Source organism: Saccostrea echinata, unplaced genomic scaffold (genome assembly GCF_033153115.1).
Source record: "Saccostrea echinata isolate AGI-Se365-2 ecotype Australia unplaced genomic scaffold, CSIRO_AGI_Sech_v1 ptg000045l, whole genome shotgun sequence".
NCBI lineage: Eukaryota > Metazoa > Mollusca > Bivalvia > Ostreida > Ostreidae > Saccostrea > Saccostrea echinata.
This window is the reverse complement of record NW_026889794.1, coordinates 123,491-267,669: the sequence shown is the minus strand read 5'-3', so window position 1 is coordinate 267,669 and position 144,179 is coordinate 123,491. Positions and strand designations below refer to the sequence as shown.

Here is a 144,179-nt window from a genome sequence, read left to right as displayed (position 1 = left end):
ACAATTACTTCGATATCGAGAAATAAATTGTTTATACAAATAACTATGCAACTTTCCTGTAATTCAGCGAATAAAATATTAAATAAAATGCACTAGCGATTTAATCAAAGATATTATGAAATAATCTGAAAGATTCAACATATTTATCCACTCATGACTTAGTTTACAAAATGAATTTGGAATGGCCATTCTATGATTTGTTATGTGTATGACTAGGTCGCTGGATCACACGCCGATTAATCCCCGGTGACCTCCTTTGCCATGCGCTATCGAGGGAGGTGTTACATAATTGTAAACACACAAGGTGAATGTAAAAGGCGTGCACTTAATGGCTGTGAATTGTCTATGCTTCAAAGTTTTGTTTTATTTTCTCATTATATTGTTTGTTTTTATGATAAGAAGAAAAGGTTATCTTTTTTCCCTTTTTTTAGTAGGCTGGTTTATTCGACTTTGAAAAAAAATGAAATAAAAGGAAAAGTTGTCAAAAAATAACTTGGAAATAAAGCACAAAACACTTCAAGAACCTTATTCTAAAGAATATTAGCATCTAATGTAGCCAGATTTATTATTTATAGTAAGTTTATTTTACTTACACGCATGAAGAGCTCTCGTTTACTTGCTGAATGAAAACAGTTACCTGTATATATGGGTCAAGCTTCTGGCGCATTTAAAACACAAGATTCGAACAAAATAACATTTTCTTGAGATCAATAAGATGTTAAAGAACAACTTTTTTAACGGCAGCCATTTCGAAATATTTACCGTTTTTGAGTTATAAAGCAAAAACTTTAAAGGGCTCCAGATCCCTAATTTTAGGGGCCAGCCCCTTTTTAGTAGTGTCAATTGAAAGGCCTTGAAATTGTGCACAACTATTATTCTACATGTCTTATCAAAATATTTTTAGTTTTAAAGATACAAAGGAAAATATGTCTAAATTTTCGCTCTTTTAGGCGTTCTAATTTTTGACCCCTATATAGCGCCATTTTGAACACAGAAATCGAAAAACAAAAACCGATGTGCACAACTTCAATCCTTCTATTATTTAAATTCGGTAGAATTTCTGCTCCAGCTTTTGTAGTCTCGGAGCCTTTGTCTGGAAATGAAGGCAAGTAAATTTTCATTTAAAGGGAAATAACTCAAAAGCGGAAGTGACTTTTTGAACTGCTTGACAGCATTCTGATAGAGTTTTGTAACGTCTATAAACCCTGCAAATTTGAGCAAAATCCGTTGAGAAATGAGCGAGATATGAGGTCTCAAAGTTGGCGTCTAGAAATAGGAAGAAGAAAAACTAGAGCCGAGCTCGTTGCAGAGCAATGAATAGGTCTTGACTCAAGGTCATGCCATATTCTAAAATGATAAATAATCTTGTAAGGGACTATCAACTTGCAATGCTTCGCCAGTAGAAAGACAATAAAATAATGTACACTTTCTATTTTGTGACCTTGAACTTGTCCAGATGACCTTGCGTCAAGCCATGACACACTCTGGTTATGACGCAAACCTATCTGTGTTACCGACTTGACAAGTTCACACATGTTCTTTCAGACTACACATCCAGTAACAGCATCTTGTTCTTAGTGACCTTGAACTTGAGTCAAGGCCCTGACACAGTTTGTATGATACCAACAATACCCTTCTGAGTGTTTCCGACTTGACAAGTTTACACATGTTTTTTTTTTCATTTCGTTTCCATATAGTTGTAATTTTTTATGTTTAACTCGCTGGCTTTAAATGTTATTGTAAATATGCTTTATGTCCAATTTCGATATTGAAAAAACGTCGGCGTCTTTGAGTACGTGTACAAGGTGCATTACGTTACCCTATCACATCATGTTTTATAACGCAGACCATACATGTATATATAGTCAGCGTTATAAAAGGGTTAAAAAACCCATTCTATTCATCGAATATCTCTGCTTAATTATCTTTGCCGATTTCTTACAGAACTAGAGTGTTCCCACCGCCTGCTTTTAGCTTCATTAAAGATATAACTAAGTCTAAAAGTTATCAGCTATTTATTAGCTATGGCATGGCATATAGTTCATGCAAAAAAAAAAAAAAAAAAAAAAAAAAAATCCAGGGATAGTATGACTGCGATAGAATCTAACAATCAAGTAGAAATGCAAATCCTTAACCCCTGAAAGCTAAAATGGATATTAATGAAATTTGAATAAATTTATTATAAATAATTATTTATAATTTATTTAAGTACGTGATTTCAACAATCCTTCAAAAGAGGCATCAGTCTATCATATCCGCAATTGTCAGTCTACACCATCCATTTTGGAATACCGATCCCGTTGTAATTTCATAGTAATTAAATTTCAGTTTTTGTGTTTTCTTTATTTCATACAGTGTCAAAATACATTGTCATGAGCTCATAAACATGTATAAATGTTAATTTTCAAACCCTGTCTCTCTAATTTCAAAAGACATAAGTTAAATTTAACCCTCCGCAGTATATTTCACAAAATAGGTAAAAGGTCAAGTGGACTGTAGCGCTGGTATATTTCAAAATATTTTAAGACAAACAGTGCACATTCTAAATAGCATAGACTTACCTCTTAAATATAAAAAAAAGTATATCGGCATTATTGGTTATTTTGAAAAGTAGGTCAAAGGTTAAGTTCAAGGATATCTAGGTCGGAAGCCATGGAAAAATACAAAAGCCATAGTGTCAAGATATATGTGCAAATTATCAAATCCATACCTCTTACAGTTCTCGAGATATAAGGTGTGACAGACGGACGGACAGCAAGACAGACGCCAGGTAAATTGATCGCTAAGTGCTGCTCTGCTCTGCAGGCGACATAAAAATGTTTGTTTGATTGTCCGTTTCTTGTTTAACGTCCCTTGAGCTGCCAGTATTTGCCAGTGGAGGGCTGCAAATTCAGACCTATACTCGACACTCAAGGCCGTTGAGCAGTGGGGGATTTTTTTTCATGCCGGCACCTACTCCTATACGGTCTCATCCGAAGGACCATACTCCACGTTCTGTAGTGGAATTGTTTGTTTGTGTGTGTGTTAACGTCCCTCTTGAGATTTTTCACTCATATGGAAACGCCACCACTTGCCGGTGAAGGGCTGCAAATTTAGACCTATACTCGACACTCAAGGCCATTAAGCAGTGAGGGGTCTCTTTCGTGCCAGCATCTACTGCTACACGGGATCTCGGTTTATAAGGTCTCATGCAAAGAACCGGTCTCCACGTCCCGCAGAGGGAGTCGAACCCGCGACGTAAAAATTAACTCCTTACTCCGCGACTCTTGAGCGAACGCTCAAACCACTGCGCCATGCGGGCGACGTGGTGGTATTCGAAACCACGACTCAGAATCGTTTGGGGTAGAAACAGGCCCGTAGGAAGCAATTTCAGTTTGGGGGGGGGGGGGGCACAGCCATACATCTTCAGTTGAGCACTATCAACCAAAATTCCTTGACAAGCAAGCCCCCCCCCCCCCCGGTTCCTACGGCCATGAGAAACATATTGATAAAGGTACTATCATTATGAAAATCATGTTCTGACTTAAGCCTGTAGAAAGCAATTTCATTTTTTTCTGGGACGGGGCACAAACAATCAATTTTTTTGATATATAAACAAAAAAATAAATAAATAATAAAAACATAATTGCGGGGGGGGGGGCACGACCGTGTAGCTTTAAGCTATATAGTGACTAAGAAGGAATAACTTGTCATTTGTCAAAGTCTTTTACCTAAACTGTTAACTTTTAATTGTCAATAACAGATTCTTGTTACAAAGTGAAAAGTATACATTTATATGTAGTACGGGTATCCATCTCATATGCATAATCTATTTAATCAATCATTTTATCCTAAAGGGAAAGTGAAATCTCAATCAAAATTTGTCACAAATACTGGACTCTCTGATTAATTATAATATACATGTAAGAACGAATCATCAATTAGGACTGCAGGTTTGATAAATTCACAGCATGCATCTTCAGCCTTAAGGTCAAGATCTAGTAAATGATTTTAGACTGCATTTTTTATGCTAGATCCATTATGACGTCATAATCGAATTAAACTTTTTTTTTCCCGTACTTTACGGCTGTAATAGAATTATGTAGAAAATAAAGTATTTTCCTGGAATTCAGTTTGAAATCATGTGAAAAGTAATCCCGAAACCTATATTCAATTTAATATTATTTTAAAGAAGAGGCTAAGAACATACAAATTACCGTTTTCTGAGAGACTTTAGGCAATCTGGATACATTTAATTTGTCTGATATGGAAAAACCTCCCATATTCATCACTGATTTTCTTAATTTTTCAATGAATATGACAGTTTATAATATGATTTTTCGTTTTGTTTACCTACAAATTATGCCCCGCAACACCTTATTTGACCAAGCTATACTTATAAAGCTTCATTAAAGGAATTAATTTCTCAAATTTGAGAAATCTGTAGGCTCCTTTTATTTACTAGATCTTGACCTTAATTAAAACGTTGTTTCGAAATATTACACTGTATCTATAAAAGCGTAAAATTAGAATTGACCTAAAGAATATTTTATACCACAGGGGAAATGCTTCCGTGGCACCAGAAGTTTACAATTTTGATTGACAGGTGTAACGCCGTGCATGGATTTCATGTAACTATGTACAAATAAGAAATGAAGGAATCTAAAGAAAAGAGTTATTGTGATTGACATTGTAATTGAAACAGAGACAATCAAGAGTAGTTTGGCTGTGCTGGCCTTTCTGACATTTGAAGTAAAGTTTTATGAAGTTGTAAAAGTGTATTATCAATTATTTTCATCATTAGATGTGTGCTAATAAGTTTGTTATATTCAAGTCCATGTATATGTACTCCTTGTACATTTTTTCTTTTGAACCGCGCGTGCAAGTGGAATTAAATTATAAAAAGTTAACATACTTCTTAAATGCATGGCATTTACGTTACACAGTTCTGGACATTAGAAATAATTAAGCTTATAGTGTTGGCGATATTTTATCGTATGCTAAAAAGTATGTATTACATAAAACATGTATTTTAAAAAAAATTCAGCACAATATAGCTTTTCAGATACTTATACATACAAATCAAATTGCATATAATATGAAATATTTTATTGAAAAATTATGACCTCTTCTCTGTAAACAGGTATGTTATGAAAAGGACATTGAAGGCGAAAAGGGCTCGAATAGCCGCCAGTTTTGTTTTTTTTTTTCTTCGGAAAGCTGTACAGTTATCTTGGACGACATATCGCGTGCAAGTACAGTGTACAAAACAGCAGTGAAAATAAAAATAATGAACTCAAAGTTTAATTCTCTTCTCTCAATTACTTTGTGAAATATAATTACCAACCAATATAGAAGTTTTTACCGGAGTGTATACAAAGCGACTTTTCAAGCGGTACATGAAAGCGTTTGATGCGTGACCAGGTACGTGTAATTGCTTTTAAAGCATGCAAACTCAGACTATCAGGTAGCACAGGTTGCTGACCTGTCAATCAAATCAGCAGCTATTGTTTTATTTTTGTTTGATTGTCGGGCGGTATATTATCGATCTTAAGCTAGGTGGATTTTGTGGGCGTTAATGGAAACTTGGGTGTTTAATAAAAGCACATGTACATGTCATATGCTGAAGTTACAAAACTTCACATACCGTGTTCAGAGTTGGTGTAATCATAAAGATAGCCATTTTAAAAAGAAAATAATGTAATAGTGTTTAGCAATGCGTCTTATTGTTTTCAAAATATATCTCTTTTGAATTCTTTGTCTACAAACGTTGTGTGTCAAGTTAGAATTATCTGCAGAATAAACCACACGCAATGAATCTCCGAAATTAAACATATAATAACACATAATTAAGAAATAAATCGTTTATTAAATACATGTATGAAGTTTAAAGATTAGGATTCATGAAATCGGGGACCTTTACACGTCTTTAATAAAATGTTTTGGATTTAAATTAAATCAAATTAAGATAAGATTAAATGATTTAATTGAATGATCCGATACGATTTAAAAAATAATTTTCCGTAAATCATTGTGTTAGCAAAATGAATATAGAACGACAATGTTTTGTGTATGAGCACTAATAGCTGCTTCCTCGGCCATATGCTATCGAGGGAAAGGTTATATAATTGTAAACAAACACAAAACCTGGGGTGTATGTGAAATGCAGTTTAATGCAGTTAAAGACTGATTTATTTTTGCTAATTTTTTTTATAATTTGATATAGTGTATGTTTCAGCATTAAACGACGAAAAGATGTTTTGTTTACGAACGCAGGTCGCTGGTTCACACGCAATGGATCTCTTGTAATTTCGGCCACAATAATTTAATAAGTATATTATCAACATGACCAACATAGATAAGATGAAATAATTTGAAAGATCCGATATGATTAAAAAACACAATTATCCGTACATAGTTTAGTTTGCAAAATAGATTTAGAACGGCAATGCCTGTTTAGTGACTGGATCTAGGTCACGCGTGATCGGGGGATGGCCGGTTACGTAATTATAAACAAAAACAAACCCCGAGACGTATTGAAAATATGTGACTTAATAATTTGGAGTGAAACCACAGAACACGTAAAAAGTGATTTTAAAGTAATTTTAGTATTTATTTTGGATAGGTTTATCATTTATAGCAAGTTTATTTCAGTTATGCGCATAAAGATTTCACCTTCACTTGTCTAATGAAACTAGTTACCTGTATATGGGTCAAGCTTCTAGCTCATTTATTAAAAAAGACTCGAACAAAATAACACATTCATGAGATCAATAATATGTTAAAGAACAACTTTTTAGCGACAGCTATGTCGAAATATTTACCGTTTTTGGATCCTTAATTTAAGGGACCACGCAGCTATGTTAAGGCTTCCCGAAGCTTTAAAATGTGCTCAAAACATAATACGTCATTGCGATATCGGTTCTGGTTTTAATTTATAAGTATTGAACTTTAGTACTTCCAATCTATATAGAGGGTTTCCTCGGCTATATTTTAACATATTTGTTATGATATCACATGACTTTGTTGATCACGTGACGGTCATTTATAATTTTTTGAAGTGTTTCATATAAATCGCTTTGGCGCGGCTGATTAACACAATAATTATTAACATTTTGTTAAATAAATAAACTCATCGTGTCCTTGTGTACCCGAAATGTGCTTGGGAAAAGTCATAGTATTACTTGGGTATAAAATATTTTGTGAGAATTTCAACTTACCTACAAATTTGAGGGTATTTTCCACACAATATCGTAATCTGTATTAAAACAAAGCCAACACACATTTTTCCCAAGCAAGATTCAGTTAGAGAACCACCTCTTCTTACCGATTTCCACAAAAATTCTCAGATTAATCCTCATTAATCACCTGCGCCAGACTCTTTTATACACACAAAATAAATTCCACCTCCAACCATGGGTATAAAACAGAGTACATTTCAAAAGTATAATTTTCAAAAGCATTTTGAACATGCTGAACATCAATCAAGGGTAGGTAAGCGGTGTATTTTTAAAATATTCGACAAAGAAGACTTAAAAAACGTTTAACGACCTGTGAATTTTGCAATATCTATCTAGCATTTTACATGCAGTTTGAAATAAAGTGTAAAGTTCGTGACACTCTCCCCGTCATAACACCTCATGTTGGCAGTGACTTGACGTCATTTTCCATTATGACGTCATATTTTGGTAGTTCAGAGACGTGAAGGCACAGAGTGCACTGTGATATTCTACGGGAAGCCTTATCCTACCTGTGCAGACCCTTTTTGGTGGTGCCAAATGAAAGACCTTAAAATTGTGCACAACTTTTATTCAACATGTCTTAACAATATATTTTTAGTTTAAAAGATACATATGAAAATATGTTTAAATTTTCGCGCTTTTAGGCATTCTAATTTTTGACCCCTATCTAGCGCCATTTTGAACACAGAAATCAAAAAACAAAAATAGATGTGCACAACTTCAATGCTTCTATTATTCAAATTCAGTAGTATTTCTGCTCCAGCTTTTGTAGTCTCAGAGCCTTTGTCTGGAAACGAAACACCTAAAATTTTCATTTAAAGGGAAATAATTCCAAAGCGGAAGGGGACTTTTTAAATGTATGACAGCATTCTGATAGAGTTTTGTAACGTCTATAAATTCTGAAAATTTGAGCAAAATCCGTTGGGAAATGAGCGAGATATGAGGTCTCAAAGTTGGCGTCTAGAAAGGAGAAGAAAACTAGAGCCAAGCTCGTTGCAGAGCAACGAACAGGTCTTCCATTGGAGCAGTGACCTTGAGTCAAGGTCATGCTATATTCTAAGATGATAAATAATCTTGTAAGGGACCTATCAACTTGCAATGTTTCGCCAGTAAAGAGACAATAAAATAGTGTACACTTTCTATTTCGTACTTGTCCAGATGCGTCAAGCCATGACACACTCTGGTTATGACGCAAACCTATCTGTGTTACCGACTTGACAAGTTCACACATGTTCTTTCAGACCACACATCCAGTAAAAGCATCTTGTTCTTAGTGACCTTGAACTTGAGTCAAGGCCCTGACACAGTTTGTATGATACCAACAATACCCTTCTGAGTGTTTCCGACTTGACAAGTTTACACATGGTTTTTTTTTTTCATTTCATTTCCATATAGTTGTAATTTATTACTTTTAACTCGCTGGTTTCAAATTTTATTGTAAATATGTTTTATGTCCAATTTCCTTATTGAAAAACGTCGTCGTCTTTGAGTACGTGTACAATGTGCATTACGTTACCCTATCACATCATGTTTTGTAACGCAGACCATACATGTATATATAGTCAGCGTTATAAAAAGGTAAAAAAAAAACCATTCTATTCATTAAAAATCTCTGCTTAATTATCTTTGCCAATTTCTTACAGAACTAGAGTGTTCCAAGGAACAGATGTGTCGTCTGCTTTTAGCTTCATTAAAGATGTAAAGATGTAACTAAGTCTAAAAGTGATCAGCTATTTATTTGCTACGGCATGGCATATAGTTCATGCAAAAAAAAAAAAAAAAAATAAAAAAAAAAAAAAAATAAAAAAAAAAAAAAAAATACAGGTGTAGTAAGACTGCGATAGAATCTAACAATCAAATAGAAATACAAATTCTTAACTCCTCAAAGCTAAAATGGATATTTATGAAATTTGAATAAATTTATTAAAAATAATTATTTATAAATTAATTAAGTACGTGATTTCAGCAATCTTTCAAAAGAGACTTCAGTCTATCATATCTGCAATTGTCAGTCTACACCATCCATTTTGGAATACCGATCCCGTTGTATTTTCATAGTACTTAAATTTCAGTTTTTGTGGTTTATTTCATACAGTGTCAAAATACATTATCATGAGCTCATAAACATGTATAAATATTAATTATCAAATCCCTGCCTCTCTAATTTCAAAAGACATAAGTTAAATTTAACCCTCCGCAGTATATTTTGCAAAATAGGTCAAAGGTCAAGGTCAAGTGGACTGTAACGCTTGTATTATTCAAAATGTTTTATGACAAACAGTGCACATTCTAAATAGCATAGACTTACCTCTTAAATATCAAAAAAGAAGTTGTATATCGGCATTATTGGTTATTTTGAAAAGTAGGTCAAAGGTCAAGGATACCAAGGTCGGAAGCCATGGTAAAATACAGAAGCCATAGTGTCAAGCTATATGTGCAAATTATCAAATCCATACCTCTTACAGTTCTAGAGATATAAGGTGTGACAGACGGACAGCAAGACAGACAGACAGTCGCCAGGCAAATTGATCGCTAAGTGCTGCTCTGCTCTGCAGGCGACACAAAAATGATTGTTTGATTGTCTGTTTGTTGTTTAACGTCCATTGAGCTGCCAGCATTTGCCAGTGGAGGGCTGCATATTTAGGCCTGTACTTGGCAGTTACGGCCATTGAGCAGTGAGGGATCTTTTTTCATGGCAGAACCTACTGCTACACGGGACCTCGTTCATACGGTCTAATCCGAAGCACCATACTCCACGTTCTGTAGTGGAATTGTTTGTTTGTGTGTTGTTTAACGTCCCTCTCGAGATCTTTCACTCATATGGAAACGCCATCACTTGCCAGTGGAGGGCTGCAAATTCAGACCTATACTCGACACTCAAGGCCATTGACCATTGGGGGATTTTTTCCATGCCGGTACCTACTGCTACACGGGTCCTCGGTTTATACGGCCTCATCCGAAGGACCAGTCTCCATGTCCCGAAGTGGATTTGTTTGTTTGTTTGTGTGTTGTTTCACGTCTCTCTCTTGATTTTTCACTCATATGGAAACGCCACCATTTGCCGGTGGAGGGCTGCAAATTCGACACTCAAGGCCATTGAACAGTGAGGAATCTTTTTCGTGCCAGCATCTACTGCTACAGGGGATCTCGGTTTATACCATGCAAAGGACCGGTTTCCACTTCCTGCAGAGGGAGTCGAATCCGCGACGTAAAGATTAACTCCTTACTCCGCGACTCTAGAGCAGATGCTCAAACCACTGCGCCACGCGGGCGACGTGGTAGTATTCGAAACTGCGACTCCGAATCGTAGGGGTAGAAAGTTTTTAGATAAAGGTACTATCATTATGAAAATCATGTTCTGACTCAAACCTGTAGAAAGCAGTTTCATTTTTTTCTGGGATGGGGCACAAACAATCCAATTTTTTGATATATAAGAAAAAAAAAATAAAAACATAATTGCGGGGGGGGGGGGGCACGACCGTATAGCTTTATGCTATATAGTGACAAAGAAGGAATAACTTGTCATTTGTCAAAGTCTTTTACCTAAACTCTTCACTTTTAATTGTCAATAACAGATTCTTGTTACAAAGTGAAAAGTATACATTTATATGTAGTACGGGTATCCATCTCATATGCATAATCTATTTAATCAATCATTTTATTCTAAAAGGGAAAGTTAATCTCAATCAAAACTTGTCACAAATACTGGACTCTCTGATTAATTATAATATACATGTAAGAACGGATCATCAATTAGGACTGCGGGTTTGATAAATTCACAGCATGCATCTTCAGCCTTAATCAAAACGTTGTTTCGAAATATTACACTGTATCTATAAAGCAGTGGCACCAGAAGTTTACAATTTTGATTGACAGGTGTAGCAGCATGCATGGATTTCATGTAACTTTATTGTGATTGACATTGTAATTAAAACAGAGACAATTAAGAGTATTTTGGCTGTGCTGGCCTTTCGGACATTTGAAATAAAGTTTTCGAATAACTCATCATTGAAATGAAGTTGTAAAAGTGTATTATCAATTATTTTCATTTTTATCATTAGATGTGTGCTAGTATGTTTGTTATATGCAAGTCCATGTATATGTACTCCTTGTACATGTTTTCTTTTGAACCGCGCGTGCAGGTGGAATTAAATTATAAAAAGTTAACATAGTTCTTAAATGCATGACATTTACGTGACACTGTTCTGGACATCAGAAATAATTAAGCTTAATATAGTGTTGCCGATATTTTATCGTATGCTAAAAAATATGTATAACATAAAACATGTATTTTAAAAAATCAGCACAATATAGCTTTTCAGATACTTATACATGCAAATCAAATTACATATAATATGAAATATTTTATTGAAAAATTACGATCTCTTCTCTGTAAACAGGTAGACACTGAAGGCGAAAATGGGCTCGAATAGCCGCCAGTTTTTCTTCTTCGGAAAGCTGTACAGTTATCTTGGACGACATATCGCGTACAAGTACAGTGTACAAAATAGCAATGAAAATAAAAATAATGAACTCAAAGTTTAATTCTCTTCTCTCAATTATTTTTTGAAATATAATTACGAACCAATATATAAGTTTTTTTTTTTTTACCAGAGTGTATACAAAGCGACTTTTCAAGCGGTACATGAAAGCTTTGACGCGTGACCAGGTACATGTAATTGCTTTCAAAGCATGCAAACTCAGACTATCAGGTAGCATAGGTTGCTGACCTGTCGATAAAATCAGCAGCTATTGTTTTATTTTTGTATGATTGACGGGCGGTATATTATCGATCTTAAAGGTAGATTTTGTGGGCGTTAATGGAAAATTGGGTGTTTAATAAAAGCGAAATTAAACACACAATAACACATAATTGAGAAATAAATCGTTTATTAAATACATGTACATGTATGCAGTTTTAAAAGTAGGATTCATGAAATCGGGGACCTTTATACGCCCTTAATAAAATGTTTTGGATTTAAATTAAAACAAATTAAGGTTAAATGATTTAATTGAATGATCCGATATGATTTAAAAAAATAATTTTCCGTGAATCATTGTGTTAGCAAAATGAATATACACATGTAGAACGACAATGTTTTGTGTTTGAGCACTAATAGCTGCTTCCTCGGCTATGTGCTATCGAGGGAAAGGTTACATAATTGTAAACAAACACAAAACCCGGGATGTATGTGAAATGCGGTTAAATGCAGTTAAAGAGTGATTTATTTTTTGCTAACTTTTTTAATATTTAATATAGTGTATGTTTCAACATTAAATGACGAAAAGATGTTTTGTTTACGAACGCAGGTCGCTGGTTCACACGCAATGGATCTCTTGTGATTTCCGCCACAATAATTTAATAAGTATATCACCAAATTGACCAACATAGATAAGATGAGACAATTTGAAAGATCCGATAAGATTAAAAAACACAATTATCCGTGCATCGTTGAGTTTGCAAAATAGATTTAGAACGGCAATGCCTGTTTAGTGTATGTATGGCCACTGATCACTGGATCTAGATCTAGGCCGGTTACGTAATTATAAACAAAAACAAATCCCGAGACGTATTGAAAATGTGTGACTCAATAATTTGGAATTGTGTGATTCAATAATTTGGAATGAAACCACAGAACACGTAAAAAGTGATTTTAAAGTAATATTAGTATTTATTTTGGATAGGTTTATCATTTATAGCAAGTTTATTTCAGTTATGCGCATAAAGATTTCACCTTCACTTGTCTAATGAAACTAGTTACCTGTATATGGGTCAAGCTTCTAGCTCATTTATTAAACAAGACTCGAACAAATTTACAAGTTCATGAGATCAATACTATATTAAAAAACAACTTTTAAGCAACAGCTATATCGAAATATTTAACGTTTTTGAGTTATAAAACGAAAACTTTCAAGGACTCTAGATCCCTAATTTAAGGGACCAGCCCCTTTTTGGTGGTGCCAAATGAAAGACCTTAAAATTGTGCACAACTTTTATTCAACATGTCAAATCAAAATATTTTTAGTTTAAAAGATACATAGGAAAATATGTGTAAATTTTCGCGCTTTTAGGCGTTCTAATTTTTTACCCCTATCTAGCGCCATTTGAACGCAGAAATCAAAAAACAAAAATAGATGTGCACAACTTCAATGCTTCTATTATTCAAATTCAGTAGTATTTCTGCTCCATCATTTTTAGTCTCTGAGCCTTTGTCTGGAAACGAAACACCCTAAATTTTTATTTAAAGGGAAATAATTCCAAAGCGGAAGGGGACTTTTTAAATGTATGACAACATTCTGATAGAGTTTTGTAACGTCTATAAATTCTGAAAATTTGAGCAAAATCCGTTGAGAAATGAGCTAGATATGAGGTCTCAAAGTTGGCGTCTAGAAAGGAGAAGAAAACTAGAGCAGAGCTCGTTGCAAAGCAACGAGTAGGTCTTCCGTTGGAGCTGCGAACAGGAAGAAGTGACCTTGAGTCAACGTCATGCCACATTCTAAGGTTATAAGCAATCTTGTAAGGGGTATCAACTTGCAATGTCTCACCAGTAGAAAGACAGTTAAGGAATGTTGTTTCTCCATGACCTTGAACTCGTTCAAATGACCTTGCATCAAACCATGACACACTCTGGTTATAAGCAAACCCCATCTATGTGTTTCCGACTCGACAAGTTAACACATGTTCTTTCAGACCATTCATCCAGTCAAAACATTCTTTCCTTAGTGACCCTAAATTACATCAACATGGCCCTAGGAACCGAGGGAGGGGGGGGGGGCGTGCCCCCCAATAATTTTGCCGATATATAGATTACTATAGTAGACATAGATACTATAGCTTGTGCCACCTCAATAAAAACGTCTGATAACCTTCTTTTTTTTTTTTTTGCTTGTTAAGGAATTTTTGGTAGTTGGTGACCTTTTTTTTTGCTTGTCAGGAAATTTATGGTAGTAGTGCCCCCTCAACTGTCAACTGAAAATGTATGGCTGTGCCCCCCCCCCCAAAAAAAAACCCCCTGAATTTGCTTCCTATGGGTCTGATCAAGGCAATGATACACTCTGTATGATATCAGCGATACCCTTTTGTGTGTTTCGGAATTGACAAGTTCACAGTTTGCATTTATTGCATGATAGTGAGGGAGACATGAAGATTTCTTCGCCCATAAAAAATCATATTCCCCGAGGGCAACATGAAGATTTCTTCGCCCATGAAAAATCATTCTCCCCGAAGGCAACGCCCGAGAGAAATGTGATTTTTCATTTGCGAAGAAATCTTTATGTCTCCCTCACTATTATGCAATAAATTGTTTATAATACCGAATTAACCAAAATGCAGGAATTACAAAGGAGATCCAATGAATAAAGCAAACATGCATTTGATGAGAACGATATGAAAGAGATGTAAGTTACAGGTACACCAATAGCCTCGTTTCATTAAAAAAAAATTCCTACGTGACAAGTTTGTGTGATCACACTAGTAACATTCAAACACCATTATATTTTTACACATTTAAATCGACACAATCAATCAACGATAATATGTTGACGGTGCGACCGTTTGGCGAGTGCATTGTTCACTTAATTTTAAGATCCGCCTCTTCAAACAGCACGAGACATTTGGAACGTCTAGACTGTGACGTCTCATGACGTATGTTAGCTGTATTTCCATAAACGAATTTTGAAAAGTGCAAACATTTTAACAAAGAACGTTTAATCTACTATCTGTATGCAATTCCATTAATTAAGGTGATTTTTTGGGGTGAATTTTTAGTTGTTGTTACCGCGAGAACGAAGTTAGCAGCGTCGCTATAAACAATCTAACTCCTCACTCGTTTAATTGTGACGTCATAATTGTGAAACACGACGTTTTGTTGCAGGGCAAACATGATGGACACGTGACTTTCTCAGCCAATCAAATTCTATTTTACTAGTGATTTTTCACTTGTAAGCTAGTTTTCACAGAGGTATAATAAACGTTTTTTTAGACCATACATCGAAATAAATTATCATAATTTCTATAGTCGTAATTTATTAGGTTCAACTCACTGCTTTAAAGGATCATTGTAAATGTTTTATGCCCGATTTGGATACTGAACAACGTGTGATTTTTGAAACACTGATGCCCCCATATGGCATTTTATGGCAAAAGTTAAAAGTTTCTCAAATGCAAGTCAAACTCCATGGTCAAGATCAAAAGATAAAAAAAAATGTTATTACCCAAATAAAGGTCTTGAACAAAGAATATACTGTGAAATATATACTAGCATGAAAGCCACAGCAGCAACAGTTTAAAAGTTATGGCCAAGGTTAATTTCTTTAAAAGGTCAAACTCCAAGGTCAAGGGATCATAATTGTTTGTTCTTGAGGGAAGGTCTTAATTGTTACAAGGAATACACATGTGGTATTAAAAAAGCCTTAGCACCAACTGTTCAAAAGTTAAAACCAAGGTTAAAGTTTTTCAAAAGTAGGACATACTCAAAGGTCAAGGTAAAATGGTCAAAATTAAAGGTATACAATGACATGCCTTGTCACAAGAAAATTACCTATGTTATATAAAAGCCCTAGTACTAGTCATTCAAAAGTTATTGTCAAGGCTAAAGTTGTTTAAAAGATGGTCAAACTCCAAGGTCAAGGTCAAATGGTCAAACATATTTATACCCAAGGAGGAGATTTATCACAAGGGATACAGATGTGAAGTATAAAAGCCATAGCACCAACTGTTCAAAAGTTTTGGCCAAGGTTATAGTTTGGTAAAATTTTGCGAAAGAGGATCAAACTCCAAGTTCAAGGTCAAGAGGTCAAATATCTTGGTACCTGAAGGAAACCCTTGTTACTAGGAATACACATAAGAAATATGAAAGCAGTAGTTCCAACCAATCAAATTTTATGGGCATAGTTAAAGTTTTTGGGGACAAAGAGGCTAACACAGTCTAACAGACAAATAGACAGGTGGACAGGACAAAAACTGTATGCCCCCCGGATCTTCGATTACAGTAGCATAATAAAATGTCGGCGTCTTTGGGTTTTCGCATTGGCCTTAAATCTGAAAATCCAAAGGATTAGAAGGTGCATTACGATACGCTTTCACATCATGTTCTATAACCCAGAGCATATAGCTATGCATCATTATCTATGTTGTTTTAAAAAGGAAATATAAAAAAAAATATTTGTTTTATATTTTTCGATGTAGAGATATACAGAAAATGTTTTCCAATTTTAAGTCCTATCGCAATACACATTTAAAAAAAAAAGTGTGTGTTGGAGGGGGGGGGGGGGTCATTACATTTTTGCTGGGATTCGCCTATGTATGACCGTAGAGAAACAAAGAGTGGGGAGGGTGCAAGCAGCAACTAAATCAAAATTTACATATTAAAACTACAACAAAAGACTATTTTTTCATATGGTACACATGATGAGTAAGTGCAATAAATATAACTTGTGGAAAAAATGTCCAACAAACCCCTGGGTTGAATATCGGGGGGGGGGGGTGTCTGTCCACAAGTACCTGTTGTCAAGCACGTAGAAAACAATTTCAGTTTTTTGGGGAAGGAGGGGGGGGGGACAAATAGAAATTTCCACAGGTACTTGTACTCGATTTTTTCCTATGGTACACATGATGAATAAGTATAATAAATATAGTTTGTGGAAAAAAATGTCCAACAAACATTGGGGTTGAATTTGGGGGGGGTGGGTCCTGTCCACAAGTACCTGTGGAAATTTCTTGATACATAAACAGAATTTAAAAGCATGTATTAGACATCTTTTGAAGGGGAGAGGGCACGGCCGTAATTAAAAGTTATATAGAGACTAGGAAGGAATGAACTGTCATTAAATTTTGGTTAAGAACTATTACCTAAACTCTTCACTTTCACATTTTCAATTACAGATTCTTGTTTTTAAAAAGCTATACATGTACATTTATATGTATCTATTAGATGCATAAATTATGTTATTAATCATTCTATCTTAAAGGAAAAGTAAAAATCTCAATCAAACTTGTTCCGCATATTATGCTCTCTGATTCATTACTCAACAGATGCTTCATATACATGTAAGAAGGGAAGACTGCAGACTGCAGGTGTGATAAATTCACAGCATGCAGCTCCAGCCTTAATTCCAACTTTGTTCCAAAATATTATTATTCAACGTGAAAAATTAGAATTAGCCGATAGAATATTTTGAATCACTTCGGAAATGCTGCCGTAACACCAGACTGAGTTCACAATATCGAGTGATTTTGATTGACAGGTGTAGCGCCATTGTGCATGGATTTCGTGTAAGTATACATGTACTGCAGATTGTGGTTGAAAATAATAACTAAACAGATCTAAAGAAAAGATATTGTATACTGTACATATATTTGTTAAGAACCAGTTCATTCATGAAACGAATTTAGTCGTATTATGTGGGCCCATGTTAGATTTGACAGTTTGATTTACTAGTAGAAATTCAATGGACCACAGTCATTTAGGGTATTCAGAATCACCCCGCACATCGCGACTCTCGGTAATTCACCTTACCGCTGTACCTCGCACGACACATGCACAGGTGTGACAACCAAACAGTCATTATTAGTAAGGTCTATACTTATTGCATACAACAAATAAAGAGGTAAACATAATGCGTTAACTAAAAGAATTAATTATTTTAATTCATTAACTTCCTATCCTTTTCGAAGAAAATGCCCTTGTAGAAACGTATTTCTCATCGATGTCGTGGCGTTGTTGGTGGATGAAACATGGCATATAAGGTATCGATAGAACGGCAATTTTATAAGCTTTTGTGAGTAATATTTGTTTTTTATAACACCTCAAAAATATACTAGTTATGGCCGCATTTGTAGCCCCCTACAGTTTCGAACCACATGTGTACATGCCCCTAGCCAAATAAATTGCACACGCTACATGTATACTTGTTATATGTCAGATTATTATTTTTTTTATAACATTGATTTTCTTAAATGCAAGGGGTATGAAAGTAATGATTTGACAAAGCAAGAGCTATAATAAGACTATCCCGGGTCCCGGTATACACTTGATCAGTGTTGATCAATGTTCATATGTACGAGTACACGTATGCAAATAATTCGATAGCTTTTGAAGATTTCAACATACATTTTTGTAACACGCATATTTGTAATAACCACTTTATATACAAAACAAAATTTCATTCTCTTATATGGTAATATGGACGTCGTAATAGATCTGACTGAATGCTTGACAAGCCTGTTTCAAAAACGTTTCCTAAGTTATCTTAAGATATGCCTAAGTTATAACTTTAGAAGTTCCTAAGATTTATCACAGCTGTATCGCGAAACAATCTTATCTAAAAAAAATTTATAAGTCTTTTCTTAAGTTGTGCCTTTAAGGACTAATAAAATAACATTCCCGCTCTATATACAACTCTCAGTATGGTATATATTTTTAGATTCAAAAAGGAAGGGTGCGAGGATTGGGGATTGCCCCCACTTTTAAAGGATTTGGACACAAGTATGCTTAACTTTGCGAAGTGTGTTGCTAGATCTAAGCATTCACAGACACACCCTTTCAAGCCATCTTCCCTTCCGAGCACACGATATTTGTATTTTAATTTTTAAACATTGTTCTAGGTGTTATACATTTACTTTATTTTGTTCTTATAAGGTATCTACATGTAAATAAAATTTTAAAATGAATGCTTCGTAGCGAACACATGCGAGTTTATATTTTTCAAACAATCTTTGCCAATTACTACACTGCATGTACACGTTAGTCGTTTGTGCGGTGTAGAGCAACTATCAGAGTACACAATGTATAATTGTATTTCAACATCGAGGTGCATGCTGCTCTCTGTGGCCACGTGTATGTAAACGAGGACTGGACTACAACACTTAAAGACACAAAGCGGCATTTATGGATGAACTGTTTGCTATATTACAAAGACTTGAATTATAGTACATGTATATTTGAAGGAATTTTTATTTATGTTAATGTTTATTTAATTCTATAAATAATAAATGGACATTCACAAGAGTGATGGTAAAAATAATATGTGCGTAGCATGCGTAGTAATTACAATTATTTACCGAAGCCCCCATTCAATTACAATTGCAGATGAATTAAAATACAACAACACGGGATAGAGCAATACTTTTTTTAAATGTATTGTTGCGTGAACAGACAAAAACAGCGATTAAAATTCAAAATGATTTTTATGCACCAGTGTTTGGAATTAAGATTATAAAAGATCGGTAAAGTAATCTTACTGATTCGATATAATTAAAAACATAACTTTCCATTAATTAATAGCTCTTTGTACAAAATTGACATTATACGCGATCACAAATACTAGCTTTGTTTATGGCCACAGGTGGCTAGTACACTGGTGACCTCGATCAACAGCATGGGATTCGCGCGTTGGGTTACATAACTAAACATCGAGCTGAACATGGAGACCGTAATATGCATACAGCTAATGATCGTGAATTATTCAATGCATACAGTTTAAAATCACTTACAAAGTTTGTTGTAATAATAAACGTAGAAAGATAGATTTAATATTCTCCGCTTTTGAACACTATTAACCTAATTTAAAAAAGAAGAAAAGAAAGACTAGTTGTAATAAATAATTTAATAGTGAACCATAAACCACGTTTTAAACCTTATTAAAAAGAAAATTAACATTTAATACCGCAGGGTATATTATTGATAGCAAGTCTGTTTAAGTTATACACATGAAGAGGTCTGATTTCCTTGCCGAATGAAAAACGTTACCTGTTTACCTGGCCTGCTTTCTAATACGTATTACGCAATACCCATGGTATACTCGAACAAAACAACATTTTCATTAGATCAAAAAGGTGTAAAAGAACAATTTTGTTCCCAAGATCCAGATCGAAATATTTACCGTTTTTGAGTTATAAAGCAAAAACTTTTAAGGGCCCAAGATCCCTAATCATAGGGGCCAGCCCCTTTTAAATAGTATAATATGAAAGCCCTTGCAATTATGCACAACTTTTGTTCTACATGTCTTAACAAAATATTTCTAGTTTTCAAGATATAAAGGAAAATATGTCAAATTTTTTGCTGTTTTCCGCGTTCTAACTTTTGACCCCTCTCTAGCGCCAATTTTAATGCAAAAATCAAAAAACAAAAACCGATGTGCACAACTTCAATGCTACCTCTTTTCAATTTCAAAGGGTTTTGTGCTCCAATTATAACCATTTCTGAGCCTTTGTCTGGAAATCGGAGGCATGCAAAATTCAATCAAAGGGGAATAACTCGTGAACAGAAGGTAATTTCCGATTTTGTATTACGGTATTCTGACAGTGTTTTGTAAAGTCTAAAAGCTCTGAAAATTTGAACAAAATCTGTGTAAAAATGAGGAAGATATGAAGCGTCAAAGTTGGCGTCTAGGAAAAAAAAAAAAGAATAATAAGAATAATCTCAATCATCACAATCAGTAGAAGGTCTTCCGTTGGAAACGGAAGACCTTAAAAAAGAATAATAATCTTAACCATCAGAATCAGTAGAAGGTCTTCCGTTGTGACGGAAGACCTTAAAAAAAGAATAATAATCTTAACCATCAGAAGCAGTAGAAGGTCTTCCGTTGTGACGGAAGACCTTAATAATCTTAATCACTAGAATCAGTAGAAGGTTCCGTTGGAAACTGAAGACCTTAATGATTTGAATACTTTGTGGGATTTGTTATGCAAGTGTGTGCATTGTTTGCTTACAACTATCACTGACTTATAAATACAGATTGAGAATTTGTCATTTGGAATATGTGAGAACAAATAGTTATTGCATCACTTCTAATTATGCTTTGATAAAATGACCAAGAAATTAGAATGTTTTACTTATTTTTAATAAAGTAGGCAATCATTAAAATCTACTCATTGTAACAACTTTGACTTGTTTAATTTTTGCACTTGCTCTCTTTAAAAAATTTTTATAATGGGTTCCGATCGGTAACGTATCATTTTACAGCATTTTTGTACTGTGCTATAATTGAAAAATGATGTATAGCCATGGGAATTTCCTAAATGTTATCATGTTCAGCAATTGTAAACAACGGAATCTTAACAGACATGTATATCTTAAATATTTGTGCAATTTATTAGCATAATCTCTTTGATGTTTCATGTCCAGGTTCATTGTGTGCTAATAATTAGACCTATAGGGTTGAGGGTTTAAGAAAGCTAACGTTAACGTAAACTTGTTATCACGGGCCAATTCATCAGACAGGTCAAAGTTCACATTAATCATGTTAATGTAAGATAAAAACAGATCTAACCATATTGGATAACCAAAAAAAAGGTAAAATTCTCCCCTATTCATCTATTGTGATTGTCTATTCCAACTGGTTATGTTATCGATACGGGAATAGCTGAGTGTAACAGGGTTCGACATTCACGCTCATCACCTCGTCATTTCCATCCCGGAATGGTTTTGGACGACCCAAATTTTAGTCGGGCTCGCCCAAATGACGACCTGGTGACGAGTTTGGAATATTCAATAATTATGTTAACATTTTTAAAAATAAACTTGATAGTGAGCATTGTGAAAAAAATGTTTCTTATATCTCCTTATTAATAACTGTTTCTTGTCTTCGTTGTTGTATAAAATACGGCTTTTGAAATTCCAAAAATTTCCGGTTTACATTTTATAATACGAGCACTTCCGTTAAAAAAAAACCATGTGGGCATTTTTGTCCGGAGTGAAAAAACCTGCTTCAAAAAAAACCAAACTATGAGAAAATCGGAAAGAACGATCTTTCAAAGTGTCTTGGAGTGAAGGCCGGCCGTGGCTGAAATATGAAGATGGCAGAATGTTCTGCACTTTCTGCAAGGAAGCTGGTGTTATCTCCGACTTTTGTCGGGGGTTCACCAGCTTTCGAATTGACTCGGTAAAAAAAAAAACAAGAAAACTCCGATAGTCACAAACACTCGGCAGTCATCGCCACCAACAAAACAAAACAGGTGTGTTTTATTATTTATTGTCATAGATAAGAATTAATATTTTTCTTAAAACAGTACGATCATAATGAAAGATAGAAAAATAAGAACCTATATTGGATATATATATATAAGACATTTCAAAAGGACTTGTACTAGGAAATACCTACATATCTGATAAGTATTGTAGAAATTCTACTAATCCCATATCGAAAATGAATACAAAAATAATACAAGAAAAAAATACTAAAATAATACAAAAAAGTATATTTTTAATGACCAAATTTGGAACCCTCTAAATCTTGGTTCCAATTTAGGTAAAAAATAATAGACTTTCTAAAAGCCAAACACAGAAAAATATATTTTTAATATACTTTATTTTTTCGAAATAATACATAAATGATACACATGACCTGTAAAAACGTATTGTTTTTGTAATTTTGTATTATTTCTCTATTTTCCTCTCCAAAGTATAAAAATAATACAGTCCATAGAAAAGTATAGAAAAAATACAGAATGTATTAATTTTGTATTAGCATATATTATTTTTGTATTTTTTCACCTTTAAGAATTAAAATACAAAAAAAATATATAAAATATATTAATTCTGTATCACAAATATTATTTTTGTATTTTTTCATCTGGAACAATTAAAAGTACAAAAAAGATATAAAATATGAAAATAATACAGTACACAAAAAAGTATGAAAAAAATATAGAATGTATTAATTTTGTATTAATATGTATTGCTTTTGTATTTTTCTCAGCATGAAGGATTGTATTTCAAAAATATCGAAAAAGTACAAGAATGATAGACAAAAAATACATTTAAATGCTTAAAATAATACAAAACAGTTTTAAAAACTACAAAAATGATCATGGGCAAAAAATTGTTATTTGAAGAAAAGGGGTTAGAGATCGAGGTTCTTAACAGCATCTATTGATTGTTATTCAAAAATCTTCTATTTATTTGAAATATTTGTTAAATAACAATTTGAGTAACTCAGTCAGATTACCTTAAATGTACAAATAGCTAATTAAAAAGTAATAAATGTGGCCAGGCTACTGATTCAACTACCAATTGTAGTCTTTCTTTTTACATATTATCTGCTCTTCAATAGTCTTGATCTTTTTCACAAGTTTAACTAATCCTGTTTTCTTTGTACTTTTACCAAATGTTTCAATCTTCTCTCTGCTTTTGTATGGAAAAAGGTAGAGGAGTGTTTACTTTGTTGCAGAAGTCCATCTTCAAATCACACAACCTGTCATCTCATCTGACTTCATCACTGTGAAATATAGAACAGCATGATATAATAATAAAATTAATAATAAAATTTAATGAACCATTACCTCAACAAAACACACATTTTCACATCCAAAGTAATTCTCTATAGATTTTGTTTAGCTCACACACCTACAATACTTTCTTGAGAGGGATCTTCTTCCTCCATGACAAATCAGATTTTCTTCAATGTTCTGCTGACTAAAATTAACAATAATTATAAAATGAAATTCCAAAAGATCCAGCAGAGTTCACCAAATTCCATACAATTGTACCATTGAAATTACTTTTCTTTAATCTGGGGTTTCTTAGGGGACAACCATTTGATTTGACAATCTGGATAAGAAAAAGGGGGGGGCTGATTTATGAAATTATTTTTTTACAAAATATTTGTAATAATAAACAATCTGTCCTTGTAAATGTTGAAAGAGTAAACAAAATGTGTGCCCCAATGTTATTTAAATAAACTGCCCCCCCCCCCCGGAAAAAAAATTTGAGTTTATACAAATTACAGAATTGTTTTTGAAGGGAAAATAAATAATTCGTCTCTGGTTAACTTGAAAAAATTGGAATGAATTAGAACTAGGAAGCCGAAAGCTTGAAAATTACCCCTATCTTCCACCAGAGACATTTATATGTCTCTGCTTCCACCCCTCCCTCCCCAATCAGAATTTATCACAAAAACCCTTGTTCCCCACATGGCCAATAACCGTACTATTTTATCTTTCTACAATACTACAAAATGGGTAAAAAAGGGCATTCTTTGATCCTCTATCTTTGTACTAAGTTATTATTTAAAAAACTGAAACTTTAATGTGCTAAAATATACATAATCTTACCGCAACTGTCGTTGTTTACACCAGAAAAGTCCTGATACGATGCCTAAAAAATGTCAGTCTCCTTATGTATTCGCTTTCCTTTGTTCATATATATGATCCTGTTTACCATGATTATGCTGAACTTCTGTTTTTCGATCCATTTTACTCGCGAGCAAATGCAAGTTTATTCAAAATCACCTCCAGCTTTCTCAACACGTCCCGGGAAGAATTTTCAAAATGGCGTTGGTGAAATATTGCTGACCAATCAGAGAACAGTACGGAAGAGTTTTAAAATCTGACCAATCATATTGTGTCATATATACGAAAATTACCGATGTTGAGATCGGAACAGTTAGAGAAAACATATTTACATGGTTTTAAATAGCTTGAATCAAGTGAACAAGCCTAAAATTATGTTAGAAAAAAACGATTTTTAATTTAATCATCAGAATCATTCTTTTAATCCTTACGGAATATACCGATTACGAAAGATCGTTATTTCCGGTCATCATTTCCGCTGAGAGCAGCCATTTTTATATTCAAGTTGACCTGTGAAGTAGACCATAAAGTTCAAATATAATGATCAAAACGAGCGGGAGATACATCAGATATAGCCTTTTTGACGGACAACTTAACTCATACGTAAGGTACCAGAGATTGAAATAATGTTTAACAACTATCCTTTACACCAATTTCACAAAATTTTCTATATTATTTCATGAAATTCTTTCGTAATAATTTCTTATTGAATTTTTTTTAAAAAGCGGATAATTAAAAAGTTCTATTCCATGTAATTGTAATACGTACTGAATTAAATATAACGTATACTAAATTGAGTTGTATAGTCAAGAAAACATCGTATGTACTGTAATTAGTGGAACTCTCCATGTTGTTGTTTTTTTGTTGGGATGTGTTTTCACCGGTAAATCATATTATTTCTTTGAGTAGTATAACATGTACTCGTCTATTGTTAGCCTGCAGGTGGCCACCTGTGCTGTTGGCGATAGTTGTAAACACGTGGTTGTAAACACGCTGTAAAATTTTCAACACAAAAGAAAGTCTGAAACTCTGAAACTTCAAAATTTATCGCGTGTTTACAAGTATCATGTACAGCACAGGTGTCCCCTTAGACGTATCTATCCCTTTCCAAATGAAATTTCACACCCTGTAAAGACATGTTTTAAAAATGAAATTGTTTAGTTAACAAATTTAAACTACTGAAGTTTTCTGTTCTAAATAGCAATTAAATTTAATGTGAATAGTATAAAAGCAACCTTTTATAGCAGTGGTCTTAATTAATAAAATCTGAGAAAAAAAATATTAATTCCAACAGACTTATTGCAAGGACATTCTGTAAATTTTACTAAGTTCAAAGAAATATAAATTTCAGTAAAAGAAAACACTAAGTCCAAAATAAATATAAAAGAAACTAGAGCGAGCTCGTTGCAAAGCAACGAATAGGTCTTCCGTTGGAGCTGCGGAAGGAAGAAGTGACCTTGAGTCAAGGTCATGCCACATTCTAAAGTTATACATGTAAGCAATCTTGTAAGGGGAAGCAACTTACAATATTTCGCTAGGAAAAACTGTAAAGGAATGTACGTGACCTTGAACATTCCAAATGCCTTGCGTCAAACCATGACACACTCTCGTCATAAAACCCAATCTGTGTGTTACCGACTTGAAAAGTTCACAGTGACACGTCATGTTCTTTTAGTCCATACATACAGTCAAAACATCTTATCCTTAGTGACCTTGAACTTGAGTCAAGGCCATGTCACACTCTGCATGATACCAGCAATGTTTCACTAGTACAAATACGGTAGCGAAATTACAGTTTCTCTGTCAGTGACCTTGACTCGACCAAATGACCTTGCATCAAGGCCATAACACACACTGGTTAAAAGCAATCCCAGTCTGTGAGTTTCTGAATGGATAAGTTCAGCCATTTTTTTTCAGATCATACAGCGAGTCGGAGTAATTTGTTAGGTTAAACATAATGATTAAAAAATTCATTGAGAATGTTTTATGCCCAGTTTGGATAAGTAGTAAAACGTGGAGATCGGTCCTTTGGATGAGACCGTATAAGGTCTCGTGTCGGGGTAAGTGCTAGCGTGAAAAGGATCTCTCATGCTATAAATTTTGAATTTACCGGGTGGCAGTAAATACTGACAACCGGTAAGTTCAAAATTTACAACATGACAGATCCATGGCACTTGATTCTACCTCTGATTTCAAAAGATTTGCACTGTTCCTGATTTGTATTGTTTGAATGGTCTTTTAAGCTTGAATGCTGCACAGGTGCTTGTGGACAGGACCCCCCCCCCCCCCCCAATATACACCCCGGGGTCCAAGAATATTTTTATTCGTCTTTTTCCATAAATTAATCTTCTAGTACACATTTACAATGTACTCCATATGAAAAATCCATAAAAATAACGTAGAATTAACGTTTTATTAAAAAATCATACCCGCGGTATTATGAAATAGAGAAGGTAAGTCACTTCCATTTGTTAACACTGGACCCCTCTTGGATATCAGGCCTAAAATATCATATACATGTACCTACCACATGTCACCAAAATATGTTATTATATCTTGTTTCATCGTCGCAAGCCACGGGTTTTGTGTCCATTCTATTTCCACAAACCCGTGGCTGCCTCCTTCAAATTTCTCTCGTTCTCATGAATATTAATAACATACATTCAACCAATGGAATAACATCTGACGCTTCAAGTCAGAACCAATGAAAATGATCAGTCTATCTTGTATTTGGATGTAACCATAACCACGAGCTGTACATCAACTTCGGTTCGAATTTCCTTTCTTAACGAGTAACGCTATTCAGCGTTCTCACACAACGTCTACATTCGAAATCCTGTATTTTAATGTAAAACCTTGTAAGTATTTTAGAATATACGTTACTCACATCTGTTCTTCAGGATCTATCGTATTTTTTTTCAATAAATCTGCCACGCTTTGCAAACATGATTTCATTATGGGCACCGCCATTTAAGCGTACCAAAAATTGCTACAGAGTGATTTCATTGGTCAGGGTAAATCTGGCGTCACTTAATAAATATTCAATGATTCAGTCGCGAGAACGAGAGAATTTGGTAGGAGGCAGCCACGGGTTTGTGGAAATAGAATGGACACAAAACCCGTGGCTTGCGACGATGATCTTGTTTCGGTAGATATTTTTTGTCTTTAATCGTGCTATTTAAACGGAAGACCTTAAATAATGTCTGTAGCTGTCACTATTTCGGTGTTTTTCAGAAACTTGATCGTAGAATTAGTCAAAGTCCACAACTGGACAATAAACTGATAAATCGGCTACAGTATATTATCTGTTCACAGAAACGACATATTGAAACTTGAAAAAAATAATCCAGAAGCAATTCATTTCATTGAAATTCTATCATGAATATTTTGTTTTAATCGATGGACTCGATAAATCAATAAACTGGCCGAAGGAAAAACGTTGCACGTGCCGTAACATTCTGTACGTTTTTTTTTTATTTTACATTCTACTTGCATAATATATGCACATGTACATGTACATATATATTAAACAGAAACATAAATACCAAGCCCGTCGGCATTTAAAAAAAAGTAACAAAACATAATTTGATTTGATCTATTTTATTTCATTTAAACTCTATTAATTTGTTTTAAAAGTATGATTGATCTTTCTCCTTTTAATATACACTCAGGGTAAAAAAAAGTATATATTGACTCGCGTAACTTTCATGGTTGTAGTTACATTTGAAAATGAAGAAATAATGAAATAATGAAACGTTGAAGGGACTGGTGTGTTGTATGGCTAGACAACGCCTTGCACATGCAGAGAAATTTACCACAGGTACTCTAGGACAGGTGTGAAACCCCTAGGGCATGCCGTTTCCTGCTCTTGCTCTGCTAATCCCTATACACAGGAAATGATCGCGACTAATACTTAATACACAAAGAAACAGAATATATTCAAGTAAACTTGGCATTGATTTTTTTTCTTGAGTATTATTGAGAATAATAAGTTTTAGTGATATACCCCCCCCCCCCCCCCCGTTTTAATTGTTTTGTGAAGTTCATCACCATGCACATTCCATCTTCTGTAATTGGAGAAATGTTTACATTAAAAACCACTGTTTACAAAAGAAGTAAATATCGAGGGAAAAAATTGTTATATTTTATTGATATCTTTTATAACGTTCACGCGCCTACTCAATGCAAACGCTCACCATCGAATATTACAGCTTTCCGGTCATTCAACAATTTCAGGGAAATGCTTGCACATTAATACAGTAAAGTGAAATTATTTAAATGAATTATATTGTTCTAAATTTGGTAAAAAAAAAAAAACATGAACAGTATATAGATATATTTTCTTCCTCATAGGAATGCTGAAAACTGTTAATCGGAACTCGCACTGACTATTGTTTAGCACGTGTATGTAACATTGCAGTTCGCATATAATTTGAAAAGAGAAGTTATTAGAACTTATATTTCCGACATTAAAGTTTGTCACGTTAAACTCTCAAATGACTCAGCTTATAAATAGTTTTCTTGATACTATTATAAAAAAGATGTCGCTTTAGTATTGATATATAACTTAACAAAATTAATAATAATAAATAAAATTTAAAAAAAACGATTAAATATATTCTGCTTTACATTTTTTTTTTGTTCATTCATTATTTTCATCTTTTTCGAAATACAAGAAAATACTTTCATAAATATACATACACTGCGGGATTTTAATTTGTTTTTTTTTTAAAGAGGGAATTTCGCAAAATTCCTGTTCGGGGAGATAACTCCCGTTTGTTTACGATACTAGTTGATCGATGATTTAACCGCGGCGGGGACAGGTAGGTGATGAATTTCCCGCGGAGGGAACGCGGTTTACCAGTCTCACCTGGCCAAATCCAGCGTTGTGTTTATACCGCGACGGGGCGCGGGGAATACGGGATCCGCGTTGCATGTACTGTACATGTATAGTCAATCAGATTAGAAATACAGCGACTATCAGAATTTCGGGTCGTAAAAAAGATCTGATTTTGATTAGATTTCAGGTGTAGGCGAATGTGTGTGTACTGAGGGGTTAGTTAATTCATTCAAGATTTATGATCTTGTTCGTTTGGACGAAGGCTTCATAAAAATATACACACTGCTTGTACAGGTACACATCAATGAATGTTCAGATTAATTCAAAAATCGGCGGACATTAATTTATTTTAGTTATCTAAAGGCAATGTTATTTCCAGAGACATTTATATTTTCTGTTTTTTTGTCTCGGATTTTTCTTTTTTGTGATTTACCGGTTTACAAAGGCCTGTGATTTAACAGCTGTTCATAAACGCTGTCAATTAATATATGATCAGAGAAAACGAGACATCTCCCGGTAATTCATTTCTTATGGAACATCTTAGTATTTACCTGTGTAATTACGATGTTACAAACCGTGACGATGACTGGCCAGAAGGACTACCCGTTATGAAAACAACTCATGATCAACTCAGCGGACCTATAATTGACTTTAATATATGCTGTAAATCAATAAAATCATTTCAGTTTAACTGATATTTTATTGCAAAGATAATGGGAAAAAAGACTTGGGATTTAGAATTTTTCTGAATTTCAAACGCTCGATATGCATATATTTGGGGCGCTCTTGCATTATGCACTTATAAAACGTGCATGTTCTGTACTTGCATGCGTGTACATTGTATGTATCCGTAAAACCTTAAGAGAGCTGATAAATGTGTTCTGATTTTCAGAAAAAATAATGGGAACCTATAAATAATTACATGTTTTTCATTTTGTTCGCATACAATAACAAGTTTAGTAGAAAAAAATAATTTGTTCAAGGTTAGGTGTCTAATAAATTTGTAATATTCAAATACAGTTACACATGTATGTCTCATTCTACATATTTTGGAGGCGCGTGTGAATGTGGGATTTTGTATTTCCATACGCTCGATATGCATATATTTGGGGCGCTTTGTATATATACAGTTGTACATTTTAAGGGCGTCGACAAAAGAACGTATATTAGATTACATACATGTACATTTAAGTTTCAAAAGTTCCATTACTAGTAGGAATTAATTAAGGTTACATATTTTGAATTTTATTATGAATAAAACAGACAATTAACTCGATATCGAGAAATAAATTGTTTATAAAAATAACTATGCAACTTTCCTGTAATTCAGCGAATAAAATATTAAATAAAATACATTAGCGATTTTATCAAAGATATTATGAAATAATCTGAAAAATTCAACATATTTATCCACTCATGACTTAGTTTACAAAATGAATTTGGAATGGCCATTCTATGATTTGTTTTTTGTATGACTAGGTCGCTGGATCACACACGCCGATCGATCCCCGGTGACCTCCTTTGCTACGCGCTATCGAGGGAGGTGTTACATAATTGCAAACACACAAGGTGAATGTAAAAGGCGCACACTTAATGGCTGTAAATAGTCTATGCTTCAAAGTTATGTTTTATTTTCTCAGTATATTGTTTGTTTTTATCTGATAAGAATAAAAGGTTATCTTTTTTCCCCTTTTTTTAGTAGACTGGTTTATTCGACTTTGAAAAAAATGAAATAAAACGAAAAGTTGTCAAAAAATAACTTGGAAATAAAGCACAAAACACTTCAAGAACCTTATTCTAAAGAATATTAGCATCTGATGTAGCCAGATTTATTATTTATAGTAAGTTTATTTTAGTTACACGCATGAAGAGCTCTCGTTTACTTGCTGAATGAAAACAGTTACCTGTAAATGGGTCAAGCTTCTGGCGCATTTAAAACACAAGACTCGAAAAAAATAACATTTTCATGAAATCAATAAGATGTTAAAGAACAACTTTTTTAACGACAGCCATTTCGAAATATTTACCGTTTTTGAGTTATAAAGCAAAAACTTTAAAGGGCTCCAGATCCCTAATTTGAGGGGCCAGCCCCATTTTAGTGGTGTCAAATGAAAGGCCTTGAAATTGTGCACAACTTTTATTCTACATGTCTTATCAAAATATTTTTAGTTTTAAAGATACAAAGGAAAATATGTCTAAATTTTCGCTCTTTTAGGCGTTCTAAATTTTGACCCCTAATTAGCGCCATTTTGAATACAGAAATCGAAAAACAAAAACCGATGTGCACAACTTCAATCCTTCTATTATCTAAATTCGGTAGAATTTCTGCTCCAGCTTTTGTAGTCTCGGAGCCTTTGTCTGGAAATGAAGCCTAATAAATTTTCATTTAAGGGGCAATAACTCAAAAGCGGAAGTGACTTTTTGAACTGTTTGACAGCATTCTGATAGAGTTTTGTAACGTCTATAAACTCTGCAAATTTGAGCAAAATCCGTTGAGAAATGAGCGAGATATGAGGTCTCAAAGTTGGCGTCTAGGAAAAAGAAGAAAAAAAAAGAATAATAATCTTAACCATCAGAATCAGTAAAAGGTCTTCCGTTGGAAACGGAAGACCTTAAATACATACTGACTGTATAGTATTTTTTGAAAAATTATTAAGTCCAAATTTAATACAAAAATAAGACAGACTAACTGTATGTAATTTTCTGTAAAATTACTAAGTTCAATTTTAATACAAAAATAATACAGATTAACTGTATGTAATTTTCTGTAAAATTGCTAAGTTCAATTTTAATACAGAAAAAATACACTTGAAAAAAACTAAGTCCACAAAAATACAAAAATGATATACTGAAAATAATCTAAGTCCCAAAAAATACAAAAATAATACCCTGTAAAAAATCAAAGTCAGATTTTAATACAAAAATATTCTACCTATTTTTTGGTGATACAAAAAAAATATATTTTTTCTGTATTAATTTTAAACAATACGAAAATGATTGTATTAAAAATATATTAAAAATATACTTTTATGTATTATTTTTTGATATGGGATGCCATCGCAGCCATAGAAAGAAATAGGACTAAAGAGGCAGTGGAAAAAGTTAAATTCCTGTCGATATTATGTGATGGATCAACTAATCAAGGCATAATTGATAATGAGATAGTATATCTGCGAATGGTCATAAAGGGAAAGGTAGAGGTTAAGTTTATTGGATGTAAGTGGGTGACAAAAGCTGATGCCAAGGGAGTTTTTCTTGCTATGAAGCGGGCTGTGGAAGGTACATTACTCAGTACTTCTATTATATTTACAGTATTAATCAAATTGCAATAGTCCAAAGACAATCAAAATTTTTAATTTTATACTAATCTTTTTTAAACAGGAGTTAGGCTTGATTGGTCACTAACACATAAGAAAATGGTGGGTCTTGGTTCTGATGGTGCCGCAGTTATGACAGGCAAAAAGACAGGTGTTGCTGCCTTGTTGAAAGAACACCATCCTTCAATCATTTCCATTCATTGTCTTGCCCACAGGTATAACTTATCTTTAATTTATACAATCTGAATCATTGCAAGATGGACATAACACAAAATCTAACAGGAAATTATGAAATAATTAATTAATTTTGGTCAATCATGATCAATGAAATGTAATTACTGCTGAGCTTTTACAGATGTATTTATTTATGTTGTTAAGATTAGAGCTGGCCTACAAAGATGCTTTGAAGGGGATCAAAGTAGCAGAAAAGGTTGTCTCTGGACTTTTACTAGGGTTGTACTACTTTTACCATAACAGTCCATTGAATCGGGCTAATTTGAAAGAGTCATATAAAACCCTTGGAATAGACATGAAGATGCCAACAAGAGTTGGCGGCACCAGATGGGTTGGCCATGTTTTACTGGCATTGAAAAACATGTTCCATGGATATGCTTCCATCAAACAACATCTTTATCAGGTGCTTACTTAATAGAATGCCTTTCTGTTTATTGCTAGAATTAAGTTTAGACAAACTTTGAATCTACCTTAATCTAAGCGTTTTTTGATAAAAACAAATAATTATTCATTTTTCAGCTTGCATTTGGGTCAGGTGTGCAAGCTATTGCCAAATGTAAAGCCCTTGGTCTCTATAAGATTCTTGTAGATGACAATAACATCACATTTGCAGCCTTTCTTCTTGACAATCTGTCTCTTCTTCACATCATGTCACAAGTATTTCAGCGGGAAGAAAGTTGCGTGGCTGATATACACAGGGCTCTCAACTCCTGTCTTTGCTCACTCAACAGATTTTCTGACATGTAAGTTTAAATTTCACTTTTTATTGCATAAAATATAGAACCATTTGATATGACTATTGTGGCTGGGTTTAAATTAATGAATACTCTTGAATTAGTGATGGAGCCTATCTGACAAAGCTAAAGTCAAGGTGATATGGGACCAGTGGTTTCAAGTGAAAACCTGGAATCATTTTCAAAAGCTAGGACTACACTGCTAGAAAATTTAAAAATAAGATTGGCACAAAGATTTGAAGATGCAAATATTGGAGTTGTTAAAGCTTCAATAATTGTTGACTTTAAATGTTGGCCAGAAAAGGACAGTAAAAATAAATGGGAAGGAACACGAGTTAAACATTTATAGTTGTGTTACTTTCAGTAATCCCTTTTTATTTTCAAATTTTTTTTTGGTGTTGTTGATAATTTATATATGTGAGATTGAGTGTAGATGAACATGATATTTGTCCTTTACGTTCAAATTAAAATTATCACCGATTTTGAACTTGAATAACCTCACGTTTTTATTGTTAAATTGGCTTTTAAACTGAGTCTGATATTTAAACGCAGAGTCTGTAAATAGATTGGTTATTGTTTTAAAAATCCAATATCTACAAAACGCGATTGATTTAAATTGTGTAATTTACAGGAAAGTCCTATCTTTATTAAAAGTAATAAAACAAATAGAAAGATCTTTTTAATTTTAGTTAGTCTGAACTTATCAAAAATAGGTCATATATGACTTTAAATTATATGCTGACTTATTAGGTTGTTATTTAAATCTAACATTTTGGGTATCTTTAGTTTTACTAATGTTGCTTAATAATTATTGAAGTTGTTTAATATATTTTTTAATTGCACTGTACCATTGATTTAAATTTAATAATCTAATAATTTAATCTAATAATTTAATTCTATGGAAAGGAATAGCAATACTATGGAATTTATACACATTTTTATAAGTAATTGTGCTGAAATCATCAAGTTGTGATTTACTTTACAACTTACTACAACTATTCATTTTTTAAATTTATTTTTACAAACAATGTTGCACTACTTATAGATTTTGGTGATGAACACGTCAGGACAGCAGTTGTTCATTTTCCCAGGACTTGGAGACAGCAGGGTTTGATGCAGATGTTGTATTTCACGAGTGGGTCTTTTTGAAATCAGACATATGGAAGGTAAAGAAATCAATTCAAAGAAAGACTCCAAATCTAAATGTATCTAAAAATGTTTATACATTCATTGAATTATTTATCTTATTGACATAGCTTCCCAGATGTACATGTGTTGTCTTGGCCTGAAGTACAGAGGCAATTCAATAGATATGAGAACATCTTTGGACTCATTGACCTTCTTCTGACTTTGCCATCCTCAAGTTCGGAGTGTGAAAGAGGTTTTAGTCAGATGAAAAAGATCAAAAAAGAAACCAGAACCAGACTTACTGAAGCATCGTTCAATGACCTTATGACAGTCCACCTTCATTCAGATGCTATTGACAAGTATGATATAATATAAAAATGTACATGTATTTTCACTTGATATGGGGATTTTAGCATATTATGTATTACTATACTCACAAGCACACTATTTGACAAACATGTTATAATAATATTAGTTACAATACATTGATCATTCTCACTGACAATTTAAAAGATGAATTAAAATAACTTTTAGGTTTGATCCAATCCCTGCAATTAACAAGTGGACTACTATGGCAATGACAAAGAGGAGACCCCAGTTTAATGACAAAAAAGGGTAATTGGTTGCATAAAATTCAGTTTAGTCACCTGTGCAATGGAAAAAGAAAAACTTCCCAGAACTTTTCAATCTACTGCAATTCAGACTTCATTGTATGATTTAAAATCAAAATGATGAATAGTACAATCAGATGTAAACTCATTACAACACTTTTTAGAAACAACAGACCCAAGCTTAAGGACAAGAAAGAGAAAGAGAAAAGAGAAGATGCGAGACAATTGAAATTATGGATATTTCCGATAATGCAGAAAATCAGAGTGAAAGTGTTGAGAGAGAGGGGACTCGGATTTTGATTGAAACTGCGGAGATAAATGTGACTCAGAGTGAAACTGTTGCAGAAGACTCTAGGGATGAGGAAGAGACTGATGAGGAAATGAATGAGAATGGGGAAATAAATGTGGATGAGGATGAGGACAGTGAGATAGATTCTGAAAATGATCTCAGTGAAGAGAGAGTCAACGAGATTCTGTTTAACTTTGAAAAAGAAATAGAGAGAGAAATGCAATAAAATAATTTCATATTTTGTTTCATTTGATATTTTATTCGGGCGACCTTAAATTCATTCGGGCAACTTGAGATCAGTACCAAGGTTGCCCGAATGGCGAGTCCAAATTCTGACGAGTGTCGAACCCTGGTGTAAATGCAAATATCACACTTGTTTTAATGTCGAAACAAAATCAGGTTATAGAACACGTGTGCTTTATGGAATGATTCATGGGTTCAGGCCCTTACCATGCACATATATAAATTCCGTAATTTAGTTTCAGTTTTTTTATTTAATGATTTCGTTTTCTTTATTTAGTAATTTCGTTTTCTTTATTTAATAGTTTCGTTTTTCTTTATTTGATAATTTCGTTTGTCTTTTATTTAATAATTTCGTTTTCTTTATTTAATAATTTCATTTTCTTTATTTAATAATTTCGTTTTTCTTTATTTAATAATTTCGTTTTCTTTATTTGATAATTTCGTTTTCTTTATTTAATAATTCCGTTTTTTATTTATTTTTGGTTTGCACTATTGGGCTTCCGTACATTTAGATATCCAACAGTAACACAATACAATGGCCTAATCAAACACCCCTTTTATTCATTGACTAGTGAGCATTAAACTGCATGGTGCTAATGTCACTTCAAACCTTTCAATTAATTGTTCTGAACAGTCATGAAATCAGATGAAGAATATTTTTAAATCCTAAGAAATTTAGAGAGGTTCAGATAGTGCTTTGAATACTTTTGAACTGAAAGCAGTAGAAAACTACAGAAATTTGATAAAAGGTTGGGAAATTATCATTACATATAAGATGATGATTTGTTGAGGAAAAGTGTTGAAATCTAATGGAGTTCCATTCGGACAATACTTCTAGTACATGTAATGCTAAAACAGATCAAAAGATTGTCGGTGTTATGCAGAATCTGCTTTAAAAATATTCTATATCATGATCTGCAATAACAATGGTGAGAAAAAATTGAAGGGCTGTCAATTTATTAAATCATTTTGGGAAGTACGATGGAGAAGTATGAGAACAGATATGAACCTCGAAAAATCTGAGAGGATTTGCTGATAATAATATTCAGCAACAGGAAGTGATGTGGTTTAAGGTTCAATGTGAAAATGTATTTATATGCGTGTCAAAAAGTGACTTAAGGACATACGCAACGTACCTTACCTACTGATACTTTTTTGAGATATTCTCAATTTAAGATTATAGTGCTATCAGATGTTCGTAGACAAAAAATCAGCATGCATTACCAGGGGTTTTGAAAAGATATCAATTGATGAAAATTCTTGTATAATTCAAAGAAAAATATACAAAAATTACTAAACATATATTCTAGATGTTTTGTTTATCCAAACTTGTTTTAGAAGAAGTGTACAATAACATATATAGACAGTAAAATTTAGCACACAGTTCCTTTAAGTATTGGAACTCTTCAACTCCAAGGAAAAAGACAATAAAGTTCAAACTAAGTTGCATATGTCCTTAATGCTTTCAAAATTTAAGACCGGAAAAATTCTGTTAAAATACCATTGGATAAGTATTGGATATTTTATGGACGTCAAGAGTCTAATAGTGTGCAAAAATCGGAGGAAATGTAATTTTTGTGAGCATTGGAAGCACATTTTCAACGATTCTAAAAAAAATTGTGAAAAATTCCGTGTGCTTTGGACATAAATTTTAATATTGTGACAAATTCAGATCGATTATTTTTATGTGCATTGGAGATACATTTTAAAGTTTTTTATCTCTTTTGTTCATTGCTTAATTATGTTTGTATGCACAGTTGGATATTAAAATATCCAACCGATAGGCAGTTGGATATTTGAATATCCAACTGATGGCCAGTTGGATCTTTAAATATCCAACTAGTGATGGTTGAATCGGTAAAATATACCTAGATTAATAACAATGGGTGACGTCATTGAAGTTTTTTAAATGTCCATATCAATTTTTTTTTTTAGCAAAATACAAATACTTCATTTACTATTAATTTCAGTGACAATACATAGTTTCAAATTTCCGGCTACATGCATGTTCAAATTTAATCATACATGCAACTTAAACAAAGTTTCCCAGAAGTATTCTTCAATATTTTTTCTCTGAAAACTTTCTTCTACAAATTATCATATAGAGGTATGTCGTTATGTGCATTTCTAAAATATTAGTGTTAGATTCCGTGATAAATGATGTGATGAATCTCTACAGCAATAAAATTATCATCTTTTTTTGCGTATGACTTTGTGTCAATTTTTTACCCCGATGAACCTGAAGTTTAAGTGTTACTGACATGCATGCACGCGGGTATGTTAAGGCTACACCCAGAGATATACTACTTGCCTCTACAATATGACGTCATAGAAAGCTGTATGACGTGAAGTTTAGAAATAATGATTTCTTAATATCTATACTTAAAGTTTAATTTCAGGTCCAAGAAATGAATGGAATCATTCAAAAACATAATATAAACAAAAAAATGTCGTTTTGGGTGGTATAAACAGCTAAGTATTTATCACGGGGGTTAAATACCAAACCATGACGTCATATCTATTGATCAAATATTTGCCGAGTGAAAATTAAACGTGACGAGAATTCATGTAAACAAATATGTAAAATGGGAGTTTTCAAGCATATACCATGAATGTTATGTGTGATTCATAAGGAAATAAAGATTAAGAATCAGGTACGCTGATATATTCTAATCATGTTTTCTTATAATGAACACAGGCAGTGTTTTAAAACACCGATCAGCCTTTCCTCTGTCGTTCTATACCAACAAAGTTGCAGAAGTTCAACACTACGCCGCATACTTTGAGACATAATTTTTGTTTGTATCGAAAGCTTGTATTCTATAGTACTTGGAAAGTGCTGCTAGAATCATGTGATTAACATGAATTGATGACAATTCCTTGATCGTTTGTACAAAATGTAATAATTTTGGTAAGGTTTCATGCGAAACTTTGGAAAAAAAATTTCTGTGTCGGAAGAGTAGGATTCTAGCAGCACTTTTCATGACCCAGTGATGTTTTTATATAATTATTTTCAAAAAGAATTGAATTATCCCCAGGGTAGTGTTGAACTTTTTACGTTTTCATTAAGGCATTTTTCTATTTATAGACGTCACGTGATGACGTCGTAGTGGAGTGCTTCTTTTAGCCTAAAACTCAATGACGTCTATACAATGGATAATTATAGTAAATGTTTTATCTATGGCTTTTCCGATTTATCAATGTTACATTTTACGAAAAAAGTCTAAATTCGCCGAAATATGGGTACTGCCTTAACATACCTGCACACTTACCAAGATAAACACCGATACTTTTTTTCAAATACATGATATATCAATATGTATAGACATGCAAGGAGAGAAATAGGACAAATTTCCCTTTCATAAGACGCTTTTCCTCCCTATTTTGCTCCATGAATAATTGATGTTTGAATGAAATTGTGTCAAGAGCCAAACCTGCAGCTTAAAAATGCATCCAATTAAAGTTACATGCTGAATTTTTCTTCTCTACCTGTCAATTTAAAAATAATGCAGCATTTTACTGGCTGTGGCAAATTACGAAATTCTTTATCATGTTTCCTACCAAGCTTACACGGTATTTATACCCGTACATGTGACTCACTGACAGTATTTGAAGTCATACCCTTTCCATAAAATCTTCTGGGTGATTCAATCATGCTTCATTTGTAATCACCATGCTTCAGATTTCAGATTCCATTAATTGTGTGTGAATTGTGTCAACGTAAGTGGTGTTTGAAGATTGTTTTGCATCTCATAGCAACATACATTATGGTATTTGACAATCATTATTTAGATAATGCGCCTATGTACTATAGTCCCTGAAACGTTCTACGTTCCCATTTTCCGTTCGCTCAGCGTTCGTTCAGCGTGCGTTCACCGTTCGTTCATCGTGTTCACCGTTCGCTCTCCGTTCATAGTTTTGGTTCACTGTTCACTGTGCGCTCGTGTTCACCGTTTACAAAGCGTTCACCGTTCGCTCTCCGTTCGTTCACCTTGCCTTCAGCGTTCACTCATCGTTCAATCTTCATTGTCATTCGGAACTCCAAAGTGAAAGGACTTATCTTTTTGAAGGGAAAAAGAACGTGAAAGTAAGGGTTTACTGTTTTAAAGTATCATTATTTCCTGGGGAAAAAATGATCTCCAACATTTATTATTATTTTCTAACTTAACTGTTGATTATTTATTAAATTAATCCCCCACTTTTTCCCACACATAACTTTTCACTATTGAAAATGTGAAAATATACATTGTAAAGCTGTTCCCCAACTTTTTTTTTTGGCATCATAGTGAAATAAAGTAATGTAAAGATGTATGAGAACAATTTGGAAAAAAAATTAGTACTGAAACAAATTTGCCTCCCCCCCCCCCCCCCCCCCCACATACACACACGAAATAAGATATTCGAGTTTGGGAATTAGGAAAAGTCCCCCCAATCCCTTTTTTGGGGCTTGTCAGTTCAGGTAAGTTTTTCGTCCCCTCCCCTTCACACTATCAAAAACGATGCTACGACACTGGTATAATAATTGGTCAGAAACGTACCATAACTGACATTTTTCATTAAGTCAGTGTTAGTCATAGAATTTGAGAGACATACTTGTATAAGTTTTTATAGATCTATATCACCAAAATTGTGACGCCGGTTAGAAATAACAATCTTGAGCTTAATATATTGTTTCATGGTTTTCATGGTCCTACATAGCTATGGCATTAACTCTGAGTCTTTAAAAATTATGTAAATATCTAAACTAAATTTATCTTTTAAAAAAAATTACGTATTTAATGGTACAATAATATGATTGTGATTGAAGGCTGACAAGGTAATTTCCATATAGGTACAACCTTTTTAAGTATATATGTATAAAAAGTAAACAACAAACCAGGTGGTTCTAGGGGTGCGACCTCCATATTTAGATTAAAAATAGATTATTTACTGCCATTGCAGTCACATGCACTGGGGTCTTTAATTATTTTAAAACTGAAATATTTAACCAATTAACACGAAATATCTATGTTACAATCATTTAAGCTATAAGAATAATTTAATTGATCAATATACATAAACATTTTTATAATCCCACAATTAGGCATACTTAAAACAAAAAAAAAAAAAACAAAACAAAACAAAAAAAAAAAAAAAAAAAAAAAAAAAAAAAAAAAAAAAGATAAGCTTCTTAAAAAATTAAAAACTGTCAATGTCATTGACAGTTTTTAATTTTTTAAGAAGCTTATCTTTTTTTTTGTTTTAAGTATGCCTAATTGTTGGATTGTAAAAATGTTTATATAGCACAATAGTAAATTGATCAGGCTGATCTGAATACTAAAAAGAAAAAAGAAAGAATGTCAAAATTATGTTGACTTTTTTCCTGGACGTTGTAAATTTCTAATACAAACACTGACAAATTGGTCACACTGAAATTGCGTCTTCACTTCCCGCCATTTTTTTTTCACTTGGTACTCCAAGTAAACTGAGGAGTATACTCGCGTAACACGGGTTGGCCGCTCGAGTCGAAGATGTCCTATTTTATTTACAGCTCTTGTAACTTGTGTAATTCGTGTCGCTTAATCGAATACACCCTAGATCTTTGCCTCGGACGTGACGAGACTTTTACAGCAGCACAGTGTCAAATGATTTTGATTGACTGGACAAGCACGTGGACTTCGTGTGAACTTAAAGCAGGGGAAAAAAACGATTATGACCGCCAAACAAATTGATTTGTTAATAAAGATTTTTTTTTCACTGCCTGATATATTTTAAAATAAAATAAAACTTAGGAATTTTTGCTTGATACAGGTACATGCAATTGGGGAGGGGGTTAAGACGGAATCTCTCTCTATCTCTCTCTCTGTATAATTTGTCTGTTTATATATAAGTATGGCAGCATATTACTAAAATATCAATTACTGATTTTCAAATCTATAACAAATAATATGAATGCCTTTTTGTATCCTCTTGTCCACATGTCATGACTGGGAGGGGGTGTCTAAAGTAGAAGTCTGCTAAACAATCGTTCGTTCGTTCATCGTTCGTTCACCGTTCGCTCTGCGTTCGCACATCGTTCAAGCGGGAAAGTAGAACGTTTCAGGGATTGTATTTAATCTATAGTAAATACAATAACATTATGTAACTTTGCTTTTAACATTCAGTATTGAAGTACTCTGAAAAAAAAAATTATTTCACAATAATTGATGACTTTAAAACCAAACAAAAAAGTAAATGAAAGAGAAAGAAATATCCCCCAAAATAGATATTCAAGTAAATGTTTGTGCTTAATAAATACAAAAGTGCTTTGGCAATAGGACAAATGCAAATTCGAGTGCACTTGCACGCAATGTTTGTTTTATATGCCTTGAGTCATACAACATTCATGCAGTTCATTTAAAACTGAATGGCATAGAGTCATAATGTGTGAATTTAACAATTAAAGATTTATTAAACAAAATATTATTCAATTTTACACAATTAAAATTCACTCTGACACATTTGTGTTAAATAAATAATGCTGCTTTTTTTTAATCACCCTGTTTTATATTCGGCCAAGACAAGGGCAAAACAAGCGAAAATAAAACGGGGCGAAAATTTTCTCTGTATGCAGTAATAAAATGAACATATCAGAATTGCTTCTGCAAATGAGCATCTCTTAAAATCGGAATTTTAAATGCTTGCTCTAAAGGCTTTGCCAGAAAATTTCTAGAATAACCTAGCAAAAGACACGTAATAAAAAATATGCATTTTAATTTCTTTTTTTGAAGTTTTTTGAAGAATTCTCTATTTAGATACCTTTCACTAGTATTTATATGATATTGCCATGCATGTCCAGATTGTTTTGTACTTTGTTAGTTAGATTCAATTTTACAAGTTTTCTTATTAACAATGAAAAAAATAAGAATCATTTCATTTCTTGCATTTACAAACAATATTGTACGGAATGAATATGATAAGTACGTTTCCACATAATTTTCCTTGTGAAACCCTAGGCACACATTGCATAAATTGTTAAAGAAAATTATATGAGAATAATGTTCATTTTCAGTTAATTTTATGTAAAAAAAAATGATAAAGTAGAAAAAAAATTATGCATCATCACCAAAGATGTTTAGAAATGCTAATCAAAAAATCATCAAAGAAGGGTATTTGAGGAAAAATGTTAATTTAATTTAAACATATCTAATATTGTAGAGAGCAATTAATAATGGGCAAAGATTCTTTGGATAAAGAAACGCTAAAGAATGACAGTGAATGTCCTAAGATGGGCGGGGCTATGGACTGTCCAGTACAAACTCTCAACAGTGAAAACCAAACTGATGAATTTATACCCATTGACGGGGGTTGGGGTTGGGTTGTATGCTTCACATCACTCCTGGCCAACGGAACAGTTTCCGGCATCATTAACACTTTTGGAATAATATACGTATATCTAATCAAGGAGTATGCTAGGGATGATCCATCCATTTCCTTCAAAATATGTATGTATAGCAAATGAAGATCAGTCGCTCATAAGAAATTTATATTAAAATACCATTTCCTTGTAGATTTGACTATATTCTCTGGAAGGGAATGGAGATACAAATGAAAGGGAACAATTAGATAGGTGTACATGTAATTGTATTCCTAAATAGTTTTTTTTTTTTTTTTTTTTTTTTTTTTTTAAATTTTTTTTTATCCCAGTAATCAGATTGTATCGAATTGAATTGAATTGAACATATTTTATTGACAAAGTCAAAAGGATCGGACACAAGTTCAGAAAATTAGATAGTCTTCTTCTAATACAACATTTTGTAAAAATTGCCAAAATAAAAAAACATATATACATATGGTCTACTACATAAACGTCGTAGTTTTAGAAAGAAAAAAAAAGTTTTAAGTGTACAAGTATATAACTTGAATTGGTAAGAAGAAAAATTTTAAAAAAAAGGTAAGCTTATTTTGAAAAACGACCACATTCATTTAAGAAAGTTTGAATGGTTTTGAAAAGTTCATAATTTTGTTCAATAGTAAGAGAATCATCGCCCCATAACATTAAATGTACATCTATAACATATAAATAATTAAATGATAAAAGCTTATTCATTAAGGAATTCCTTGCTTTTACATAATATTTACAAGCAAAAAAACAAATGATATGCATCTTCTAGTAGTCCACAAGAACAATTAGGACTGGTTATTAGGTTACTGCGATATAAGTCAGAATTTAAAATACAATTATGTCTTAATCTTGTATGAATTATGTTCAAAAACCTTTTTCCATATGAAAAATATTTCTGAGGTTTTGCAATACTGTTGTGCAGATAGTTTTTAAAAATTTTGATAGAAGTTGCCTCCCTTGTTTTAAGACTAAGGGAATTCCACTTTCTAACTGTATCAGGAATAAATGATTTATTATATAGTTCTAATCTGTATTTTGGCAAAGAATGATTTAAGGAATTCCTGGTAGTGTATCCTGAAATATTGCCTGTTGTATCAGGTACTACATTTTGTAAATAATTAGGTACTAAATTATTGTGCATTTTATACATTGTTATTAGTTTTGCTCTGTTTCTTCTGGTTCCCAACCTGTTTCCAAATATAATGAATTTCTTGAAGCAATAATTGTAGGCCCAGTAACTATTCTTGCAGCAAATAATTGTACTTTTTCAAGATTCTCAATGTCTGTTTTCGTGCATCCAGACCAAACTTCAACAGCATATTCAAGTTGTGGTCTAATCAAAGATATATACATCTGGGATAGAATATCTCTTGACACAGTAAATTTTAGTTTTTTAAGAAGCCCCAGTTTTTTGTATGCTTTCCTTATAATGATATCAATATGATCAGAACATCCTAAGTTAGACGACAGAAGTATCCCAAGATGTTTGTGTTCTGTAACATATTCCAATTGGCAATTGTCAAAATATAATTTAGGAAACTGCTGCATATTTTTTGAATTAAAAAATACAGCTTTGGTTTTCTGTGGGTTAAATTTCAATAACCATTTCTTTGACCATTCATCTAGTATTCTAAGATCATGGTTAAGATTTTGTTCAATATGATTAATATTATCTGAGCATTGTTGTAAGGAATTATCATCAGCATATAATCTACAAACAGATATCATATTTTCAGCCACATCATTTACATACAATAAAAATAACAAAGGACCAAGTACTGAGCCCTGAGGAACTCCAGCTTTTACATGTCCTACAGAGGAAAAGTGATTTCTATACATGACTTGTTGTGTTCTATTGCTTAAATAACTATCAAACCAATCTAGCATATCACCATTGATTCCATACATTTTTAGTTTGTAAATTAAGCCTTTATGCCAGACTCTATCAAATGCCTTGGATAAATCACAAAACACCATACAACAGAATTTACCTTTATCAATACTTTTTACTATAGAGTGGTATGTTTCTAAACGTTGATATACTGTGGAATGACCTGGTAAAAAACCTGCTTGATATTTATAAAATATATTATGTGAATACAAGAAATTGTATACATGTTTAAAGATGATTCTTTCAAAAATTTTGCTTATACAACTCAGCAAAGAAACTGGTCTGTAATTTGTAGTGATGGAAGGGTCATCTTTCTTAAATAGTGGAAGAACATGTGCTAGGTTCCAGCAGTCTGGAAAAGTTTTTAGTGTTAGGGATTTGTTGAATAGTATACACAAAGGTTTTGAGATAGTGTCTTTGCAAGATTTTAACATTTTATGGCTGATGCAATCAGGACCAACTGCTTTACTAACAGGAATAATAGAAATTATATCAATAATTTCCTGTTCTTGTATTTTTATATCCGGAAAATTATCCTTACATCTAGACACTATATTTGGGAGCTCCTGGTTACTGTTATCTACGACTGTAATTGGTGTGAAATATTTGTTCAATAGTTCAATTTTATCTATGTCTGAAAATGCAAAACTTTCAGTGCCATTGTTGGCTGTAAACTGAATAGGTGGAATTTCATTTGTTGGTTTAATGTGAAAAGTGTCTTTCAGTAACTTCCAGTATAGTTTTTGATTGTTTAGACTAGCATCCTTGAGATGAGAATCTATATTGTCATAATAGTTTTTGATAGCATATTTTTTCATGTTATTAAACTTATTCCTTGCCTTCCGAAAAATTTCCAAATCGGATTCTCTTTTTGTTTTTTGTGCTATTTTTCTTAGCCTATTGCGAATAAGCAAAGTTTTCTTTAGAAGAGAATCCATCCATGGTTTATCATTTGGCCTTATGGTTACAGTTTTTTCGGGTACGCATTGGTGAATAATAGAAATAAACTTTTCCGTGAAGTTTGCTGTTGCAGTATTAATGTTTTCTGTAGCATCAGTAAGGCTATTCCAGTCGCATTGTAGGATTAAATCATTAAGGAGTTTTAAATCTGCTTGCTTATATTTCTAAATTTTACGTTTATATGCCGCATTAACATTGGTATTCTAGTGAATATATATATAAGGTGCTTTATGATCACTAACTGTATTACTAACTTTTAATGTTCCAGAATCATGCACATGTATATTGTCACTAATAATGATAGGATCTATAAGGGTTTCTGTATTGCAAGTAATTCTTGTAGGTTCATGTATGATATTTGTTAATCTACAGCTGTTCATTATTGTATGAATCTCATGTGAGTTGTTAACTTTTAAGAAATCAGTGTTAAGGTCACCAAGTACTACAATATTGCTGTAGATATCACAGGCTTTTTCAAAGGACCAAGATAGTTCTTGCCAAAAGACACTATTAGTGTGTGGTGGACGATAAATACAGCATATAAGTAGATTCCCCTTTACTTGTGGTATTTCTATCCAAATGAGTTCAGTATTAATGGGTTCTAAATCTTCTCTTCGACTAGCCTTAATTAAATTTGAAACATAAATCATTTATTTACACCTCCACCATAAGAATTGCGATCTTTTCTAAAAATATTCTTAAAACCTTCTATGAAAAAACTTTCATTTGTAACATGTGTGTCTAAATGAGTCTCACTAAAACATAGTATATCAAAATCTTGAACTAAATACATTAGGGAATCAATCTTATTTCTGATGCTTCTAATATTAAGGTGCAGGATATCAAGAGAGTTTGAAGCAGGTGGGCCTGGGTTTGTTTCAATATCACCAGATAGCAATAGAATGACAAACATGAATAATTGTGCAAAAAAATTAATTTTGAGAGACCAAGATGCCATATTTTTATATTGTTTTTTGAAGATACTGGATATGAATAGCAAAATATCTAAAAGTGTAGTAGATTTTGAAACTTTGAAAGCAGACCTTGACGGTATATTATGACATTTAATGTAAAAAAAACCAATCGCGGCACGGTGTTGTTCGAGGGAATTACCCATTATCAAAACTGTGGCTAAGCAATGTCCAAAGTTTGATTTGCAACTGGGCCGCCTTGAAATGGGATATATTGACACTGTAATTATTTGGCAATATATGAGATGTGTCAATTCAAAATAAATAGAAAATAATAAAACACAAAACAGTAAACATAAAATTTGAAAAAAGAAGTGCATTAACTCGCACATTTCCCACGTAGAAACTGGGAGATGCATTATGAGAATAACATGAAAAGCGGGTAATAGAGTACCGCTGTACATAACTGAATTGTAGTATTTACATGCATGTGTTGGGATGTAAATAATAAGGGGAAAGAACGATATAACATCCAACTATATACACATGCAGACCAATTTGAAGACAGCGTGACAAACATAATAGTATAAGAATAAATTTGAACATACTGTACATATGTTTGGGACATCCTTTATGTTGATCTGTCAATCACATGTTTATAAATGAAAGCGAAAGTAGGTAAACACTGATTCGACGAGGTTCCAAGCGTCTGAGAGACGCGAACACGTGGAAATGTTTATTAGTCAGCCCGCGTGCTGACTAGTTACGGTGGGATGAAACTGCAAGTGCGCTTGCGTAATTTGGAATTCTGGGAAAAATATTTACACGACTTTTTTAAAGAAACCTGTAGTATCTGGTCCAATCAAAAGGCCTGCTTCTTCACGCACGCTCTCTGAATTAAGAACACAACCTCGAGCTATTTATAGACAACATTGTTCTTCGTTTGTTCTCGAAAAATTAAAGACATGGATTGTTCTAAGTGGGAAATTTGTACTGTTTTATACGATACTTTGAAAATATTTCAGTGGTTCTTATAGAAGAAGTTAAGTTTATATGTAGAGCACTTGATATATATACCCTCAATCGCCGTCCTCTGGATGCCTGAAGCAAGACTCCCTCGATCAATATCTTGCATAAGACATGTAAGGGTCGGAATTCGCACAATAATCCACTTGCCACAAAGGTCCCAGAACAGTGCAAAATGAATCTCTTTTCAATTAAATGATGAAAGTTATGAAAACATTAGAAGACCACTGTAAGACAGTAAAATCTTATGATTTACATGATAAGTTGCTGTCCTGTAAAAAAAGGACTGCAATACGTGAACCATAAGTCTGTGTTTCTACCAGAAATTTAAAAGAAATTCTGGGTTAATTAAATACGTTTTACAAAAAAGAAGTCTTACATCTTGAAACATATGTACATTTTAAAATAATTATGATTTAACTTTATGGCCTTACTACTAAAACTGTAATAACATTTTCTAAAATGGTCTGTCTTCTTTGAGTGATAGTAGTTTAATAGCACAAAATTAATGTTAAATTCTATCCCTGGTAGGTCTATAATTTTTTTTTATTATTAAAAATCGGGCTATTTTCGGTAACCTTTAACTGTTGGGATTTGTTTGATTTGTACGGAAGATTCTATCACACATCCAGCGACATATCGACCCGTAGACGCGGGAAATTTTCGGACCCCCCCCCCTTCCTCTCCACTTTGAAAAACTTTGCTACAAGCCTGAAACACCTGACGCTTGCGCCATGCACCCGGTACCATAAAACTTAGATGAGCTCACTTTTGATCTTAGTCTCACTTTTATAAAAGGAATAAGATCAAAAGTCACTTTTGATCTCAGTCTCACTTTTATAAAAGGAATGAGATCAAAAGTGAGCTCATCTGTTTATGGCCCCGGAGCCCGGTTTAATCTCGTTTACATATTTTCTGCGTGGGCCTCAGGGTCCACGCAATGATAGACATGCGAGTGCAGCTTGTGCACGTGAACCGCGCCCACAGGTGAGAAACTGACCACAGTGGAACTGCGATAGTTGAGAGTCTACCTTCGTTTTGTGCATCATAATCAATATCATTTATAGAATTTAACAGTAGAAATGAAAATGCATACATTCATCAACGTTCAATGATTGGTGGCTTTCTTCATTTATTATGTACAGCATTATGTTACAAATAAGAAAACGATTAAAAACGATTAAAATAATGTTGGTTTGCCCTCTCCATTCTCAGGATGAAAAATTTGGGTCTGGTTAGGTAGGTTGGAAATTTTTTTCCTAGAAAAATTTTAACATCAATGCTGAATTTTCAAAATTTATTTTCTGAAATGCATAAAAAAATTGTTTCCTGGAGGTTAAAGAATGTTTTGAGTCGAGCAATTTTTGGCCATTTGGTCAGGAGAGGGCAACCAAACACTTTTTTAAAGATGGCATTAGGCGAATTTAACTTAGATTACAATGACTTTTAAGAAACACAACATGATAGATAAAACAAATCGTATACCATCACAAAACAAGAAAGAAACCTTCTGTATTCCAGTGGCTGACTCTCAGCTTTTTTTAAAAAGCTAACCTTGTAAACACAGTGTTTTACGATATTGGCGTCGAAGCAAGGAACTGTTCGTCTACGTTGTCATCTTGGAAACACTCTAGGTCCTCTGTTGTGTTTATCAATATTTTCTTCCCATGGTGACCACGGAGTTTCGCATATATTCGACCGTCATACGTCCAGCAGCTGTCAAGTTTTTTTTTATTTTTTACTACTTGGCGAGTTTTTCCATATAGTTCCGCCCGTCTGGACGTCAAAGCTTCGTTGATGTAGATGGGTCCAGTTTGTTTTGTTGGGTTTTGGTTGTAGGATTTTAAATTTCGTTTCTTTGCATAAACTCTGGCTTTATCTCTATAACTAATAAATTTTACTATAATGTCTCTGGTTTTCCGGCTTGGGTCGTATTTGCCCACTCTGTGTGACCTTGAGATATCTTTGGTCGAGATTTTCATTTAGAACCAGAATGTTGATGACATTCAGAACTAGCTTATCAGTAGATTCGTTTTGTTCTTCAGGTATGCCAGTGATTTTTAGGCAATTTCGCCTTGAATATTGTTCCACTTCGTCGATTTTCGACGTGAGTTCATTTATTTCTTTTCTGAGTGAGCCTATCTTCGAGACAAAAACTCCAGCAAGAGCGTTTTTAAAGTTATTTTTATTGAGTATGAGAGTGATTGCCTGTTTGAAGGCGTTTTCATCCGAGGAAACGGAGTCTAACTATTGTCAGATTGTATCCTTATCCCATTCTCAAAGAGAACAAGATGAATAACCCTCAATTTAGTTATATTCCAAATACAATGTAAATGAAGATTGAAATAATTGTATCTAAAATAAAAAAAAATGACTGACAATGTTTTGTGTTGGTAATATCCTAACTTAAATAATGTATATTTAATTTGTAAACAATTCATTTAGTTATCAAAAGCCAGCTAATAAGTTAAAGAAAATGATGAAGATATCGAATAGCGATCGATTTGAAATAATAACCTACAAACAATGCACATCTGTTAACAGAGCATAAAACACGGACCCTTGGAAATTCCAGAGGTGGGATCAGGTATCTAGGAGAAGTAAGCATAAATTCATAAATGTATAAGTGTGGAAGAAAATTTTTTAGATACCATTTTGGTTATAAAACTTACTCATTGTAAAATTGAAAATAGACCAATTTTTCTGTTTTTCTGTTATATACCACCTGAGGGTAGTGTTTTTTTTATCGTAAAGAAGATATAGATTTATTTTAATGTATGTATGATCTAATTAGTAAATACACATCACTTGGATGTATATTTTTGTCAGGCGATTTAAATGCTAGGTGTGGGCTAAAGGAAGACTTTATTGTAATTGATAATCTTTCTGAACATGTATCTGATGCAATACAACATTTGGTATCATATACTTCAGATACATGTAATATTAATAGGAAAAGTCAGGACAGTTATATAAACCAGCACGGTAGAAAGTTTTTGAATTTATGTAAATCCACAGGTTTCCGAATTGTAAATGGTAGGCATTCCGGAGATTCTAAGGGAAGTGTAACTTTCTACGGTGCCAATTGAGTCAGTTTAATTGACTACCTTATATGTCGACAGGAAACTATGCAGTATATCTTAGAATTTTCTTCTGCAATATTTAATACTTTATCTGATCATTTGCCTCTAGATCTATTTTTCAAAATCAATTGCACTAATCTTCATGAAAGTACATAATTCTTCTAACGACATGTCAACAAATCACTTTAGAGTAGAGTGGAAAAATATAAGATGGAACGAGAACGAAAAAGACAGTATAAATCATGATCCAAGTAATAATGCAGAAACATTAATTAACATAGTAAATTGTCACTTAAAAGACCAACAAGAAGTAGACAACTGTGTTAAAATCTGTGTAATGTTATAAATGAAATTGTTTTACCAAAATGTCAAACAAAACGGGGGCAATATACAAGTGAAAATTCACAAAATAAGCATAATTTAGAAGAGATGATAAACCTTGGTTTAGTGATGTATGTAAAAAGAAATATTTGGACTATAAAAACGCTTTGCATATTTTTAATGTAAATAAATCAACGGAAAACAAACAAACTATTGCAGGTAAAATTTATAAAACACTCGAAAGAAAACTTAAAAGAGCTTATAAATGTTAAGAAGGTAATATGATACAATCGTTAAGAAAAACCAATCCACGAAAATTCTACAAGCATTTTTCAAAAAGGAAAATCAAATGTCCTGCAACTAAAATAGGGTTGGAAAATTTTTATAACCATTTTAGGAATCTAACTCAGAATACAAGCTCGAAGGAAGATCAATATAACCTAGATAGTGATAATTTTATTGAATCTGTATTCGATGAATTGGATTATGAAATTTCTGTCGAGGAAATTAGACATTGTATACAAGATTTAAAAAGAAATAAGAGTTGTAGTGAAGATTTCATACTAAATGAACTATTTATAGACTATAGTGAGACACTCATACCGGTTTTACATAAAACGTTTAATGCTATATTTAGGTCTAGGTTTTCCCACAATCTTGGTCAAAGGCTATAATTGTACCGGTATATAAAAAGGGGGACGTTAATGACACAATCAATTATAGGGGCATTTCCTTGGTTAGTTGTATGGGTAACCTTTTCACTTCTATTCTAAATCAACGACTACTGAAGTGGGATAAAGATATATCTGTCATAACAGATGCCCAGTGTGGCTTTAGATATGGTTATGGGACTGTTGATGCAATTTTTGTATTACAATCATTGGTAAATAAGTTTCTACGTAAGAAGGGTAGGAGATTATACTGCTGTTTCATAGACTATAAAAAAGCATTTGATTTTGTTAATAGGAGCAAATTATGGGCTAAGTTATGTAAGCTTGGAATATAGGGTAAATTGTTGAAGATAATTAAATCTCTTTACGAAAATATCAAATCGTGCGTAAAATATGATGGCGTCCTTTCCGAATATTTTGGAAGTCAAGTTGGACTCTTTAAAGGTGAAATGTTCCCCCCAATATTATACTCTTTTTATGTAAACGATTTTGAAATGCACTGGTTGAGCGAGAACTGTCCATCGATTGAAATTAATCTAATTAATATATTCCTTATTATGCATGCTGATGACACAGTTATATTAGCAGAAACACCCGAAGCTTTACAAGAAATACTTAACTCTTTGCACAATTATTGTAAGAAATGGAATCTAACTGTAAATACAGATAAAACTAAAATAATGGCTTTTAGAAATGGAGGAAAAATAAAAGAAAATGAGAAGTGGTTCTACGACAAAAATGAATTAGAAATAGTAAATGAGCTTAATTATCTTGGATTATTATTAAATTATAACGGTAAATTTACAAAAGCACAACAGAAGCTGGCAGAACAGGGGAGAAAAGCTCTTTTTAGTGTTCAAAGTAAACTAAATGATTATTACTTTAATATTCAAACAAAATGCTCCGTTTTCGTCAATAGTATACTTTCGTATGCTTCCGAAGTATAGGGTTTTAACAAAGGAATTGATATATAAAAAGTTCATGTACTGTTCTGTAAAAAAAACTTTAGGGTTTAAAAAGAATGCTAGTAATAAGTTTCTTTATCTTGAACTAGGTAGATTTCCCTGTCATATTTTAAGAAAAATAAAAACTATGAAATATTGGTTAAAGCTGAGAAAAACAGAAAATTGTATTCTTAAGACGTGTTATGAAGAAATGGTACAGGAAAATGATGAATGGATTGTAAACATTAAAACAGAACTGGATAAATTAGGATTAAACTTCATGATGCACACATATTATGATGAAAAATTTGCATTCAAACTTATTAAACAAAGAATGATAGATATTTACATCCAAGAATTAAGAGCAGAAATTAACATTATGCCCAAAACTAATTTATACAAATATCTTACAGATACGCATTGCCTTCAATATTACCTTTACAAGCCTTTAAGTGTTAAAAATCGAGAAATAATTTCAAAACTTAGGATGTCTGATCACAATTTATATATTGAAAGGGGTAGATACACGGATACTAATAGAAATGATAGAAAATGCATATTATGTAATCTGGATGAAATAGAAGATGAATTTCATTTTATTTTACAGTGCCCAACATATGAAAATATAAGGAAGAAATATATTAAAAGATTTTATTATCAAAATAGTAGTGTATATAAAGTAATACAACTATTAAGCGCTCGAAATGTAAAGGAATTAAGGGGTCTTGAAAATTTTTTAAAGAGAAGCAAATCATATACGGGAAAGTAAATTAGAACTATTACATTAATTTTTTAAGAGTGGTTTACTATGTCAGAACAATATATATATATATGTATACATTTAATCTCAACGTCATTTTAAATTGTGTGAATATATTGTAATATATATATTATATATTCTCTTCTTTAGCCATGTCAATTATGTATATACTATATGTATTTACATGTATGTAATTATGTTTATCTGATGTATCTGTTGATACAAGGAATACAAGAACTGAAATGAACTGAAGCATCCTATGTCGAACGTTCACACCGCCGTGAACCCTATGCAGGTAGACGGACTGTACCGTGATTAAATTTAGTATAAAACCAAAAGCATGACAATGAGAATGAATGAAATATTTCAGTCAAAACACGACCAAATGATTGGATACATTTGCTCACAAGTTAGTTCATTAAACGACCATACAGTTTACGAAATGCAGATTTTAAACAAGGTTATTGAAATCCCTGTAACATCAACCTATCTGTCAGGAGCTTGCCTCGGTATTTAAATTGATTCTACTCAGAGCATGCTCTTCGGTAACGAACAGGTTGGGTGACATAAACACCATATGCAGGTGATACCGGAATGTTATAACATAAATAAGGTAAGTTGACAATGGAAAAGCTGCAATCATCTTGTTTGTCAGACAGTTTAGTTGTTAGTTGGCCCTCATCGTCTATAGTCAGTAACCATCCAAATATGAAACAAATGTCATGTGGCAGACTCTGTGGTGTCTTTTATTTCAAGTTCACTGGGGTATATGGAGTCGACATATTATTGGAAGTAACAATTGTAAATTGATAAACGTCTTCGATATACCTAAATGTCTTGCTGAAAGGCACTGCAAAGTGTTTTCTTCTTCTAATATAGAAGTTTTTCAATAAATTCTGCTTTATAGGAATATAAAAACAGGACGTTTCCTTCATAGCAGGCTTGGGGCGAATTACTTTGCAAAGTAATGCATTACATTACCATTACTTCAAGAATTTGGGCATTAAATTACCATTACCATTACTCTAATTTCTTAAAGTAATGCATTACATTACCATTACTTTAGTAAAGTAATGCATTACCATTACCATTACTTTGGGGGGGGGGGGGGGTAAAGATAGAAATACAAAACTTTGCAACTATATAATTTTCATAAGCATGCAACCAACCCCTTCAAAGCTAAACATGACAAAGGATAATTCAAATTTGATTTCAAGATACTTGTATTTATTAGACTGTAAAAAGCTTACATATCTTTTTATTATTCATGGGAAGTTCAAACTTTCAAATTGTCAGTAAGATAAAACATTTATTTGTACAATATGCACTTCTTTTGTAACTATTGATGTCATAAAGCAATTTAACTTTTGATGCGTTTTAATCCCTGTCCAAAACTATGATAAAAGCATAGATAATTTAAATCTAGTACCTTATGAAAAAAATAAATGCATTGACAAACTTGTAAAAGGGTTGGACAGTATGTACATTTTGCTCTGCTAGGCGTATAAGAATGCTTGCATGTCTTCTATTCCTTTTGGTACAATGGAGTTGTCATGGTCAACTCAAGATAGACCAGCTCAATTAATGTTTTATAAACAGTCAGGAGAAAGGGACTGGTAATTTGGAGCACTTCTCAAAACAATGCATTGTTTTAATTGTTACATAAGCCCAGAGGCATAGTGCGTTTTGATGACATTCTAGCTATTCAAAAGGTGTCAATTACCAGTTTACAGTGTACATCATACTGGAATTATTTTTTTAAAAAGATTTTTTTTAAAAACTTTTTAAATAATTCTTTAAAATCAAATTTTATCTAAAATAAGTGTGAGAATTTACATGTAAGATAATTGTACTTTTAACAGAATATAAAGTGTATTTAAATAGATACAGAGAGTTTATTTAAATAGGATAACTTTTTTCATTCATTTCTATCATTTATAAAAAATAAATAACCTAAACAATAATTTCCATATCCATTTTGATTTTTTAAAAAAGGTACATACAAAATAATGCTTTGCAATGCTATGTAATGCCAGTATTACTCTGGATTTGATAAAGTAATGCATTACGTTACTATTACATGTAATTCAATTTTTTTGGCATTACACATTACTAGCATTACTTCGAGTTCAAGTAATGCATTGCAATGCATTACCATTACAATTAGCATTACCCCAAGCCTGCAGTTCATAGCAATATAAAGACAGGTCGGCATAGATGCTGTCAATGAGAAACTCCATCATCCTTTTAATAACAACTACAAAGTACTTGGGTGTAGAATCAGAGTGATATTAACTGAGTAATTTTGTTGATTACCCATCACATATGATCTGAAAATTTCCGAGTTCCATTTTTATTGAAGAAGCAGTTGTCTATGATATCAAAAAGCGTAGTTTTTAATTTATCCCGAGGAATGGTTGCATAAAATGTAGAAAAGTCTTATGTTTTGGTGATGTTTACTTAAAAAAAAAATGATTTTAAATTTCTTAGAGTTCTTTGGAGTTTTTGAGAATTCACATTTGATTAACTCCACTTCTAGAATATGTTGAGCTCAGTTTCTTCTTTACAGCAGTTAATTAATATTTTGTGAGGAGTAAAGATAGGGGCTTGCATGGTTGAACACTGACTGGATTCTACAATGTAACTTTTTTTTGGAATGACTTTTATGAAGTTTAGGGATCCAGTACAGCTAAAATAGATTGAACTCACCTTCAACGACTTGAATGTTAAAAGTATTGAAGACTGAAATTTTATTTTGAAGAATTTTATCTTTAGAAAAGTGAACTACTAGTGTAATTAGGAATTTCAGATGTAGAATGAAAACTAATTTCTTCTAAAATAAGGTTTTAATAATGAGCCTCACAAGCACAGAAGATATTGTTTCAAGCCTTATCTGTTGGAACCATAGCATTTTGTTCATACATGTATAATCTTTTTAATTCTTTTGTCGTCTCCGATTTAGTGTAAACAGAAGGATAGATGACCTTTTGACCTTTATATAACTTTTTGATTTTTTAATTCTGACAAAGTATTCAGATCTCCCTCTTCATATTTCTCCCAACGTCTGGTATAATCTTCGACAGAATTGATAACAGAAATAAAACATATTCAATATTTAAAAAGAATGCATATGGACATTTTTTTTCACACGGTTTGAACAGTTCTGGGCATGGCCTAAAGATGTACTGTAAATACAGGTCACAAAGAAAACATATTTATAGATTTTTGTTTTACTAAATACAATTTTCGTTTTAGAGGCTTTCGTCGATTCTTAATTGTCACAATCACAAACAGCTGTAATTCTTATCAAATAGTAGAAGTAAAAGGAGTGATTATGTTTAATTTTCTATAGTTTCACACAAGGAAACAACAGCATAAGGGGCATTTTGAACAACTTTGTATAAGCAATGCAAACCATTGACTACTTTCACAGAAAAAAGAAATTCAATACCTGAATTCATACCGCGCGTTTTTATGTGAATGTCACGTAGAGTCTGTATAATTTTCAGTTTTTTGTTTATATGCTCTCTTTTAAATTGTACATTTTCATTGAATTCCTTTCGTTTCTGAAGAACTTAACAGGGATTTTATAACACTTTTTTTTTCATTTAATGTATTTATAAACGTATTAGAAGATTAGGAGACCATGTTTTAAGTAAAAGAAGCGCTTTAATCCGTTCAGTGTGTGAGAGAAAAACAATCATAAAGTGTTTTTTTTTACATTATGTGCAGTTTTTGATCTTACAAACCTACCTCGATTATAAATGTTTGTAAATCAGACAAAACAATGAAACAGATTTCTACAAAAAGTCATATTAATTATAGCTGTAATTATCCCAGTATTACAATCATCTCCAAAACATTTTCTATAATTAAAGACATTTAAGAACATGAATATATATACATGACATTATCTATCTGTTTCTCTCTTATTTTCAGCATGGATTGGATCAGTTTGTACAGGTTCTACATTCTTTATGTGCCTTTTTAGCAGTGTATGCAGTGATCGAATTGGTATCAGACCAACGGCATTTTTTGGCGCTCTTTTTGGCGCAATAGGACTCTTTTCTAGCGCTTTTATCAAAGAATTGGGATTACTATATTTAACATACGGCCTTTTAATCGGAAGCGGCGGAGGATTTATAACCGTTACATCCTTGATCATTCTGGGACATTACTTTAAAAAGCATTTGGGACTCGCAAATGGAATTGTAGGTTTTGGTAGTTCAGGTTGCTCAATGATTATATCCATTGTTCTGCCTATTTCTCTGGAGACTTTGGGCATCAAGTACACCTTCCTTATCTTGGGCGGGTTGTACTGCATGCTTTTATTATATAGTCTTACCTGGATACCTACGTTTCCAGTACATTCATCACTGCCAATATCATCGCATGAAGAAGAGTCGCAAATTGAAAAGGGGCTTTGCTCTTCAGTAAAAAAGTACCTAAATTTGGAGATTTTCAAAAACCGTGCATATCGTATTTGGTTTTTCGGATTTAATGTTGCGTTATTTGGTTACTTTGTGCCATTATTCCATTTAGTAAGTATACAATGTGAGTATAACATAAACATTTTGGGGAAAAATAAAAGAGCCTGGTCGATACTGTCATCAAGACGGTCAGATTAAAAGATTTATGTTCTGTTTAATTAATAACTAAGTCTTCTCATTTTTATACAACAGTGTATCAAATGTGTATACTGAAGAAATACTGTTATCTCTCAATGAAAAAGAAAGTCATATGCCACGAGCCAGATTAATGAGTTAATCACAGTATTCAATCACTGATTAATGATAATTGTTTAGTAATGAAATTTTTGAGTAGGAAATTGTACTTGTATTTGACAATATGATATAAACAACATATTTACAATTAGTTAAAAATTATCATGTATAATTAAAAATCACTTATCTTGATACAAACAATGCAAATCGAGAAACACGTGTATTATATTTACATTTGATAAGTAGTGATGCTGTATAAAAACGCTAAAACAGCTAGTATTAAATGTTTCAAAAGGTCTCGATTCAACAGCATCTTTTTACGTTTGCAAACGATGTTTTTTATATCTCAACAGCTATAAATTTATGATTAATAACGACGCATATTTCAAATATAAGTATGAAAAATTTTAACTTTTACGTATTTTGGTGTTGATGCTGTCTTTTATATTTAGGTTAAACATACTCAGGATAATTTCCCTGACAAAAATGCATTTATTCTGATAACCTGTATTCAAGTGGCCTCTGGAATTGGAAGACTGATATTTGGGAAGATAGCGGACTTGAAATGCGTGAACCGAATCTATATGCAGCAAAGCGCTTTTGTGTTGATGGGAATAGTTACTGCATGCATTCCTTTCTCAGGATCTTTCGAAGGACTAATTGTTATTTGTCTCATTTTGGGAGTCTGTGATGGGATCACGGTATTTTTGATTGGAACTATTGCGTTTGATATTGTTGGTCCCAAAGATGCATCACAAGGTATTGGTTTTCTCCTTTGTGGTTTTTCTGTCCCACTTACTGTTGGGCCTCCTATTGCAGGTAAGAAATTTAACCTGCTTCCGGTTGATTCGAAAACTGGATATATTATCAGCATAACTATTTGAAAGATATCTTCAATGCAAATTTCCTTGAATATTCATTTTTTTTAATTTTAGTTCAAATTTGCATAAAATGAGCTCATAGGTTTATTGCATAAAATTGTATTACATTACAATGTAAATGTTATTATAAAAATGTTTCGAAAATTATTTCCATATAATAATTTTATGGAGTTTTAAAACGAGTTCTTTGCAATTTAAACATTTTTCTGTGAGTTTGTTTCAGAAATAAAGTTACATTTTTTTTGATGATCAGAATCCCTTAGACATTCAAAGTTTTGGTAAAAACATACCAGTATTTAATATGTTCCTTTGAATTAATATGAATAAAATGAAGGATATATTTATATAATAATAATAATCATTGTGAAGAAATTCCTAAACACCTCTAATTGTCTTATCTATGCAAGAATCTAGTCCTTTAAACATTCACAGTGGATGAAATGGTCATTTGTATTTCTAAGATATGATACTTTATGTAGTTGTAGAGAAACTGTAGAAGTTTGAAAAAAAAAACGGGGGTGATGAGATAAAGGTAATATTGAAAATGAATAATGAATGAATATTCATTTCAGGTTTGCTTTATGACACTTTACATACATACGAAATAGCTTTTGTAGCTGCTGGTGCTCCACCCATCCTGGGTGCATTAATAATGTGCTTCATTCCAAGACTTAAACAGGTAGATTATTGTGCCTTTTTTCTGACTCCTCATGAATTCAAAATACTTTTTTGAAAATGTGTGTAAGGGAGTCAATGTAATAACCTTACAATACATTATTTAATCCTCAGAAAAGAAATGAAGAAATGGAAACAAATGGTGCCACCATTGTTATGACACAGGTTTATCGAACAGGTAGATAAGATAACATATCTATATACTTCATATAATTATTTTAAAATTCATATGAATTATAATTTTAAGACCATGCCTCTAATATATGCAATTTTGAATGTGTTGCATACGATTGTATTGGAGACACATATCTTTAGTATTCATTTTTATTACCATTTTACAAAGTACGTTAATGGTAAATTTCAGAAATATAGATATATTTGATTTTCTATCATTTTAATTTATTCATATCGATCATAGTTTTAGGAATCTTATATCAATTAAAAAAAAATTTTTAAAAAAATAATAATAAATTGAAATTTTTAGATTCAACTGGTGAAGAGGAGAAAAGTCTTTTAGACTTGCAGAAAAATGACAAAGACGTAAAAGAGAAAAGCCCAGCAAGTCCTTACAGGATTAAAGATGATGCATCAGCAACAGAATTTAAATCACTTTTAGAGCAGGAAATTTTAACCTGATAATAAGTTTGATATTTTTTGAAATTAATAATATAAATAATTAATAAAACTTATTAATAGCTTTGTTGTAAAAGTGTTAATAGTCATGTTGTATTGAATTTAATACTTGACAAAATAACAAGGAAAATGAAAAGTAATAAAGAAGAAATGAGTTTATCATTTATAAAGATTTTCTATCGCAATATATTTTTTTTAAATATGTATGCTTTTTAAGCAAAATATTTAATACTATGACTCCTTTTTTTTTAATGAGCTTCTTTCCTGCATGAACGGTTTTTGTAGAACATGTTGACGATGACGCATTCTTCTTTCAAATTTAAGATTTTTTATCTTCATGCAGTTCCTGTCAGTCTTTTCAAAATAAAAAAAAATACAAGTTTTTAAACCTGAGAGAAATTGAAAAAAAAACCCTGCTTTTTAACAATAAAGACAGAAATGATTTAAGGTATTCAATTTATCCTACAACTTTGAAATCTAAAAAAAGAAATAAAAAGGGTCTGAAGGAAAAGTGGTCTATTTGTCTCCATAAACATAAAGTTTTTTCCAAGCTGAATTATGAAGATGAAGGACAGCAACGATCGAAGCTCAAAAGTCTAAAGAAACAATACAAATTATGAGCAGAGCAAACACGGACCTCTTAAAAATTCAGATGGGGAATCACGTACGATGAAGAAGTAAGCATCCGCTGTCGACCGGACACACCCGCCGTGTGCTTCTTGTCATGATTGGGTAAGCGGGAAATTGGAAATTCGTAGACAATTCTGAGTGAAAACTATGGCCTGATACTTTGTATGAAAAATGTCAGTCGACATTCGACTTAACAAAAGATTGTATTTGCTGAAAGGTCATGTAGCGACCATAGAATTTGATGAGTGTTGATTTTAAACAGATTGCTACTTTCTTTGAACCAATAACTTATTTGTCAATAGCTTGCATCTTTTACAAATTGTCCATACGTATAATGTGTTCAAACGTAAATGATCAACTGGGACACATTCATATGCAGGTGATAATGCTATCTTGCTATATAAATATGGGGAGTTTACGATATAAAAGTAGGTAATCATGTTAATATAAAGTTAAGTTATTAGTTTGCTATTGATGTTTTTCTCTAGAAAAATATCCAAATTTGAAACAGGTGTGTCAGACTCTGTTCGTCTTTTGTTCAGTTCAAAGGGATATATCGAATCAACAAAGGAATGAAAATCAATAATATTCGTCGATAAAACGTCGTCGATATATCTTATTGTTAATCATCTGTTAAACTGTTGAAATATGATTATAATATTTTTATTCTACATATTATATTATGGGTGTTAATGTTTGGAGAGACAATAACTATAATATAAAAAATGTTGTTAAATTCCTGGTTATTTGATAAAATGCTTATTGACTTTTGAATTCGGTCTACTCGTGTCTATACGGAACATGATCTGGAGTAGGTTAACATACACATATCCTTTCTTCTTTCTTTTTCATGGACTTCTTCCGAGGAAAACAAAATTTTTCAAAAGGCGAAGGCAGAAACTTTACTTTATTGACAATCACTTGCAAGACTATCAGGCGACAACCTGGGGTAGTTGCTCGATTATTTATCATCTCTCCACTATGAGAACAGTTCGCAGTCTTGCATTCGAAGATTAATCGTTGATCGATTGAATTGTAACGTTAACTAAGTTGACATTAAAAATTAATGAATGATTTTTGTCGATCGGTTGTCTTTTTCGGAAGATCAAACACTGGTTTTAATATGACCGAGGCATAATACTTGCATGTATGCTATATTAAATTTTTTCTATCAAGATAAAAGCTTAATATTGGAGGAATATCAATGGTGTTTAATTTCTTTAACAAATCCTTATTGAATCAAAATATATTTTTCTCCAACTGATACGTAGCCCGAACCCTCTCAAGCTTTCTAGCACGTTGTGCACGTCTAGAATAATTTTCCTCTTTGTGGGGAAGACATGTAACTTTATCCAATCTTGGAAAACGACAGAATTGAAAGTACAAATATTTCAATGTAAATGCTATTGCTGCATTAAACTTGGAAATTGTTAAAATTTTCACCATAACTACTAGGAGAGGTTATCTAATACCTGCTGTTAAAACATAAAAAGGAGTACACTCATCAGAAGAGAAAAATCAAAGTAAAAATCCGTTGTATATATGAAATTAAAAAAAAATTCTGAGAAACGTCTCTTTAAATTATGCAATGTATCTCTCCATTTTCCGTAATCTATTGCTCTTTGTATTCCCACTCAGGTACGAATTTTGACATGTTGCAAAAGCATCAAGTTTTAGCAATCCTAAACCTGGGTAACAATAAATACACTGCAAAGGTCCTTCTGTAAAAAGAAACAACCTAGAAATAAATTAATAATGAATTAGACAAAACAGGTTATATCTAACACGGAATTTACTGCAGTGCCTTTTCTCGATATATTTGCTATCTCTGTGTTTGGCGGGAAATGAACATCTAGACTCTGAAGTCTGGTAAATTCTTTTTATAACTTTAAATATTTATAAAAATTAAACATCAAATGTCATGTCAGATGAACAAAAATAATACATTTCTTACTAAATCGGCAAAACATGTAGTAAATAAATTCGAGAAAGATAATAATACTACCTTTTCTTAGATATGACCATGAATACCTATTTGTAGTATCTATTCAATACAGAGATGGAATATGTAGATAACGAACAGTATTCAATCTCGAAAGTCCAATGAAACGATACAAATTTGAAGTAGAGCAAACAAGGACCTCAAAATTTAGAGGTGGGACCAGGTGCAATGGAGGAGTGAGCATTCCCTGCCGACCGGTCACACCCGCCGTGTGCTCCTTGTCATGATCGGGAAAAAAGGTAAAATCCGTAGACAGTTCAGTGTACATGATTGTGCATAAATAATGGCCTAACAATTAGTTAGAACATATTCAGAAGAAAATTTTCTAAAAGCGCTAAAGAAAATAAACAACACATCAAGACAGAATTCAGAGTTGTGTTTAAATAATGCCTACTCCTGGTTAAGATGCCTACTCCTCCTAAGCATTTGGAGGCTTCTGGAATTTCCAATGGTCCGTGTTTTATGACCAGTTCACAAATTTGTCTTAAGTTTATTTATATGACCCTTGAGATCGATAAATATAATTTTAAAATATTTATTATTTTAAAAATTATTTGTTTTCCCATTTGTATGATTTAATCTGTTGTCTGTGTAAAATGAATGAATTTTGCTTCTCGAATTTTACGACTTTATAAGCGGAAAAGACATGTATCGTAATGATGAATAAGTTATAATAGTTGCAACGGGAAAATAAAGCTTAGAAAAAAAAAATAAAATGAACAACAAAAGAATAAAGACAGCGTCCCCTAGATCCGTTATTAAAAATATTTCATAAATGTTAATTGCAAAATGTAAACATTATATTGGTTCGTACTTGCTTTTTCGAATGTAAATATCTATGAAATATTTATTTACCAACAGGGATAAAAATTCCTTTGGAATTTGATAGTAATTGTTTTACAGAAATAATTTAACTAACCCGAAAAATATTTTTTCTAACATCATATTGTGAGAAACACGTGATATTAAGATTTTTTATTTTCGCTTTTAAAACTAATTTCCCTGAATATATATACATATGTCGGCCGTATGGATAGATTTACTATCAATTATTTGATATGAGACTTGATCATAAGTGATAAAATAAAAGTTTTAATCAAAGCATGGACCACATAAAGGTTATGTGTTGTCGTAAGTCTTTATCACAGGGTTTTAGGATTTTATTGAAATAAAAAAAAAAACAACATATATTTGTGGTTCTGGGTTTTACTCTGTCAATCTAGATGACAGTTGTGACGTATTAGAAGACTGCGAGTTGCAGAACTTTAGAGGAGAGCTCACGGAAAAAAGGAATTTCAATGGTACTGGGGTATACAGGTGAGAAACGTATATTAGAAAACGAAATTAAATTTGAATTTAAACTCTCAACACCTGTCAAAGACCTTTTCTTAAATATCAAAGAACATAGCTATGCATTTAGTAAACCATGACAGGTGATAAATACATTTAAAATATAAATTAAGTACAACTTCCTTGTTTAATTTTCAAGGAAGAAATATGCAGTATTTAATCCTATCTGTCCTTCATTATATGTTAACCCTTTAAGAGAATGAAAATATATATCAAAAAATTTACAAGACTATTTCCGTACCATTTCAGAATTATTAATATTTATTTGTCTGGACATAGTTAAATGCATTTGTATTTAAATTTCATTTCTAGAGCATTCCTGAATTTGATAATAAGGATAACGTAGTTACGACCCTGACCAATTTTATCTTCATCTGCAGTGTTGAGCATTATGCAGCCAATTTTCCTCAGTTTGATCACTATGGCTTTCCTCCAAATTATCCAGCTATCTTATGGAACTCGATGAAGAGAAAAATGTAGCTAAAGTATAATTCGTAACAAATGTCATTATGTTAATAATATTTAAATGGTAATTAATCTACCATTGGATTTAAATATAAGGTTCCATATTTCGTTATCTTCTATGCAATGTAAGTGTATTCCAAAGTTTATTTTTACAGGCCCCAGGAGATATGGATGCACTTATGCCGAAAGGAGCTCAATTTTTATCCACTTTGAGTCTTATGAAAATCCTTACAATGGTAATAACGAACCATCTGGGTCATTACGAGAAGGAATACACAGATGTAATGGACTCTAAGACACTCGAGTTACTACAAAGGTTGGTTTAATATCGCTCAAAGTTATCTGGCCTTTGTGTTACACTCTCATCACAACTAACATTTTTGGAACAAGTATTCATATTTAATAGAGGCACCTTAATTGAAGTCTTTGAAGAATATATTGCTCAGGTTTTGTAATTAAATAATAAATAAAATTCATATATTTCCAAAATTTTTGTTTTAGATTTCAGAAGGAGCTTAAAGATGTAGAAAAAAGTATTCTAGTAGAAATGAGAAAATCGAAGAATAGAATTTACAGAACCCGACATGCATTCCCGAATTTTCTTATAGATATCTACTTCCCCAAAACATATTGAATTCTATCAGCATATAATCAAATATATCGAACACGTTTTAAAGCAATTGTTTTGTACAGAAGTCAACGAATTTGACATTCTTACTTAAAATTATATAATGTAATCTGTAAGCAATGAAAGATTCAAATAAACACATAATGGTTTGTATAACAGTGTTTCATACCATTTGTTGAAAATATGTCAGGTACATTTTTGAAAGTGAGATATTCATCCTTGCCTGTTCCTTTCAAATTTAAAAAAAATATTATCGTAGATATCGTAGCATTTGAGCTTCGATCACGGCCAATATTATCAGTTACTTCCCGTAAAAAAAAAAGTCGCGTGGTCCTATTTTAGCAAATATGTCCTATTTTAAAAAATCACGAGACCGATGATTTCTATATTAATTGTTAAGATAATTATGTCTGTCTTTCAAAAACTATTTTTAACATCGCGGTGAGGAGGTAACAACCCACGTAACGAGAAATGCTGGTAAAAAAAAGAAGAAACCCTCAATACCTTGTCCAGGTGAAGTTGTTACTGATCAGACAGTTTGCTTTCATCCTCGCTGTTCATTATACGCAAACAACGTCGTGTTAGCAATTTTTTCTTCTATGTTTTCATTGTAATTTTTTCGCCATATCTAAAAAAAATTCTTCCACGAGTGAAAACAAGATTTCAGTCGCCTATGTACTAATCATATTGTACTTTGAATAGAAATCTACTAATTTAAAAATGTTAATTTACACAAGCATGATTTATTTTACTGAATCATAATGAGATAAAAAAAAATGCATGTGTTTGTACTACAGATAATCGTAATCAAGTTAATATTTTTTTCATCGATACGGCTTCTTTATCGCCCTGTTATATATGCAGTAACCATCAAAAGACCTAAAGTTAATTTGATGGTTGCCACGAGCGTCAAAGAAGGTGTACTAGTTATACACAAGGACTAGTAGCTAAATGTCAATCAATTTCAAGTACCCAATGATGGACATTATTTCTCTTGATTGATGGGGGTATACAGACCAGACCAAATTTGAGGGCGTGTTTATCATATCGGACTTTAAGCGGAAGCTATTTGATCAGTGAAATTCCCGGAAGTTAAATGTTGGGGTATATCCAACATTATAAAGTAAAGTTGAAATGTGACGTTGCTTTAGACATTTAACGTTAACGTTAGGCGATGGCACAAAAAACTTAAAATCCCATATTTTGTTTATTTGAGCAGATATCAATTTGAAATTTGCTATGTATAATGATGAAAAATGTACTAAAGAGTAGTGAAAATTTTAGAAATCAATGTTGATTATTTTTCACTCTAGACAACTCATCCACGATTTCACCCGACAATCCTCGTATACGTGGGCTAGTTTATACTAATGTATATAATTCATGGATGGGTGCAAAATTCATTTTTAGAATTGCCTTGGTGTAGCAAATATTTACCAGGTTTTGGCTGAATTGTAACATTTGAAAATAAAGATATATAATTCCAAATGTTTATTCTTTTTTTACATGGACAAGAATGGAAGTTTCGTCTTGTAAAGGTAAGTTGTGATTTCCTCTGAAAGGGGGGAATAGATTGAAACAGTGATAATTCTGTGCGAGAAAATTGTGTATGAAATATATAAGGATGGAGAATGATTATGAGAGTTAGGAAACGGGGAGGAGGAAGGAAAGCCGTATAGGTTATGCTTAGTTACAAAAAATTGGTTGACATTAAAATATTGTTAGTTGTTTGTAGAGCTACATTTAGATTCATTGATAAGTTATTATTTGAATTTGCTGATGTAATTGCCAATTTAATTTCAATAGGTTTTTTTTTTGGCATGTTTATGCTTCCTGGAATGCCCTTTGAAATTATTTATTTGACATCATACTTATGGTACATATAAAATATCTGGAATGATGCTCTAACTTAAGTCCCCAACAATGTACTTACAAATGTGAAGAACACAATCATCTTTGGTTGAAAATCGTGTGCTTTTGTTTTTTAAATTTTATTTTGAAATCGATTGAGAGTCCTGTTATGCACGATTTGTATTTGTTTTAGAAATTCTAATCAGTTATTTTTAGTATGATGACATAGCTTGTGAGATTAGAAGTGTGTAGTGTTCTCCTCGTCTGTAGAAGGTGGAAGTTCTATGCTGCATACGGGAACGATTTCGTGCTCTGGGGCAACTGCAAAATACAAGTATTAATGTTTTGAGCATTAATTTATTAAATTAAAAGCGCACTTGAACAAACTTTTTAAAAAAAAATGTCATGCGTTACTCTGTTAGTTTGTCGTCTATCTTTCTGTCCTGTCCCGTGTCCTGTAATTCTAATTCTAACTTCTCAAATTTTCATTACTTTTAAATGGTCTTCAACATATTTTATTTCTCTCAGGGATGGACTTTGCATATCTAAATAAAGCAAATAAATTAACAACGTTTGTGTAAAGTCAACATTTTGCAAATTCTAAGGTCGATACAATGGCCCTGTTAAACAAATATATACAATCTATCGTTAAGTCGAATGTTGACTTATGCTTTTCATACAAATTGTTAGACCATCATTTTCTCACTGAATTGTCTGCATATTTTTCCGTTTGCGCGATCATGACAAGTAACACCCTCGGGTGAGACCAGTCGACAGAGGATGCTTACTCTTCCATGGCACCCGATCCCACCTCTGATGTTTTTAGAGGTCCATGTTGGCTCTGCTCGCAATTGTTTGTTGTTCCAATGAACTTTTGAGATTGATTACTGTTCGTTATCTTTATATTTCATTCATGTACTAATCATTTATAATGACAGAGATTGAATAAAAACCCAAACTTGACAACAGCAAAATGTTTACGAAAAAAGCAACAAGTGACATATCTTTGACAATTGTAAAAAAAATATATTATCCCCACACTACCACTTCGGGGGATGGGGGTTGAAAAATCCTGCTAACTGTAGAATCGCTTGCTTTCCGACAACAACCTTGTTGAATATCACAGAGTTCCCATAACTACATGTAGCATGAGGACACATACATAATTTTACACAATTGAAAGAAAATTGTATTTCCTCCAAAATTATGAAAAAATATCTTTATCAAAATTATAAACAGAGAAAATTAATTTTAATTACCACTAGGGAATATAAATTATTAATACCATTGTTCCTTCAGACCTCTCTTTTATATCAAGTAGGGCCGCTAGATTCTGAAATGTGTTTCAATTTAAAATGCGTTAATTTTATATGCTAAAATTTCATTACTCATGAATTCTACATCTCTATCATTCGATATTTTCCCTGTCCATTATTATAACATGGAAATGTGTTAAAACCTTTTCTAATAGATTTAGCAGAAACCTGTGAATAAAAGAAGTGTGTTTAGAATAGCAAGCTCATTTTTTAAAGCCAAAAAAAAAAAACTATGTAAGGAATCAAAGCATATTTTAAGATGAATGATAATGCTTGTAGAAGAAGAAAATAAGTTCGCTGTCGAATAGATAAGAATCTTAATTATATAATTTGCATCGAACAATATCCGTCTATCATCTGTACTAAAATGAAATAAAGGTTTGTCTCACTTTAAAATTATTTTTTAGAGATTAAAAGGGTAATCATACTCTTCCATATTTTCTTGCTTTAAAGTTCATCTCCCTTCTGGAAGAAAGGAACATGATTTGAACAAACATGGTTGTAAACTTGATATGGAACCTTCATTTTTTTCTGGCCCAGTTTTTTTTTTACCTTCAGTTGATAAAAAAATTGAATACCCTCTACAAGTTATGCTATATACAAAATTATTTGTTTAATCCACATTTATCTGGAGAAACAGTAGAAAATGACAGCAGACGGACAGACGGTTGAACAGATGGAGGACAGAAAGCATTTCTATTAGAATACCTTTACTTGTTTCTGTATACAAAAAATGATGTTTTGACACTTTCCCTCATAATTCCAATTTTATCTTTGAAATCAATGAGATATATTAATGTACTTACCTAATGTACTTTGACTGGCATGATCAACATCTAAAATTGAAATAGAACTAAACGTGTATGTCTCTGTTGTAGCGGGGCTGCTCTGAAATAGTTTACATGGTAATAAACAGATATTATACCACACACAATACGGAAATTGTTCAGAATATTTTTAGTTAGAAAGATAATTTTCAACTCTGAAGTAAATGTAATCAGATGCAAGTCTGAAACAAATTAGATTTTTTAAAGAAAAAAGTTTAAAATCTTAAAATTGCGTTGACTCTTTTAAGGGGATGAAGGACACATGGTCACATGACTTTGTGAAACTACGTCATAGTCTCCATTTATATAAGTGCAAAACGTGTAAAGCATCAGTTCTTGTATAAATTTTTGACAATTTTTTTTCTTTAATTACCATATTTATATTAAAAAAATAAAAAGTTTAACATTCTTGTAAACATTAACAAATTATGAAAAAAGATTGATCCACTCCTCTGTTTCTTTAAACTGCGCGTCCAAGAAGTCGGTGACGTCATACACGATCTGCTAGTACAGCAAGATCATACTCGGTGAATACAAGGGCAGCATTATTATGTAAAAACAGGTCATAATCAGTATATGATGAAGTATTTTGAGAAACGGGGAACACAAAAATTATTTTTGCATGGCTGATGACGGAAATCTTATGTAGGTATATCTTATTTCGTGTGACGTCATAGTTGGTTTTTCCCGCACTCGAGAAATGTAAACATGACAAGTTTTTGTCCTGCTTATGTCGTCTTTAACGATGTCCTGTGCAATATTGAGGTCAGCTTCACCATTCGAAATTTTTACAGTTAATCAGTAATTTGAAGGACTTGCATTTCAACGTAAATTTAAAAATATTGAATGATAGGATTTTTTGTAAATTACGTTTTTTGTTGTTTAAGTTGCCTTAAAAAGTTCGTAATTTTCCCTATTCAGACGAAGTGTGATAGATGAAACTTGCCTTTTCGAATTTTAAACCCAATTCATACTCTGAAATATTTTAAAAGATACATGTTCACTTACATATTTTTTATATATGCTTTAAAATTCCAATTATGGACAGAGTAATGAGCCCGGAATCATGGAGAATTAAAACTCTACTTAGATACTGTAGGTCGTAATATTTGTCAATCAATATCTCTAAAATAAGGTAAGAAACCTAATGATATAACTGCTTTAAGATATGTGGGACATACTTAATAAGAAATATACAAAATATAAAAAAAATTGAATGACAAGTATTTTTTCACCTAAAGGTCCTTCTTCCCCTTAAGATAGACTTGTTGATATAAGTTTTTCTGAAATTTGAAATCTCTTTCTTTTGTCATCTTTTGTTTTTTTCTTTTGACATCTTTAAACAAAACTGGAGTCTCACCACTCTTGGAATAAGGCACATTATAATCGCACCTACAATAGGTGGAACACCGGCTACCACAAACGCTATTTCATAGGTGTGAAGATGATCGTACAGCAAACCTGCAGATGAAATAGCACTGTAGAAATGATGAATGTTCAAATTAGCAATTCCGAAACGGACTGCAATCTAAAATATGAAATTTGACTTCTGTAACCCAATGTCAGTAGTATGGTTCATAATCCCTCTTTCCACTATGTAAAATTTTGCTTCAACGCTTATGATTTTCCAAACGAAACATATAAATAAAATGCAAAAGGAATAATATACATTTATGTTATTAAGAGTTATCTATCTTACCAGAGTATAAATGAACCTTTAATAGTCTTTGTTATATATCCCTTCTCAAACTATCCCTTTTGTGCAAAGGGGGAGTTTCGATAAGGCCGTTTTTCGGCCCCTCACGAAATTTCATGAAATTTTGATATTTTGTAGAAAAATTTCTTATCTTCCAAACAATATGAAAATAATTTATGTTGCGCATTTTCCGGTCACGTGATAATTGAGAATTTAAGTATACCCCCTTTCGTATATTTTTGGAGTAAACATTTTTATAGGGGGCAAGTGGATTTTTTTAACCGTCAAAATCGTAAATGAAATAGGATAAATATGAATAAAGACATAAATTAACCAATTTCAAAATTTTTTTTAACGGAAAATGGTATTGATTTTATGCGAATGTTTTTTTAAGGTGCGATATTTTTCTGGTGTGTTAAATGTTACTTTTCTTTAAAAGAGAATGAATTTAACTTATAAAACGTAAACATATACAGAAAGTTTTAACATCATAATTAATCTACAGTTCATACATAAACTTTATAATCAATATTTAACATTTTCACATACGAAAAATGCAAATGAAAAAGATATGTAGACAGGAGATAGGTAAACGTAAAAACGTCATACACATGCAGATATATGCAATACATCTTCATCAATGAGGTTATACAACTACATATGTACATGTTTTATAAAAATATACCTTAATATCATCAAATTGAAATTAAAAAAAATGATTTGAAATAAAAAGAAAAAATCGGAACGATTAAAAAATAAATGCACCTTTACATATATACATAAATAAAAGGTTTATTTAAAACCATCATATTGCTACGTAAGCTGGTACATGTACATTGTAGGTGTAAGGTAAGAAAAATAAAAAAATATTTTATCTGCATGGCGTCCGCCACATAATTATTCGGCTAGAAAAATATATCTGGCGGCTGCAAAATACTTTTCCTGCGGCCACCACATAAATAACTGGCGGCGGCCAGAAACTTATCTGGCGGTCGCCACATAAATAACTAGAAGCCACCAAATAATTCTTGCGGTGTATACATGTAATCTAATAAAGCATAAATTTTAAGTTATGAAGTGAAGACTTTATGAATTGAATTTTTGTATAAAGTGTAGATTTGATATTTGCTAATAAGGCATGAATCTCCCAGATTTGACTACAAACAGAAGTTGTAGATGTCATTAAAGCAAAAACACTACAGTTTTATCTGGCGGCCGCCAGATATTTCAATGGCAGGCGCTAGAAACTTGACTTTTCTTTTACCTAGCACCTACCGGCTTCAGTAAATTGCAATGTATTTGATAATATGGATAATATTAATTACAGTTAAAAATATTTTATCATGATAAGTAATTATGTGAATAGCCAAATGATGGAAAAATCTATAATACATTGAGTGTTTCCTTTTCATTATGAAACTTAGAAGTATATTTGTTCACATAGATCTGCATTATTTTTTCAGCATAACTGAGAGAATCCCAGCCAGGACTAATATCCTCTCACTTCCCAACTCTCCATAGATACTTAAGTTGCTTCACCAGCTCTAGTCATTTCTCATTTAGAGAGTTTTAGAATTCATTATGTATGATTTGCTAGACCAGAGCGCAGTTCGAAATACATGTGTAAACGCCAAAGATATGTGTTTAATCCTTAATCATATGCAGACATATGTACCTAGACATCCAGACTTAATTAAAACAATCCATGTTCTCTATATCAACCACACGGAAATATAAGGGGGCTTCTCTAGCATGTTGGAGCGTGGATTTCTATTTACAAGAGAGTCAAAAATATAACTATGCATGATAAATAACTTTAAGGAATGGACTTGCTCTAAACCTTATTTTTTGTACAGTCAGTTGGAAAATGTAAGAAAGATCCAGCATCTGAACGATGATCCTAGATGCATCATCAGTGCAAGTTTGTTCATGATAGGGCTTATAGTTACATAAGAATGAGACCCGCTTCAAAATTTTTAACCTGCTCACTCATTAAGGAAATGTAGGTCAGATCCAGCATCTGAAGCAAGTCTGGTAGTGTGCATCCGTAGATGCATCATGAAGCAAATCTGGTCAACAAGTGCTTACAGCTGCTCTTCTCTAAAAACTTAAATCTGCTTTTAAAACATTTACCTGGACATTCTTTGGCTAAAAATGCAGCATCTGAAACCTGACTGGTGACAAGGAAACACGCTAGATCATGTGACTCTGATTAATGAAGGGCATATATATACTTGAAAAAAAAATCTGCTTCAAAAACTTTTACCAGGAACACCGATGCCGACAGTATTACAAAAGCTCCCCAAACCTTCGTGGAGGTGAGCTAAAGATGTGACGTTAACGTTATACGTTGGCGACATAAAAATATCGAAAGGAAGATAGGATATGATAATATATTCTACTGTAAATATAATCGAGAATCTTCTTTGATTTAAAAAAAAAAGCTACTTTTGGCTTAGTATTTTAACACAGAGTCAGATGAAGAAACCAGGGTTTCTAATTTTAGATATGCAAATTTTATGCAATTTTCAATTTTTGGATATGAAGTGCACACGCGACACTCATCATATTTCAAGAAATTAGTGTGCAGAGTATATCTAATTACTGAACAAATTTAGGTGAGTGTCCCTAATGCACTTCATATTCTAAACATCGATTTATAAATGCCACCCTCTTATATTTTCCCATAAGCCTAATGTTAACGGATCTGAGGGTACATCTTAGTATGTATCAGCTACGGCGTGATTTCATCTCATATTAACTTTTGAAATATAAATAACAAAAGTTAACATATTTATCTTGAATTCTAAACTAGTTTTGAAAAAATAAAAGGAAATTTATTTTTATGAAAAAAAGTGGGCCGCTGAGCGGCCTTATCGAAACTCCCCCTTATAAATCTTAACATTATTAACGTTCAGAAAGAATCTGTAATATTACTGAGCAACGTTTTAACGCTTAAAACGTCGTATGGCCCATCAATACGTAAATATTTCAGTGTGTAATACAGCATCTGACACACAAAAGTTCTACATGTATATGCGTGTTGTTTTGAAACAGACACAAAACTTTCTCACCAGCAATTGGAGGCCCAACAGCGAATGGAATAGAAAATCCACCAAGCAAAAACCCAATTGCTTGCGATGCGTCTATGGGACCAACAATATCAAACGCAATAGGACCTACCAAACACACAATGATGCCATCACATATACCAAGAATGAGACAAATAACTATTAGTCCTTCAAATTTCTCCGAAAACGGAATACAAGCTGTTATTACTCCTGTCAATACAAAAGCGCATTGCTGCATGTAGATTCGGTTCACACATTTCAAGTCCGCTATTTTTCCGAATACGATTCTTCCCAAACCGGATGTAACTTGTAGACAAGTGATCAGAATAAATGCATTACTACCAGGAAAGGTGTCTTGTGTATGTTTGACCTAAAAAAAAAAAAGATCAGGACAGCAAATGACCAGAGTTTTCAAATTTGTAATGTTTTGTAAAATAATAAAATACATGTATATCCCGGCATATATAGAAAATATCAATCTAAAGAACACGTACTCTCTATTCTCTACATGATAAGAAACGATTTTTTTACCATGATGATTATTTGCTGTGTGTAAACATAAGCTTAAATAACAGAAATGTATTTTTTTTTAAAGAATTTGTAGCCTTCCTCTTACCAAACCTTTTCTGTGCCTCTTGAGTTTTTAATCGACATTTTTATAAAGAACAAGTTTCACATAGTGCCTTATTCGGCGTTGTGAAAACCCAAAACTGTCCAATTTTAGTTAATAGTATTTTAAATTTTATTCGAACACTTGGTGATCTATTAAAAATGACATAATTTTGTGAAAGTCAATTTCAGTTTCTTGAAAATTATATAAAAATTCTTTTTTTTAAATGTACTCAAATACTCGAGTATTCTTTTAACATGATGAACATTGTCCTTCCACAGTTTTCCCCAATCAATACAATTTCTGGTAATAAATGCATAACGTCTCTTCTTCGTGCATATATTTAAAATAGGACTTAGGGTGATAAAAAAGCTATTTTCTCTATAGGTTTGGCTATTTTATTTATAAAATGAACCTAGATCTTTAAAAACCTTTGAATTGACAGTAAGATGTGCAGTGAAAAGTGTTTGTTTTAATGAAAAAAGTTCGACAGACAGGAGAAAACAAATCCCATAAACTCTCTAGACGCCATCGATTTGATGAAGAGAAATTAAATACCTATAAAAATATATATCGATTTTTTTTTTTAATTTTTTTATTTTTATTTTTTTTTTTTTTTTGGTAACAGGGGGTACAATTACATTTTAAAATAAATCCGATAGAACTATTTCAAGATAAAAATAGTGATGTAGATTGTGTAGTTATTTAGTCTTAAGTTCTATTATAAAAGCTTGAACGACATAACAACTAGCCTGCTTTAAGGACCGCAAAAAGACAGAACATGGGTTTGGCAATCGGTTAGACATATCTTTATTTTAGATTCTTTTTTGCTTTAATATAACAGGTGTCTACAAAAACAAGACCCGATTAACATAGATATAATATGAAATATATGTGCTTACTAAATGTACGAATGGCACAAAGTAACCGAAGAAAGCAACGATAAATCCTAAAAACCAAACAAGATATGTACGATTTCCGAAAACTTTCCAGTTCAGGTAGTATTTAGCCGAACAGCTGCATTTGTTGACAACGTCCGTTTCTTTCGACAAATCTAATTTGGGGTTGTCCGTTTTTCTCTGGAAGAATGGCTTCCATGTCAAAGTACACAATAGAAGCATGCAATATAATCCACCTAGGATAATAAATGTATACTTGATGCTCAGAGATTCTAACACAATTGGAAGAACAATTGATAAGGATACAGTGTAAATCGAACTTCCTAATGAAACGACTCCATTCACAATGCCCATATGTTTTTTGAAGTAGTGTCCAAGAATAACCAGAGAGGTAAAATATGCAAATCCTCCACCGACTCCAAGTACGAGGCCAAATGTTAGATACAGAAGTTCTAGTTGTTGAATGAAAGCACTAGAAAAGAGACCAACAACGCCTAAAGCTGCTCCAAAAAATGCCGTCAGTCTAATACCAAAGCGCTCACTGCACATGCTTGCAAAAATGCTCATCAAAAATGTTACGCTTGTACATGTAGAACCAATCCATGCTGAAAAGTAAATCAACATTTATATGAGATATTAAATAAGCAACAGTCATAAAGATAGAATAAGAGCAAATGGAGAAAAACACAGATATTGACATATTGTCGATTTCTTATTTACATTTAAAACCTTTCCAACAGAGATTCCAGTTTCCTTTTGTCATAAATTCTAAAATGTAAAATATGTAAGCATTTCAAGACATACATGATATAGTCCTCATTATATATTCTATCTTTGTTAGAAACACACTGTAGCAGTATATTAATCATTCATTTGATTGCATACACGAACGTATAATTTCTTTATTTTAGCATAGTTTACCAAAATGTGTCTGCGAATAACAAATATTGTAATTGTTAATGCATTGCATGAAAATAGCAACAAAATAAACTGACAGAACCTCAGAAGTTGTAGTCAAAAAAGTGTTATCTGAGTTGCAAATATAATCTAGATCCTTAATTGGAATAGACTACAAGCACATGCGTTTGCCGATAATTTCTACATTATCATGCTTTTATCAAATTGAATTTGAACATTTTCATATGTATTTCTCAAAATATTACAACCAGTTTACATATAACAAATAATTATATATTTTTGGACACTTTCCTATGATATTAATATAAAATTATTAGATAGTCAACACCATTTAAAGGGGCCTGGTCACAGTTGCAAGGTTTCCTTTTTTAAATGTCTATTCAAAAATAAAACTAGTTCAAATGAATTGAATTTACACTGAACAAGGCACGAGCTCTATTATTGTTAATGTTTACGATTCACTGGGTTTGTTAAACTCTGCACACATCACTGATCATGAACATAAATTGCAAGTAAGGGTGAGTTGTTTTTGCTTTCTCGCATTTCTACTCTTAGTTTTCTAGATTATACTTTTAATATTTTCATTAATAGACAACAAAATCATGAAAGTGTTAGTGTACGTGTCAATCAAACGAGTCCCGAAATTCGTAGTTTTAATAATTTCCAGATAGAAGAAGCTTCTTAACACGCTTCTATATCAACATATAAGCAATAATATTATGCAGAAAATTTGAGAAAATATTAACTTCAAATCTGTGTCCCAGTCCCTTTAAGGACAGATGATACAACCAAACTCTAATCAAAAATCTTGAAAATAACTTGACATGTTTATATAAATAAAATCAACAAGTTTAATAGCATAGTTTATTTATTTATTTTTAATTTTGTAATTCAAAGTTTCACAAAAATTGGATTTGAAGTGAAAAAATGTAAACATTAAAAAGGTTGGGTGCAGAAAGGTAGAATTTTAAACATCATAGACAGCCTAAAATTTCTTAATATTTTAGAAATTTATTATTTGCAGCATTTACAACCAAAATAGGTCCAAAAATATATACTCATCCCGACATCCATTTTTTTGTATCATCTATCCTTAAGTAAAATTTAGTACCTACAAGTTTTAAATGAAATAGAGGGATCGTCCAGCGCATATTCCTTGAGTAGGTATACATAGAGTATTCCAAAAGTGTTCAGAATGCTAAAATTTGTTCCATTTGCCATAAGCGACGTGAAACATACAACCCAGCCCCAGCCCCCTTCCGGCGGGACAAACTCCTCCTCACGGCGTTCTGTATTAGGAGTCTGAACTTCTTCTGCGTTTGCACTGTCTTTGGTCATCTTTAAGTGTTTTTTCTACAAGTAATTAAGGTTTTGAAATTCTTGATAAAATATCAACATATTTGTAGATGGATGTATTTTCACTAAAATTTCAATTTCATTCAGATGATAAATATCTGTAAAATGTTACATATAAATTTAATTTCAAGTCAAAATTTCATTCAGATGATAAATATCTGTAAAATGTTACATATAAATTTAATTTCAAGTCAAAATGTATAAACTTATTGTGAAAAATTAACAAGAATAATCATTCTTCCGTGGCAAGGAAAACTGCGTCCACAAATTTACAAAGGATACTTTTTAACCCTATGATTATACATTAAAAGCGAATATATTCTGCAAATGAAGTGTTCTATACAACATTTGCATGTTATTTTCACATTCATATTACTAGCTGTCTAGAGAAAAATGTACAAGATACGACAAAATATTGGGCATTAATACACACATTGTTTTCTATGATATATGGTTCTACATCGTTATACAATTAACATAATTTTTGTGATCAGTTTTAAATTCATTATGAATCATGCAGAATTCAGGATATGATCACTCCAAAATGAGTAGGAATTGCATGATAAATGTGACCGAAAAAAAACGCTAATGAGATAAAATAAAATTGATTACGCAAGGATTACGCAAGTATTTATTATACCAATATCTGCAAAAAGGTCGCTTAATACACTTTTTTTAAGGAATCAGGATACGAATTTTCTTTATATATTAAAGAATCGCATTAGAAAAGTGAAAGAACAAAATACAACTTCTTTCCTGTCGTGTTCAGTGGAACGGAAGTGACAAAGGAATATGAAAGATTACAAGAAAATATATTTTTTTTATTTCAGCTGACAAAGCTTGAAACAACTATAGTCTGTGTTTGTAAAGCTCATGATTACAGCTGCATTTTAGAAGAACTCGGTTTTAATTCCTTATCTGATCATCCAACCAATATTTTCAGTTCTCTTTCTATAGATGAAATTGTTCAAAATTACTTTTCAGTTTTAAATACTATGAAAGTGAGATTGATTTAACGTACCTATACTGGATTCTAAAACTTCATTAAAATCTTTAGAAAGATAAATTACACTAGATGTTCAGCCAAGTATGATCCTAAGTCGTCAACCAAAATATTAATTGCTGTGAAGGAGAAACTTCAGACATATTCAAGATTATTCAAGAAGTAGTGTAAATCAAATGTGGATTCTAAAAAAACTCTTAAGAACGTTTGGAAAATTTAAAATCTCAAAATTTTTGAAACATTAACAGCATGAAAACGTTTTCTACACTTTATGCGACCATTCCTCCTCACGACAAATTCAAGAACAGGCTATTTGACATCATAGACAATGCTTCCTCAATGAAAATGAAACTCTTAAATTTCCATATCTTGCGATTGGTCATCTACAAATTGACTTTGTTAAGAATCATTCTAAAATACATACAGTATTCTGAAGTTGATATTAAAAATTAAAGATGCTGGAGTTTCTCATTAACAATATCTATGTAGTCTTTGGAGACCAAGTCTTCCAACAATCCATTGGAATTTCGATGGGCACTAATGGTGCTTCTTTATTCAAAATCTTTTATATGAGAAGAAAAAGACTGTTTGGTCTTCAACTCGACGGTTAGATATATTGACGACGTGTTATCAATTAATAATAGTTACAGACCCTGAAACGTGCTACTACCCCACACGCACGCTGCACGAACGGTACACGCTCGCTACACGGTTTGCACGAAACGCTGCACGGTTTACACGAAACGCTACACGGTTTGCACGAAACGCTACACGGTTTACACGAAACGCTTTGCACGAAAGGCTGCACGGTTTACACGAAAGCCTGCACGAAACGCTTTGTACACGTTTCTCACACGCTTTGTACACGATTCTCGCACGTTTTGGCCTCGATCTGGATTTTCTATTCGGAATCTCTCGGACTTTATCTAAATTAAGTAGATTACGGATTAATCAAAGATTAGTTTAGAATTGCAATCATTCAGATTAAGTTAGGATTAGAACTCGCTACACCAGTACTATATTAACAGATAAAAATACACAATGTTAAGTTGTATTTAATTAATATTATAGTTGTCATTGAGTATGTGACGCGCCCGGTGAAATGCCTATCATCGTCTATGTATAAAACTTTTTCACTAGACTCTAATTTACGCACTGAAAAAAAAATTATATTTGTAATTCATAATCTTTACAGCATTCAATGTTTTTACAATTATAGTTTGATATTAACAAATCGTTTTTTTACTGACAAATAAACCCAGTTATTGATTTGAAGAAAAACAAATTAAATTGTGTATGATTTCTGTAACCGAATTGATTTTCTTTCCTTTTCTTTTTTTTTTATTATTGATTAATTTATTCATTTTTTGATTTAGTAAATAAATAATTTAATTTGATTGAATTAGGTTCTGTTTATAATTTGCAAGAAAATATGTACACTAAATCAAATAAGAACATTGTGCAGGATTGGGGGGGGGGGGGGGTTAGATTACCGAGATCTTACTTCTGTTCATGGCTAAATATAACTGGCACTTGTTTCAGTAAGTATACTATTGGGAAAAAAATATTACAGAAACAGATGCCTGTTCTAAGAAAAAAAAAGGATTTCCATATCTCCAGCGGGACCAAATACATGTAATTCATTAACTGCACTTTAATTAGAATGGTAAATACATCGCTACGTTACAGAATCAAACTTTGACTTATCATTAAAATTTAATATGGTAGAGAAGCCGGGGAATAGGTATTGTAATGCTTTAGTTCTCCATTTTGAGGCATTGTGTTTATCAAATAAAAACAATATACACACCACCTTGTAAAATCCTTGATTTCAAATCCCGTCCAGACAAAAAAAATGTAATCAATAGTCGCGGCTCTTAACAATACATTCAATATACATGAATACATGTCCAGTGTCCTAAAAACTAAAAAATATGCTCTAGAACTGCGTGATTAATAAAACAACTAATATATAATTACTCCGGATTTTTTTCTTTATATGTTATTATTCACGAATACACTGGTAAATTAATTCACTGTTTACGGAGAATCGGATAAATTTAAGGAATAAATTCCACGGGTATTTATTTTTACCCATTAAATACTAATACAACTTTTAAATTTCACGAATTCAAAATCAATCGTTATTGTCGGGTGTCATCTTAGCCATGATTAACAAAAGATAATACATGTACATGTAGCAGAACAAGTTTTCAGTTCCCGGCACGCGGAGCGCGTGATCGCTGTTGTAAATGACCTTGATCACAGTCGTAAGAAGAGTGTCGGAAGTGTAAAGAAGATTACAATACATTTTTAAGGGGTGCATCAATCACACCCCGAAAAAACAATATTTTCTTTAAAAAGAAAATTATCTATAAAAACACGTTAATAACAAAAACTCAAAGTTTGTGTTTACATTTGAACACCGCACCCCCCTCCCCCGGAAATATTTAACCTTGTATTTGCCGATGCATGTGAATTATGATTCATTTATAAGGCAATTTTTAATCAACCAATTTTATGCATAAAAAGACTATAAATGACTCAGCGTTTAAACATTATTTGTATCACAATCTTGTAATATAAGAAAATTATACTTCGTTTATAAAGAAAAAAAAAATGTGCTCCCCGGCCTAGAATTCCCATACTTCACATTTATAACAACGCACTAAACTTAGTATTTTATATTTTACGCCTGCCTTATCTGTTTATTATTTTGCATTAATCACCCGTATGGTTTTGTAATATCTATATACCACAACTGTGAAATGGTGAAGAGATTCAAATAAATGAATGAAAAGGACAAGACCGGACTACTGATGATTTTTTTTAAAACAATGTTCAGTATTGCTCTCTTTAAAAAATGTATTGAATCAAATACCTTAAAATTGATGTGCGTATAATTAATTACTTTGAACATATTTTCTTCCCTTTTTTATTTAAGTAAAAAAAAGAAAGAAAATCAAACAAATATATAATACATTACCGAGTAATTTTATTTTGCTGTTTCCGTAGTTTTTCTCTCTTAAAATACCACCGGTATGATATATTCGAATAATATTAGTTACAAACAACACAGAATGACATGTTGGTCCATCAATAGCCATATTTAAAATAAAATGAGTTCCGAATGAATCCTACACGTTTCTCACACGATTCTTGCACGAAAGTCGCACGTTTCTCACACGCTTCTCGCACGCTCGCTACACGGATTGCACGAAACGCTTTGGAGCTTACACGAAACGCTGCACGGTTTACACGAAACGCTACACGGTTTGCACGAAACGCTGCACGGTTTACACGAAACGCTACACGGTTTGCACGAAACGAAAAGCGCACGAAAGTCACACGCTTTTTTGGGGTAGTAGCACGTTTCAGGGTCTGTAGTTCCATTCGTATCTCCACTCGATATACCCCAGTGAACTCGAAACAAAAGACACATATGTTTCAGATTTGATATTTTGCTGACTATGGATGATAATAGCCACCTAATAACTAAACTGTATACAAATGAGACGACTTCAACTTTTTCCTCGTAAACATCCCTTATTAATGCAGTACACTGAAATATTCCGCTGTCACCTGTTTATGTCTTCCAAATGATTCGATACCCAAGAACATGTGGTGAGTATCATCAATTCCTAAACCGAGGCAAGCTACTGACAAATATGTTGATGTTAAAAGGATTTCAACAATCACGTATAAAGTCAGCTTTTCGCAAATTCTACGGTCATTATAATGACTTTGTAGATACAAATTATCATTGGGTCGTATTTTTTTCTAACATGTTTTATATTATTTGTAGGGTCATTGCTTTTGTATTGAATTTGACTGCGGAGTACTCTGAATACTTGCTCAATATATAGCGCTCACGGCGGGTGTGACTAGTCAACAGAGGATGGTTACTCCTCCTAGGCACCTGATTCCACCTCTGTTGTTTCCAGGCGTCCGAGGTCTTGACCTATGTTACTGTAAACCTGCATGTATGTTTTTTTTTAATTCGAATCTCATGACCATCAGGTGACACATAAATTTAAGGAGAAATTTTGTCAAAGAAGAGGAAAATGTATCATTATCTTGAAATTCTGCACCTGTACATCAAAGTGATTCTGTCCTGATCCAGGTCAACCTATTTCCTTATAGATTATTATAAATGTTTAAACAACGTTTTAAGATTTCTTTCGTACAGCTGAATGATCTAACTAATTTATGTTTTTGTTTCCTTCCTACTGTTTATTTCCATAAAACATTTATTTTACATATTTGATTTTTAGATACTTTGAAATTAAAATGCATAAGACAAGCATCAATATACAAACAAGGAAAAATGAAACTTCATGTGTTGCAAAATGATAAATAATATGTTCAAAACTGTCTTCTTTGTATTTATTCAATGGATGTTGTAAAGGACATTTAGGTTTAATTATTTTACGACATAAAGGAAGCAATACACGACAGTGTGTTACAGAATAAAAATTTATCTGGTGAAAGAGTTTTTGAAATTAAAAAGACGGTTAAGATATAAGGATAAAATAATGAAAATATATTTTTAAATTTTTTGAATCGTCTTTAGTATAATTCAAGTCACTGCGTTCAAATTATGTTAAAACTTGAGCATATCTGTTCCTTTACATTCTCACGTAAAAATTGGAATTCGGTTAATTCAAAGTCTGGGTACCACCTTGAAGTTAAATGGACGAATTGTTCCTTTGTAGGAGTCTGACTTATTTTAATGAAATTTTAAAATAAGGAATAACGGAATTATGACACTGAGTCCTCAATCTAGATCTTTTACCCTTGGGAAATTGTGAAGGCCCTTTTTAGATTACCACAGTCATGTAACATACAACTGGTTTTAATTTTTTCTTCATATCTCCCGTTGTTTTTTTAGTTAGACCTACTAACAGTTAAATACCAAACTCAATATTCCATATTTGAATTTCAAATTTTAAAAATTCAATATCCAGGGTAACCAATTAGAAGGCTCATTCAATATTCTAGATTGGAAATTCGAATTTCTGAGGATCATGTAACATATACTTTAAAATGACTCAAAGAAAGTCAAATACGCTTCTTACTTAAACCGTCGCTATTTTGTAAATACAACCTATTGTTGGGTCGTCTTTTGTCTGACATGGTTGATACCATTTGTTCGGTCATTGCGTTTATATTAAATTTGACTACGGAGTACCTGACCAATACATAGGGCTCACTGAGAGTTTGTTAAAAATCATGACGATTTAGAGCAAGTGCGCATTTCTTTTAACCCTTCACAAATATATGTAACTAAAGAAATGTACTTCTTAATAATCTCAAACACATGCACATAAACGATAAATTAACAATAGATAAAACTAAATATATGATAAAGACATTAATGCATTGTATATCAAAACTATTATTATTTTAAATATAAAATTTATTTCAGTGTAAAATTTTGAGGCTGTTCAGAAATCAACTTTTATTTGAAAAAGTTCAATTTGATTTCCATGAAAACAAGCCGTGCACAGTCAAATCACACCACAACAGGTTCTATTCATAAAAAAAAATGCGATTACTCTGGATCTTGTTAGAGTAAATCTTATTTACTTTAAAAATCCTTAATACTTGTTTTGAAGAACATTCTGCCACTTAATTCAGAATAATGTTTTGAAAGCTTTCAGTTTTGTCATCATCAAAAACTGTTGACAAAAGTATAAAGATGATACACTATGTTTAGTTAGACATGAAATTTATTTCAAGAGTGGGGCACGATTTTTTAAAATATTTTTATTATTTTTGAGAGTGCAAATCACGAGTAAATATGTAAAAAAAAAAAAAAAAAAAAAAAAAAAAAAAAAAAAAAAAAAAAAAAACCTGTCTCACAGAGAAATAAATGCCATATTCAACTACGAAACATTGAATTTTGTTAAAACATTTTTTATTAATTGCCCTTTTGATTCTGTCTTTTCTTAAGGCTGGGATGTCATAGCTGTGTGGTTGTAAGACATCATAGCTAAGCGATTGTGAAATTGAAAATCGTACGTAAGGACTCTACTAACAATTTGAAAAAAAAAAAAAAAAAAACTTTGGCAGTTTTAGCCTGTGCCAGGATGGTTTACTTACTCTCGCTATCCTAAAACAGGCTATGGAATACTTCATATATCATTTTTCTCGAAGGGAAGGAAAATCAAGAGGTTTGCCGCCGCACCTTTGATATTTTTCACAGTGTGAAAAAATACTCATTGTGTTATTTTTTCACAGGAAAAAAATTCTCATTTTGAGAAATATCACTTTTATTCAATAATTAATAACAGAATTTCATTCTTGAAAATGTAAAAAAAAAATGAATAAGCTATGAGTATATTAATGAAAACAAATTAAAATCTTGCAACTTTCCACAATGTTCATTGATGCATTTTTGAATATTTTTCAATTTACACTTTACATAATTGAATTTTTTCTAGACCTAAAAAATGTTGTTTTTTTTTCGTTAGTTTCATTTTTAGTTAGATCGATGAAATATACAATCTTTTCTTTTACTTTATTATATACAAGAGACAGTATTAAAAGGTAATGTTTATTTTGTGAAGGATGTCTTTTTCGAAGTATACATATATAAAGAAACATTTAAAACCTTTACATTTGTTGATCACTTGAGATATAGACTAAAACAAAAGAAGTAAAAATAAAACGAGAAAAAATACATTTATTCCTTGAAAATAAAAACTTTTCAAAGTGCATAAGAAATTGTCTGTGGCACCGGAATAATACACCTATATAATTGAATTGATGTAATAAAATTGTATAGACCTTATATAGCAAAGATAGTATAGTGTAATACACATACCTGCTGTCCCAAAAGTCAGTCTAAGGCCAAATAATCGTGATGAAGTATCATTCATGAACCATCCAGTTCCAAGTATGCAAATGTGTAAGTGATCTTTTCAGTGTTTAAATTTCGTATTTACTTTACCTGGACTCAGGCTAAATCACTCAAACCTGCTCAGTTTCTAGACCACAGACCGTCATTTGTTTTCTTACAATTTAAAACTCATGTCTTCGGTAGAACTGTTGCTTTACTGCTATTTTTCAGTGGATAAGAATCGAACGTTTTTAAATGAGAAGAGTATTGTAAAGAATATAATTCTTTACTCTTTAGAAATGCATAATTAATTTTAAGTTAAAAAAACATCAATTAAGATAAAATTGCTTTTCATTGAATTTTTCGCATAATATACGATGTTCATTAGACTACATAACTACATGTAATAGGACAGCTGTTCTCTTGAATACGATTGTTAACATCTATCAGAGGAGGGATCCTTCTTCGACATTTCCATTGCATTATATAACTACTGTTACAAGTCTGATTTTCAATAATGAAATGGAGGAAACACTACAAGCACATTTCATTATAAAGCTCTTTGAATCAAATTCATGTAAAAAAAAAAATTCACCAATCTTTTCTTTTATTTTAATTGATGTACATAATTCAAACATGTACCCTAAATGATTCGACATGGTTGGTCCCCAAGTTCCTTAAAATTTTGTCAAATTTCACTACACATTAATTTTTATAACTTTATTTAATGAAAAGGTATTTGATAATTTATTAATCATCAAAATATTTTTTAAGCAATTTCCATGCATAATTTTCAACTAAAATTCAAACTTAAAAAGATAATCTTAAGGGAATACGCCGGGCTTTATTACTTTGAACGGTCTGTACTGAAGGTTAAATGTAAATCTTATACGATACAAATTTTGATACACCAGATGCGGATTTCGACAAATTATGTCTCTTCAGTGATGCTCAAGCCGGAGGGTTGGAAATCCGAAATATTTAAATAAAAAATACTTGGAAGAGCTGAAAAAAGGGGTGCCAAAGACTGGAGCCAAATACGTCGAAGGATCAGAGCTAAGCATGAGGGAGATAATCCTCAATTTTGAAATAAATTTCTTAATTTTTCAACAGGAATTAAATTTAAATTCGTATTTTCAAGCTAGTGCCGAAGTACTTACCTACTGGGCTGTATCATATCAGCGAATGTAATCCTGGTATTGGTTGATTAAATAAAAGGTGAGAAATAAACTGTTTTGCTACTTTAGTAAATGAACAATTACATATACTTTTCTGTTTTATGGGAAATTATGAAGTTGTGAAAACATGTCCATTCAGTTTCATAAAAGGATGTTTACTGATGATTTTCTCTGGCTTTCTAAAATTCCTTACCAATAAATAAGTCGAAACTTAGCATTCGAAATAAATTTGAGATTCATTATTTATCAAAATAAAACTTGCTTGACTTGATATTATGGATAATAATTCATGTATACTAAGTAATATTATCAATTTACATTTGCTCATATTAATTTTGAATGCTTTTTTATCAATTAATTTGGCAGTTTTCGACTATGGCACATTATTTTGTAATATTTTAATGATTTTTGTTCGATCTTTATTAGTATTTTCCCTGAAGATACGAACAGTGGTCGATTTCAGAAAACTTACAAACAATTCTGTTTGAAAAGGGCATAAAGACAGACTCCCTGAATTCCAGTGGTGGGATCACGTGCCTATAATGCGTAAGTATCCCCTGTCGAATGTTTACATCCGCCTTTAGCCTTAAATATTGATTAGGCAGACGGAATAATCCATATTCAAATTAAGTGTAAATACAAATTCCTAATAATTGTTTTAAAATGCGTCAGTCAAAATTCGACCCATTGTTAGATTGTATTTGCTAACAAGGTCATTATAACGGTCGAAGAATTTACGAAATCTGACTTTAAAAGAGGTTGTTGACATTCTTGTAACATCAACTTATTTTCAGTAGCTTGCATCGGTTTAAAAGTATATGATGTACTCTTCAGTACCGACTTATTTGGGAGACATAAACACTATATGCACACGGTAGTGGAATGCTACTACCAAAAAATGGAAAGTTGATGATCGAAAGTCATCTCGATTGTCATACTGCTTGGTTGTTAGCTGGCCATAATCGTCTATAGTCAGTAAAATATTCAAATCTGAAATAGATGTGACAGACTTTGTAGTGTCTTTTATTTCAGGTTCGCTAGCCTATCCCCAGTTGACTTATGACGTGAAGTGACTATTCTTAATTGATATATCTGAATGTCGAGATGAAGACCAAGCAAGTATTTCCTTTTTCTCATGTAGAAGTTTTTGAATAAATTTAGTTTCATTAGGAATATAAAAACGGGTCAGCTAATGATGGAGTACAAAAAGTGACCATAAGAATTCCAACACATCTACAATAACCTTTTGAAGTAGAAAACTTTTCATCGAGGATAACATTTTAGACAAATAAACATGTACTGGATGATTCAAAATATCAAATACGAAGAAAAACTCTCTCTATAATGTATGCGAGTCTTTTAAAATGGACATAATCACAACAATCAATGAATTTTTTTATGATAGATAAAAAATGTGATAATCAATAATTGAACTTTCTTTTATGTTGATGTTCTGTTATACGATGAAAACACTCACTGTCCTTTTATTTGACTCAGAGTCATTCTAGCATTGACATCCATTACACCCAATAATTGTCTATTGTCAAGTCAGTTCAGCGGGATGGACTGTTTTATTCTTTTTTTTTCTTTATTGAATTCAGCTATGAATGGTTTTTCGATTCCTTCCGATCCTACATTAAAAAAAATCACAGCAATGAATATATTGACATGGTGTTCCAAAAGGTTATCTGGGGCAAAAGTTTAAGAAAGATTTCTTAATTGAAATGTCAAATCTACGTCTGTTTTTGTGAATTGAGTGCTGCTAAAAATTTTTATACTATTTTAGAACCCAGACTAAATTCATGTAAACTTGTTTTACAAAAGCTAATTATAATGTGTTCAAAGGTTTAACTAGAACTATTAATAATTTTTAGCTCAAAATGCTTAAATTATTTAAAAGCTCCAAAATGAGGTACACCTCTGCCACACATCAGCATTGATATTTCAGCTCAATGCTTTCTCAGAAGAAAACATTATTGGTGGTAGGTTTCCGTGTTAGACTTAAATACTTAAAGCAAAAAATAAACATTCCTTCATGAGCATCTGGTTATGAAATGGTGTCCAAGAATGATTAAAGATGTAATTTATATGCATCAACCAATTTTTTTTTTGCTCGTTATCTTCTGGAAGACAAGAGACACGAGAGCATTGGTATTAAAAAAAACAATTTTAAAGAAGTGTATCTTATAGGGGGTTTCGTAGAGCATTAATGTAGAACCTAGTCGTTTTACGCAATAGTTTAATTTTTGCTTGGTCTAAACGAATCTGTGACAGTCTTAGCTAACGACAATACACAATCATGATAATGGGGATAGCAGGCAACTACTTAAAAGTAATGCAAACAAATCTTCATTTGCCATCAAAATAGTACACAATCTTGACGATGTGTCATCTGAATCATAGATCTGTTTAAAGATTGTATTTTCTGTTTGTTTATATATATTATGACGTGTATTCATTTTCATAATCATTTGTACATAGTACATATGTATTTTTAATGTTTGGTGAATAAAAATGATATTTCTCTGACAAAATAAATTTTATAATGTACATTTTGTTTTATAAATATTTACACAATAAATATGAAAGTAGCCCCAAAGCAGTCTCAAATGTATAATAATTAAAACCTGTCCAAGTGCAAAAAGATCAATAGTAGTAATACGTATTACCTGCAAGGGAAAGTATATATTTCATTCACTTTTCATAATGATTTGTGCATTTTCTTCATTATATTAAAGATTGAAAAAACCTGTGACAAAGATTACTGGAAAATATTCATAGCATCAGGATGTTAGAATGACCCAAAATCCTATGACAAAATATTGAGTGTTGTTGATATGTGAGCAGAATATTTTATGTCATTGGAAAAAAGAAGTTATTGTATTATAATGCTGCTGAATTCACTTATTTGTATCAGTAAAGGATGATATTTGAAAAAAAAAAATGTTTTTGTTATTTTTCGTATTGTCTCCCATGCATCGCTGAAGATGGTTAAGTAGGAATGTATAATTTTCGTTCCAAGTTATTCAGGCTTCAGGCTGCATAATATTTAATAAAAGAGAATGGGGAAAATGTCATTTATTTTTTATTCTTGGTTATAAGCGAGTGATAACTGAAAATTCTAAAAAGTTTAAAAACCCTATGATAAAGACTTAAGATAACGCATAATCTCTTGGTCCATGCTTTGATTAAAACTTTCACTTCTTCACTTATTTATGATCATGTCTCATATCAAATAATTTTCAAACCCCACTGCGGGGACGTGGAGACCGGTCCTTCGAATGAGACCGTATAAACCGAGGTCCCGTGTCGCAGTAGGTGCTGGCACGAAAAAGATCCCTCATTGCTCAATGGCCCTGAGTGCCGAGTATAGGTCAAAATTTGTAGCCCTCCACCGGCAAGTGAGTGAAAAATGAGTGAAAAATTCTCGAGAGGGACGTTAAACAACAAAAAAATCAATCAATCAATCATATCAAATAATTGATTGCGAATCGATCCATACGGCCGTCATAAATATATATATATATATATATATATATATATATATATATATATATATATATATATATATATATATATATATATATATATATATATATATATAGCACAAACAAATTCACTTTTACATGGATACCCACTTCCGCCCCAACCCGGGGTTGAACTCACGACCTACGGAATCTGTCTCCTAGCAGTACAGGAACAGCGTGCTAGACCGCTCGGCCATCTGGGCAAGTCAAAAAACTTTCTTTCGATGCCAATGGAATTCTTGCGGCGTGTAGTCCATTCTTGCTACTGATAAGGTTTTAACTGTGTTTTGTTGAAAAGAAAAAGGGGAGGTCAGGTATTGAAACAGATGACATCACGGATGCAGCTTATTTGTGAAATATCTTGAGCACACAAGTCAATATATCCTTTCAAATACCTATGCAAAATTTATCAAGTAAGTATAGGATTAAAATATGACAAACCTATTCTTTTGAAAAGGGACTGATATTTCCTTTACTTAAGCTCATCAGTTTTGTAGTAGGCAAGATAAGCTGTGAAGAAACAAAAGAAAACTATTTTACATTTTCACACAAAATGACGAGCAGTTCTGTCACTTGGATGTTTTAAGGATATTGATTTATATTTTTATATATTTAAAAAAAATCCTATAACTTCCTGCAAGCCATTAACTGCTATAAATCGAAATTTTGTGGTACATGCTGTCAGACTGGAAAATTAATCTTTTCAGTTATAACACTACTTTGAAATTTTCAAAAATGTTTCATTATGGAACGAACTTTCTTAACACCCTGGCCTTATATATATATATATATATATATATATATATATATATATATATATATATATATATATATATATATATATATATATATATATATATATATATATATATATATAGGGAAATTAGGTGTAAAAGCGAAAATAAGAATTCTTAATAACATGTGTTTTTGACAATATGTTGTTAGAAAAAAATATTTCTCTGTTAAATTAAATTATTTCTGTAAAACAAATATCAAATTTCAAAGGAAATTTAATCCATGATGGTAAATAAATATTTCATAGATATTTATATTCGAAAAATAAAGTACGATCTAACGTAACATTTTACATTTTGCAATTTACATTTACATGAAATATTTTTAGGGATCTAGGGAACGCTATCTTTATTCTTTCGTTGTTCATTTTATATTTGTTTTAAGCTTTTCTTCCAATTGCAATTATTATAACTTATTCATCATTACGATACATGTCTTTTCCGCTTATAAAGTCAAAAATATATGAAAAACTGGGGAAAAAAATCCTTTCATTTTACACTGACAACAGATTAATTCATGCAAATTGGAAAACAAATAATTTTTAGATTGATAAATATTTTGAAATAATCATAATCGATCTCAAAGGTCATATAAATAATAGAAATCTGTGAACTGGGAATAAAACACGGACCCCTGGAAACACCAGAGGTGGGATCAGGTGCCTAGAAGGAGTAAGCATCCCCTGTCGATTTAACCACAATTTTTTACGGAAATTAAGACGTCTTTATTTAAACCGAAATGATTCAATGCACAGACTTTTGCAACAGCAATCAGAATAAATTATTTTTCTAAATCAAAAACATTACATGTAACTCCAATTAAGCTGTCACTCCATTATTTAAACACAACTCAGAATTCTGTCTTGGTGTATTGTCTATATTTTCATTAGAGCTTTTAGAACCGTTTCTTCTGAATATGATGTCATCATTTGGTGATTCTAAAAGCTTTTTTCCTTCTTCATGCAATTCGTCTTCTATGGGATCGGTCACTCCTACATTAAGTTCCAATTCTAGATAAAAATTATTAAGTACAATTTATAAAATCTGGAGTATTTTTTTTACCGTCACTACCATCATTCAAATTACTTGAAGTACTACAGAGATTTTTTGTGGATAGGTTTATCAACTAAATATTAACTGGATCCTTGAAATTACGTACGCACTTGTGTATACAATCACTTCAAATAGACTTTGTAAGAAAATACGAAGGTTGTTAGAAAAGTTCACGGACACATTGATTTCGGAAAATTTATTGTGTACTTTGAAGAATGGCTTATGTCTAATTAAATTCTAATCTTTTGTTTCTTAGTATGTACAAAGTCATGTCCATTTACTAAAACTTTGAAAATATACAATGATACTAATGCTGTCATAGGATTCACAGAGTAATCACTTGACGTTTTTGTGACGTTAGGTAACGCGACTACCTAATTCCAAAGCTGTCAATCTTTATCACAGTTTAAAATATCTTTCATTTCTATAGATTTTTTCATATCTTTTTCGTACTTAAAAATTAAAAACAATATGAAGACATGTCACTTCTTTCTAAAATGTCTTTTGTGGCGTACCGGATATTGGTGAGATCATAAAATTAATGTCTACGCAGTTAAGCGATCAGGTATGGAAAATATGCGAAACCCATAGGCGCAACGTCCGTGCAGTTGTGGAGTTTTAGGGTATCACAGGAGTTGATAATCAAATTGTCAATTCTTTTATTCTTACGAAGATTCTACCTTTTGAATACTGTGGTACTATGTACGTGTAGGCAATCCAGGGCAGCATCTAAATGAATTTTAGTCTCTTTTGGGACATTTTCCTGTCGGCACACATAATTTTTCAAAACTCGGTGCTCCAAGACGTTCAATAACGTTGCCATTCTTGACAATTTTTTACGCATTGATCGTCTATAATTGGCGACGAAACAGTCATATTCCCTCTGACTCAAATCAAAATTTCGCCAATTCATGTTTCATGAATATTGTTGCGACAGATGAATTATCATAAATCCTTAATTATGCACTGCAACAGTGCAATTTTTAATTTCCAAATAATGCTTATGTAATGTAAATGTGCAAAAAAGTGGCATGCTCCGTGAAGCATGTTTTATCTTTAAAATACAGCTGTTTATTTTTAAAGATCAGAAAACACCAAATATCTGCATATTTATTAGAAAATACGTATAGTTTTTATCTGCTGAGTTTTAATGGTTTCATGCAAATAGCGCACTCACAATAGAACTTGTCCGCGAACTTTTCTAACAACCCTCGTATAGCATTTTATATCATGGACTGATGCGATAATTATATGATGAAAATGCAACGTCATATATCATTATAAATTCATAAGGAGAACAGAACGAATTATTTTTGCTTCACATAATGGGCAAACTGATTCTTGATGTACATTAAACACACCTGATTTATCTGTATTGGCCTGATACACATCTACCATAGAAATAGATGTGTGGGCTTCTTTTGCTTCCGGACTTTTCTGCAAGACATATTTGAAATGTATTTAATTTGAAGAACTACCTTGCATTATGTATTAGTTCAGAATCAATTGTTATGTACATCTGAAAATATATTGCATCTATATATTAAAGCATCTGAATATCAACTTCTACGTAAAAATGTTCCTGTATTCAAATCTACATACTCATTTGTCTTGTACAAAACTATTGCATAAATGTGCTATACATTCGAATGTTGAAAAAGCAAAATTATAGACTTTTAAATTTATTTATTGTCGATTGTATAGTAAAACCTTGCCTTTTTGGGGATGAAACACATAACAATCGCACCAATTATAGGTGGGGCACCAGCAGCGACAAATGCTATTTCATATGTGTGCAGATGATCGTAAAGCAAGCCTGCAAGAATGACGTATATACTATAATACTATTATATTTGTTTTGTTAGTTTATTTTTTTATGAATTATATTATTTTATATCATTAAAGTACACCATCCACTAATTATATTTGTACATGTATGTGTTTATAAGTTTAAAGTTAGATAAATTTTATTAGATTAATACACAGACTGATTCTAAATAACAAAACATTTTATTCTTTCGACAATTGAAAACGTAAACATCAATGAAAGAGGATGATAATTTATTTGTAAACACAATATAATATTTTGCGTGGGTTAGCTTGACAGTCATTGTGGGTCAATACAGTTTAAAATTGAATATATACATGATGTAATTCAATCTGACAGAACATGCAGATCCAAAGTTGAAATAGAACATGGAAATAATTGTTACAAATTATGATTATATTTCTTAGGCCTTCAAAGTTAGTGATAAAATGAAGAAGAATAATAAACGTAAAATTAATGTAATAGCTTAAACTTATCTATCAAAGTTTCTCATTTTGTCAAATACATGAATTTGCTATGAATTTAGTATCATTCAAAAACTAAGAACTTTAATAACAAATGTATTTCACATACCTATAAACTTTATTTTTCTCACCTGCAATAGGAGGACCAACGGTAAATGGAATAGAAAATCCACCTAACATGAAGCCAATAGCTTGTGATGCATTCTTTGGACCAACAAGGTCAAAGGCAATAGGACCTAATAAGCATACACTGATTCCGTCACAAAGGCCCATAATGAGACAAATGGCCACTAACCCTTCAAAACTGGCACTGAATGGGATGCATGCTGTTACGAAGCCCGTCACTACGAACGCACATTGCTGCATGTAAATTCGATTTATAAATTTCAAGTCAGCTACCTTTCCAAACACTATTCTTCCGACACCCGAAGTAGCTTGCATGCAAGTGATCAGAATATATGCATTGGATTTGGGAAAGACGTCTTGAGTATGTTTAACCTAAAATAAAGAAATAGGTTATCACAAGTAAAACAGTCATTGTTCTTGGAAAATAGTATAAACAATTAATTCTGACTATATGTTTAAAGAAAATAGATAATACGTCATCGATACTTAATTATTGTTAACAAAGGCAACTTAATGCATTTCTGAGGTAACAGATGAATGTGTGTAGCAGTTTATACCAAATATTTTTTCTGCAAAACAATTCATCATGTGAGTTTAGAAATGAAAAAGTGAAGATAACGAACAGTGATCGATCTCAAGAAGCCTACAAACAATATAAATCTGTTAACAGGACATAAAATAAAATGATGTTTAAGGTTTGTCACTCGTGAAATTTGTTATATCAAGGATTTTTTGAGAAGTATATTTTGGATAAGTACTCATATAGTATGACTCAAAATCGCAGAGAAAATGGGGTGTCAGTGTGCATCTAACTGAGCTACGGTACAATTAAGTTGACCTTTCTGCACTTAAATTGTAACTCTTTGGTTAATCACTTTAATCGTTATCATATTTTATCAGATGTAGCCATGACAATAAACATAATCTTATTTTATGTAAAATAGTTTGAATAATATTTATCACTGAACAAATCATGCAAATTAATGCGCATAAATTATTGTGTGACCTTTTTGCACTAAAAAAGTCTCAAATTTGGGGTATTAAAAATCTAAATGGGTAATAGAATATTTTCTTGTATCAAACTTTTTACGACGTAAGTGCTGAATGGTCAAAAGTGTCGAGAAGTTTAAAATAATGAAAGGAAAAGTTGGGGTCAATGATGTAAATTTTGAAATATTGGTCAAAGTATGCGATTTTCTGGCAAAAAACTGTATAAATTTTATCTCGATTTCCTTAATATATCTTCATTTCTTGGCAAAGTTTGTTGAGCGAAGGTGTAAATTTTGTTATAAAAATATAAATTGAGACCTATATTTAATATTCCAGGCATTTCATAACGGAAAATATTCTCTGAGTAAAAGTATGTGAGGCTAAAGTTCCAAGATATTAAATTTAATAAATGTGTAGATTTGCAGAATTTTCTGCTAAATATCCTTCCACCACAAGAAATAGTCCCTTATAAATCTTGCTTCTTTATGAATTTTTTAGCAGTTTTTTAATTGAATGTTGAACATTTTACATTGTTTAATTCAAATATGTTATAAAGATTGAATTGTAATAAATAGTTTTTAAGTAAGAGGTTCTGACTGAAATTTTCTAAAAGGCTGACGAGTGACATACCTTAAGGAACTTAACCTTACAACGCGTTTTACGTGTTTCTTACTACATATATGGCGATATACAAATTCCGGACGTAAACCACGAGGAAACCAAGCGGAATCGAGCAGGAATTTGAGGCGAAAGATGCAAATGAGTTACACCCAGAAAAAAAAATAATGACGATCAGAAATATTACGCTTGGAAAATAAAATTATGCCTAAAGCAGAATTACAGCTAGAAAGTCTTAATTATTATATAATACTATGTGACCTACAAACCTATATAGTCAAGAAAAACAGTGAAAAAACTGAATACATTGATTTACAATGTAGTCTTTGAACTGTATACATGTACAAACATACTGCAAGTAATTAACATCTACATAGCCGTAGGAACCGGGGGGCACGGAGGGCCGTGCTCCCCAGTAATTTTGCCGATATATAGATAACTATAGTAAACATAGATACTATAGGCTTGTGCCCTCTCAATAAAAACGTTTGATGACCTTTTTTTTGGTTTTGCTTGTCAGAAAATTATGGTAGTGACCCCTCAACTGTCAACTGAAAATGTATGGCTGTGCACCCCCCCCCCCCCCCCCCTCCAACTGAATTTGCTTCCTACGGGCCTGATCTAAAAATACAAAGAAGTATATTTTTATAAAAGCTGTTTCATTTCTTCGCATAAAAGGGACGCTGTAAAACAACCATGAGTGTAAAATATATTTTCTAAAGAATCTGACAAGACTTTTTAAAATGCTTTTATCACTTCGATTATGATATTGAATCAAACAAATAACTTAATGCAGTCCATATATTCAGTGCTTAGTTGAAGTGCTATAATGACATATTTCAGAATATGTTCAAGAAAACTCAGAATATCTAAAGAGAAAGAACAATTATTGTAATTCAAAGTAACCCGTAGACATACTAGTTACTTTTCATCAACCTTCCAGCACATACTATATCATCCAGGGCATAAGTGTAAAAGACGTAACATTAAAATATCTGTATATCCCATTCACTCAAACTAAACTCCCTCTTTCCTGACTAAATTCAAAATTAACCTCCCAACTGAAAAGACCATTGATAACTAAATTTACCAACCAGGGCCTTTTTCTCCTGTTTAAAGTTCCAGGCGTAGGAAAATTTGAACTTGCCAAATGATGTGCGAAAAGTAGAAGTGACACCTGGAGGAGACCTCTTCTACTCGGGTCTAACTTACAAAATTATATCTCTGCCTCGAATACGTCCAAAATTTGCTTCTTCCTGCCAGATTTCACTCATATTCTAGGCCAAAGTTGCATTAAAGATTCGTACAGGTAAACATGCATGCAAGATAGAAATACATAAAAAGTTGTATATTTATTTTTGCAGGGATGTAGTTTCGAATTTTAATAAAAAAGTGTGGGAGAGAGAGGGAAAGCCCCATCGAAAAATAATTGACGAGAAAGAAGATTCACAAATCTCGATTTCTTAAATCGGAGGAGGAATGTTTACTCTGATTTTCTTCTGAAAGCATATCTCGGTAGAGAAGAGTGAGAAGACTTGACTATACTTCAATAAATATAGGAGGGATGCAGCCGGTTTAAGAACGTTTATTTCCATAAATAAGTAAGAATCGAATGCTTTTTTTTTTTTAAAAAAAATAGGCGACAGGGCCTTCCAGTCACATTCGTACAAGAGGCATGTCTCAATTCAAAAGCCATGTTTTTTAAAAACAAAATTATGTTTCAGTTAGGATCTGCCTTAAGATCTAAAGGTTAATATACGTACTATAAGCATTGATTTCATTTACATAGTACGCACTGTACAAAATCTATATATACTTACTAAATGTACAAAGGGTACAAAGTATCCAAATAAAGCTATGCCAAATCCCAAAAACCAGGTTAGATATGCATGGTTTTTAAAAATGTTCAGATTCAAGTACTTCTTTGCCCAATTGCAACATTCAACCCCTTGTAGCCTTTTGTTCGAAGATACATCTACGCGTGAAATGTCAGTGTCTCTTTGGAACAATGGCTTCCAAGTCAGACTGCATGGAAGAAGTATACAATACAACCCTCCAAGGAAAAGAAAAGTATATTTGATTCCAAACGATTTCAGAACAATTGGAAGAACAATAGATAAAACAATTGTGTAGACTGAGCTTCCAAAAGTCACGATTCCATTCACAATGCCCATATGCTTTTGGAAGTAGTGTCCAAGAATGACCAAAGAGGTAGAATAAATGAATCCTCCACCAATTCCGAGTAAGAGACCATATGTAAGGTAAAGAAGCTCCAGTTGGATGACAAAGGCACTAGAGAAGAGACCAATCGCCCCTAAAGCAGCTCCGAAAAAAGCTGTTGGTCTGATGCCTATTTGATCACTGCATATACCGGCAAAAATGCTCATCAAAAATGTTATACCTATGCAGACTGATCCTACCCATGCTGAAAAAAAGTCAATAGAAAAAGAAAATTAAAAGAATTCTTCAAAAAAATTATATCCATTATCAATGTTAGCAAACATTGGGAACAAAAAAGATAAAAATAGTGTTGCAAAAATACATTTTATTCTTGGACGACAAAAACCTTATTAAACTATTTTGTTCATAAATTTGAATAAGTGAAAACTTAAATGAAACAAGTTTGCTACTTACATGTTTTGAAAGCAACTGAATGATCTCCCTTGGCATATTCCTTGATTAGATACACGTATATTATGCCAAAAGTGTTGAGCATGCTGAAAATTGTACCATTTGTCAAGAGGGACGTAACACATACAACCCAACCCCAGCCCCCGTCAGGGGGGATAAATTCCTTCTCAAGGGACCTTTCGTTGGGTAGCAATACTCCATCTGTTTCGTTATCAAACTGTTGTATGGATTCTGTTTCAGTCTTTGGTGGTTCCTTTTTCTCTTCACTACTGGACATCTTGAATTACCTTCTGGTATAAATATATATATTTTTTAATTCATTAATAAATCGTTACAAATTATTTCCTAACAATTGTCTAATACAGGTTCGAAATTTCATTCTTTAATTTCGTTCTTTCTGATCTTTAAAACTTTTGAGATCCTTGAGATCCAAGCTGAAAAAGAGACATTATTTAATCCGCACATATCTGAAGAAGACTGAATTAATTTGGAAGGAGAAAAACATAGCTTTATGGTAAACAAAATCACTATTCCAAGCATATACAACGAATTTCAAAGCTGCATAGGGTTTCCACTATAAATTTGATTGATTTACATGCATGAAATTAAAAGTAAAACTGGACAATCTACAATCAAATTACTGGAATTTCTTGTCTGTCTTATTAAAAAATCTCTTCTTAAATAAATAAGAAAAAAATGATTTCATTTACCCAAAAATTTACATTTTGTGCATTATAAAATTCCTAAGCGATAGCAAAATTATATGAATCAAATTTAACCTTCATAATGTAAAATATTGACTTATTAGAACGAACTCTTTGACCTTAAGTATTCTTAAGTCTTTGTCTTACTTTGCTTATGCAGTTGATGAGTATTAATGACTAAGGCACTCCGTAGAATGTACAATAAACTGTCTCCGATCTTTCGTTGTGGTATACTCACGCACATGTCGTCAATACAATCATTGAGAAAATCCTATGTAGACTTTTAAATTACTTAATGTGTATATAATTATTATCTAACTGTCCTTAATGATATACACGTGAGAACAACTATGAGTTTATGAAATATATCAGCATAATACAAACTTGTTTCATTGAACTTTCCACTTCCAAATCCCTGAGTGTGCATTTCAATGATTTATCCTTAGAATCTCGGTACATTTACCTTGTGTTCCGCATTCCGAATCTTTTAGACTGTATAAATCATTGTTAATGCACTACCACACACACCACGGAATACGTTTGTTGTTAATTTAAATGTCCTGAATAAACTAAACTATTTTATTTCAATGTGCAATCGTCTGCACTGCAGTGTAAAAGATAGCATTGGTAACCAACGCTAAGGACAACCTGTAATTGAGCAATATGGTTCATATTTATTGGCTTTTACCTTTACTTGTCAAATGTACTTTTTTTTTTAATTCTATCTTGCTGTTTTCGAATTTAAAAAGAGGAAATTAAAACATGAAATCCTATACCAGTCGCAGAAGGAATCAAAGTTGAATGGTTTTACTTAAATATTGCAATGGAAGACTAAAAAGGGTTTAATTTCATGGCCTGTAACTTTCCCGTCATTACTAGTAGTGTTTAAAAAACAAAGAAAACGAATTGCAAAGTTGGGCCGAATGTACAATATTTTCATTACATAATCCTTTAAGTGCCAAAGAAAGGTCGATATTTGCATGTTTCCATTTCAGTAAAAAAAATCAATACAATATTATTACGTAATCTTATATTTTTCCTAAAATGTATACATCAAGGTAAGTAAGATATGAGTTCGCAATGGTTATCATAGGATTCGATTTTATAATTATTATGTAATCTGCAATCAGAATAAGCCTGTACGAAACGTATCCCAAAACGATTTAAATGAATATAAATTAAACAGAGAAGAAAGTTTTACAAGAAAAATTTACCAGATCTCTCAAAGTTGCTAGCACACTGGAATATTTTACTCCCTAAAACTTAAAGAAAGGTATATAAGAAAGTTAAAAACGATTTAAACAATTTTTAAAGAAAACAAAAAGTGTATACCTTAATAGAATGAGGAATATCTTCCGACAGCTCAACTGTAGATCCGGTCAGAAAAGCAAATAAGAGTTCTTTTTTTTTTCTTTTTTTCCTAAGACATTCGCAGCTAATCACAAAAATCTAATTCACAGTAAAGTTAAGGTTTCAAGAATTTTCGCACCTAAAATTGTATGGATAAGTAATTTGCATTTTATATTTATACGAAATTATCAAATATATATTTTTTATATTTATCGAAACGAACATCTCAATGGAAACTTGGTGGTGGATCTATCTTGGTCACAAGATATGGTAAGATTTCACGTGATTTAGTATCTATACTTCAGTGATATAAACTGTAGACAGATCTCAATATTGCAGTGGTTATAACCTACATGGATAGTTTCTGAAATAAACCCAAACATATTGAAAATGCTATTGACATTTATTGTTTCCCTCTTATTTACTATAGATTCAATTCCTTTATGTTAATCACATTACAGAAAGTGTATATCCAGACAGAACATCTTCAATTGATACTTGAGGTAAATTTGTTTTAATTCGACAGGCCAACAGCATTTTTGAATACATGTACATAAATTGTAACCTCCAGAATAAATACATGTAAAAGGTATCAAACTCCACAAATATACGAATATTTCACAGATACACTGTACATTTTATTCATTTCATGACCCAGTGAGCTTGTTTAAGTCATATTGCAAGTTTTGGAGCTCAAATCGTGCTCTACACGAGTTTGAGAACATATTTATTTTTAACTTGGCTGTAGTAGATGATTTTTTTATATTAATTTTTTTTTCATTTTAAAATAAATAAAATTTGATTTGAGATTACATTAGATTTTATTTCCCACAAAAAATCTTCATTATTTTGGTTTAATTATTAAGTGTGTACAGAAAGGATAAAGATAACATTTTACTGGCAAAAAGTAATTTGTGTAGTACTGCATTACAGACCTTGACACAATAGGATCAACTTCTTTATCTTTAAATGATGTAATGTCCAATTTCAGTGGAGTTTTTATTATCTATTTCTAAATATTAATCTGAATCTCACAGGATAAACTTAAGGTACTAGTTTATAGTTCGAAGTCCCTTCTTTTGATGTTATTTTTTTATTTGATAACCTAAAATTTAACTTAAGGCACTTTTCAGAAGATAGGATATAAAGTTAACATATACCGATGAAACAAAAAGTGCAGTCTAGAAGTTTTCATTAAAAAAAAAAGCATAAAGTGGCACAGGCCTTAATTGAAAAAAATAAGAATTTTCAATGGAATATTTCTTTATCAAATACATACATTGTAAACCAAAATTGTTGACAGTACTGAATGTCGTTCCATTGCAGATAATAAAGAATGACGGCAAACACACTGGGGTGCAAAATTTTCAAACGATGTGAAGTTAAGTTATTCATTTTGATTGGCATCGTGTTGGTTGATTTATTAATCTTGGATTGCATTAAATTTCAGTTCTGGCAGGTTCATTGTATTTCTAAAATATTTTTTTAACCATTTCTTACCTTATCCTGTATAATTAACACGTTTATTATATATATATATATATATATATATATATATATATATATATATATATATATATATATATATATATATATATATATATATATATATATATATATATAATCAATAGTGTACTCGTATTTTCAAAGCTATCATTTTGCATATGCTTAAGAAAAGATCTGGAGCTCTAATCAGAAGTTATAGAATCGACACATAACTTAACAAAATAGTTATATATTTCAGAAATTATTCCTTTTTCCTGTCCTCGTAGAATAAAGATTAAGCATAAGTAATATATAGCAACAAAAAAATGGATAAAACACATATCCAAAAGGTAAAGATAAAATAATATGAAAGTTAGAACATTCATGATGCATGCTTGAATTTGTTTAACCTCTTCTCGGACATTTCAGATATTAAAAATACCACTGTATTTTAATTTAAAAAAAAAGGAATGTAATGCAAATATACAATACATGTTAAAGTCAATACATTTGAGCTCATATGTATGCATTAGATAACCGATAAAAAGAAAAAAATAGGACAAATATTATGGAAAGTAAATATACATGTACCAGCAACGCATCTGTTCAGTCAGTATCTTCAAGGTGCGTGTATATGCACTGACTGAATACTATATTTAAATGATTCATTCAAAACTCTGCAGAATGATTGATATATACAACGATAATGATTAAGTCAATAAAAAAATGTTAAAATCTTTGAAATATTTACTTAGCTTTCAGTTGGTATACATTTTTAGAACATAATAAACCTTACAATCGTTTGAGGAATCGATTAATAACAAAATATTTGGTTTAATACCCCCTTTTATTGATCTATTACAATGTCGTTATAATTTTGTTTTAAAATATTTCAAACTTAAATGTATTACTACTTAAGGATTTTGACTGTTACAGCCGTTCACAGTAGCCTCATGGTAGGGCATGCGCTTCGTGATCTTTAGGCCCGAATTCGATATAAAAGACACCATAGAGTCAACCACATCCAAGAAAGATTTTTCAGTTCGACCCCTGTTCCTAAACTTCACTTTTTTTTTTCATTTTAACCACCGAGTAACTATGTAGCTCTACTGGTGGAGAGTCTGTCCTTAAGGATACTTGTCGTTCGATTTATATTCTACTGTGGATATTGCAAATATTTTTGAGAGATTGATTACTGTTCGTAATCTTCACCTATTTCATTTTTTATTTGGAATTTTCTGACTAAAAACATTAATGGCAAAAGTATATCTAAATTTTATACCAGGTACATGTAATAAAATGTATTACTTCTGCTTTTTAATCGTCATCTTCCCCTTTTTATGTAGTGAAATTATGTTTTCACCTGAATATGGTGTTCCTGTCATCCAACTGATTCAACAGGCAAGTTTGACAGTACATATGTCGCCCCTGCAAACATTGTCACAAGCAACATTTTGTGCAGAATCGCAAGAGCCTTTTTTCAGTATAAAGAATCTTAATCCAAGACAGGCTACTGAGAAAAAATTAGATTTTATAGGTCTCTCTACAATCTCGTTTATAGATAACATTTCAAAAATGTTATTGTGAAATAGTCATTATAATGATCTGATTTTGTAAACACATTTTCATGTATATACTTTAAAAAGTATCCAAATTAATCTATTTCTTTTGAAGTTATTGGCCCCAACTCTGCTCGCTGAATATGCAAAGTTTCGATAAAATCGCCCCTCTTGGTATTTTTAAGGAGATCGTCTAAAAATATGTCAAATTTTACGAAATTTCCTATTTCAAGGATTACAACAAATCATTATATATACTATGGATTCATACAAAAAAATACCCCCCCCCCAAAAAAAAAAAAAAAAAAAAAAACAACAAACAAACAAACTACGAGATATGAAATTTTCTATGCTAAAATTTCAGAAGCATATTTTTTATGCTTTGTCTTCTATATCCATTTTTCTCCTCTTACAGAGCTAAATATTATAACAATGTCACAAACACACAATGACAATATCCACATAAATTGGTTACCTTAGTTATTTTGTAATTCCCTGTAAAAGAACAAATTTCCACATTATTTTAGAGAATTTTTTAAAAGCTGCACATAAGATAAACAGACAAAAATAACATTCACAGTACATGTACTTGAATTGAAAACTTTTCGCTAAAAACAAACAAACAAACAAAACAAAACGAAACAAAAAAGTTATTGTATTACTTTTTGGTAAAACTTAACTGATAATTGTTACTCTTAAACACTAGAATCCTGATGCTCTCAGTACTTCTCAATGGTTTTTATTTGTAGAATATTTAATAACACCTTTGTGTTCAAATAAAAATATAAAGGTTTACTAAGATGTTATTAAGCTTAAAAAGAAATCGAAGTATTAAAACGATAAGAAATGTAGACTTCATTTTTAAAGACATTGAATAACCTCCCTTTGAATATTCTCTGATAAAGCATGCAAAACATTAAATTGAAGATGCTAAATGGTGTGCCCTAAGTCAATATTGATGCGTAACAACGTGCCCTAACTTCTTGGAAGTCTCAATTTCATTCTTCTTGGCACCATGTTAGTGGTAATATCAAATCTTGGTATGTTTCTTTTTATTTCAATTTTACTATTTTCCTTTTATAAAATATTTTTAACATCATATCTTCCTCTGTAGAATTAACATGAACGGGCGGCATGCGCGCAAGACCCCCCCCCCCTTCCCCTCCCCTGGGCCCCAATAATTTTTAATTTGACATATATATATATATATATATATATATATATATATATATATATATATATATATATATATATAAAACATAGCTACTTAATGAATGTGCCCCGACAATAATAACATCTTATGGCCTTGCTTTTTAAGGAATTTTTGCTTGATAGTGCTCCCCAAACTGATAATGGTTAAAAAAATTTAAGCTTTTTGATAAAATATATGAATTTACATAATAAAGACTAAGCAAAAACATAATGTACTAGTAGTATTAACAAGACGTATACATAAATAAGCCCATATCCGACCATCAATTGTTTACCGAGTTCTCGGATATTTAGGAAAGGACATATGACTATCTTTTTTTATTTATTTTAACAGGAGATATTCTGCTGACATAATATGATATCATAAATCAATAAACTAAATTATATCTTACTTTGCAAGTGATAACCGACAAAGAAAAATTCAGAACAAACATTATGAAATGTAAACATACATGTACCTGCAAAACAACCCCTGTTAATTAAATACCTTTTCAGCTGTGTGTGCATCAACTAATTAAATCTTACACATATAAAAAAAATGACTCAAGATTCTTGGAAAAATTACGCTTCATGCAATAAATTATGTAAAAACATGACATTTTAAACATTCAGAAATGTAAATAAAGTTGTTTTTAAATTCTAAAAACATAAATACGAGGGGTTATCGAAGACTGACGCCATAACATTAAAGGCCCATCAATGAATTTATTTACACTTTTAGTTAGCAATATCTCTTCTATCCATAAAATAAACTATAAATTATAAGTTCAATTTTTTAATCAATTTTACTGCTTTTTCATGCAAAGGTTTGATTATGCGGCGCAACCTCATAATACGACGAATTTTCTACCCCAGTCTAATGGAGTGAAAAATTTGTTGATATATGAGCATTTGTAATGCAAAATTCAAGTTGATTCACTTTCGTGGTGTGACAAAATTGTTCCGGAAAAATTCCATTTTTTTACCTCATTCTGTAAGATCTATGAATTCTTATTGTAAATCTTACATAGAATGCCCAATGATGGAAGATGGGAGGTTATGTCTTTTCCTCAGTTTATTTTTTAAAGTTTCAGCCTGGAAAATCTGGCATAGACCAAGCTATAGAAAACGTTAAAACAGGCCACAGAGAAATAAAACGTGTCCAGATCACAGGCACTTGGTTTGTGTACAGGACATCCCCTTTTTCTTTCCACAAGCTACCTACCTCTATTTCAGACACCCCAACTTCAAATAATCGCATTTTATTTAAATAATCATTAACCTTCTTTAGCAATACATGTACATAGTTCGCTTCGAAATACTTTTCTTTTCTAATGAATCGTTCCAGACGTCCTTCGTCGAGGCTCTTTATTGGAAACCACAAAGAACAAGGTACGGTTTCAATACAAATCTTGCCCTGTGTTTTTCTTAAAAATGAAAGTGATTGTAAAAAATTAAAACGCATGCTTTTTGAATTATTGAAATTCCATGCAGAAAGATCATACAAATCTTTTTTCTCACATGACCTTCCAAATGCTAATTGTGACGTCATAAACTTGTGCATTTTCCCGTATTTTCTTAAAAAGTTGCAGAAGACATCAATTTTCAATGGAATTTTCTTTCAGATAATATTGTCCACAGGCATCGCCCACAAAGATTTTGAGATATGTGATTTTTCGAAGAATTTTACACAACATATCTAAAAATTAACGTGGGCGACGGCTGTGGACACTATTTTCTTAAAGAAAATAACCCTTGAAATGGGTCATTTTGAGGCTTTTTCTGTTTAAAATAGAGAAATGCATCAAATGAACGAAGTCATATATCCAGAATGGTACTCCATCATGCTATATTCTTTCCTGATTTATTACAGTCATATACTCAACTAATATTTAAGCCAGTTTCAAAACTTTTTGAAAACACTAAATTTTTAGGGCACAGTAAAGCTAAAACCATACCTTCTTCTTCCTCAAAAATTATCTAAACACATTTTAAGACTTTACAGAGGATACATCAACTTCCGGTTAGGTTTAAAGTGTAGGATAAAACCAGAGACTTCCGAGCTTTTCCTTTCCTACGTTGAAAATGAAATAGATAAGCTCAGTATTTACATCTTTATTTGATTTAATTTTCTCAAAATAAAAAAAAAACAATTTATTGGTGAATAGAGGCTCCTTGGAAAATTGTGTAAACGTTTTCAACATCTCAATATAACTAATTTGTATGTAAGAAAACCGATTCCCTTTAAGCTGCATTTTTTTTTACATTTCATAGCTCCCTCTCTAAGGAGGAAATTCTTCAAAATCATATGTCTGTTTTGAATATTTTTAATATTCCAAACAACCAAAATGAATTTGAATTACCATATTTATATTGGATTCCAAAACTTCATAAAAATCCTTACAAACAAAGATACATAGCGGGTTCCAGTAAATGTTCTACCAAACCTCTTTCTTTACTTCTCACTAAAATATTAACAGCAGTGAAGGAGAAACTTCAGGAGTACTGTGCAACAATATATTTGAGAAGTTTTGTAAATCAGATGTGGATGCTTAAAAATTCTATGGAATTTTTGGAAAATTTGAAATCAAAATTTTACCAAAATCAATAACGAAAACTTGCGACTTTTCAACTCTGTATACAACCATTCCCTACTATAAATTAAAGTCAATGCTTTTTGACATCATTGACAGCTGCTTTTTCAATAAAAATGAAAGTCGTAAATTTAATTACATGTACCTTGTATATCGACTGACGTATTATTATTAACAATAGTTATTTACATTCATATGTCAACATGATTTATCCCAGTGAGCTTGAAACAGAAGATACCACAGAGTCTGACACATCTGTTTCATATTTGGATATTTTACTAGAAAAAGGACGTTAATGGTAATCTAACAATAAAGCTTTATGATAAACGTGATGACTTTAACTTTTCAATTGTCAGCTTCCCTTACTTATGCAGCAATATACCCTTATCTCCTGCATATGGGGTGTGTATCTCTCAGATGATTCGATACGCAAGAGCATGCTCTACGTATGAACAATTTTTAAAACGAGGTAAGTTATTGACAAACAAGTTGATGAAACAAAACTATCAACAGTCTCGTTTAAATTCATCATTTCGTATTTCTATGGTCGATACAATGACCTTATCAGCAAATACAATTTTACATTAAGTCATATGCTGACTGACATTTTTCATACTAATTGTAAGGTCATTATTTACAAACAGAATTGTCGACGGATTTTTCCGTTATTTCCCGATCATGACAAGTAGTACTCGGCGGGGGTGACCGGTCGGCAGGGGATGCTCACTCCTCCATGGCACCTGATCCCACCTCTGATGATTTTAGAGGTCCGTGTTTGTTCTGCTCCCGATTTGTATTGTTTTAATGGACTATGAGCTTGAATACTGTTCGTTATCTCCATATTTCATTCTAAATGTAATACATTTTCTGTCTCTTAACTCGTCAACTCTTTTCTCTAAAGAACTTGAAATGATTTAGCCTGTCGAACTACAAAGAGAATGCATATCAATGTTTTTTTTCTGGAGCGTTTCAAACCACCGAACTTCATTTTCATAACACTAACTCTACTTTCTCCAAGCATTTGTGCATGCAAGCTAGATACATGTACATACAAAGTACATGGTTACTGTCGTGAAATATAAGCGGTATTTGGTCGAAGGTAAGAAAAATCGACAGAGGGCGAGGCTTGCCGAGCCCTCTATCACGTTTTCGAACCGAGCCCAGATATTGCTTATATCATGTATTTTGTTTATTCTGCAACATAATTTTACATTTTTCCTCCAAAATGAGCTATTTTCAACAATTAAGTTTAGGCACATCTCTGTAGCTGAAACTATGACGCTATCGTGCATACATTGCAATATATATGCCGTCTCATTGCTTCTAAAGACGTCGGAATGCACGGGGCTTTATTAGGGCATTGACTAAATATAGCTTTGGTTTATTTGGTTACCTTCATTCGGTCAGTACAAGCGGTGGTTGCAGGATTAATATAAATAATAGGCTGAAATACAATTTTATCTGTTTTATCAGTCATTTATTGAACGAACGTGCAATACACTTGTTTGTGCATTTATATTTTTAAACTGTCAACAACTCTAAAATCTTGAAACATAATAACATTTTCATGCCCTGAATGAAAACACAGTTTTACACATATTATAACTATGTTAAATCAGACCTGCTGTAAGATAAAATACACAATAAACACCATATATGTAAATTGAATTTTGGCTCTCGTTGCCTAGTGTAAAATTACTTTAAAATTACTTTTTCATAAAACATCACTGAAAAAACATTACGATTTAATACTGGAATCCTAATGTTTTCATCCTTGGGTCTTTATGTGTGAAATACTAGGCTAAACATCTTTATGGTTAAACAGTATGTAAAAGTTACCTCCTTTGGCATCTTGGATGACTTATGTATACATGTATATTCTGACCAATCTACTCAATAAGCCTCTCTCACATTAACAATTCTATAACATTTGAACATCCATGTACTAAGATCACTAGCACTCTCTAACCTGAAAACCATACATCTCTTATCAGCTGCTTGACTCTTTTTCTAAAAGTGATTCACTATCTTGTTCCGATGTGTCATCATCATTTTCATTAGATGTTTTAGAGCCTTTTCTCCTGAATTTAATATCGTTGTTTTGTGAATCTAAAAGTTTTTCCTCTACGTCGGTGGGATCTGGAAGTTCCACAATACGTACTACTTCTAGCTCGGAGGTAGTTCCGGAGTGCCCTTTTACACCATTTACTTGATTCAATTGATTTAATTGACCTTAAACAAAACCAAAATCATTTTAATATTGGTATATCAATACCAATATGTAAAAAAAACTGCTTTTGTCGTTTCTGTTTGTTATAGCTTTTTCTTTGGGGGAGGGGAGGGGTCTTGTTTGTTTGTTAATTTGATTTTTTTGTTTCTTTTTGTTTGCTTCTTTGTTTGTTTCTTTTTGTCTTTTTCAAGTTTCTGAGAGAATAGAATAACTAACATTGAACATGGGAGTACCTGATAATTTGCATAGTTACGCAGGAAAGGGTAACCTACGCGATAAATTTCATACTTAACACATCCATGAAGAAATATGTATCTCTTATATATACATATTTTACCTCACAGTTACTGTAAGCGAATCTCTGGTTTTAAATTATCTCTTTTCCTAGTCGATATAATACACGTAACCATAGCTTTTAAGATCAGGACAACGAAATAAGGACAGGAAAGAATTTTCAGAGATCAAACAAGATGCAATGCAGATTTGAAAATATAATAAAATAATTGAATAGAATTGAATTGCCCTCTATTGACAAAACACTGGCCAATGTAAATATGTATTTACATAAATTTACTTGTTACAATACATTAAAACAAAAAATAATTTACATCATCAAGGAATTGTTTCTTTTAGAAAGTTTATTAAACTAAAAGTCTGACAAAGCCATACTGATTTTGATTAAGTCTAAAAACTGTCCTCAAAATATTGTCCATAAGTAGTATACAGAAAGTCTATCGATTGAAAGTTACTCAAACTACATTGTATTGCATCACATAAAAGTCAACTAACTGAAAAAAAGGACATATAGTAATCTATGGTTGCTGCAGGACCCTAATAATAGAGAAGTTGAGATCTAGTAGAATTCCCAAAATTTCTCATGTATTACGTCATCAGTTTTAGTGATGACAAGTTTTCTACACTTTCTTTTCTACAACTTGTAGAGTATATACATTTGTATATCATACCTGATCTACTTGTACTTGCATGGTAGACATCTAACATGGAGATCGAAGCAAATGTGTGTGTTTCTGTTGCTGCAGGGTAGCTCTGTAACAAAGTTTATTTGAACATTTAATTCCCATGTGCAGTTGCAATTTCATGTTAATTCATTCATACATTTACAAAAATAATGCAAGATTACCATCATATCATTAATAAACCAATTACTCAGAGGACCTTAATCTTTTTAAAAAGTATCAAAAACTTCCGATGATTCAGAAGTGCTGCAATCTTCCTCCCTATGATAAGCTTGGAAGGATATTTGGTACAGCTCTTTACATGAGTTCAACTTACAGATTTACTGAGTCCTAATAAAAACCTCCTACCTGTTGGACTCTAGGAATGAGACACATCATAATCGCACCTACGATAGGTGGAACACCAGCAGCTACAAATGCTATTTCATACGAGTGTAGATGATCGTAGAGAAATCCTACAATGATGAAGTTTAGCAAAAATGATCTCATTACGATACTGCGTGGGAAAATTTCCTTTTGAGTAGGATTTATTTTTTCATTCCAGGCCAACGCGCAATAATCATGTTCTTTCTTTAAATCTGGAAAGTAACATACTTGTATACTAATACATTAAATGTATATTAAAAGACTTTCGTTACATTTTTCCTTTTTTCTAAATTATTATTTTCAAAAATATATTAAAAATCATTTTTTTTTATTTTAGATGATCAAAAGTTCTAAAGAATAGAAAAGCAGCACCTGGAGTTAAAACTTTTGTTTTCATACATTTACTGAATTATTTATCCTAATGATTTCTAAACTTGTAAGAAGTAAATGTATTATCTTCAAAAATCATATCAAAACTGTATAATAGGTAGCATTTAAAAAGATATTTTTCAAAAATTGTGCTTTTATCTACACCTATGCCAATATCTATAAATAAAGTTGTGGGCCTTGGATTAGGCTACCTCATCTTCGCTAGCCAAGGGTTTTCGGTGGTGAGTGGAGTGGACCGAAAACCCTAGCGAAGATGAGGCTACCTGTATACCTATTTTCATTGAATTAAAACCAAAACTGTAGAAGAAATAGTCTTTGGAAAGAATTCCAAATTATTCTAATTTTAGTAACAATGGTAATTTGTAAATTAAAAATCGATATACAGAATCTTTCCCATTTTGCGGTATGTATTCAATTTTTTTTTTTTTTTTTTTTTTTTTTTTTTTTTTTTTTGTGAGTGGTTTACAAGCTCTACACAAAAATTTCTATTTGAGACATGGCAATACCATTCGCCGAAATATTGACCGATGTAGAGAATTATCAATCTTAGTTAATTCTACAGTCCTAGCAAGTCTTTCACTTACCATGTCGAAATAAAAAAAATGACAAATTTTTATTGAAATGGCATCACAACTGCTATAGTCTTTTGAAAAGAATTTCAAGATTTTTTTTTTATTTTTGAAACCATGGCAACATCGCTTACAAAAATGAAAAACTGATTTCATGAATTGCTTGCATGTATCTTCACATAGTCTACTTGTGAATCGAGTTCTTCTGGAATCAGACTAAAACTCTAGGAGTAACGTTTAAAAATCATATTTTACTATTTCAAAAGTATCCACAGCATTCTTATCCAAACTAAAAACCGATATCTATAATTGTGTGTCTTAGTGTACTACTTGTATATCCAGTTTTATTGAAAACGGATTCAATCAATTTGCTGTATGAGTATAGTTTAACAAAATCGTTTAAAAACAGACTATCAAACATCTTGAAGACAGGCGACGGACACCTTACTGTCGCATAAGCTTATTTGGAGATAAGAATTGGCATTAAATATACTCTATCTTACTCTTTGAGAAATTAACACTTATCTCCTAATGAATTGTTATTCCTAAAGTGTCTTCATTTACAAAAGTTACATACAAGTACCTGCAATAGGAGGACCAACAGTAAATGGAATTGAAAATCCACCGAGCATGAAACCAATGGCTTGTGAAGCCTCCATGGGACCAACAATGTCAAATGCAATGGGACCCAGTAAACATACAAAGATACCATCACAAACTCCAAGAATGAGACAGATAGCTATGAGACCTTCAAAGCTGGCAGAAAAAGGAATGCATGCTGTTACTATGCCCATTACCACGAATGCACATTGTTGCATGTAGATTCTATTCACGAATGCCAGATCCGCTACCTTTCCAAAGACGATTCGTCCGACTCCAGAAGTCACTTGCATGCATGTGATCAAAATAAAGGCATTTGAACCGGGGAAGTTGTCCTGAGTATGTTTAACCTAAAATGAGAATATTTGATAAAAAATCTTACTTTAATTTCGCTACACATTTATTTGGCAGCATTTCGGGATTTTGAATTTTAAACAGTAATGTATAGCATCTGCTTTGTTCTGCAGTTTGAAGATACACTGTACCCTCATTTCCTCCGTCAACCGGTTAACTCTAGTTACAATAATAAATGATATATATTTCTTACAGATAATACACTGTAGCTATCAAATTTGATTTTTTTTTTTGCAATATCGAGTTTTAAAAAATTGCATACGGTATACCTTATTGCTGTTTCTCTCATATTTCAATAATTAAATAAAAACTGCAAGGGTCTAAAAACTGGTATTTGGTAAAAATTTATATGTGGTTAAAATTTTGTAAAATTGTTTAAGTTTATGATTTACAAGCAAAATTTAATTCTACTGAAGGTGCTCTCCAAACTGCAAAAATTCTCAAAATCACTGATATTTGATACATGTATATTGAAATCATTCCTAACATGAAAGAATTATACATGTATACATATATGTATGGAAAAAAAACTATATCTCCAAGTGTTTTCAATAGTACGTTTAAGTAAAGATAACTTTAACCAAGTATATTATCAAAACTCTAGACCTAAATTAAAAAGATAAATAGTACAAAAAATCATAATCAAGTAACGACTAAGAGTACTAGACTGAGTATTCAGATACTTCACAATTAATTTGTAGTATGTTTAAACAGGACTACATAAACAAATGCAATCAGGTCAATGGCCATGACCTAGATAATACTCACATTTCTCTTACAAGGCATGTTGTAACAAACCATATCATTATCTAAAGCTTAAGACCTGTTTTTTAACATATAAACTTAATAACCCCCACCTTTTCTATATTTCATCACAACAAGAATTCCTAGGTTATCTTTCTGTCGTTTAAACATTGTTAAATTGACAATTGATTTTAAAGTTACATCAGGTAAAATTATGATATATGGAAGTCAATCGCTGAAATAATGATTTCTAAAGAGTATAGGATACTCAACAAAATTTATCATAGAAATTGGTTAAAAAAAAACAAACGAACAAAAAAAGGGTTTGTACAGGCTAAAAATTATTATGCTTAAAAACATATTCACCATGAAATTTTCTTATCAAACCATTATTTTCATTCTCACCAAATTTATACATTCATATCTATCTTAAATTTCACTGAAAATCATGAAAAAAAATCCATGCTTCACCATAAACAAATTCTGAATCTAAAAACGAAAAAAAAAAGAAGCTTTGATAAATAACTGGATTTTAGGTATCCTATGACCTTGAGTTATAAAAAGCATATACATGTAGGTACATGTACAGTGCAATTTCTTTCTTATAAAATTTATGTTGATATTATTATTATTCTTTGTACTTCCAAAATCAAAAACTTTATTTTCAATATAATAAATAGACTATGAAAAATGGTGCACTAAAAATTTAACTAGTATTTAAACCAATTATATTTTTCCCCCTTACAATACATTTAACTTTAACTAAAACGTTCTCCCGTTTTAATATAGTACATGTATTACATATTTCAAAGTTGTATCTAAAATGTCATTGACAAAATTTGACCGTTATCAGAGTAATGATAATATCACTCCAGGATTGTTGATTATCCCAACTTAGCAAGACGTGTACTGATTCACTATCGATCGATTATAACTAAATTATGATAAGCCCTATCGCAATATACACTAACGCCACAAAGTATTTATGCAAACAGGCACGTAGTAGCAGGACCCCCTCCCCCCACTTTTTTCCAAACATAATGTTTTACTATTGAGTGAGAATGAAAATGTTCATCGAAAGGAGGTTGCCTCAACCCCAACCCCCCCCCCCCCCCCCCACTTTTTTGTAGTGTAATCAATTTTTGTCTCAGATTTTTCACTTAGGTTCAACTTGTCAATTATTCGGAATCCCCCTTTAAACGATACTACATACCTGACATGCACGTTCATGCTGTATTTTTTCATCACAAAATTTTAAAGAAAAGATCTTCTAATCAATTAGAATGTGACGTTGTTCCATGTTTCATTAAAACCGTTACTTTTTGAAAATAATTTAAAAGCTACAATCCGTACATGCTGCAATTCTGTGTCATATATAAACTTCGACTTTCTCTTTTTTTATTTTGCCAAAGTCTTGTTCGGACAAGAACTTTAACAAATGGCATATATTCATAGTTAAGTCAATTTTCTACTCAATGTTCTTCTTTTAAAAATGAATTTCCTTGAACATGAATCAGAGCTTGGATCGGTAAGAATAATTTTTTCCCAGAATCCTCCATTGAGAAGTCCTTGGCTACAATAGGGAACATTAAAAATCAAAGCAATTATATTTAATTGAATTCAACTTAATAAATCAGCCCCGCTAATAAGGTTATCTACAAGAAACAATATGTAGGGCATGACCCCTTCATCCATTTGACACGCATCTCACTTCATTCAATCTAGTGGTAACAGATTTCAATAAATACCTATTACACCAGAACACATTGAAAGGAGATGGGTGACCATTGCGTGCAGAAAGCCTATAGCTTCAGATATATAAAAATCATGTTCAATTTGTGAATTTAGTATTTAGAGCAAAGTTCTCATTATTGAAATCTATGAAATTATGATAAACAAAACTTTTCTGAGGAAAATTTTCTCGGCAAAATTTATACTTTTATTTAAAAAATAATGTAGTATTTGTGGGGTTCGAAACCTAGCAATAAAAATCCTGAGTATCATTTTCTTTCGAGACTAGCACGCTTACCACTAGACTACACAAGTCCTGATGAAGAGTGGCATTTACTGTAAATCATGTTTGTGATATGACCCTTGACTTAATGGACTTCAAGTATTTCTCGAAAAGATGCGAATGTTATGTCATAAAAGTATATTTTTAAGGTATAGTGGGTCTTTGCTCCATACTTTTGGTAACCAAAAAATGTATTTTTATGCAAACTTTGAGGATTAACTTTCAAAAAAGTGGAGCGATGACCCACTCATACCGAAAAATAGTGTTATAGTATGAGAAAATGACTCTTTTTGCCCGCTTTAGTGTGTTTATAATATTTCATAGGCAAATAATTTCCATCTTTGAAGGATGTTTGCAAATTGTAGAGATTTTACATAAATTATATTTTAATGTTAGCTGAAATATCAAGGAAAATTTTTATATAATTGAAATTTTATTTTTCACCTACATGTTTGTCACACTATAGGCTTTTCGCTCGTCATGTTCACCCATCTTCTTACATTGGATCATGCGAGATATAAAAAAAGGGGGGGGGGGCGATGTAACAATGCATCAGAAAAAAAATGTGAAACATCCCTAACAAAAGTTGGCTAGTATTAGTTAACTATAGTATATACTTTGAAACTTTGATTTACTATGAAACTTTAATTTTTTTGTGATTTCAAAACTTAAAATCTCTCAAATTAAATACCAGTGATGTTCAATATGGAATGATATGTGAATATACAAATTATATTTCCGTTTAAAATCAAATATGTGCCTGTTTGAATTGGAGAACTTAAAATATAACAATTTAAAATCCATAGTAAAAATACGTTGATTTACTGTGGTAAAAACTTTGATATACTGTAGTAAAAACTTTGATTTACTATGGGAAACTATAGTTCACTAGAGTACCTTTGTTAGGGATGTACATGTATCAGTCCGATAACAGCTGACACGTTTCAATTACATCTGTAATTTGGTCACTTGACCAAATCTCGTGAGTTGAGTCATCCTAGCATGATTTTATCCTACAGAACAGGGAGTTAAAGTCAATATCATTCTTCTTTCTCGTCATTTTGTTAACTTATAAACATTAATAATATATTTTAATCAAGTAGATAGCTCAAGAGCATCTTACATCCCTTCCGATGACAGATGTTTTATTGACTTATACTAACGGGCTATACATGCATGAGATTATACTTACTAAATGTACAAATGGTACAAAGTACCCGAATAGCGCAACAGCAAGTCCCAAAAACCAAATCAGATATGCTCGATTTTTGAATATCTTCAAGTTTAGGTACTTTCTGGTCCATGAGCAACAGTCATTAGCATGTTTCACAATGCTCTCTGTGGATAATGCTAGTTCTGGGAGGTTGGTTTCTCTGTGAAAAAGCGGCTTCCATGTTAAAGAACATAAGAGAAGCATACAATATAATCCTCCCAGAATCATGAAAGTGTATTTGATGCCTAGCGATTCCAGGACAATAGGTAGAACAATGGACAGGATTATTGTGTAAATTGAACTTCCAAAAGCTACGATTCCATTCACAATGCCCATGTGTTTTTTGAAATAGTGTCCAATAATGACCAAAGAGGGAGAATAGATGAATCCTCCCCCAATTCCAAGAAACAGGCCATACGTTAGATATAGAAGTTCCAGTTTTGTAATAAAAGCACTAGAGAAGAGTCCAATCACGCCTAAAGCCGCGCCGAAAAAAGCCGTTGGTCTGATACCAATTCTGTCACTACAAATGCTGGCAAAGATGCACATCAAAAAAGTAATTCCTGTACAAACAGATCCAACCCATGCTGAAAATATAAAAAGAGAGATTATTACTAAACATGAAACAAATGTGAGACAATGAAAAGGAGTGTAGGATAAATATTTTGTATATGCCATTTTTTAGCTACCATACCATGTACATGTATACTATGGTTGCGGAAACATTTACATATATCTTTATTGCATACAAATGTATTTTATTTTTTATTCCAATATAATACAGAGAAAATATATAACATTTAATATTTTTTACTCTCTCTCTCTCTCTCTCTCTCTCTCTCTCTCTCTCTCTCTCTATATATATATATATATATATATAATTTATCATTCATTTTGTAACTGTCTGAAGAGCAATTAAAAGGCAAAAAGCGTTAACAGTTATAATGACTATTCGAGTCTTGTGAATCTTAATTTATCGATATTTAACTGTACTAAAAATTTGATTTTTTCTTAAACTAACTAACTAACTAACTAACTATATATATATATAGATACATATATAGATATATATATATATATATATATATATATATATATATATATATATATATATATATATATATATATATATATATATAGTTTGTGAAAGAGGAGAGTGCTGAAAAAGACATTAACTTGGAATTTTCGAGATATCAAATCAAAGGCTGTTTTGTATTCATTTCAGTAAAAATTCCAAGAGAAGAATGTCCTAATTGAATTAACCTAAATGCTTTGCGCATGGATTAAAAGTGTACTTTACTACCTCCCTCGGATATTTTTAGTGTATTGGACTGAATAATGCGACCAAACGACCCTCTCCAATTTGTTGACATAACTCTGACACCAACGCATCCGATTCTTTCAAGTGGTGTAAACTGCCCTTCAGTAGCAGGTGAGATTAGTGTCAGCGGAACAATTGACCTTAGACAAATGTTTAGATCTCAAATTCATTCTTTCTGATCACTTAATGGTCCAATAATTTAAACATTCTTCCAAGATTAATGCAGGTGATTTACAGTGGTAAATAAAAAATTGGAGAATTTGAACAAACGAACTCCCTCAAGAATGCAGGTAACGCGGTTTCCTCTTTGCGAATTGGTCAACAACATGTATATGTACAATGTAGGTGACTAATTTGCAAATATCAGCTTGTGGACATATTTTATTTCTGTGTATTAGAACTGCACTAAAAACCGTCTAAAAATCTTTAACTAGACTTTTGCAAAGGTATACCTTTTTAAAGAGTTTGCGACTGAAAACAATTGTTTTCAATCTCTCAATAATTAAAGACTATTTTTTTCTTCTTTCTTGCTTCTGACAAGTTCTTTCTGTCGTATGTATATGATCTAATATGAAAATCATTTTGATTCACAAAAAACATTAGCTTCTAGTAAAGAGTTTTCCAAGTAAATATTCTGCATATACATGTATGTGTGTAACATGTTGCACATGTTCGCCGTCAATTCCTGTAATTCCGCAAGTACCATACAAAATCTCAAACACTTTTTGTAAGTACACCTATTTTCTCCAGATTAATTATAAACCAATTTGCTTCTTTAACTGATTAAAATGAATACATTATTAAAATAAAAAAGTAGATTCTTTTCTCTCAAATTAAATTTTACCGAATAAGTGTATAAAGCTGATGAGTATTCACAGCAAACCAAAAACTCGTACAATCACTTTTTTCGGGTTACGACTGTGACTTGATGAAAATATAGAGCTTATTTTGTAATTGGGAGAACCCTGAAAAAGACGGTCAGACACTCTGTCTCTAGTTGAACATGTTTATAAGGTACAAAATGTATTTTGAAAAATACACGTAATATATTGCGCATAGTCTGTTCCTCCATGACCTAAAACTGTTTGAGGGCCTGCAAAGTGTAGTTCGATTTTAAAAATTCACCGTTCTGTTTTAACAAAATTCCAACAAGCATCCGTATTATAATTAATCATCTAAACACGGTTCATGCTTTTAACCAAATAAGGCATTTTCACTCTATATACACAATACAAAAGAAACTGAAAAATTTGCTACTTAAGCTCTATCACAAGTTGCATGTACATGTATCTGTATTTTGAAAACTTTATAAACTTATAGATATTACATTATTCATCACATATCAACTCGGTGCACTAAAACGAGAGTATACTTAATTTTTAACCAAATTATGCACGTTTACTTGTAAACATGCTGAATATATTGCAAAAAAACTGGACTGTTTGTTCATTAAGCTACTCAAGTCGCATATATCTCCATTATGAAAACATTTTAACCTTTATTTTTTAACCAAATGCACTTGTAACTTCTACGCACTAAAAGAGGGAACATCTAAAACAGTTATATTTCCCAAATGATGCATTTTACTTGGATATATATATATATATATATATATATATATATATATTACATAAAAACAGAAATATTTTGCTCATTAAGCTATTGTCTCTATTTAGAAAACAGTTTAATAATTGTATTTTTTTTTTATACCAAATATCACCTCTATGCACTGAAACGAGCGTATATCTAACACGTTATTATTTATAGTAATTTAAAACCAAGAAAAGACGCAGAATACCAGGATTGCGAACAAAACATTTCTCACGGTTGTGCACAAGTGACAATGTCATATATCATACTGAGAGTTTATACGATGATCCTAAGAACTATATATTGGTCGGTATCATAAATTTTTTAGGGTATCGTATCTAAGGGGGTTGTGTATTTTCATGTGTAAGTTGTATATATGTCAGTCAACTAACATTCAAATGACTAATTCACTAGAAGCACTGGTATAATTCAATGGATGCAATTATTTTAGCAGAAAACTGCGTAAATTATAAATTGAACCCTTGATTTGAGAATCAGAGATTCTTGCTTTTTTTAAAATATGAAATTAAGTTGCTTTTGATTTTTTTTTATATTATTAATTTTATTTTTTAGTAATTTATTTATTTACTTTGTTACAGCTGGTACACGTAGCATTTAATTCAGTAACTGGGACTTTGATTTTATCAATTCACTGAAATAATATCTGTAAGATGGGAGAAATATTTAGCCCAAACAAAGGCAGATCGAGCACCCAACCCCTAGGTTTGAGATTTTTTCCGCTTTTTTGCTTTTGTACATTTTATTTCTTTAACTTGTAAATACTCTCTATTTAGTCCACATGTCAGGATCAGGCACACTGTGTCAGCTGAGCAGATTCAAAAGATTTTCTTGTTAAAGTAGGCTGAACCTACTAATTTTTTTGCACTCCCCCCCCCCAAAAAAAAAAATTAAAAAGCAGATTTTTAAAGTTTAGACAAATTTCCAATCAAATTAAAATTAAATGTTCTGAAGCAGAGAAGCAGTAGCAGATTCAGAACTTCTTATTTTAATTACATTGAACAATTTTTTTTCCTTGTAAATAACCCATAAGTGCCCCATCCCCCCCCCCTCCTGCATTCTGAAATTTCCAGATCTGCAAATGTAGCCCAAAATAAACCTGAATATTGTGACTTGGCAAATTTTAACATAGTGTTTCTCATTTTTTCTCTGTCTATGAAATGTGAAGGTAAGGAACACTGATCATTCTCAAAAGTCCACTTGAACAATACAAATTAATAGCATATAGCCAACATGGACCTCTGAAAACAGTGGTTAGCCAGGATCAGGTGTCATGAAGGAGTAAGCATCACCATATTAGACATTGTTACTAGTCCTACTAAATGTGATATCATTGTTTCAACACCGCACAGACACGGGTTGTTCTGCTATTCCTAACATTTGTTTGCAAAATTGTAGCATATCAGGAATGTTTAGTTTCATTTCAAATTTTACCTTGTGTGTGATGTCCCAACCCTTCTCACTTAGGACTAAAACTGTGTATTTTATATGTCCATATCATTAACAAGTTGATTATCTCTAATGAGCCTTATAATTTATATCCCTAATTCATCAAATTGCTTCTTTTTTTTTTTTTTGGTCTATTAATGTGAAGAGATATTTTCAAATTGTTACATTAAAAATGTGTTAAATAGCATCAAATATCTTCTCGTCAAGATTATCAAAAGCCACATGCAAACAAACAATGATTTAATGTCCTGAAAAACAGAGGAATAAACCAGCCTAACAGAAATATTAAAGGGGACAATATTGAATTATTCGATCAGTGACTTTTTTGATTTGCATAACACCTTTCTTTCTGAACTTTTATGTAAAATACATGCATTGGTCTTTTTTCATAAAACTGATTTATATCTTGGGAATTACTAACAGCTTTTTTTCCTTTACTACACTTAATACCTGAGGTATATTTAGTTGTTTGTTAAGTGACTATAAAAAGATCATGTGTACATGTACGTGACTTCTCTACCATGAAAATGCTCAACAGTTCTGATATAAAAGTTGAAATCTTCATATTAATTTACTATTAAGCACATTAAATTACTCCTAGAAGAAAAGTAGTATTGGTTTGGATACACACACACACAGACACACACAAACACAGGTGACAGAAAGGTGATGAATTAAAAACAGCTTAGTTTACAAAGTTTCTCATTCTTGATGATCTGTGAATGGAATTTTTGATACTACATGTATTTATCTGGAAAACACAAAGGAAATCCAAACCTTTGATTTTGTATTTGCTGATAGTGTGTTCTGGCTCATAGCAAAACTAGAGGTTCTGTGAGCACTTAGCTCACAAAATGATACCCCTTGCCTCCCATATAATTATAATGGCAAAGTCCATGTTTTGTGATGGGAGACCCAAAAGAAGTGTCAGATCAAAAAGTAAAATAGGAGGTCACAATTGCACCATGTAATAAAGATTCTGTGAAAGTATCACTAAATTTAATTCAGTGGTATAGGAGGAGTTGCATATAAGTATTGGTACCCCCTCAATATGAAAGAAAGAATGTTTTCCTATTGGTAAAGTAGAAGGTCACAATGACACTATGTAAGAAAGATTCTGTGAAATTCTCATTAAATTCCATTCAGTGGTATAAGAAGAGTGGCAGATAAGAAATGGGTGTACTACCCTAAAGCGTAACAGACAGACATACAGACAGATGGATACCCCCCTCACTATAGACCATCCCCTCCTTTTCAAGGGTGGGGGGAGGTTAAAAATATTTTTAAAAATCAATAACACTGAAAAATTTGGAAATGAAGAAAACTTATCTTCAGTAAGCAATTTTTGTGCATGATTGTGATTTCTTAAAAACTGTTTTAAAACTTTGAAACTTGACATTAATAAACAGTTAGCATTTTCTTTCATGGAGTATAATATTTTGTAAGTTTATGACTCATCAGGTGGCTTTATGTTATATTAATGAAGTTTATCAAATGAACTGAAATACAAATTAAACAAAGCCTATTCACTTATCCAACCCTTTACAACTCAATTCTGATATATATATATACAGCCTACTCCGGATATATTGAAATTCAGGGGATCATGCAAATTATTTCAATATATCCGTAATTCAATATAAGCGAAATCGTGAAGCCGCCATTTTTACAAGTTCAATCCCGATCTAAAATAAAGAAGAATAAACCCGAACAAATTAATTTTGTCATCGTTTATCTATAACAGTTAACAGATTACAAAGAATATGAGTCCTTGAAGTTTTAAATATTTTTTTTAAATCTGTTTCATTGAAAAGACAATCTTCGATTCACCCCTCATTATTATTCCCTGATCGCATTTATTTACGTTTTGGAGAAAATTCACAGACTTGAACAGTTACATGTAAGTACTGCTGAATGCTGCTACCCCTGCGAGATGATATTCATGACTTAAAGAACTTTTATGAGTTGTTCATCATTGTTCATGAATGCTCATAAAAGATTCATAATAGTTTCATAAAAGTAGTTCATGAATTTAATTCATGAACACATTCATATTGAAAAAAATTTATACTTCATGAACAATGATGAACCTTTATGAAATTCGAAAATCTTCAACATTACACAGCAACACGTTTCATGATTATTCATGATTATTCATGACTCAACACAATTTAAATTCTATAATGATTCAAATTTATTGATATTGAATTTTAAGTACAATTTTAATTAACTGAGTGTTCTTCATTGGTAATTGCTTAACAATACATGTATTACAATACTGTTCAGTGTTGAAATGGAAAGACTTAATAGACAGAAAAGCTTGCTGGATTTTTTTAAACATCATTATAGACTATCAGTAATAAGTTGCAAATCAGGGAATTTATGTCTTAAAATGCAAAAGATGGATACAATTGTGGTACATACACATTAACATGAATTGTATTTTCTCATGTCCATTTAAGAAATACATGAATCATCAATGTTTTCAAGTAATGATAACCATCACTCACAGTCCAGTATGTTAAAAAAAAAAATACTATTTGATCCCTAAAACTTATAATTCATTATTTAAAAAAAAGCCTCCATGCCTATTGCAACATTTTTGTTAAATTTACATTAAATTTACAACATATATATTTATTTTTTTTATAAGGTAACATCTTAAAGTAGAAAATAAAAATTATGAGGTTAATAAACATGTTGCCGATCATCTGAAAAGATATCATATTAGTCTTGTCTATGATGTCAGTTTCAAATTGTGTGCTTTCATGAGAAGATCCAAAACAACTTGGTTCCATAAGAATCATACTCCTGTCAATTCTCCTTCACTGATAAACATAACTGATTCTTGCCGCTGATTCTTCAGTCTTTTGAGATATTTCAGTTCTAGTTGTTTCTTTGTTAGACCTGTAAAAATTGTACGCTCTTAATGGAAGTTATATTTTAAATGAATAGACAATGACAAAAAACAAAACAAAAACAAACAAAACATTCAGCAACTATCTGCATAGTTTCAAAGTAAGTAATCTATACGTCTAGTATGCCTGTGACTTAAGTTTCAATTTATGTGAATAATTTTGATGTATAAATAGAAACACAATCGTTTTCCCTGAATTCAATAAGCTAGATAATTAAAAAAAATATTAAGTTTAAATACTTTCTAAAAATATTTCCACATAATATCGGTACTTTTTGCCTACTAAGTAATCTGTGAGGACACGGATTGTGTCAAACACTGTCAACTAACAACACTGTATACATAATTTTAAATCGTATTTTATCTCCCTCTTGTTTCATTTTTGAGAAAAAAGCAAATGCCTTGCCAATCTCATTTTGAAATTCGAACAAACCAAACAATAAATAGGGCCATAAAAATATAATTAATTTAAGAACATATGAAACAACAACCTTGCAGGTTGTGCACACGATATCCATCCCCTGATTGTAACATGTATAAAACAGATGAAAACTTACTCATGTTGTGAGCTGATGAATGCAGGCGGAACAGTGCTGGTCTTTCTGTGGATGTTGTTTGGATGGTGTGCATTTAAAATATAACCTCCAATGCAGTCTATATTGTAAATTCTCAAGTTTACAAACTTCTATCGCCCACCGAAAAACAAAAAGGCCGCCATCTTTTTAGCGGGTGGTGAGGCAATTCGTATCAATAATTTTTCACACCCTTTTTATTCAAAGATTTTTTTAAAGTTTGTAGAAACGTTGGCATAAATATAATAAAAAAAGTAAAACTTTATTTAATAGTACCAGTCCACAATTAACTAGGCCTATTTATTTGCCATTTTTTATCAAGGTACCCCAAACAAGAATACATTGGCGGCCAATTAATATTACGGGTATGATTTGAATCGCAACCTCAATCGTTTTTAGAAAACGTCGTTTGATTGGACGCTTCTGGTAGCTGATTTATAACATCATTACTGATTAGTTAAGCAGTTATGCGAGCGCCAAATTTTCAATAGATTGAAAGGAAGGAAGATGTGCATTGCATTGTCAGAAGATTGCCGATAGATCTAGATTCTGTCAACATTTTTTTAATGGAGTGTTAACTATTATATTCATCGAAAGGAAGGACTGCAATACAGAAAGCATGTGGTAAGAACATAATTCTTTAATTATTTTGGTTCCAAATTTGTTGATTAGCACACTTGTTGCACGCATGCCAAACAAACGTGATTTAAAAAAAAAACTCGGAGAGAAATATAATTTCAGTTATTGTTAAATGAAATGAATTTTAATGAAATATATTATAAAAATTTATTTTAAAAAACTTGTGTGTTTTGGTCTTAGAATATTTTTTTTTTATATTTTATAATAAAAAATGGAAGGGGGAGGGGGGGGGGCATACACCCCCCCCGTGTGCCCTTGGACTTGCTCAAATTGAAGAAAAAAAGGAAACTTGATTCTAAATTGAAACTAAAATCATTTTTAAATTTTCTTTACTGATTAGAACAAATTGACTTTGACTCTTTGTCTCTGAGGATTCCTGACTCTTTATAAATTAAAGACCAAGTATTCTGTATAAAAGACAGGTAATTCCTATATTTTTTCTGGCCTCCAGTTGCAGCATCACCACAATTCCCATATTATTTAAAAGTATCCTGTTCCCTGTAATATTTATTTCTATTTGGCATATCATTTATATACATGTATATGTAATTTCAGGGAGCGTGAAATGAAAAACAAGGCCTATTGTAAAAGAGCTAGAAAAAAAACCACGTCATGATTTAAAGGATGAATTTCAATTTTGGATGAATTAGTGAGTGTCAAGAAGCAAAGTTGACAGGGATAACAAATGCACCACCGGCATCTGACTTACTTGAACGTGCCATAAGAAGAACACAAGCGTTGTTTAAGATTCTGAAACTGATCCAGGCTGTACATGTAATTGTTTAAGAGTGTGTTGGCTAAAAGCTGTATACATTTATAAATTCAATGAATTAATTTAATACATAGCATTTAGTTTAGAATATTGTAGTCATTATTTATATATTATCAAATTTTTAAATAGAATGTTTATGTACATGTATTTTGAGGGTACTCACAATGGTTTTGCCAATTTGGCCTTCTGTCAAATTACCTAATTCAAGAATAATATTCTTAAAAAGTTCCTGAAATGTTCATGAAAGATCTAATGAAGCTAAAATTCACAGAACACTATGATTTCATGAATTCTATAAGGAAGTTCATGAATTTTCAAGAGTAGTAAGTAATTCATGAACAACCCACTATTCTTGAATATTCTTGAACTTGGTTTTCATGAATAAAATTCATGAAATCATGAGTGTCCAATTTTAACTTCATGGGATCTTCATGAATATTTCATGAGCAGATTCAAGAATATATTTCATGAACTTTTCTTAAAAGTTCAAGAATTATTCTTGATACTCTCGCAGGGGTTGTATTTCATTGTAAGTGTACTCGGGTTAATCCCTTAGTTATTTCGAATTTAGGCATATGAATTAATTAACAGTACGTATTTAATTTCAAAGTTATGTTTTTTACCTAGATCTGTGGGGATAAGTATATTAAGTTTAGCTGTTTAGCCTCAATATGTCCGTATTATATACGCGGACGCAAAAAATGGAACAGTGAAGAATTTTATTTCGTAAGAACATGCAGTATTAAAACACAAATGTTGAAAACTAAATTATTCACACCTTTGTATATCAACTGCTCAATCAGGCATAATTACTGTCACCAACCGTAACGACAGCCGCCAGGGAGTACTTCAATATAACCGTTATTAAAACAACTCATTATCACCTGTGGGGACCGATCAGTGGCTTCAATATAAGCGAAATTTCAATATAACCGATTTCAATATAACCGTTATTTTAATGCAAAGAATATGAGAGGCAAAATCTGGGAATTTATTTCTAATTCAAAATAAGCGAGTTCAATATAAGTGGAGTAAGCTGTATACAGCAAAGATATACTGACTATAGGGCAACACCTTGCAATGTACTTGTAGCATCATTCAATGCGTATTGCTCAGATATACCAATCCTCAACAACTTAATTTTTAACCAGAAAAGGGAAAGGCAAGTTTGGTTTCTTTATATACATATATGTATCAAAACGTTGAACTCATTTGTAGGCAAAATTTAACTCAATACTTTTCACCAAGCTTGCTTTAAACTTCAAACAAGATGTGTTTGTGAAACACTAATGCCCCGGTATGGCAACTTATAGCAAAGGTTAAGCTTTCTCAAAGGCAAATCAAATATGTTGGTACCCAAAGTAAGATCTTGTTTCAAGGAATATACCTGTGAAATATGAAAGCCCTAGCAGCAACCATTGAATAGATATGGAAAAGGTTAAAATTTTTCAAAAGTAAGTCAAACATCAAGGTCAAGTTCAAATGGTCAAAACTAATGCAGCCCAAGGACAGGCCTTCTCACAAGAAATACACTTGTGAAATATGAAAGCCGTAGCACCAATCCTTCAAAAGTTATTGCCAAGGTTAAAGTTTTTCAAAAGTAGGTCAAACTCCAAGGTCAAGGTCAATGGATTACAATTTGTGGTATCCAAAGGAAGGTCTTTTCACAAGGAATAAACATTTAAAATATGAAAGCCCTAGCACAAAGTATTCAAAAGTTATGGCCAAGGTTAAAGTTTTCCAAAAGTAGGTCAAACTCCAAGGTAAAGGTCAAAGTTGTTGGTATAAAAAAGGTCTTGTCACAAGAATTACATATGTGAAGTATGAAAGCCCTAGCACCAACTGTTCGTAAGTTATGGTCAAGGTTAAAGTTTTTCAAAAGTAGGTCAAACTCCTAGGTCAAGGTCAAAGGGTCAAAATTGTTGGTATTCAAAGGAAGATCTTGTCGCAAGGATTACATATGTGAAGTATGAAAGCCCTAGCACCAACTGTTCAGAAGTTATAGTCAAGGTTAAAGTTTTTCAAAAGCACATGCAGGTCAAACTCAAAGGTCAAATATGATGGCACTCAAAGAAAGGTCTTGTCACAAGGAATACACATGTGAAATATGAAAGCCATAGCTCCCACCAATCAAAAGTTATGGGCAATGTTAAAGTTTTTGCGGAAAAACAGAAAAACCAACAGACGGATGGACAGGGCAAAAACTACATATCTCCAAATCTTCGATACGGGGGCATAAAAATAAATTGCACGACTGAATAAATATGTACATGATAAAATAGAAATGTATATAAATTTACTATTAAACCATCATTTTAGATATTACAATACACTTTGTATTTCAAAATCAATTTTTAAAAATTGATTATAATTATCATTCCTGTATACATAGATAAAATGCATTTGCAGCAAAATCCAAAATATTTAACCTTAATATCAATGTTTGATCACTTACATCATAATGTGAATGAATATCTATGAAGAATACTTTCTTTGTATCAAAAAAAAAATCAGTTATACTTACATGTTTTAAAAGCAATTGCATGATCTCCTTTAGCATACTCCTTGACCAAGTAAACATATATTATACCAAAAGTGTTGAGGATACTGAAAGCTGTTCCATTAGTCAAGAGTGAAGTGAAACATACAACCCAGCCCCAGCCTCCATCAGGGGGAACAAACTCCTCCTCATGGGGTCCTTTCCTGGGGGGTGGCTCTGTATCTTGGGTGGTGTCAAATCTTGGTGTGAATTCTATTTCAATCTTCTGTTCTTCATTATTTTCATCCTTGGCCATCTTGGACTTTTTTCTGCAACAAAACATCTTTTCTGGTTAGAAAATAACTACTTAACACAGAGAACTTAATGACTATGCACAATGTTTTACAAGGAAATTTAAGCAAAATTCAGATATTAACATTTGAAAAGACATTTTTAAATCATATTTGCACATCAATAGTCATTCTTTTCTTCTTTTTTTTTTTTTTTTAATTTTTTTCCTTATGACAAAGAAAACCTTCATATATACAAAAGGCAAGAAAAAATGAATAATGTTTACTTGTAAATTACAGCTAAATCCAACCTTCAAAGGGATCTGCAACATTAGCAAATAAACAGTTTGAAGTTTACAAGGTTCATGCTTTTTGCTCTGTTCTCAGGTAAATGAGGAATAGGAGCTTTAAGTCTACATACCTGTCTATACAAACAGTAGATACTGCTGACACTTTTGTGTCAAGTATCGGGAGTATATAGGTACACAAACCAATGATAACAAACAAAACGTACATTTTTCAGTTCATGCTTATTATAAAGGTACCTGTTTAAGTACTTAAGGAAAGGACATAGCATTCTGATTGCATGACTCCTATTTTTTTATATTATAGTTATATACGAAGAATTATATTCAGAGCACATGTTGAAGGGATTAAAAATTAGGATACATGTACATGTATCCTGATTATTCTATATAGTTTTAAACCAATTTACAAACCCTCAAATTAATTAAGTCATGCACCTTTTGATTAAAAAAAAAATTAGTCAAGTAGGAATTGTGACATCTTATATTATCAAACATTTGCAGTTGTGTGTGCCTTCTTATTATGATCACAAGATAATTAATCAAACATCTACATATATTCTGATCACATTTGAGATAACTTAAAATTTTTATATGATAAGCTTTTGTTATGCCATAATCATACCAGTAATATTAAGGAATACATGTAATACTGTATACAGTTGAATTTCGATATCTCGAATACCATGGATACGTCAAAGTGATTTGGAAGCCCTATCCCTTTTTAGCTCACCTGAGCTGAAAGCTCAAGCGAGCTTTTCTGATCACCCGTTGTCCATCGTCCGTCCGTCTGTCTGTCTGTAAACTTTTCACATTTTCAACTTCTTCTCAAGAACCACTGGGCCAATTTTAACCAAACCTGGTATAACGCATCCTTGGGTAAAGGGAAGTTTAAATTCTTAAAATGAAGGGCCAAGCCCTGTTCAAAGGGGAGATAATCAAGAAAAGACAAAAATTGGGTTGGGTCATTAAAAAATCTTCTCAAGAACCACTGGGCCAGAAAAGCTGAAACTTATGTGGAAGCTCCCTGGGGTAGAGTAGATTCTAAATTGTTCAAATCATAACCGCCAGGGGTAGGGTGGGGCCACAATAGGAAATCCAAATTTTTTCATTGAAATATGTAGAAAAAATCTTTAAAGAACCACTAGGCCAGAAAAGCTGAAACTTATATGGAAGCATTCTGGGGTAGTGTAAATTCTAAATTATTCAAATCATGACCATTATAAGTACTACAAAGGGGAAATCAGGTGAAAAACACAAGGCCAAAGTTACTCAGGTGAGTGTTGTGGCCCATGGGCTTCTTGTTCTTTAAGTATTTTACCATGGATATCTCGAATCTTCAGATATCTCGAAGTTTTTTCTTGGTCCCATTGAGTTCAAGATAATGAGGTTTGACTGTACTTAAAATGAGGTACATGTGTACACAGTAGAACAAGGTAAAACAGAAAACATCAACATTCAGTAGCTTTTTAAGTGTTCAAATCCATCAGATAGAGAAAGGAAGGTGTAATGAAAAGAGGGCCATATAAAAATTCTATTTTTACATCTTAATACAGGAAGTTATTCAGTGTTTAATAATTAATGCTGCTTCTGAGAGACTCTGGGCCCATAAAATCGAAAAAGTGTGTGTGTGCGAGGGGGAGGGGGGTCGGGAGGGGGGGGGGGGAGGTCCAATTCATATGAAATAATTATATGATGCTTAAAAAAAAATATCCATTTCATGAAAACCTTATTTCAAACACTTTCAATGAACAAAGAAATAAAGAAGTCCTGTCAAAATTTATGCTTGAATGATGTGTAAAATTGATATACAGTTGTATGCTTTAACCTTGTGCGATTGCTAACTTTAAATGAAATTTATAAAGGCACAAATATAAAATATTATAATCAAGATATTAAATTTTAAGAATTAAAACTTCCCAATTCAACTTGTTTTTCCCTTGTTATGATGTAAAGAAAAAATTCCTGCATTATGAATTTTATATTGTAAATACATATGCATAAAAAATAATTGATATGAAAAGCAAAGATTTCTTTTTTTTAAGTTGCACTTTTGCTAGGTAAAACCATTAGTACAAGTTAACTCATTTAGGTATACTTTTTGTTTATATATAGAAGTATTTTTCAAAATGGAACTCTGAAGCATGTAAAATTTGAAGAAAAATTACAAATTGATTGTATAAAATAAATGTCTTCGATTATACTATGAGTATTTACATGTATATTGTATATATCCCAGTACAAGGTGACAATGACACATTATCAAGCCCACTCCCTGAATTCCATCAATTCTTATTAATACTACATGTATATACAGTGTATAATGTACATTGATTTCATTAGACCCCTATTGTTAGGTCTTTCCACCTTTCTGTGGAAAGACCTATTGAAATTGTTCTGTTTATTAGGTCTTTCCACCTTTCTGTGGAAAGACCTATTGATATTCTTCTGTTTATTATTATTATTATTATTATTATTATTATTATTATTTTTCCACCCCCTGATGTGATTCTATGTTTCAAGATATATCGAAAAGATTTATAGTCTATAAGAATGTACTCTTTAAAAGATTGTTACAGTTGACCCTGCGTATATGAACTTTGACCCCTTTAAGAGTTATTACCCCTTTTGCAATAAAAGCTTGTTATCGCTACTCCTTCGAAACCATAAACTGTAGAGGTACAAAACCTTCACCAATGTCTTCGACTAATTGAGGAGACTCTTCAATCTTTCATTGCGAAAGTATTCATGGACCCCTTTTATGAGTTATTGCCCCTGAAAGTTTTTGAAGTTTACAAATAATATTTTTTTTTCAAAACGATAAGTCGTAGAGACATGAAACCAACTGGATAAGATTCTTTGACCTCAGACCTTGAAATTTATGTCAAGGTCAAAGGTCAAGGTCATTCAAAATATGAGAAATTAAGCTCTTTTTATATCTCTTTTGTCTTTCAATGTATACTAAGTATCTTTGCATCATTAATATGTCCTCTTAAAACTATTTCAAATATTTCATGCTTGTCCCCTAAGATTTACCCCTTTAAGAGTTATTGCCCCTTTTACTGAAAACCTTGTTATCGCTACTCCTCCGAAACCGTAAACCGTAGAGACACAAAACCTTCACCAATATCTTCAGGGTCTTAAGACACAACTTCAATCTATTCAGTGCGAAAGTATCCGATGACCCCTTATATGAGTTATCGCCCTTTAACGTCTTTGCGCTTACTATTAAACCTTATAACTTTAAAACTAAAAGTCATAGAAGCATGGGGTCAAGTGCAATGTGATCCTTGACCTTTGACCTTGAATATTTGTTCAAGGTCAAAGGTCAAGGTCATTTCAAAATTTTTAAATTTTCATTTTTGTATCTTTTAAGCCATTTATGGATTCTTTTTCTATAAAAATTAACTTCAGAGAGTAAAATATGAAAAAAATATGAAATTTACAGAAGGTGGAAAGACCTCTAATTGTTCGAGAACAATTAGTCTACTAGTTATTATTATTATTATTTTTCCGCCGAATGGTTTTTTGTTTCAAAAGATATCGAAAAGATTCATGGTCCATAAGAATGTACTTTGTAAAAGATTTTTGCAGTTGACCCTGCGTATATGAACTTTGACCCCTTAAGGAGTTACAACCCCTTTCGCAATAAAACCTTGTTATCACTACTCCTTCGAAACCATAAACCGCAGAGGTATGGAACCTTCACCAATGTCTTCGGCTACTTGAAGGGACTCTTCAATCTTTTCATTGCAAAAGTATTCGTCGACCCCTTTTATGAGTTATTGCCCCTGAAAGTTTTTGATGTTTACGAATAATTAAAAATTTTCAAAACGATAAGTCGTAGAGACATGGGACCAACTGCATCAGATTAATTGACCTTTGACCTTAAAATATATGCAAAGGTCAAAGGTCAAGGTCATTCAAAAAATGAGAAATTAAGCTCTTTTTATATCCTTGTTGTCTTTCAACATATATTCTATATCTTTGCATCTTTAATATGTCCTCTTAAAACTATTTCAAATATTTCATACTTGTCCCCAAAGTTTGACCCCTTTAAAAGTTATTGCCCTTTTCATTAAAAATCTTGTTATTGCTACTCCTCCGAAACCGTAGACCGTAAAGACATCAAACCTTCACTAATTTCTTCAGGGTCTTTAGACAAAACTTCAGTCTATTCAGTGCGAAAGGATCCGATGCCCCATTCTATGAGTTATTGCCCTTTAATGTCTTTTTGCTTACTGTTAAACCTTATAACTTTAAAACTAAAAGTCGTAGAAGCATGGGGTCAAGTGCAATGTAACCCTTGACCTTTGACCTTCACTATTTTTTCAAGGTCAAAGGTCAAGGTCATTTCGAAATTTTTAAAATTTTCATTTTTTCCATTTTTCAAGCAATTTCTGGTTTTTCTTGTATAAAAATAAACAGTAGAGAGTTAAAAATGAAGAATATATGAAATTTAAAGAAGGTGGAAAGACCTCTAATTGTTCGAGAACAATTAGTCTACTAGTTATTATTATTATTTTTCCACCCCCTGATGTGATCCTATGTTTCAAGATCTATTGAAAAGATTTATAGTCTAGAAGAATGTACTCTTTAAAAGATTTTTACAGTTGACCCTGCGTATATGAACTTTGACCCCTCCAAGAGTTATTACCCCTTTCGCAATAAAAGCTTGTTATCGCTACTCCTTCGAAACCGTAAACCGTAGAGGTATGAAACCTTCACCAATGTCTTCGACTAATTGAGGGGACTCTTCAATCTTTTCATTGCGAAAGTATTCGTGAACCCCTTTTATGAGTTATTGCCCCTGAAACTTTTTGAAGTTTACAAATAATAAAATTTTTTCAAAACGATAAGTCTTAGAGACATGAAACCAACTGGATAATATTCTTTGACCTCAGACCTTGAAATTTATGTCAAGGTCAAAGGTCAAGGTCATTCAAAATATGAGAAATTAAGTTCTTTTTATATCTCTTTTGACTTTCAACATATACTAAATATCTTTGCATCATTAATACATCCTCTTAAAACTATTTCAAAGATTTTATTCTTGTCCCCTAAGATTTACCCCTTTAAAAGTTATTGCCCCTTTTACTGAAAACCTTGTTATCCCTACTCCTCTGAAACCATAAACCGTAGAGACACAAAACCTTCACTAATGTCTTCAGGGTCTTTAGACACAACTTCAATCTATACAGTGCGAAAGTATCTGATGACCCCTTATATGAGTTATCGCCCTTTAACGTCTTTGCGCTTACTATTAAACCTTATAACTTTAAAACTGAAAGTCGTAAAAGCATGGGGTCAAGTGCAATGTGACCCTTGGCCTTTGACCTTGAATATTTATTCAAGGTCAAAGGTCAATGTCATTTCAAAATTTTGAAAATTTTATTTTTTTCCATCTCTCAAGCCATTTCTGGATTCTCTTTGTATGAAACATATCTTTAGAGAGTAAAATATGAAAAATATATGAAATTTAAAGAAGGTGGAAAGACCTCTAATTGTTCGAGAACAATTAGTCTCCTAGTTTATATAAGGCACCTTAGGGTAATTTTTATCATATATGTCATTCTAGAAATGTTTCATTATTATTGACAGTAAATGTAACTCTGACATGTATCCAACCTTGACACCATTACAGTGTTATTTCATGAAATTTATTAAATAGTTTGCATGAGATTCATATGTAAATGAAATGGCTAAAAAAAAAAATGTTTCAACTGAGTAATATTTTTGCTCTGCAAGTTTTCTGAAGCAAACAAATTAATCATTTCTTAATTAGCAAAGCTACAACATGGCAATTTTGAATATCTCTCAATTACATGATTGACATTATACACTTATTTCATGACTACGAGGGGAACAGTCAAACTGTTGTCCCGAGGTAATGGGGAAGACCTGGGAAACTGTTGCCCGAGGCCGAAGGCCGAGGGCAACAGTTTCCCAGGTCTTCCCCATTATCGAGGGACAACAGTTTGACTGTTTCCCGAGTTGTCATGAAATAAGTGTTTTATTACCTAACCTACTATATGATTTCTTAAAGTAATGATATCGACATAATAATCAATGGCTTTTAAAATACATTGACAAAAGTTTGTATTATTTTTCAAACCAAACTAAACAAGATGAATAGTAATCAAATATTCACACCGATTGGTGTAAAATCAGAAAAATTAATGGGTGTGATATTATCATGCACTAATAAATTGAAAAAAAATGTAGTAAACAACATAATGATGTCTTAAAGATTTGAATATTGCACGTTTATGGCAAAGATCTATACTGAATGAAAGGGGCCTACATTTTTCCCAAACTACCCTCAGAAAAGGTGTTCATGGCCTCTTCTTTGAAATGATATTAAATTGAATATATATTTAAATTGGTATCAGGTTTACTTTTCAGATGATAATTTCGAATTAAATAAAAATGCTTCAATTTATATATAATTCAATATTATAGCTGTAAAGTACGGGAAATTAACTATGACGTCATAATGGAACAGTTCAGCCATGCAACAGTTCATTCTGTGACCGGGTAAACAGTTTTGACTGTTTCATGATTTGCAAAAACATTAAAAAGAATCAGGAAACAGTTCAAAATGCCTAATTACAATTTATATAGTAGGTTAGGTAATAAATTAACATATTGCATACATCTATACTAACAACATAGTACATCATACTGTTACTATTTTTAAACATTCATCTATAACATTACATGTACCATTCAAATTCCATACAATAACAATGTAAATTTCATACCATACTATGCAATACTATAGAAATATAGAAGATTTGTATGAAATAAATGTATATAGGCATATTTTTGAATAATTTAATTGTTAACTAAGTGATGTATACAGTCAAACCTCATTATCTCAAACTCAAAGGGACCAAGAAAAAACTTCGAGATATACGATGGTTGGAGATATTGAGGGTAAAATACTTAAAGAAAAAGGCTTGGGACTTTCAAATCACTTCGACATATCCATGGTATTCAAGATATCCTTGTTCGAGATATCGAAGTTCAGCTGTACTTGGCTACTGACTTAATATGTTTATACTAGGGTACTTAAAATATTCCTCTGAAAAATATTTCAGATTTCAAGAATTCTGCTACATTTTACAGTTTTAATGATGTACTAGATAAAACTAGCATAGGTACACTGTAACTTGACTTTGTGAATCGCGTACTGTTATATATTAATAATACAACTTTACATGGAAACTTAGACAGTCTATTAGTATAAGAGCCTTGGTGATGGAAAATTATATTTTTTTCATCTTGAATTTTTTCAGAAAACTACATTTTTTAATCTTGATTTTTTTTTCATTGAAAATATTTTAATTATAATAGATCATTTAATCTTAAAATGTTCAAGCATCAGATGAACTACATATTGTATTTATTTTTGCAGAGATGGAATTCCATATGCATCATGTGCATGGCCAGGAGAGTTAAAATTTCTATGAAAGATTGAAAAAGTTCTAAGCTTATCAGCTTATGGGGCATCATTTAAAAAAAAATTTCCTTGAAGAATGAGCATAATTGTGTTTTAAAATAAAAATGCTGTATCAATAGGAAATAGGAATTAAGGAAACCATATATAATATTAAGCTTTAAATACCAAACAAGACATAATACTACATGAAACACATCTAAAATGCAGACATTTAAACATTCCATGATTATATTGTACTATAGAAACTAATCATTGAAATAACTTATCATAAATAATAATGGGTTATCAACTATGTAGCTGTAGACATTATACAGATCAACAAGGGCCACACAAGCTTAATGCATTTAATATATCCCTGTTCATCTGTAACTTTTACAGGGTGCACTTGTCAAATATTTCAATGCACATCTGGCCTCTCAGTGACTTGTCCCCATTCACAAATGCTTATTTTCGTATTCTACTAAAGACTTAAAATCTATTTTAACAACTGCTATAAATAGCTGTGTGTTCAATAAAGAGTAGGCATAATAATGATAAAAATAAACAGAGGATTTTTGTATACATGTATTTTTGACTGCATGAGCCCTCTTTCTCATTTTAAACAAGGAAATTTAAAGACAAGCTAAATGTAAATAACTTAAAATACTTAAAATGTCAATCATGAATAAATTTTGGTGTATTCTCCCTTTTATCTAAATTTATATGACACATTTATTTTCCTCATGTATGAAAATCAAATAACTTCCTAAATAATTTGACATAAAAAAGATTTAAATTATCATGATTTTATGCAATTTCATACTTGTCTTTTTTTTATGAATAAATAAATGAAAAATTTAAATTAATGTATATGTTAATATAGTGAGCATGCAACATAATCGTGATAGCTTTTACCGTTAAATACTGTTGTCCTCAGGTGACCTATTAAGAATACCCCAATGTAACGATTAACTTACCCAAGTTTCGTCTGCTAAATCAGCTGCGATCTGAAATCATCCAGATATTATTCTTCGTTATTCGTTTAATTCAACAGGTGAAAATATCTCTTTTTTTTAATATATGAATTTACACATGGATGGTTTACAGTGACTAACTATGGAAATTCGCGACAAAACAATGGATACAAAAAAATCAACGGCGAATCAGCTGATTTATGATTCACTTCATGTAAACAAAGCGTGCACACTTACAACTCACAACGGAAGCAGAGACTATTTTGTGTTGTCATGTGACAACAATAATTCGGGACAGTATGTTGATTAACGCTCTGTAAATACTTGGCACCGAAGTACCGTCTCTCCTTCAGCATCTCTTGAACTTGACCCAGTTAGGTTTGTTTTCTTTGGTTGCCGTTCATCGCAAAAGACGCAAAAGGAAGGATTTCGATCCCGACGTAAAAAAATAAGGAGAAGGTGTTCCATTCACAGCACAGAGGTGCTTGGGGACGCCCCCCCCCCCCCACCCCCCGTGTTCTGTATCCCAAGGATTCTTTGACTTTTTTTAAATAAAATATTTTTCTATCACACATTCACAAAGTATCACAACTGAAAAATCCAAAATATTACCTAAAACTAGCCTTTTATTAAAATTCACACACTTGATACTAAAAGAGAACATTAGTATTATAGAGTGAGATTTTTTACAAAAGGCTAGTTTTAGGTTATATTTTGGATTATTCAGTTGTAATACTTTGAGAATATGTAAAAGAAAATATTTTATTCAACAAAAAAACAAAACAAACAAACAAAACAAAACAAAAAAAAACTCAAAGAATCCTTCAGGTACGGAACACGGGGGGGGGGGGGGGGGGAGGATACACTAATTAGAAGCATGTAGTAGAAAAATTCATTCCGATGAAGTACATATACATGTATAATGATGCCTAATCCATAAATGTGCTGTTTTGGGGAAAATGTCCATGCATGTAAGTTGTACATGCAAGACCTAAATTTCTTTATAAATAATTCATAAAATGTTAAGTAGAAATAATTTAAGCTTACACAAAGCACATTGACTGTTTATAAATCTTAACTCTTGATTAGAAACTTAAATATATGCATACACATGGATACTAGAATTGTGCAAGTCAACGAACTGTTCATGATTAAATGTATATATATACATGTACATGCAGAACAGTCATGTAAATTTCGCCCAAATTCACTCAACTTGTAATTTTAAATTTTCTTGCCAAAGTCTTTGTTGGAAATATATTGTTTTGTATGAAAATATGTATTTTCTTCTCCTACAAATGCATAAAATTAAAAATTCCGATACAGTCTAGATCTGTGAGTTCAAATGTCCCATTTTCTTGTGACCCACATCATCATACAGCGCTATATCTGTATATACCTCAATCTAATTAAAATCAGACTTCTTAGATCCGCGCCGTATACACTCTGCGTAAGAGTGTATACGGCGCGGATCTAGCTAAGAAGTCTGATTTTTTTAAATTAGATTGGTATATATATATACCTTTAAGGAAAGTCCAAATACTTATATCTTTTGTGTGTGAAATTTGTTACACTGATAAACATTATTTATATTGTATTCAGGGCCGATTGTCTCGGTTAGCGATTTATATAATTATAATAATATCTTTCAACTTTTTTTAATCAAGAGCTGTCATACAGAAAACTACAGAAAAATATTCTCTTATTTATAGGCATGATAGTATATGTATGTATGTAGGACTTTAAAGTGCGATGGGACTCCAAAGCCCGATGGTCACGCCAAAGTCCGATGGTCTGCGCCAAACTCCGATGGTTCACACGCCAAAGTCCGATGGTGCAGAAAAATAATTATTGTTTATGACGTCATAGTACTGCTGCGCCAAATTGCGATGCCGCGCCAAGGTGAAGCGATTAAAAATAAATTAAATGAATTTTAAGTATTTAAACGCCAACGTTATATGGTTCAGTAAAAACACAAAAAATATATTGTACCACTAGCCATAATTTCTTAAGTGGTTGCGAAGCTAACCCTTTTCTCTCGGATGGGTGCGATGCTAACCCTTATCTCTCTGATCGGTGCAAGGCTAACCCTAATCTCTGGGATGGGTTCGATGCTAACCCTAATCTTTCGGATGGGTGCGAGGCTGACCCTAATCTCTTGGATGGGTGCGAGGCTGACCCTAATCTCTTGGATGGGTGCGAGGCTGTCCCTAATCTCTTGGATGGGTGCGAGGCTAACACTAATCTCTCGGATGGGTGCGAGGCTAACCCTAATCTCTTGGATGAGTGCGAGGCTAACCCTAATCAGTCAAAAAGTCTGTAACATATCCTGGATGGGAGAGAAACTAACCCTAATCAGTCAAACATCTTTTGGAGTGCGAGACTAAAACTATTCAATGATCGAATCGTGTACAAAGATTAACTCTTAATGTCTTGGGTGGGTGCAACCCATCCTAGAATCAGTGTAATTGTGCACAAGGACTAACCCTTATCAGCCAAGTGGTGTGCAAGGACTAATCCTAATAACTCCTGAAGGTGAGTGCAAACATTAAGTAAAATCAGTCAAATTGTATTCGATGACTCATCCTAAATTATTGGTTTTGAATTACGGACCATGGCGTTGAGGATTGACGTCGGAATATTGTGACGTCATAAACGTTAATTGTTTCTCCGCACCATCGGACTTTGGCGTGTCAGACCATCGCACTTTAGCGCACGTGTATCATAGGAAACGAGCCATCAGACTTTGGCGTGACCATCGGACTTTGGCGTCCGTACCGACGTCAAACCATCGGGGTTTGGCGCAGACCATCGGACTTTGGCGAGACCATCGGACTTTGGCGTCACCATCGGACTTTGGTGTAGTGGACATTTTTTCATGGTCATTGGCAAACTTTAACTAAATCATTTTTTAGGGATTTAAAAAAAAATGATTTATACAATCATGTAGGGATGTATGAAAATATATATTAACCATTATTTCAATACCGTGTTTCTTTTCAAAATAGCTTAGGGATGGAAGATAATTTTAGTAGGAGATGTGTAATGTCTATCTAGAGCTATATATAGCATACTTACTGGAGTCAAGATCTTTGAAAGAGAGAGAGAGAGAATTGTAGGAGCCGGAGTTGGAAAGGTGTTTGAATCTTGAAAAGAAGGCTCAATTTAAATATAGCACATTCAATTCAATTCTTTATTCTCACTGATACAAGAGGTATATATAAACATATATACATATATACAAACAAAAATAACAGTCAAGGGTCAAAAATAGACAAGTATATATATAAAGAAAAGAATGAAGAAGACATATAAGCAGTTATATATATGGAGGATTCAAGAAGGGCAGACAGTTTTGAAAATTTTCTAACAGATTTTGCCAACAATTTTTGTATTTCTACATTATTTGTGTTCACAAGTTCATTAAACTTGGCATCGTAGCACGGCCAAAATGTACTATCCTCTCCCATTCTGTAGGAGAGAGCTATATGCGGACTCCGGACCGTGAAACGATGTAAACTTGGAAGTGTTGGGATTTTTACAATATCTATTTTAGAAAATATTTTTCTGTCATTTGAAAAGTACTTGCATTCCATAACATAATGGAATTCATCACTAATTTATTATACTTTAATTTAAAGTCACAGATTAGTACATATTCTTAAATTTCTGTCAATATTATTCCATCTACCTGTTTCAATTGGCAAATGATGATTACATGTACATGTCCCTAGTTTTGTAAGTGTAATTCTGAAATCTTTTGGTAAATTCAGCTGATAATTTTCAAGACCGAAGGTTGTTTTAAAATTCTATAATTAATACTTTTGGGTGAACTGTTAACAATGCTTCTCCATTCTTGTACAAATTGATTTTTTAGGGTTTCTTTAATAATTGAAGCTTGATATAATAGTTGAAGCTATGAAATGTTTGATTTGTCCTTATTCATAAGACAATCCACAAGAATTAGGGATAACTTGTATGCATTTTATCCATGGGTATATAAAAGACCCATCGATATACATGTACATGTATATAACACATAAAAATATAAATAAATCACATCTGTAAGTTTACTTCCATGGGCAGTTAAATTTTTTGCCCAGTACATAACCAATTTTAATTTCATAAATATTGACAGCGGATATCTACCTGTTTCTCCGTACACCATACGATTTAGGGTACTTAAGAGCAAATTTAAAAAATTTGAAGTGTACTTTTTCGATTATGTTTGTACGTCTCTATATGAGTGAAAAATTCTCGAATGGGACGTTAAACAATATACAATTAATCAATCTAAATGCATAACCCCAAACTTCACAAGAATAAAGTAAAATTGGACTGATGACTTTATCAAACAAGTCTATACCTGACAATAAAATGGTAAATTGAAATAGCGCATTTTACGTAAAACTCCATATATAAAGCACAAAGAAATTTCTATATTAATATTTCTTCACTTAGGGCAGTTATGTTAGTTTAAGAGTTGTTGTAAAATGTGCTTTATATATATATATATATATATATATATATATATATATATATATATATATATATATATATATATATATATATATATATATATATATATATTGCTTTTGATGCTTGTTCCGTTAAATGTTTCTTTGCATTATTAAACTTTTTACACTTCTTGACAGAAATAAACCAAAGTAACAGAATTCATTCACATTTTCAAAAGCCACACCATTATATAAAAGATAACGTTTTGTCATTGAACCTTTAGAAAAAAAAATAAGGACTTTTGTTTTGGCTATGTTAACACAGTTTCCGTAAATCACAGTATTCAGCAAACACATGTAGTTAGATAAGAGAATATAAATCATGAAAAACAGCCCCCCCCCCCACCCTCCCCCCGGAAATAAAACAAATAAACAAATCAGTTGTGTTCCAGATTTAAAGAAAATGCTTGTGATGAGCCCTCTCGCCCTAAAGCTAAACCGTTGGGATTTGAATGAATTGTTTTAAAACTAATACACTTTCTCAATGTTGATCGAAATTTAGTGAATTGGGGGTGGGGGGTAGCATATCATAACATAACGTGCTAGGGTTGAATAAAATTTGATTCTTATTTACGTTTTTAAAAAGGCCGTTGATTCAAACGATTTTTTTTATTTTTATCGTCTTGGTTTGAAGGCTTATCCATTTTTTACACATTTATACGGAGTTATCGCGCATAGCATCAAGTAAAGACTGGTTTCCTTGAAAATACTATGTTGATATATATATATAGAGAGAGAGAATAACCTTCCCTCTGATTTAAATGAATATAATATATATTTTATACAAAAATAATACACATTTTTAAAAGAGAAACTATAATATTTATTGCAAAAATAGCGATAACAGTTTAAGTTCGATAAAAAAAATAACTTTAAATCACAGGTTCTTGTTTCGGTGATGATTTTTTTAATCCATAGTATAATAATATTATTATACTATGGGTTAAAAAAATTATTATCGAAACAAGTGACTGTGCTTTAAATTCAGACATGAGATTATACACAAAAACATAAAGAGCTATATTTACATCTATTGCAGTAAGAACATATGTAATATACATGTGTACAGCGCTGTAGTATAACAAAATATTTCTGAAAAATCCGAAAATCTTCCCATAATATACAGCACAGATTCAAGGAGAAACACTATCAATGGTTATAACGATAAATGACAACTTTTGTGTTGAATTTACCGAGTGGCAGTAAATGCAAAATTTATTATATGACAAGTTGCATATTGTAAATATGTATTTCCTGCTAATAAATTTACAGTATGGAAGTATCAGAAGGCAAATTTTTATGCTAAGTCTGTTTATCATAATCCTAGATCTTATGGCATAAAATATT

General features: G+C 32.0%; 5 protein-coding genes across 7 annotated transcripts; 2 read left to right on the top strand and 3 right to left on the bottom strand.

Moving 5' to 3' along the window:
- The first annotated feature begins 32,224 nt into the window (after positions 1 to 32,224).
- Positions 32,225 to 35,163, top strand: LOC133201591 (zinc finger protein 862-like). Its single transcript, XM_061337387.1, has 6 exons — positions 32,225 to 32,410; positions 32,513 to 32,663; positions 32,827 to 33,085; positions 33,202 to 33,425; positions 34,673 to 34,903; positions 35,079 to 35,163. Exons 1-6 carry the CDS (start codon positions 32,308 to 32,310, stop codon positions 35,161 to 35,163), a joined length of 1,053 nt encoding a protein of 350 aa, XP_061193371.1. The 5' UTR covers positions 32,225 to 32,307.
- Positions 35,164 to 42,874: 7,711 nt separating this feature from the next.
- On the top strand, positions 42,875 to 60,533 carry LOC133201590 (monocarboxylate transporter 10-like). The gene is made up of 6 exons (XM_061337385.1): positions 42,875 to 43,150; positions 57,557 to 58,158; positions 58,794 to 59,160; positions 59,795 to 59,901; positions 60,012 to 60,075; positions 60,382 to 60,533. The coding sequence occupies exons 1-6, from the start codon at positions 42,877 to 42,879 to the stop codon at positions 60,531 to 60,533; spliced, it is 1,566 nt and encodes a 521-aa protein (XP_061193369.1). The 5' UTR covers positions 42,875 to 42,876.
- Positions 60,534 to 67,694: 7,161 nt separating this feature from the next.
- Positions 67,695 to 78,029, bottom strand: LOC133201589 (monocarboxylate transporter 10-like). Its single transcript, XM_061337384.1, has 6 exons — positions 77,909 to 78,029; positions 75,879 to 76,480; positions 74,370 to 74,736; positions 70,949 to 71,060; positions 69,579 to 69,655; positions 67,695 to 67,777 (listed from the first exon to the last, which is right to left on the bottom strand). The coding sequence occupies exons 1-6, from the start codon at positions 78,012 to 78,014 to the stop codon at positions 67,695 to 67,697; spliced, it is 1,347 nt and encodes a 448-aa protein (XP_061193368.1). The 5' UTR covers positions 78,015 to 78,029.
- A 14,221-nt stretch (positions 78,030 to 92,250) lies between these two features.
- LOC133201725 (monocarboxylate transporter 10-like) lies at positions 92,251 to 99,484 on the bottom strand. Its single transcript, XM_061337515.1, has 6 exons — positions 99,209 to 99,484; positions 98,395 to 98,999; positions 94,972 to 95,338; positions 94,259 to 94,364; positions 93,910 to 93,980; positions 92,251 to 92,505 (listed from the first exon to the last, which is right to left on the bottom strand). Exons 1-6 carry the CDS (start codon positions 99,480 to 99,482, stop codon positions 92,315 to 92,317), a joined length of 1,614 nt encoding a protein of 537 aa, XP_061193499.1. The 5' UTR covers positions 99,483 to 99,484; the 3' UTR covers positions 92,251 to 92,314.
- A 10,059-nt stretch (positions 99,485 to 109,543) lies between these two features.
- LOC133201706 (monocarboxylate transporter 10-like) lies at positions 109,544 to 138,732 on the bottom strand. 3 transcript variants are annotated; one of them, XM_061337496.1, is made up of 8 exons: positions 138,553 to 138,732; positions 138,319 to 138,348; positions 129,348 to 129,631; positions 117,525 to 118,132; positions 113,204 to 113,570; positions 111,644 to 111,750; positions 111,284 to 111,365; positions 109,544 to 110,320 (listed from the first exon to the last, which is right to left on the bottom strand). In XM_061337496.1, the coding sequence occupies exons 3-8, from the start codon at positions 129,616 to 129,618 to the stop codon at positions 110,079 to 110,081; spliced, it is 1,677 nt and encodes a 558-aa protein (XP_061193480.1). In that variant the 5' UTR covers positions 129,619 to 129,631; positions 138,319 to 138,348; positions 138,553 to 138,732; the 3' UTR covers positions 109,544 to 110,078. The 3 variants fall into 3 exon arrangements, with proteins under 3 accessions (XP_061193480.1, XP_061193479.1, XP_061193481.1); XM_061337495.1 differs by lacking the exon at positions 138,553 to 138,732 and having other exon boundaries at positions 138,319 to 138,491; XM_061337497.1 differs by lacking the exons at positions 138,319 to 138,348; positions 138,553 to 138,732 and adding an exon at positions 129,880 to 130,081.
- Positions 138,733 to 144,179: the final 5,447 nt, after the last annotated feature.

Excerpts from the sequence above, each read along its gene's own strand:
- LOC133201591 (XM_061337387.1), top strand. The coding sequence starts at position 32,308 with ATGGTCATAAAGGGAAAGGTAGAGGTTAAGTTTATTGGATGTAAGTGG. Across the intron at positions 32,411-32,512 it reads TATGAAGCGGGCTGTGGAAG|GAGTTAGGCTTGATTGGTCA; the intron begins GTACATTACTCA and ends TTTTTTAAACAG. Across the intron at positions 34,904-35,078 it reads CATTCAGATGCTATTGACAA|GTTTGATCCAATCCCTGCAA; the intron begins GTATGATATAAT and ends AATAACTTTTAG.
- LOC133201590 (XM_061337385.1), top strand. The coding sequence starts at position 42,877 with ATGGGCAAAGATTCTTTGGATAAAGAAACGCTAAAGAATGACAGTGAA. Across the intron at positions 43,151-57,556 it reads ATCCATTTCCTTCAAAATAT|CATGGATTGGATCAGTTTGT; the intron begins GTATGTATAGCA and ends TCTTATTTTCAG. Across the intron at positions 59,902-60,011 it reads TCATTCCAAGACTTAAACAG|AAAAGAAATGAAGAAATGGA; the intron begins GTAGATTATTGT and ends TTTAATCCTCAG.
- LOC133201589 (XM_061337384.1), bottom strand. The coding sequence starts at position 78,014 with ATGGCAAATGGAACAAATTTTAGCATTCTGAACACTTTTGGAATACTC. Across the intron at positions 71,061-74,369 it reads TGTTGGGCCTCCAATTGCTG|GTTTGCTGTACGATCATCTT; the intron begins GTGAGAAAGTTT and ends TTTCATCTGCAG. Across the intron at positions 67,778-69,578 it reads TGCCAGTCAAAGTACATTAG|TTGCCCCAGAGCACGAAATC; the intron begins GTAAGTACATTA and ends TGTATTTTGCAG.
- LOC133201725 (XM_061337515.1), bottom strand. The coding sequence starts at position 99,482 with ATGTCCAGTAGTGAAGAGAAAAAGGAACCACCAAAGACTGAAACAGAA. Across the intron at positions 95,339-98,394 it reads TTGTACCCTTTGTACATTTA|GTTAAACATACTCAAGACGT; the intron begins GTAAGTATATAT and ends TCTTTATTTTAG. Across the intron at positions 92,506-93,909 it reads GGCCAATACAGATAAATCAG|AATTGGAACTTAATGTAGGA; the intron begins GTGTGTTTAATG and ends ATTTTTATCTAG.
- LOC133201706 (XM_061337496.1), bottom strand. The coding sequence starts at position 129,618 with ATGGCCAAGGATGAAAATAATGAAGAACAGAAGATTGAAATAGAATTC. Across the intron at positions 118,133-129,347 it reads TGCAATTGCTTTTAAAACAT|CATGGGTTGGATCTGTTTGT; the intron begins GTAAGTATAACT and ends TTATATTTTCAG. Across the intron at positions 111,751-113,203 it reads TGTTGGTCCTCCTATTGCAG|GATTTCTCTACGATCATCTA; the intron begins GTACTTGTATGT and ends TCATCATTGTAG.